We start from the raw sequence: 110,562 nt of genomic DNA, 5'->3' as shown, positions 1-110,562 counted from the left end.
TGCCTGGCTAAGCAGGGGACAGCAGGGCACAGCCTGTTTCACATAGAAGGGGCAGCTGCAGGGGGCTGTGGCTGCACACCCACACAGCCAGCCTGAGGGCTCAGGGTTTTTAAGACTCACTGACAAAGGTTCGTGGACTCCACAGCAAACAAGCTGCAGAGTAAATAGGAGTGTGGTGCTTTTCCTTATGGGATTCCCAGGTGGGAAAGGTCAAAATTTCAGATGAGCTAACTCCTTTGGCTTCCCCTCCCCTGAGATCTGAAGCAGAGGGGCTGCAAAGAGTTACACCTGGTTGTAAGCTGAATGTGCGAATTAAGAGTCAGTTGGCACCTGGGTTATGAAACCTCAGGTGCCTGTGGGAAAGGGAGATGAGCCCTTGTCCTCTCAAGAGCTCCGTGCCCGCCCTACAGTCCTTGGGGATGGCAGGAAGCAGGCAGGAGCAGCAGGGAGTGAAAGGCCATTTACCTGTTGGGGTAAGGATATCTGGGATCAGCCCAGCTGGGGCTGTGCAGCTTGGGGGCCTGGATGGAGAGGAGGGTGCCTAACCTAACCTGGGGGTGATGAGGGTTTGGGATCAAGCTGGGCTAGCAGCTCTGGCCCAGGGGCTACCTCGCATGAGGCTTTTGGTGCCTTGTGCCAGTGTGTGCCCCAGCAGCAGTGGTTTGTGCTCAGTCCACACTCACGTCTCCCCCATCCCAGCTGCTGGCGGCAGGCCAGGCTGCAGTGCAAGGGGTGTATCCCAACATAAATGTGTACAAAGCATCAGGGACACCAGAGCTGTGAATATGGTGGTGCTAATAATGCCCCTGGCCACGGTAGGAGGAGAACCCCCCTCTGCAGCCTCCTCCCAGCAGTGGGGAACACGTGCTCCTGCTTGCACTTGGAATGGTTTTGCTGCTCCTGTAGTACCTGGGGTTTCTCTGTTGTGTAAATAGGTTGGGAAATGGAGGAGGGTATGAGTTTTGGGCTATGCAACATTTAACTAGATTAATTATTTTGCCCCAGACAAATGTTAGTCACAGCTTTATGGCTGCATTCTTGCTTCCTCACTCTGCCACTGCTATTGTCTGACTTTAAACATATTTTACTGATTACTTCCTCTATTATTTTTTTTTCCAGGCATCAAACTGAAGTTTGCATGACTTATCCCTACTTATACAACCCCCCATTCATTTTTTTATTTGCTGGGAAACAATATGTGTTTATTTTTCTTTCTTTGTCCTTTTCATTGGGGAGAATTTATCCTTTCAATGTGCTATTGGATTTGTCTTTCTTTTGCAGTTAAGTGATGGACATCTGCTGGCCTCTTGCTGTGCCCTGGTTCTGCTTTCACACTCTTGCTTGCCAACACCAGTGCTAAAGGTAATTTGTCACAGCTGATGTGAAGAGGTGTGGAGGTACTGGCTGCCACGTGCTGAGGTTATTCGTGTTCCTGTCATTTCAAAGGTTGCTGGCTTTGAATCCTCGGGTTTGGTTCTCTCCTGTGATTAATTTGGAGGAACTTTGGAGATTTCTGATAGCTGGTACCTTTCTATGTCTTATTTTTTCGCCTTGGTAGTAAAAAGTGTTGAGTTACTGTTATAAAAACTAGGAAGAAACACAGGGCTTATTAACTGGTTTGTAAAATGGACTGGGCCAATTCTGAAAGCTTTCAGTGGAAAAAAACCTAGAAATGCAATTGACCTGGTATTGTCAGAATATGGCCATATGTGAGTCAACATCTGTTATCTCCCACACACTGATTGCTTACAGCTGTTCCCTGATTGTTGCCAGAGTTTGCAATGACATTGTTGGCACGTTATGGTGCTGGGGACAAGGTCCTAGGGAGAGGTTGATGGAGGAGCTGTGGCTTGTTATTTTATATCTCTAGTTAATGCAGTAATGTAACCTAAAAGATAATGGGAAGAGCTCTGTAACATATGCATTGAGTCTTGGGCCACAAATGGTTCATGGCAAGGCCAGGCCAGGCAGGTCACATCCTCCCTTCTAGAGAACACCTGCACATGGCAGAGGCAGCAGCAGCCCCTTGCAAAGGGCTTTTTCAAAGTAGCTTGACTGCTTGGAAAGTCAAATGTTTTTATAAAAACTCTTCTGAGAATAGCAGGGTGCTTCAGGACATGCATAAACAACTGGTGACTTCCAGCTGCTGATTTTGCTTTAATTTGGGATTCTATCTCCACCACACATGGCTATTTGTGATACTATAATGGATCCCTAGTGGGAGGGAGCCTCACAGCGCACATGTGAGTGTGACAGCAGGGAGAAGTGCCAAGCTGGCTCCTTACAGGCAGAAAACAAGAGTCCTTGGCAGAGAGTGGCTGTTCAGGGGCTTGTGGAAGCCACTGTAGCAGTTCCTGGACGTGCCTGCACCTGCAAGGAGCAGTTCAGTGCTCTGCTTGACTCGATGCCAATACTGACCTCTGAGTACACGTGCTCACCAGAGAATTACTTCCCCCTGTTCAAAGCAGGCCTTTGCTATTCACCAAAGCATGAAAGAAGAGGGCAATTAGGTGTAAGAGGCCTAAGGTTTCAGGAGGGTTGTGAAGGTAGTACTGATGTTCTCCTACAATGACTTCTCTCAGAGACCTGAACTATTTTATTGCTTACTGACAGTTTTTTACACCAGGCTAGCACTGATTGCACAGAACAGCACCTCCTGCAGACACAGGCAGCCAGAGCCAACCTGCCTCAAGCACCTGCAGTGGTGGAGACACCTTCCTTTTCCAGCCCCTGCCATACCACCCCCAGCTTGCTTTTCTATATACCACTTCATTAATTCCACTAGCACCTTTCCCCTCGGGGTAGTAGTGAATGCTGGAAGGGGAATGGTTGTGCACAGAACTACAGAGGAAGAAGAGGTGTAGCAGAGGGAGAGAACATCCCTCAGATCCCATTCTGAATGCCTGCATCCCAAAGCATGGGTGTAAGCTGCTTATACAGCACCTCTCAAGGTGCTTAAGTTTTAGTGGGCATGTAGAACTACACCTGCATGTTTTCAAAGGCTTTCAGGAAGATGCACCAGAGAAGCTGTTTTCTCTTTCCATAATAAATAAACCCATGCAGGAAGCACTACTGAAGTTCTTTAGGCCATAGTCATTTGACATGAGGGCCATTTAGCTGTAGAGAACTGTTTTATTCCATCAAATGCTCCCCCTACCCCCTGACACTTCAGTTCCAGTTATGGAAGGGACACAGAAGCACACAAAAACAAATGGGCATCATGGCTCTAGAAATTTATTTTCAGAGCATAATGCTTCAACTACAATTAAAATACTTGAACAATTAAAAAATGCTACTGACTCGATACTAGAGCTGGACAACAAACTAAAATTGTTACTTTCATGCACTGACAGATACTAGTTTGCTCATGCCACTGAAGTAGGCTCGTTCTCGTTCACTCATCACTTCAAAATGCAGGGGTCGTCTACAGAAGTTGCATTCAGCTGAGGAGTGTGGTTTCAGCTCCAGACCAACATCCTTCCACGTAGCCAGCAGTTTTTCTGTTAAGAGAAGTTTATCGAGATCAAAGCTTAAGACTGGATTGCTTTAGAGAAGCAGAAGTGTCAGCATATTTATTCTCCTAACAAGTGAGCAGGGATAATAGGATTTCACTCTGACACAATCTACCTCTTGAAAGAACGGGGCTGCAACTACGTCTCAGCTATCCTCATATCACCTCTCCTGACAGGATCAAGAAGGATCTACTTTCTCTGGACAGATCCATGTCTAAGACAAGTTAACAGCTTGGCTGAGGATAGCTGAGTTTGGGATCCACATAACATGTGAAGATTGGTTTGGACAATGCATGAGCACTGTCTGGGCACAGGTCTGCACTGGTCTTGCACCCTTCTGTTCCAAGTCACAGTGCACTGACCTTCACATCTCACACTCCAAGCAGGGAAGTGTGCAGGATGTGCTGCAGCAGTGGAAAGACACTGTCCAGCTCATGACATCCAAAACTCAAGCACTTCCCAGTCTCATTTTTAGTACAAAGACTGCACAGACAGGCAGGATCCTCACTGCACTGATGCAGGAGTCCACTCACCGAGAAAATAACTCATCATCTGAGGGGTGTGATGAGGTGTAGGGGCAATTCGGAGCAGCTCCTCTCCACGGGGAACCGTCGGGTAGTTGATGGCTTGGACATAGATGCTGTGCTGGCTCATCAGCTTGTCACAGATCTCTGTATTTTTAGCAGCATCTGCAACCTGAAGTTCAAAATATTAAGTTACAAGACCAGACAAAAGATGAGAGTTGGTAAAATTGTCAGCCCAACTTAGCAAGCCGTAAGAATCCAATGGGGCTGGTAAGTGACATGTAGGTCAGAAAGAAAGGCTTAAAAGTCTGTGTTGCAGAGCACTCTGGGCATAACAACATCACTGCAGCCTAGGCAGCCTAGCTGTTTGTAACCCAAATCTTTTCACTAGCTTGTTAGCAGTTTCCCTATTTTCTGTATAGTGTATGAAACCCACAGTCTTCTCCCCTGTATTTTATATTTACACCAGGCTTAAGCCAGACTCCTGGCTCATCCCTGCTGAGCAACAGGGCGAGTTGGAACTTTGTGAAGGCAGTAACTAACACCTGCTGGTATAATGTGCTCAGGGACAGCAAAATGAGCACCACAGCCCTGTGCTAACAGCACCCCAAGTCCTCACCCTTATGGGAATGATGTGGCTGGGGCAGTGCACCACGGGCAGCCCTGCATCCATCAGCATCTGCCTCATGAGCTTGACGTTGCGCTGGTGCTGGCGCCTCAGCACCTGCCCCTCGGCGCTCTTGAGGGTCCGCACGGACTCCAGGGCCCCTGCCAGCAGCATGGGGGGCAGGGAGGTGGTGAAAATAAACCCGGCAGCGTACGAGCGAACCGTGTCTATCAGAGAGCTGGTGCTGGAGATGTAGCCTCCCACACAGCCAAATGCTTTGCCTGAAGGAAAAAAATAAAAATAAAAAGGTAACCGGACTTAATTCTTTCCACCTATTGGAATGACTTGAAGTATTGGAGCTTTACACTTGCAGGAATGGGTTATTCTGACCACACGTGTAATGTAGCATGGCATGCTCCAGCTCCTCTCTTGTATTTACTCAGCACATGGTACAGCTTTGTTTTTAAGCCAATCTTGATAACATGGATCTAGTTACTGCACAGCAAGGATGGCTCATGCCTCTCTCAAATACAAGTTTTGATTTTGGGGAAGACCTTACAAGCCCAATCATCAAGCAGAGACTTCAACAGTGACCCCATGCGATCAACACTAAGTCTCTCAGCAGATTTAAAATAATCTGTTTCAGAGATGCTAGAAATAGCCCGTGCTCCTAAGGAGCACAGGAGGCTGTTACTGTGATTGTGCAGTTGAGACTAGCCCTCCTTTCCAAATGTCTGGAGTGCAGAACACAGCCACAGGCAGAACTAGGGTGACTGGTGAACACTTCTGTTCCTATTAGGTTGTAACCCAGGACTTTTAAGTTCCAAAGGGCATGGGCATGAACTTTCCTAATAAATTTTATTCATGTTTTGAAAGCTGTTGAAACAACCTTCCAATTTGCAGCAGCAAACTTACTCCTGAGCCTGCATTCTACTCAGATAATAGCAGTTGCTTCAGTACTTGCCAAATCTCTTTACATAACTCCCCATCTCAGGTTTCTAGATTAGGAGCACTCCATTTCACATAAAGGAACTAAGTACTACTAAATATAGAGAACTGCTCTACTAGCATTCTCACCTGAATTTCTTTTTGAGTTGTATAACATGCCACTGGAGGACTTTTTGCTAGCTTGCTTAAAGGAAAACCCCATACAAAGCTACCATAATTATTTCTAAGGCAGTGTAAGTAGCTTAATAGAAGCTTTTCAAAAACTGTGGGGCACACTTAAATCCCTTGGGCTTTTTGAAAAATCCTAGGCCCCAGCAGCCCTTAGCAAGTTCATTTGACTAGACTGATTTTGAGTGGGTTAGCTCAGTTTGGCTGCTCAGCAGCTTTGCTGCCTCAGCTCCTGCAGAAATGCCAGGCTGTGCATACCAAGAGTTCCAGAGATGATGTCCATCTTGTGCATGATCCCATCCCGGTCTCCTATCCCGCCTCCTCGGGCTCCATACAGCCCCACAGCATGCACTTCATCCACAAAGGTGATGGCCCCGTGCTCGTGGGCCACATCACACAGCTCTTCCAGAGGACAAACAGCACCTAGGAACCAACGCAGTTTAGGATTTTTTTGTATGACTAAATAAACCCCAGGAGTACCCCCAGACAACCCCTTTAGCACTTTACACTTTGAGACCTAAAACACAGATGATTTGAGGACTAACTGCCCTAGAAACAGACAGGAGGCTTTGATGTCAGCTTACCATCCATTGAGTGAACAGTTTCAAATGCAACAATTTTAGGGGTGGATGGATCAGACTTTTTCAACAATTCTCGAAGATGGTTGACATCGTTATGGCGAAATATATGTTTTGGCACCCTGCTGTTACGGATCCCCTGGATCATGGAGGCATGGTTTCCAGAATCAGAGTAGATCTCACAACCTGAGGAAACAGCCCAGTTACATTCTAAGTACAGAAAGCATTAAATGATTCCTAGAATTGCATTATGTATGGGAAGAGTTCAGGAAACAAGGGTAGCTAGCTTGTTCTTGAAAGTAATGCTTTTGGTCAAAAGAGCAAGTTACAGATCATGAAGTAAAAATAATATTTCAGGTTTATTTTAGGTGTTCAAATTAACACAAGAGCTTGAAAAAACAGTTATCTCACTCTCCTAACTTCTGAAGTAAGAGAGAAGTTCACCCCTTCCAGTGGGAGGACACTAAATTCCCACTGCTTCATTCTCAGGCAGAGTTTAAATGCCAGAACAGAAGACTCTTCTTGTCTAATTCCTCCAACAGTTCCCAGTTCATAGATCTCAATCTCAGTAGGTTGGTATTTTCATTTGTATTGAACATAACTTGAATATGGTATCAAAAGCAGCAAACCACACTCTGCCAATGGATATGGGTGAATCCTCACTTTGGACATCTACCCAACTGCTTGGGGCAGGGCTGTGTTTTTGTGGCAACAGAGATGCAATCTGAGATCTTACCTGGGAGCATTTTAGCTAGAGTGAAGAGAGTGGAGTCATTGGCTACAAAGCAAGATGAGAACAGCAGTGCTGCATCTTTTCCATGGAGATCAGCTAGTTCTTTTTCCAAATCGACATGGAATTTACTTGTTCCTGATATGTTTCTTGTGCCTCCTGCTCCAGCACCATGTTGCTTCAGTGTTTCCCTAAAGAGGTCCCAAGAGAGGCATTAGCATTGCTGTGGGACACACAGAAGAGTAAAGGATCATTGCTGAAAACATTCTGGTATATTATCAGGACTGCTCTAAAAAAAAACTGGCAGCAAAAAAGCAGCTGTTGGGTCTTTGAGCGACCTGCACACTCAGGAGTCCAGTAAGGCCAGAAATCAGTGACCAAATGTAGCTGCAATATACCATCCAGTTTATCTGGTAACATTTTGGGGCTCCTAAGGAAGATCCAAGGAGCACAATCAGTGACCAGTGCACACAGTGCAGCCTTGGATCTAACACCAAGTGACCCACCCCAGCTCAAGAAACAAGTGTGGTCTTAACTACACACCCAGAATCACATCAGAAGCAACTTATGTACCAGACATAAATCAGCTTTCCAGAAGCCTTCCCACAAAACACAGCACTACTCACATAACTGCCCCACAGACACGAGGGTGCCGGCTCATGCCCAGGTAATCATTGCTGCACCACACAGACACCTCCTTTTTGGTGATCAGGGAATCAGTGTAGTCATCTGCCATGGGGAAGATCTGCGCCTTCCGGTTCACCGTCTTGAACACTCGGTAGGTGTGATCCTTCTTCTTCTCATCGATCTTCTTCTCAAAGAACTGATCATACTGGAAGGTGGATACAGCTGAAATGAGACAGAACCTTCAGCACACACAAAATCATCACAGCAGACCAGGCCTCTGGGGGTTTTGCCAGACATTCTTACATTTTGGCAAGTTATCCTGAAGCAGATGAGAGACGCTTTCCGGTCTTTGCTTCAGCATAATATCCTTAAACTTCTTGAGCAAGCCACTCTGCTCTTCTCCCTCAGTCTCAATCTTTCTCACAGTGGAAGTACTTGGTATTTTGGCAAATTCTGTACCTACATTGTAATAAATTCCAGTGAGTTTGGCAGAGTGAAGTAAGTTGAATTCAGCAAAGCAAACATTTTATTTAAAACTGTTATTTCAATCTTTAGGAAGGACATGCCCAAAACCCCACATTGATCCTGCTAGGGTCAACTATTTCACTTGCTTGCAAATTTGCATTGGACAAGACAGAAGGATCAGCCTTGCTAATTAACCACAATACAACAGGCAATTTCCTTACAAGACATTTGGTTCATCATGACTCAGAGAGCCACACTATACAGCTATAGCATTTATCTGGAAGGACTGGTACACACCTAACTGAGGGCAGACTTCTAGTCAGCTGCTTCCTTTTTGTTCTGTTAGCACAGATTTATTTTTTTAAAAACTATGCCACAGAAGGCAAACAGAAAAGTAAAATAATCCTCCTGAGACAGGCAGCAAGGCTTTACTGATACTGCTGAAAAGTTCCTTCCTTTGAAGGACAGCCCTTCCGCACTACCACTGCAAGCCAGCCAACACCCTTTAGTTCCATAAACACAAAAATACACCCCAAAACCATTTTCCTGCTTTCAAGCTTGGATTTGTGCTGGCACTTGCCTGATGTCTTGACACTTTTCTCCTTCTTTGGATATGAAACTTTTGTCTAAACCAGCATCCTGGCAAAGCTCTCTTCAGATCTAAGCACCTGCTTGGGTGCGAGTGTAACAGCTTGACTCCCACATCTAGAACCAGCCAGCACATCAAAATACAGCTCATGTTATTCCCACATCAAAATCCCCCAGGGAAACCCTGCCCAACGTCACAGGTGTGTCATCAACACACACATTCTCCAGCAGCTTTTTCCCAGCAGTCTCCCATAAAAGTGCATCGTTTCAGTGATGCCTGTCAGACCTGGCATGCTCCAGAGCCAAGTCAGGCACCAGCAGCTCTCAGGAGGAATCACCGCTTCAGTGCACAGAGAACATACCTTTCCTGTCCGCCTGCATTTCCTGCACATCCTCCTGCAGCTCCAGGCTGGCTTTGCAGAAAACATTGCTGTTCTTGTGATTCATCTGAGCTGCCAGGAATGGGCATTTGGTAGCCGTACTCTGGCCAGTGCTGGCAGGTGGGTGGCCAGCAGGAGGCTGGGCTCCGTCTCCATTCTGCTGGGCTACTTCTTTGACATTTTTGGTCTCTGAAATGGGGGCAGAGAAGGGACAACACTTCAGCCTCATCATTTCAATACACTAACTTCTTTGATCCATTACCTTTGCAATTAATTTGGCAAACCCCATTCAGAACTGTTTAACTGAGCAGTCACATTTTATTTATAAAAGCATAAAACCCCAGTAAGACCCAAGGGACATCGGATTTAAGATGCTAGACCTAGCACTGTACCCCTTGAGGGGCAAGAATGCCTCTCTTTCACTCCCAGTGGGACAGTTTAAGGAAAAGATTTAAGGAAAGACTGGATATGGCACTAAGTGCCATGCTTTAGTTGACATGGTAGTGTTCAGTCATAGGCTGGACTCGACCTCAGGGGTCTTTTCTAACCTGTGATTCTGTGATCTTTCCAGGAGTTCAGAGATTTTTCAGCCATACAGCTTCCTCTGCTGCAAGCCTCAGCTCCTTCCCCTGAGCGCCTGGGGAAGAATTCCCCAAGGAATGTTCCCGGGGGGCGTGAGCAGCCACTGTACAGTGAGAAACACCACTCCGAGACCCAGGATCCCGGATCCCCACCCGGGGCTCGCCCAGGACGCCCCATCAGGCCGGTCCCCGATTCGTGCCACGGTCACAAATTTCGTTACCGCGGACATTTCAAGGATTAAGCAACCTCTGCCTCAGCGCTGCCTATTCCAGAAGTTTCCCCCCGCGACATGCGATGTCTGTGTTATTTTTTTCCCCTTCAGGGGGCCCGTGACGCTCGGCTGGCTGTCCCGGCCGTACTCACCGCGGCGGCCCGCGGGGGTCTCCTCCTCCGCCTGCTGCCCGCGGGCGGCGGACGTGGCGAGGGCGCGGGCGGCCGGCGGGGCCGCCTCCATCATGCGCGGGCAATGCTGGGCGTACAGCAGCAGCGACGGCCCAGCCTTCTGCAGGAACGCCTGGGACACACGGGCCAGGAACGGGCAGCGCCGCACCACCGCTTCCATCCTCGCTGCCAGACGGGACACCGGAGGTGACGGCAAAGTGACACCGGCGGCGGGGAGGCGACACCGGGATGTGCTCCCGCACCGCCGCTTTTATAGCCCCGGGGGCGCGGCGCAGGCGCGGTGGGGCCGCGCAGGCGCGGGGAGGGACCGGGGGCGGTGCCCGGCGGCTCTGGGGTGCTCTGAGGGGCTGGAGGCGGCGTGAGGTTGTGGAGAGAGTCCCAGAGTTGTGGGGGCTGGAGGCGGCGTGCGGTTGTGGAGAGAGCCCCAGAGTTGTGGGGGGCTGGAGGCGGCGTGAGGTTGTGGAGAGAGCCGCGGGGTAGTGAGGGGCTGGAGTGGGTGTGGACGCCATGCGGGAATAGGGGCGCTGTGAGGGTGTGGGGGAGGCTGAGCCGCTCCCGCAGCGCTGGGAGGGTACGGAGGGGGATTGGATGCTGCCGGGGGTCTGTGAGGGGAGCGGGCAGCCGGCCCTGAGCGGGGGCTGTGTGGGCATGGTCCGCATGGGAAGCGCTGCTCTGGGTTTCCCCAGGGCTCCAGGCTGTGCAGTGCCTGTTTCCCAGGTTCGGGGTCCCTTGATCCCAGGACGGGAGATTGGGGGTCACCTCAGCGCGCCCGTTCGTGGGAAAAGGCGAGCTCTGAGTCAACTGAGCTGGGGGAAATCCAGCGCTGCTCGGACCCCTCTCGGTTGTCTCACTAAATGCACCTCTGACTCCTTGCAGAGCCCATGTCCAGGGGCTCAGGTGGTGGTGGAGCTTATCCTGGACCCCTAGCACTTCTTCTACAGCTGGAATGAATCTAACAGCTTCTCTGCAGGTGATGCTCAGACTTTCACCATTGCATTTTGCTGGGTTTTGATGGAAAGAACAACAGCAAGAAGTTAAATTAAACCCTTCCTTTTCTGGTTTGCAATGGACATTAGAACTTGTTTGCTTACAGGAGTGTTTGGGGTGTGTGTGAGTGTGGGGCGTAGTGGTAAAAGGAGTTCTCCTTACTTGTGTGGCCATTCAAACCACAGTAATGCTACTTCCTGTAAGCACTGACTGCTCAAGTGTGGAAAGAACGGAGAAGGAAAAATGACAACGCATTTTGTTCCCTCATCTTGTGAAACAATTTCACAGAAGACAGGATTTGGGTAGAAAGCCAAGAGCTGTCCTGGGCACTTTGGGGCAGGAGTGGGTTTAGTAAGAGGTGTGGAGTTTGGAGAAGAGCTTTCTTAAAGGTCACTCTTGGCTCTTGCCTTGCATGAAGTCACATTGTGTAGTTACTAGAAGGTGCTCATGTAGCATGACTAGAGAAATACAGAGCCTTTGTAGGACTGTGGCTGCTGAACCCAAGTTTGGCTATTAAAAACACTTCCAAAAGTGTTGGTTAGCATTTAGATATTGCAGATTAATCTTAGACGGCAACTCTGTCAGAGAGAGTTGTCTGGGGGACAACCAGCAGGGTATTTGCCTGACCCTCTTATTCACCACTGACTCGCTTTGAGGATGCTGCATGCAGTTTGTAAACTTTGGGATCTGAGTAAGTTGGTCAGGATGAGAACCTCATAGTCAAATGTCAGATTTCATGTCAGCTCCAGTGTGTTACAAAGCTCTGAGGCAGGAAATGGGACAGGGTTCTGCCCTCATGTACTACTTAGAAAGCCCTGAAAAAGTTAGCTGGGGCTTTACAAGGCGGGGTATGGCATTTGGATTTTAGTGGGGCTTTTGTATAGGTATGTTTTAAGCACAGTTCACTTCTTGCTTATTAAAAATTTAAGACAATATTATTTAAGAAGTATCAATGTTCAGATCTTAACTCAGTATTTGTTAATGTAGTGCATCATTAATGTAATGCATTGTAATGCCTTGTTAAACCAGATATGTGCTAGTTTTAATTTGTTCTGTAGATAAATGATTAAAGTAGGGCAGTGGTATTTGACCTCAGCCTCTGTAGCAGTTATGAAAGCAGGAGTTCTGGTCATTTGGTAGTACCAGGATAGTGTTTTGAATTATTAGTTCAGTTGCTCATGAAGAATTTATTTTTGTTTTTTTTCCCCCACAACTGGCTTTTGGTTAGTGTTACATGCCCCAATTTAGCAAAATAATAGTTAATTAGTACTTCAAGTTTAAAGACATCTGGTCTGTATTTCAGATTACTGCTATCCCTGTTCCCTGGAACATCAGCATTTGACTCTCTACCCTGAAGCTTTTTATCACATCAGTTACTCCAAAAATTGAGGGAACATCACGGCATTCTAACTTGTGGATAACAAGTGTCCTTAGAGCACAGTTAATGTGTCTGGGCCTAAGGGATCACTCCTGTGCTCCTGGGGTTAATTGCAGATTTATCAACAGAAATCAAGTCCCATAAGCTTGATTTATAGTATGTTGAGAGTATTTTTCTTTCTCCTATTTTTCCCTTAACACTTGTCCATGATACTTAGCTCAGAGGGAAGCATGTGTTTTGTTGTAAGCGGCACCAGAGAAAGGTGTTGTGCAAATGAACACAAATCTGCTGCAAGAGGTTGCAGAGCTTGTGTGCCTGGACACCTGCCACAGCAGGTTAGATCCCTCAGAAATCTGATAATCTTTCTTCATCCTGGTAATCTCAATAGCAGCATCTTGCCATGTTGTAGGGCTGAGGGATGAAGTACATTAGTCTGTGTGGTTGCTGGAATTCAGAGACTTGTGGGTTTGTATTCAGACGTGCATGTGAAGCCTGAAGAGCATCTGCTTTTTACACAAACATCGTTCAAGGCTGGCAGCTGAGACGGCGACCTTGGCTACGATATGGAGATCTCCAAATGGAGCAGAACTCTCGGCTTTCCTGTCAGACTCCCCTCCAATCTGTGCTGTTAATCAAACCCTACAGTAACACTTCTTTTGAAGCATGATTTTGGTGAATTTATTTAACCTTGTACACGACAGGAATTGCGCAGAGCAACGTAACGACATTAACTTGACCCTGATCTTGGCGGGCTGCTGAAGGAACTGTCCTTGTCAGTGCACAGAGCTGGCTGGGAGCTGTGGGAGCAACAGAGCAGGGAAAAGTCAGGAAAGGGGTGCCTTGTCAACTGCTCTGCCAGTGCCCTCTCTTTGGAAATACTGCCAGAGCTTACGTGTTGAAGGTGAAGTAAATACTAATAAAGCTGCCGTTAATTAAAATTTCTTAGGGCTTCAGTGGATTAATTAAACGGTGGTTAAGGATGTTAATTGTGGCAGTGTATTACCGCCATCCTACAGGGCTCAGGAGAAACTGGCATGAGATGCCACACGAAGGCTGTTTGCCACACTGCAGGAGGAGGACAGTCTGCAGCAGGGCCAGTGGCAGCCCAGGAGGGAACAGGGAGCTCCTGCTGAGAGAAAAAGCAGGCTTAGACTGGGGAGAGGCAGCAGCTACAGCAGGCAGGGGAGAAGGAAGGAAGTGTGGCTTGGCAGTATGGAAAGGGCAGAGTAATGTAATAAAGGAGGAAAAGGGTTTAAGCAGAGAGGATAGCACTGGTGTGAGGACAAATTTATTCAGCTGGCCCTGATAAAATTGAGGCCAGAAGGTGAGTAGTTCCTTGCTGTGGCTGTGTTTTGGAGCAGCCTTTAGAGCTGGTCCCTGAGACCAGATGGATTGAGCAGTGGAAGCTTAATCTGCCTGAAAGGCCTGTGTGTTGCAGTGAAGAGGAAGAGAAGGGAAGACTCTGAGCTATCCTGAGAGCCTCTGCTGATTTTAGTTTTCTGAAGCCCATTCTGTTCTGATGATTTGTCAGTTTCTCAGCTAAATAAACGTTAAGGGAAAACAAGGTTAAATTCCAGAAGCTTGGGTGGTGGGTGAGAAGTCACAGAAAGTTCTTCCCACAGAGAAACTGAAACAGGGAAAAATCCCCTGCCACAAGATCAAGTTGATGTGTGCAGATGTCTATGGATAGAGTTGCTGGTGAAGATGGTCTCTTTCCATGCTGCTGGTTACCATGTGGGGTCCGGTGTAAGTTACCTTGAATACTTCCCTCCCATCCCTCTTCTCTCAAGCACGGTTGCCCAAATATTCCTGGAAACAGAACCTGGTTCACAGGCTTGTAACATTCATCTGCCCTTGCATTTGTTTGAAGGTAGCTCCTTTCATAGAATTTTAATGAAATTTATGCTTTGAAGAGAGCATTTAGATACTTAGCAGAAAAGAACAGAGCCCCTCTGCATTCAGCCTGTTCAAATGAAACTGCACCATAATTAGTAACATCTAATCCCTTTTGTCCACTTCTGAAGTCAGGGCTGTGCATATTCCTAATTTTTTCCCATCCAGTCAGTGTCAGAGAGGGCAGGGCAGAAAAACAATTCCCCCTCCCCACGCAGAAACCCCTGTCTATATTGAGATCTGAATTTTCTGAGGGAGTGGGTGTGATCCTGACATCTGGATTTAATCCAAACTCAGATTCCAGGCTTCATCTGAGAACTTCCACCTCCGGTCCTGAGACCAGCAGTTCTTAGAGAGGATTTAGTTTATTTACCTTTTAAGGCAAAATTGGAGCCTTGTTATAGCAGCTGCACAGTGACAGTTCTTTCGATGCTGAATTTCTTTAACACGTTTCCTGATTTGGAGCCAGTGTCTTCTTTACATGACAGAACAGGAAATCTCCTTTCTTTCTAGGACCCTCTAAGCAGCAGAGAATTTGAGCAAGCTGGAGGAGCTGCTGGATGCTGAGGCTCGTGTGCAGAGTGGCTGAGCAGCACCCCTGTCTCACTGACATGGGCTAAGCAAGATTTGTACCCATCTCATACAAACAAGCATGAGTTGTTTTATTCCCTCCTGTGATGGATCTGTTAAAATTTATGGACTGTTGGTGGCCCCTCACAAGGCTGTTGGGTCAGGACATTTTTCCTGTCTGCCAGACCCCAGGAGCTGCCCAGTGATGTGGAGGAGTTTGGTTTCCTGGCCAAGTCCCATCACAGGGGCGTGAGTCAGGCTCAGTCTGGGCAGTGGAAACTGTTGTCACCCTCATACAAGGTACCCTGCTGTCCCCACTGAAGGGCACCTCCCCACACTGCTGCTGCAGTCCACTGCCCAGCTGATTAACACATCCAGCAGTGGCTTATCCTAAGTCCACAATATCTCCCTGATGTCTCTCCAGTTGCTTCAGATGAGGAAAACCACATAATAATCTTTTTTTTCATCTTGTATTGTTGTGTTTGTCTTGCTTTGTGCAGCACACGGCAGGAAATGATACACTAATCCTTCCAGCTACTGTGAGCTTTGCTGCACTTGCCATGACTTGCCTCCACACCCTTGTTTCCTCTCTCACACAGTTTTCCTCCTTCTCTTAGAAAGAACCAATAGACCCCAACCAGTATACTTCTAGTTATGGTTATTGAAATTATTCAGCTGTCGTTTTTCTTGCATATCTCAGCCCTCACTTCTCCTCATTAGGTACTCAGGCAAAGACAGCACCTTCTACATCCAGTTTAGGAGCTTGAAGTGCTTCCTCTATTGAAGGTGTGAGAGGGTGGGGAAAGGACTTGGATCTTTAGTCAGAGCTCGATAGAAATCTGGAACTGGAGTTTCCAGAAAGGATTTATAGTCTGCTCCTCTCTATATAGGAGGGACAGATGTCAGAGGAGAGAAGTGTGTGTCTCTTCTTTGAATTTAAATGCTTTATGCCCAGAAAGACACTCAAGTCATGCTTATGTAGTAAAACATCTTTGCTATACCAGGTATCTGATGAGAGCCCCTAGTGCTGCTCATACCTATGCTACTGTAGGCTTTGGCAGGAAGGTGGAAGTCAAAGCAGAACGGGGATTGTCCAAGTCCTTGAAAACAGGAAATCAACCCACAGCAGTGAAAAATGCTGTGCTGGAGCCTATGAGCTCTCTCCCTTAAAGCAATGTCAATGTTAGGAATTTTCTGTCAAGAAGTTTGCTAGAAAGCAAGGAGCAGACCTCATTCTTTCTTTCCCTCTTGTTCTCTAAAAATGTGCTGGTTTTGGCTGGGATAGAGTTAGTTTTCTACATAGCAGCTGGTATAGTCTGTGCTTTGGATTTCAGATGAAAACAGCATGAATAACAGAGGGATGCTTTAGTCACTGCTGAACAGTGCTTGTGCAGTGTCAAGGGCTTTTCTGTTTCCTACACTGCCCTGCCAGCAAGTAAGCTGGGGGTGCACAAGAACTTGAGGGGAGACAACCCAACTGGGCAGAGGGATATTCCACACCATACGACATCAAAATCAGCAGTTAAACTGGAAGGGTGGATGTTGGCTGGGGCTCTCATAGCTCAGGGACTGGCTGGACATCAGTCAGTTGGTGGTAATTTGTTTTCTTTTGCATCACTTGTTTTCTCTCTGTTACTTTTGTCCTCTTTTTTAGTTATTAAACTGACTTTATCTCAATCTACAATTTTTTACACTTTCACCCTTCTGATTATCTCCTCCATCTGACAGAGTAGGGGCTGTGTGGGGATTTGGTGCCTATTGGTGTTAAATTACAACCAAAAACCATCTCTCTGACTTTTCTACCTGTCCCATGGGCCTGCCATGGACACCTGAGAAGGCAGTAGCATAATAAAACTGCCCTCATTTCTTCCCAGTCACCACAGACTCAGATTGATACAGGAAGTGAAATCCTTTGTATAAATCGATGTCCTTTTTTTTATTTTGTCAAAATGAAGATTCCCTGGCTGGACAGTTTTTAATCAGTACTATCTTCTGCAGCCTTTACATGCTGCCTTTCTGTTCCCAGGTGTAGCAGTACAAGTAAGATTGCCTTTTCAGCCTGGGAATAGGGATAAAGGCATCCAGTGAAGTCCTAATAGTCACAGTATACCTACTAGTAAGGCTCATTGTTGTGGTTTGTCTCAGCAGACTTGTTATTCTTTTATGCATCTGGTAATATAATTTCCTCTGCAAAGATCAGCGAAATTCAGTGAAGTAAGGAGAAGCATTTCAGAAAGAAATACCTGCTGATGATGTGAGAAGGTGGGGGAAAATTTTGCTCCTGACTAGAGCCAAGCTGGGCATTTCTGTGTAGGTGTTATCCCATGAATGAATACCCAGTGAGGCAACAGAACTCTGTTACTTGGGTGACTTTTCTCCTTATCCAATTATTCCATAGCATGAGATATTGCTGGTTGTGAGACAGTTTTAAGAATTGTCTTAGAGAAAGCAAGCAGTACCAGAGTAAAGTGTAAAGCAGTTTTGATCTGCCATTGTTTCCATCAATGGCCAAGGAAATTTATCATTTCAAAATTAGTTGTTATAGTTAATATTAGATGCTATAGTTGTACAGTCAGAATTAGCTCCTTGCAAGAAATAATCCAAAGGGTTGAGGTGAAGTGACAAAGCAGTAGAGCAGAAGGATGCCTCACATTTAAGTAGAGGTTTTCCAGACATGAAAATAGCATGAAGGTGTGTGGTAACAGGAGGTACAAAACATCGCAGAGCCAAATTCTCCTGTGAGTGGAAGAGTCTGTGTAATACCACAGTCTGTGTTTACACCAGAAAAGTGGAAGGTTGAGCTTATGGCCCTCTTGGGGTCCAACTTCAAATGCTTCCACCTCCCAGTGTGCATTCTGCCCATGGTGTTTGCTGTGCTGTTTTGCAATAGCTCTTGTTGCTTAACCTGTGAGATGCAAGACATATTGCTCCTCATTATGCACTGGAGATTACACATAAAGTTAGAGGGTGGTGATAAGGTATTAAAATGAGAAGAGTGTCAGCTATCTGGAAGAAGGGGCCTTGTGCTGAAATATTAAGGGAGGAAATTAGCACATCGTATCTCCAAATCTGAACTTGAAAGCAGCAGATCAGAGAAACCCTGTGACGTATTGAGATTATTGGAATATACAAGGCTTCCATTCCTTGTTTGCTTTTGTACTGAACTCTCCCAAAAGCCGCCAAGTGCTCTGTGTGCACTATCTTATAAACAGCCTCAGTCATGCAAAGCTCTGGACTCTAATTCCAAGGCTCCCAGGCTGTTCTGCCTGCCAAGCAGCACAGGCGGTACCAGGAGCAGCGCAAGTGAGGATGCCAGGACAGCTGGTGTCCTGGGAGGTTTCTTGGGGTACTGTGACCCTGCTGGCAGCCCTGTCTGCATTGATTCATTAGACCTGGTGGTTCTGCAGCTGCTTTGAACATCATTCCAGCTGAGATCTGTGGGACTAGAGGACTCAGAGGAGTGAGCTGTCTCTGGCTTGGTGTGCTGAGCAAACCTACTTGTGTTGTGTTGGCTTGGGGTGGTGGTAATGGTGGGAAAATGTGTTGCTCTTGTGTCTCCAGGAGATGTGGTAAAGAACTGCAAGCTTTTTAGGTCTTCTTTTCAGGAATCTTGCTGCTTAATTGGGGATGAGGCATGTGTTCTCTCTTGGAAATGCATCTTGTCCCAGCCCTGGGCAAAGAAAATCAAAACTGATTCTAGAGAATGTCCTAAAAAGAGCTGGAAGAGCAAACATTACATAACAACAAAAAGGTTGAGAGGGATCAGCTGAGACATTAAGATTCAAATGGCAAAAATACAAACCCAAGGTTAAGTCATTCTCTTTACTTCTGTGCCTGGTTTCTCATATCACACTGACTGGAAGAGCAAACCAAGGGAGAGTGGAGGGTTACTGCTGGCTTAGCACTAGTGGTTGACCTGTGTGCTGTGGTTTTACAGAGAGATCTGATGATCTTATGGGACTTTTGTAAGATAATTATAATTATCTTTAATTATATTTATATTATTTTATATATTTAATTGTAAAAGATAATTATAATTATCATTAGATAATCTAGTCTCTTCAGACTTTCAACCCAGAAGTTCCTGCAGACATCCCACAAGCTTTTAGGTAAACTGGGGTGTAGTTCTGACAATTTAGTTTTGTACTTCCTTATCTTCTTTTTTAAAGACCTCTAGTCTTGAAAAGTCTCTGCTTCAAAGTTGAACTTGCAAAAGCAATTCAGAATTCATGTTCTCAAAAAGATGCATTATGTTTTCACTGTAGAATTTAATAATGCATTAATAAATACAAAATAAAATTCAGTGTTACACCAGATGATCTGTTGTAAGACACCCCTTTTAGGCACTGGAAGGATGATTGATCACACAGGGAGGAAGTACTGAGCCCTGTGAGACAGAGGTGTGGTGGCTCTGTGTGGAGAGGGAACTCGGGCCAAAGGATAATTGATGGTTCTTCAGCCATCAGTAGCATCAGAAAACTTTCAAATTAGCTCCACTGCACAAGGCTCTCACTGGCAGTGGCTGAAGTGTTTCCCCAAAAGCCCTGATGGCAGTTTTGTATTTCTTTGTAGTTCTTTGGCACTTGGAAATCTCCAAATACAGCACAGATGATGCAGTGTTGCAGTGTTTAACAAGTAGAGGGGTGGTTGGGTTGCTTTGCAGTGTTTTTCCACAGCCCATTCACTACTTAAAGGTTAATTCTTCTGCCTCTGATGGAGTGTGCTGAGCAATCTCTGTGTCCAGGGTGGTGTGAGGTTGGGTTTTTTTGTCAAGCTGAATTTTGTGAGGCAACAATATCTTTCAAGAAGTAATATTTGGGAGAGATGCCATGCTGGGCAATGCACACTTATTGGCCAGGCTCTGATATGGAGCAGATTTCATCCACTCCCACCTGCAGCAAGAATGAGCCACTGTAGTGGAGGGTAGGGTGCTTGAAAAGAGGACAGCCACTGTTTCAACCACAACACAGGAGCCAACAATTCTAATGAGTGAAGATGTGCAAACCTTCTGGATCTTTATGCTCTCTAGTGCTGAAATCCAGAAGGATCTTCAGGGCCTGTGTAGCACCTGGCCTTGCACTTTGATTGAAAGAGGTAGAGAGGAGGCTGGTGCTTGGCAGAGCAAACAGCTGTGCTGTTCTTTGTGGGGTGTGATGGGGGCAAGCTCTGAGTTCACTTGTCAGCCTTTGAGACCATGGATTGCTCTGAGAGGCCTGTGTTCTCTGTACTTCTTTCTTGGCAAGGTGCCTATCTTTCCTGTGTTTATTTCATCTTCGTTCCTAAAACTGCCTCCACAGTGAAAACCCTGTCAGGATTATTTACCATGAAGAACACTGAGATTTTGAGCAAGTAATTGAAATTTAAAGCTCTAATTACAATATCAAATAAACTAGAGATGCTTCCTAAGCTCATATTTTAATTGGAAGAAGTGATTTCAGTGCATCCTTCCCAAAGTCCTGGCTCTGTCTCTTGGGTTTGATAGCCAGTGACCCAGTTTTCATGGAATGATCTCACAGTAGTGGAGTCCCTCACCCAGCTGCACTTGGATGAGGGAGAACAGTGCATGTCTACAATGATGGTGCAAATACTGTGAATTTGATTGTTCTGATTTTCAAAGTTTCCTTGGGTAAAAATACTGTTTTATGTTTACTTGGCAGCTTTTCTCCTTTCTACTTGTCCTGGTTTAATTGTGTCTGTTCCCTGGTGTGCTGTCAGTTGTGCATGTTGGAGAATACAATGGCTTTGGGGGTGGTAGTGAGCACAAGTGACACCTTAATAAGGGTCCCCAGAGACATGGCTTTAATACTAAGCTGCCCCCATCTCCCAACAGTTGTCAGTGTAGGGCTTATTAGTCACCCATTTCTCCTCTGAAGCAACTATTTTTAATGCTCCTGCTCTGTGCTGAGTCCTCAGAAGCTCTGTATGGTGTTGCTGTTTTTGCTGACAGTGGCTGCTTTTTAATTGCTCAGGTAGCAGAAGCGGGGCTTGAAAACTCAATCAACATTATCCTGTCTTATCTCCCTGTCACCAGTGGATTTAAGGAGATCAAGACATTCATATGGATCATGTGTAGAAGCAAAACACAACCAGCTGTAGGTGCCAGGGCAGATGACATTTACCTAGACTGCTCTCCCCAGTGCCAGCCGCCCATGCCCTTGCCCTCAGTCAGTCTCTGCTCCCTGTTGGCAGATGGACTCTCCACTCTCATGGCCAGGGCCAGCTCTTTCTGCCAAGTGAACAGCCTGGCTTTGCCAGTGTGTGACTCTCCTAGTGACAACTGCAGTGCTGGGCCCTTTTCTCCACTGGCCTTGATGCCCCTTTGCAGCAGCCAGGGCTGTGACTGCCTCTGTGCAAGCTGAGGCAGCCCAAGCAGAGAAGATGGTATCTCTTGGCTTCTCCCAAGGAGCTGTGGGAAGAAGTGACTTGGGATAGCACACCCCACCCGGCACAGGGACATGTAGAGATGAGCAGGGCTGCAGGTGAAGCACAGCTCAGGGATCCAAGGTTCAGCTGTCCATCAGGATTTGGTACAGCTCCTCTGCTGAAGCCTCATGTCTGCCTGCCCTGGTCTGTTTTCAATCTCATCTCTCTCCTGTGTTGTGGATTATGTCAGTGTGGTTTGGGCAGGGGCTTGTGAAGAGCTCTGAGTTGCTGTTGCTTCCTCAGGGGAGATGGGGAGAGCCTGGTGTGTCTGCTGGCAAAAACTTGGCAGGGAGCAGGCTGGGAAAACCAGCTGCTGCTTGGCTGGGGTCTGGCATTACCCCTGGCCTGCTTCTGTGCTTAATGAGCCACCTTATCTGTCATTTTCCCCATGGCAGATGGGGTCTCTTCAGGATTAATTAAGGATCATAACTGTGACCTAGTTACCAGACTTGCACTGTTGTCCCTGAAGCTCACTGAGCCATCAGGCTGTTTTGAGAGAGCTTCTTACCCTTGCCTGCTCTGGTTACTTGCTCTGTGTATCCCTCTGGGACTGACTCTGAGCCGCAGGAAGGATCACATTACATTCATTTCTCTGATAGAGCCCTGCTTTACCTGTGGGTCGGTAACTCGCTGCTTCCTGCTTGCAGTGCCACAGTTAGTGTGGGGATTGGATATGCTGGCACTGACCTTTCACAGGGGTGTCTCCTGTTCAGGAGCAGGGGAGAGATCGGCTGCAAGATGAGGGAGGATGGTGCTGGATACAACATCCTGAGACAGTCCAGTTCCACTCTGCCATACCTCAAACCATATGGATACTGAAAGGTTATTCCAGGACCTCTTTTCTCTTGGCTACTCAAATCTTTCTCATTTCTAGTTTGTGTTTTATTGTGGCAAGTCCTTAGGGATGCTCCCCATAAAGAAGCAGCAATGATGACTAGAGCTTGAGAAGTAAATTGAGTTCAAGCTCTTCTAACCCTGCTTTTCACCTGCCAGATTTTCAGGTAGAGCACTGTTCCAGCCGGCAATGTCTCAATCCTGTGTTCCTGTGCTCTGCAGACCTGCTATAACCCAGCCCTTCCTTCTGCTGGGGAGGGGTTTGCACCACAGGGTTCTTCTTGCTCTCTCCTTCCCTCCCGTTGCTGCTGGTTTGGTGGGAGCCTGCCTTGCCCAAGGGATTAAGTCCCACACAGCCAGGCCATTGTGTGAGGCATGAACTCCCAGCCTCGTGCACGGGGACTGCACGTGGCCTGTATACTGTTCACGTGAGGGAGGTTTGTGTTCCTGAAGCTCCCCTCAGTCTCCCTGGGAGCTTTAAGTAGCCTGATGTTCTGCTCACAGTCTGTCCATATCCCCAGTGGTATCCCAGCAGCTCCTGCTGGTTTTGGATAGAGGAGCATGAAGGAGGCTGTGGAGTGGGACCCCAGGGGATCAGCACTTTGTCCTCAGAAGCCTGCCTGGTGGGGGTGCTTACCTGGCTTCTCTCCTCTGCCTTGAAAAACATCTCTTGTGTTCCAGTGACCTGCTTATTATGTAGGTCAGCATCAACTGGAAAAAAAAAAAAAAATTTCAAAAGTAGGAGACATCCAGCATGAATCCTCCACAGAGCAGTTCTTTCCAGAAAACCATGGGAGGTTTTCCTGGGTGAGGTGTCAGGCAACATGGCCTGTTCTTTCACCAACCCTGGGCAGAGCAGCAGGAGAGGGGAAGCTCTGAGGCTGTAGGGATGTGTGATACCCTGAAAGCAAGCACAGGGTGCCCTGTGTTGAGGGAACAGTGCATTAAGTTAGGCAATAGGAACTTGACTTCAGTGATCAGGGGTTGTTTGTCCTTTATTGACTTCCTTGGGCTTGGTTTTGGTAAAGAGGAGGTGGTTTCTGCTGGTCTTTACCTTGGTCATGTGCCTGCACAGCAGAGACTGGTGCCATATTGCTGGAGGAGCAGTCCCTGCTGGGACACAGCTGTCCTGCCAGGGTGAAAAGGGGACACAGAACAAGCAAATGCCTTTGGATGCCAAAAGTAAAACTGGGACCTCAACCAAAATTCATCTCAGTGTTGTGCTGGTGCCATTACCCTGCTCCACTATGCTTGTAGCAGAGCTGACACCTTGTGATACCCACTGAGAAAAGAGAAAGCCTGTAGCATAAACTCCTGACTGTAACGTAAGCAAGGGACAAGTTGCTCTGTGCACAAGAGGTTTAATGAAGTCCAACTTCACTTGTACTTGCCTCTGATGCAGTAAATCTTAGTATCCCTCACTATGCTCACTTCTCTCACAAATCACCTACAAAATATCAGCTCAGTGGGAGACAACCTCAAATCTCTGGCAGGTGAGAGCTGCAGCTTTTTCTTGGCAGGAGCAGGAACGTAGCTCCCCTCTCTCCCTGCTCACTACGGTATTTCTTTCCCTTCAAGCACATAGAAATACCATGTTTTTGAGACAGCCAGGTTTGACAGAAGAAGCTAAAATCACTCAAAGGCTTCACTCATAATCAGGGTGAGGCAGCACAATCTTGTAATTGTAAAATGAGATTTCAGTATGCTGCATTTTTGGCGATGAAAAGGTGTGTGTGGAGGTGGGCTGTGCAATGAACAGACAGCTCTGCCTGCATCTGCCTTGCAGTTTGCTGGGTCCCCTCCCCATTCACCCAGCCTAAAGCTGAGTGTTTGAAGCCTCTCCAGCTGCAGAAGGCTCCTGGCACCACCTCTTGTGCTTGAAGGTGCACTGACTTTTTCCCAGATCACAGGTTCTTGCAGAGCTGCACACTCTGTTTCAGATACAGCCTCCTGCAGCCTTTGCTCCTGGCTTTATACCAGCATGTGCTGTGCTGGCTTGATAAAGCATATCTGTCTGTGACTGGACTGTCCTTCCTCTTCAGTATCTTGATATTGGTGGTTTCTATTTAGTATCTGAAGAGCTCTCTGCAGATCACAGCTCTCCCACTGTCTCACCCGAGGGTAGGCAGTCCTTGCCCCATCACAGCATGGTAGTCTGGAAAAGTCAATTCAGGAAGCAGCACAGCAATGAAATTTTGAACAGAATGACGTTTTTTCACCTGCAGTAATAGGACATCTCCCATGCTTTGTGAACTCACATGGAGCAGAGCATTAAGGAAGCAGGCAGCAGGCTTGTGTCTTAGCTGGAGGCACTGCCATGTGATCTGCCAGTGTACTGCACACAGCTTGGAAATCTCAGTCAAGATGTAGGATTAGGGTACATTCCTAGCACAAGATTTTCTGAGTTAGCAGGGGATGGGTGCCCTGAGGCTGGGATTGTTACACTGGCTTGGTGGGTCCTTGCACAATGAGGCTGTGGTGTGTTGGAGACAGCAGAGTACTGGAGCTGTCATGTACTTGTGGTGAGAGTGTTGAGGATGGCTTGTTATCTGTGCTTGGAGGAAGGATTTGATTAGAAACTGTCTCATAAATGTGTGGTTATTGAATGAGTTGTTCCTTTAGTATGCATGAGCCATCTCCACATACGTGACAAGTGCATCTGTCCTGGGCAGGCAGCTGCTCTAAAGGAAAGCAGATGAGCTTTCCTCATCACAAGCTTTTCCTCATCAAGCTTTTTCTAAATTGCTCCCTGCATGGAGCAATTCTACAACAATATTAAACACAGCAGCAGGGGTGAGTCAAGCAGATCTTGTCAAAGCTGCCCTATTTTTTCTCTTTTTGGTTTTATTATAAATTGAATCCACTATGCCACAGGGAACAGTGCTGTTCTCAGCACGACTGGTGGCAACAAATAGCCACCCAGGAAAAATATGTATTGTGTGGTAACTGGGAAGAACCTCCTGTTCCCAACGTCTCCAGCCTATCTGGGGCTTGTTGCCATGAAATCATGGAGCTTAACTAAAGGATGATTGGGCTGTGAGAAAATCCTTTTAGCCACTGGTTAACTGAGCTTACTTGTGTGTGTCTCATTGTCTTCAGAAGTTGGTGGGACCATAAATTTAGCAAGATGGAGCGTTCAGCTCGGGTTCTTAAATGGAAAACAAGGCAACCTGGTGTTGGAAGCAATAGGGATGCTTTCCTGCAAGAAACTTGGGTGATACTGTCCAGACATAAACCAGTCCTGAGGTGCTGGAGGCCAGGTCAGAACCTATGCAGGCAGTTTGGGGTTCTTGCACCTCTTTGGGAAGTGTCTGGTGTTGGTCTGGATAAGAGATGAGGTTAGGTGGCCCTTGGACTTGATCCCTTGACATGGGGGCCTTGACAGCACTCTGCCTGGCCTGGGGCTCTGCACAGCTTCCTGTTGTGAGAGCACATCTCCCATTTGCTCAGCTGTGCTTTGCTAATATCGAGATAAGTCTTGGTATTGTTCAATGCAGGGTTTTGCCCAAAGCATGAACAGCAGTTTAACGGTTACTGTAGCTTCAGATGTTGTAAAACTTGTGGGCAGTGGGTGAGCTGTACTGGAACATGGAGAGTCTTTGAAGCAAACACCAGCCTGAGTCTTGGATAATGATATGGGCTGCTAGCAAGTAGTTGTCCCACCCGTTACTTGTCTTGGAAGCTTCAGTTGTTCTGTGGAAAAGAAAGGGGCTCTTGAAGAGATAAACCACCTTGGCTCTTTGTGTTGCAGTGAGCTCTCTGCAGCCTGGGGTTGTTCTTTCCTGCACACCCCAACCTGCCAATGCTCAGATCTTGGCTTCCACCTCTGGGGTGGTGCAGTGGCCCCAGCACAGACCTGGCCTGCCCAGGGCAGGAGTGAGTGAGGAACAGAGCTGGGCCCAGCTGGGCAAGAGAGGGAGGACTTGGAGATGACTGTGCACCTCTGGTTGCAGGTTGAAGGAGGTAAGAAGGCAAGATGATGCCACTGGAACCTCAATGTGATGGTCTTAGCATGCCTCGGCTCTTTCTGCAGCCTGCAAAGTAGGCCCTTGCAGCCTCTGTCTCTATCCCTGCACAGCCTTACCCAGACACTGCTGGGTAAAGCAGGCAGCACATCCTCCCTAGGAGGTGCCTTAATTACAACCAGACAAAGCCTTAAGGATCACAGCCTCCAAGGAAGCCTCTGACATCTCTGGTTGTTCAGCCCACTGGAGTGGGACTGTGCAGGGAACTGGTTTCACAGCTCTCTTGTGCTGGGTGAGATCGTGCTTGGGGGGACAAGAAAATAGCCCAGTGTCCCAGCATGAATCAGCCATCCATTCATATCCAGCTTCTCCAGCAGTACCAGGCTGTCCTGCACGGTGATGGGCTGCAAGGATAAAGGACTGACTCTCCTCTTGTGACAGGAGGGTTTATGCCAGGCAGTTGTGGCTGGCTACTGTTGGTGGTTGGAGAAGGAGACTTGGACTGAAGAGCTTCCCTAGGCTCTGGGTGCTCAGGGCTGAAGATCCAGTCACTAGATCATAACTGTTCAAGTGCTTTGTTCAAGGTGTGGAGGTTCAGGCTACATCTCTAAGAATTAAGGAGACGAGCCTACAAACAAGAATCTTCTGATCTGGTGCCTTTTCAGATTTGGTTTTGCAATTCCCTTGTGTTTTAAATGATTTTTGCTAGGCTAGGATATGATTTGCTCTTGTCTTCTGTTTGCATTTGTTTCAAGCTGAACTCTGTGAGGGCACACTGTTATACTGTGGTTATGCTGACTGCCTGCCAGTGGCTTTGAACATGGCCATGCTTCAGTTCAGTGGAAAGCTCAAAGCACAGCAAAGCTTTTAAAGGTTCATAAGAGATCTCTGAAACCACAAAGCCAGTTGATAGAGACCTTACAATCCACTGACGAAGAAACAGGCTGACTGTAGCAGACTTGAACTGTGGCAGGCATGAGGAAAACTAATTATCCAAATACTAAATACATGAGGCACCAGGTTTCTTTAGGTCTGCTGTTTAGGGAGCTCTTTGCCTGGCAGAGGAAACAAAATTGCTCACCAAGTGGAAATGAGTGGAAAATGAGTGGAAAAAAAATTCTGTATTGCTTGCAGCTATTTGCCAGTAGTGTAAGGCAGGAAAAGGTTAAACATTAATCTCTGTATATCCTGTACTTTTTTTCACTTGCCTAGTGCTAATTGAGTGTACCAATATGAAGGGTGGATGGGACATGCAGTGCTGGGGAAAGAGGTGCCTTTGGGTGAGGATATAGTGTGAATGTCCACCTTTGGGGGGTATCCTGCCAGGCCAGGGATGCTGTTGCCAGTTAGGCCAAATGTCACTGAGATGTTGGAGTGAGGGTTGGCCCTGGCAGCCAGGGTTGCTGCTGCTGTGGCATTACCCTGCTGCAGCCAGGCCCCTTCTGTACTGTGTGCCTGGACAGATGAGAAGGTGATGACTTAGCCTGTGCTATAACCCCTGCCCTGCGTTTCTCCACGCCTGTCACTTGTGAGTCACTATTTGTTTATTTACAAAGCGCACGCAAATGGTGTCAATACAGAGTCAGGCTGTTACAGACACTGCTGTTTGGACATCAGGCTGTGTTTGCAGAGCAGAGGCAGAGCAATTGCACAATCTGTGTAAGCAGTCACCCATTCCTAAGAAAACCATTCAGATATCTCAGGTTGTCTACCTGATCAGTTGTGTACTGGTTTCACCAGTACAACAGGGACCTCAGCTCAGCTCAGGGGCAGAGTTTTGTACCACACTGGACAAGGTATAAGAGCTTATGGTGGGGTTGGCACCAGGAACCTTTACCTTATGACATCTGGAGGTTATATCAGGGTACCTCTTTACAGTAGCAAGGAAATGTTTCTGTAACTGTGCAATAAACACATATTCAGCAGTAACAGTAAAATGATGCTTTTGCTGTTGGAGTTGTAAGATCAAGGCAGCCCACTCCAGATATGTGGCAGAAAATCTGCTCTAGCATAGTCCTCAGCTAAGATAACAGGCCACAGGTAGGTGCTTATTGTTTGGCATAGCTTAAGAGAGCTGGGAATCTCTGTTTATAATTAGAGTAAATAAACCCTGATGGAAAATTGTCATCCTCCTCTTCTTTGGGTCATTTTTATTCATGACTCCGTGCTTGCGACAGCAGTGTGATTAATTCTGTGCAAGGGATTTATCTAAGATGTCTTTCCATACGAGCTTAGACCATTTGCTTTCCAGTGTTGTAATACTTTACAAACAAGAAGCAGAGCAGCTCTGTGTCTGCCCTCCTTGGGGATGGTGGTCTGTCTTTTCAGGCTCACAAGAGACAGAGGGAGGAACTGAACGCCCTGAGAAGACATTTTGAGAAATGAGCCTGTGAAATCCCACACTGCCAAATGAGGCTTTGTTTTGCACAAACAACACTTGAACCATGAATACTTCAGTCTTGGCTGATTGTATGTGTCAAGTGAGTCAGAGCAAATGTCCATCCAGCTAGCAGCAGACTCTAAATGAAGATGCTGGTGTGCACTGTGCTTCTGGCAATCCTCTGAGCCAGAGGATATAGACCAGGAATTAAGGGGGAAAAAAAACAACCACAAAAAAACCCCCAACAAACAAACAAACAATCAAAACCACAAAAAAACCCAACAAAAACAAAACAAAAAACCCAAACGAAAAAACCGGTTAATCATTAAAAGAATAAAAGTTCTGGGGAACTCTGCCTTGATGAACTTTTATGAACTCTCTTAGTTTAAACCTGAAACTTGGCAATGAGTTCAACAGTTCCATGTCATTTGGAAACTGACTTCCTTAAAAGAAAATAGCGTATTTTTGTTCAATGTCAGCTGCACTTTCCTGCCCTCTAAACTCCGGGATAGCATATCACACTGTCATGAAACTTGCTGGTCTTTAAACTCAGTTTGAAAGGCATACGGTTTTGCTTTGGCTGAGTATCCTGTAATGTCAACAGCCTGCATTTCTGACATCTTTTGTCATGGTGTAAGTATTTATGGCAACCATGTTGTGCTAGAGAGAGTTTTCCCTGAAGGTCAGGACAGTTGCAGTTGAAACAGCCTATCCCTTCCTCTGCTGGTCCTTTACTGTACCTCTGCAATTTCTAAAAAATATTTGCTAATTAGAATAATTGGGATAATTTGACAGAACTAAATGCTGCCAACCCTAATTGTTCAATCAGTTGATTTAGCAAGTGAAGTAGTTCCCCCTTGCCTTATAGTTAGGACCTTTTTGGTGCACCTAGGTTTGCACCACTAGGTTTAGACCACTCTGCTTAAGTAGGAAAATAAAACTGGATGTTCTTAGCATGAAGTTCTTCTACCCCCTGAAACTGGACACCATCTCTCTTCAGGTTAACACAAAATACTGAAAGATACACAATAAAAATAACAGGAGTTAGGAAAAACTGGCCTGCCACCTCAGCTCTTATTACAAGTGTTCAGCCAGTGCCTGCACTTGGCAGAGGTACTGGCTTCTGTGATCAAATCAGCCAGCTTGAACCAGAGCTTGGCCATTCTCCAGGTTTAGTGTGGCACTTTACTGGGCAGGCAATGCCTTTCTTGTGCTCTGGGGAAGTACCTCACACAGAACAAGTTTCAGTGGATCACTTCCTCATTCTGCTCTTCAGCTTCTACTTGGCACAGGCTAGAAGTTGCCAGGAGCTTGACAACTGGGCAGTAGCCATACAGCCCTTGAACTGGAGCCAGCATGAAATCAGCTGTGGCAGAGGCTGTGGGATCTGCTCCCAGCAGCTGAGGGTCTGGTCCTTCTGTGCAGCAGTGGCTATTCAAGGGACCAAACAACCCCTGAGGAGCAGCTGAGTGTGATGTTATTCCCCCTGTGCTCCTCCTGGCTGCTTGGAGCATCCTGAAGCCCAGCAGGTATTTTCTGTTCAGCTGTGGTAGGAGGCTGTAATAGATAAATATCTACATAATCAGCAGGCTGAGCAGGACGGTTTGTGCATGTCTCTGTTTAGGCTAGTCTGGACTTTGTCATGTTTTGCTGCCGTTCCCAGATGCTTCCTTCTGCACTTAATAAAGTAGGGTATGGCGTCACTTTTGGTTTTGTCTTTGAAAGAGTAAACAAAACAGAAGACCAAAAGGCAGCTACTTAAAACATATTCCTCTGCTGTGACGGGAAAATCTTTCCTTCAGATGCAGGCATCCACTGTTTGCATTGCTCATCCTCCTGGCAGGGGTTATGTGCTTTGTCTGCCTCACTTGGTTCAAGCCTAACCTTTCTGATCTTTCTATTTTTGAAATGCCTGAAATGCTATTGCTTCCTCTCATGGATCCTGGTTCCAGCTGCTTCCCACATCTCCAGGAGATGATGAAAAAAGAACTCATCAGTGGGTCAAGGTATGGTGCTAGACAAGAATGTGCTTGGTTTTGCCAGGGCTTGGTTTATCTATGAGACACATTGCAGGCCTGGCATTGAGCTGAAAGGTAGAGGCAGAGGAATGTGCTCTCCAAGAGGGAGTAAACCCTACCAGGAAATGCAGAGCTGGGTGACTTGCAGTGGAAATAAATTCTTCTGAGAAGGCCTGAGGTGTTGCAGGAGACTCCTATATCTACAGGCTTTTCCTATACCTCAGGATAACTCAAAGCAGCGCAGCCCAAACTCACTGCAGCTATAGCACCTCCCTTTCTTTTTTGACTTGCCCATCTTCCTGTGAGAACCAGCACCGTTTTTCCCCTTTCTGCTTTCACAGGTTAAAACACAATAACTCACTTCCTGAAGGCTGAGTTGGGAGAGGTGGTGCTGTGATCACTGGGTGCTGGCTCTTCACCCCAGAGGGTTTGCCCTGCTGCCAACAACTGCATGTTGCTGTTCCTAGTCTTCTGTGAATACTTGGTGAGCTTCACTTTTGGAGTAAGCCTAGATTATTGAGGATTTTCTGGAGATAAAGCTGAAGTCAAAAGCTGAATATAGACACTATTTAAGGGTCAGAACATGTTAGGAACTGGCTTGTTGAATCTGTGTTTTAAATGGACGATTCACATCCATTTGCAAAAGACTGGAGCTACACAGTGAAATATCCTCTGATCCTCCAATTTTCTAGCCACTAATATAGTATTAAAGCTCTGTTGCAGCAGTTTGAAGGATGCACACCTAGATATAAACCATTCTATAGAGGAAATATAGTCATGTTTATACTTCTCCCTTGTGCTGCTGGTGACTCTCCCTCTGTTGACAAGCTCTTCATTCATTGGCATGACCACGACAAGCATGCTTTTAGCACTGTTTCCAAACTTAGCCAGTGTTTAGAACAGATTGTTAGAGAACAGCAACCTGGCAGTACTATCAAGGTGAGCTCAGGGGTTGTTCTGGGCTCTCAGCCTCCTGCTGGGTCTCTGTCACCTCAGAAATAGCCTCCCCTCTTAGATGACAGAATGCTGCAGCCAAACTGCCTCACTGCAGTGAGGGCTGCAAGAGGGAGACAAGAAGCAGCTCAGAACTGGGTACCAAGACAGGTTGTTTGTATTGATCTTGCTGGCATGAAGACTGTTTACTCCACACAAAGGCTTGCTGCAATGTGTTTCTACAAGGAAAACCCTTTCCCCTGGCTTGGCAGAACTTTTCATATCCAATTGAAAGGTTAGCTTGTTACCAGGGAGCCTGTAAGGTGTTTCTCCAGTGAATCACAAAAGGTGCAGACTGTCAGGGTGTTTCTGCAGGTGTCAGAGGGGTGCAGCTGGAAAGGTTTCCAAACGGGGCACTGGGATGTCCCAGGCTGCAGCTGTTTGGAACATTGGGGAACCGTTCCTGGGTGCAGCTGAACATGGCCCAAGCCTCTCTTTGCCCTCAGCCCTTCAGGACAGCTCTGTAGACTTGCTCAGGTAAAAACCCCGGGTTTGTTATCACTCAACAGAACCATATTGTAACATCAGCCCAAGCCTGAGGTTTCAAACCTAACCAAACCTTCCTCTGTCTCCTTCAATACCCACGTTTGACTTTTGGCCAAGACTAAAGTCTTAGTTATTATGTATTTTTGTTTTTCAGGCTTGAACTGGTTACAATTAACTCTCCTCCTCTGCATTTTCTAGCTTCTATGATTCTGTTATAACACAGCTTCGAGACTCATCTCCAGGTTCTGGAGGACTACAAGCCAAGAGTGGGCCACAAAATAAAAGCCCCAGCTGCATTGTGCCTGAATGAGGTTCTGGAGGAAAGCTGCCCCTCAGGAAGCTCCCAGGATCTTTGGCCTGTCCAGGGAACCACTGCTGGCATGGAGGAAGAGGTGTTCACCCCAGCTCCTGCACAGGACACACAGGTGTCTGCTCACAGAAAGCCTGTACTTGCCAAGGTAACACAGCTAATCCCTAACACACGTCCCTGCATATGCAGGCCCTGGAGAATGTCTGGGATGCTTCATCTCTGTCACCACCACCAGCAGCCAGGCCCTGGCTGGCCTCCACCTTTGGCATCAGGGCTGGGCTGTCCCACATTCCCCCTGTGCTGTGTAGTGCAGTCCTTTGGGCTGGTCCCCTGCTCTGGCCTCTCTCCCTGATATCCACAATGACATTTCTGCAGGTGTCAGAGGGGCCCAGCCAGAAAGCTCCCCAAACAGGGCCCCGGGATGCCCAAGGCTGCAGCCATCCCCACTCCTCCCTGGGGACCCACTCCTGCTGCAGCCAGACACGGCCCAGGCCTCTCGTTGCCCACAGCCCTTCAGGACAGCTCAGTGGACACTGCTGGGCTCTGCACTCCCACCTCTGCTGGCTCTGGGACAGAGAAGCAACAAGTTCCCTCCAGCAGTTTCTCCTCAGGCCACTCCCCCTGCCAGGGCACCGCTGCCAGCCATGATTGAGATGTCCCCTGCAATGTCCCCATGGCACAGGCACCACAGTGATATGCCAGAACATTCCATTGGAACCCATAGTTAGCCATGGCCAGTTGGCTTTTGCCCACTGACTGGGAGAATGAGGTATGCCTGTGCAGGGCGATGGCCAATTAGGGAAGCTTCAGTCCACCTGTAAGAATAGAAAAGTGAGCTGATTCCCACAGAAACACCACCCCTTTCTGCTCCAGATGCACTGGGGCAGGGGGCTGACATGGCTTCTCCTGGCCTTCCAGGACAGGGGGAAACTGTGCCCTGTGACACTGCTGTACAAGCGATGGGGGATGAGCGGGACGTCCGGCCTGGCAATGACAGACACGAGACCAAACAAGCTCTTGCTGTTTCCAATGAGAGCACAGGCAAAGACAATCGATTCTTGCCCCTCTGCTTTCCACAAAAGCTTTGGAAAATGCTGGAAAGTGACCAGTTTCGGTCCATTTGGTGGAGTGAGGGTGGGAAATGTGTGGCCATCAACAAAGATCTCTTCAAAGTGGAGGTGCTGGGCAGGGGAGCTTGTCAGCGGGTTTTTAACACACGGCACATCAAGAGTGTTATTCGCCAGCTGAACCTCTATGGATTCACCAAAGTGCAGCGGGATTTCCAAAGATCTGCCTCCCTGCCTGAATTCCTATCAGAGGAAGCAGCAGCTTCTGCTCACAGCCAGGTACAGGAGCTGCTCTGCACAGCTACTGATGCTTGTGATAATCTGAGGGGAGAGAGGGACCTTCACAGCAAATAAGACCTTGCCATAGAACAGGTGGGGATGGGAGTGAGTAGTCTGGTTTTCATTTCCTTTTCAGTCTGTGCTCAGGCAGGTTTGAGTGAGTCTTTCTGACTAGTAGAAATGTGCGTAAGATACATTTCAGTGAGACCTGCTGAGTTTGAACCCGTTTAAGGGACAGACAGACTCAGTGTAACCTGATTTCTCTGAATGTCTTTGCTCTGTGTTTTGCTATACCAAATATGAAACCTCCCTGTGACACCCAATGCCAAGCAGATGCATCCAAGTATCATGGGATTACCTGCCTGCTCACATCTGCATTGAATCTGCAGAGAAATAGTGGTATTTAGCTTTTGAAAGCAGTTGTTCTGTTTTGGCTCCCAGGAGGGCAAAACCTTAGTTGTGGTGATGGCTGAACAATGGTCACATAATGCTTTAGCCTGAGCTTTAAGTTCCATATGGCCCTCAAAGTCCTTTTCCTTAGCTGTACTCCTCTTTTGCAATTCAGACTGTCCTAGTTCTTGTAGCTTGTGTTTTTCCAGTCTTGGAATAGTAGCAACTAACTCTTTTCCTTGTTTTAGATCCTCTACTACTATAACCCCAGCTTTAACAGAGCACATCCCTGGCTGCTGGGAATGTGCAAAAGGAGAGCTGCCCTCAAACAGAGAGCCCTTTGTGCAGCAGGGTTGGATGAAAGGCCCCTCCAGAAGCCCAGATGGTCAGTGTGGAGGGACATGCAGGTGTCTGCTGAAGCCCATCCATCTCCACTGGCAGCTGCTCCCATGCTTCTAGAGCCTCTTGGAGCACAGTATGGATATAAAGTCTAATAGACACAACTAGATAGAGTTGATAATAAACTGTTTGAACAGTAAACTTCCTGGTTGTTCTGTCCTATTTGAACAGTGGAAAACTGTCTTCTTATATAACTTTGTGTCTTTAATGTCCCATTTGTACTTTAGTGGCCTCAGCAAGACAAATGTCCCAACACAAACATGACCATGTCACGGTAGCACAAAGAGGTGCGGCAAAGGCTGAGCTCCTGCTGGCACGAGACAGAAAGCAAGCCAGGAACTTCATTCTCTGTCTGAGATATTGGAAGGGCAAATGATCTGTACAAGGAAGCAATTGGTTTGGGTGGTGGGCAGTGGGCCCACCACTATCTGGTTCTGTCTGCTTCAACTGGCTTGGAAATACAAAGAACCACTATCCCCTCACACAGCTCAATTCACTGCAGGATTGTCTAGCTCTAATAATTATAGTCTGTTCAGAGGGGAAAGTGCTGCAGGGGAGATGGTCAGGTAGGTGCCATGGAGTTAATGCTGCTTGGAACAAGGGCTGCCCTGACATTCTGCAAACAGGGGCAACCTTCCCTTCTGCATGTAAAGGCAGCAAATGTAACAGATATTTGGGGTTCTGTGGTCTGCTCTGGTCACACTTACCTGGCATTCCTCTCTGCCATGTGCAGGAATGGTGTGTGGAAAGGAGAGAAGCCAGCTCTGGGTCTTTAGGAGGTGCAAAGCTCCTCAGAGCATAGAGCTTTAGAAGAAGGACTGGGCAGTTCTGTGCTTGCCTGTGCTGATCAAACTCTTCTGTCAGGAGGAGTTTCTCTGGGAAGGTTGATGTACCCCTGCCCACTCTGCTCACAGCATGGCTGAGTGTTCATCCTTTTAGTTTTTCCCATGTGACACCTTCCACTTGATACTCTTCAGCAGGGTCTGACTGATACCCTCCTCTAATCTGCAGAGTGGGGACCCAGATTTGGGAAATTATGGGACAAAGAACTTTTCCATAAGATTAGAGGCTTAAAAGTCAAGGCCAAACGTGATCCAGCCCAGTGATCAGTGTTGTTTGGAAAGCAGCCCAATGGGGAGAGGCGAATACTGGAACATGTTTCCATGGTACTGGTAATACTGACCTGCTTTGTAGGTAGGTGGTGCTGGACCATGCAGTGTTACCTGCCCTGGCCAGGCCAGCCCCAGCACCAGGGTCTGTGGGGCAGTGAACCCTGCTGGGTGTGGGTGCTGGACACATGAGTGAGGAATCCAATGTCCCAAAGGTCTCAGCTTCACTCCCGTGAACTCAGCTAGTGTTTTCCTAGCATCAGATTTTGTGCACTTTGGGCTCTGGATTGATGCAATTGTGAGTTCAGCAAAGCCTGAACTCTGCTCACCCCTGCAGACACCAGCAGAGAAAGTTCAGGAACTGAAAGCAGCCACCTGCCCTTGGTCAGCAAGATCAGCACAGCTGAGCCACCTGTGCTGGAGACATTTTAAAGCAAGGTTTGATCTACATTCCTGTAACAGATTTTAAGATTTTATAGTGGCTTAAGACACTAGAACTGATGTAAGTGGTCAGAGACGACTTCATAGATGCCGAGAAGGCTGCTGAAGGTATTCTGGCTGGATCCAGCTTGCCAGGTTTTTTCACTCCTGAATCCTTCTCTTTTAGGCTAGTTCTGGAAACTGCAGGCATATACAAACTCCCTTTACTCCCTCTCTCTTGGATGGTTAAGAACTGTGTAGCCCCACAGAGGGAGTAGCAGTGTATTCCTCTGGTGCTTCTGCATGTGTCCCCTTGTCACCCTTCCCCTTAGCCCTTCAGCTACATGGATGAGCAGTGAAAGTAGTACAAATCCACTGCAAAGACTAGGCAGCAAATAAAACAGGATACTGCAATTAACAGGGTGATTTCTGACTCTCTGCCTAGCAGATGCTTCCAATCTGAAGTAGAACTATTTTCTCTTGGCGTGAGAAACTGCAGAGCCCAGGCTTTGCAGCCTCTTTGGTTTACAACAGCAAAGACCCTCTGCATGCCGAGGGCTGAGGAGAGGAGAGGGCTCCCCCAGCCCTGTCAGCTGTTTTCTGCTGTTGCTACAATCAGCTGGTGTCACTTTCCTCCCTCTTTTCAAGGTTCTGATAACAAGCACCTGGGGCAGCCAGGTGACCTTTGGCTGAGCTTCCTCTTTAAACGCCCGTGGCTTTTGCTTCATTGCCTGGTTGTTACATAGCAGTAAAGACCTGTTCTGATAGCAGTAGAGGCTGCTCCCCTTCTCTTCTTATGCAGCATCAAAGCTCTCTGAATTTCCTTGAACAGATTTGCATTTAGGTCAGGACTTACTTGAGAGAAAGTGGGGATTTTTTCCTCCTGTCTTTTTCTTAACTCTGTGAGGAAGGGTAATAGCACAAAGGCAGGTGGGAAAAAAGAAATGTGTGCTATAAATAAACAGGTTTGGCACACAGGGAGGACAAAGTCATTAGTAAGAGAAAAAATAACTGATGTGGTAGCAAGCTACATCTTCAGCTGATGTAAAGCAGCCTCTCCCTATGGAAGCAATGGGACTGTCTCACTGTCATCAGCTGAGCTGCTTGGTGGGTCTGCTCCCTTCTGCAGTGCCTAACCTGTCTGCAGCTGGCACCTTCTACAGCAGCAGCAGAGGAGGTTGGGCAACAACTCTGTGCTATGAATCTTCATCTCCATTCTTTGGCTCCTTGTAGCTGTGTGCTTGGGCTGCCTAAGTCTCTGCTGTGCTCTCTGGATGCAAAGTGCCAATAACAAGGTGGCTGTCACATCCCAGATGGCCATTTCGACCCATGCCATAGCACTGCAGAACTGGTTGCCCAATGCCACTGCCTCATCTCCAGGATGTATTGGGATGGGACACAAACCAGCTGTGAAGGACCCATGCTGGGATTATGGGGACAGGATGACCTTGTTGTGAGAGTGCTGCTAGCAACTGGGAGACCTGGGTATAAGTGCTGGTTACATTTTAGCGTGTGTGCATTGCATTCACCAGCTCCGTGTCTCTTGGAGCTTCCTTTGTAGATGGTGAAACACTTCTTCCCACCACTGGTCTTGTTGACCAGTGCTTTTTTTGTTGTTGACCAGAACCTCAGCTTTTTCAGAAAAAGTCTCATGGTGACTTTCTGAAGCTTTGCATGCTGTCCCTTGGAATATTCTTAGAACTGTAAAGGTACGAGTAGAGACTGGTACGTTCGGCAGTAAGTGAGAACAGGACAGGTGAGAACTGGTGTTTGCAGTATAGAATTGGTAAACATTAAGTTTAGTTGCTAAACTTAGACCCATGTAGTCTAGAGAGAAATTCAGGGCTTTATGAATTGGGCTTGAAGTCAAAGGTTAACAGTAATTTCATGCAAGAACAACTCACCTAAATTCTGGGTGTGTCTGATGCTCTGCAATAGCTTTTGCAGCATGCAGAAATCACAGCCTTGGCAGGGCTGCCAGTGCAAGGCTCTGTAGATGTGACAGAGGGGGCAGATCCTGGGGCTTCTGGTCTCTTTCTGATTCACAGTGATACAAATAAGCCCAGGGAAGGACTTGCTGAGAATTACTAGATAATGCCTAGGTGGCAAGCTGGGAAGAGGCATTTGAAAGAGACAAGCTCAGCGCTTTCACCACGCAGAGTTTCGGTATTCTTCACAAAGAAGCTGCCTAGACTGGCCTGCTTCATCTCTAAGGAAGCCGTGTTACATTTCAGCCTGTTTTCCGGCTGGCCTTTCCCTCTCGCCAAGGGGGCTGGTGGCGGCCCCAGCCTGCCCCCCAGTGGCCACCTGGAGGATGGCAGGAGTCCCTGCAGCCGCGGTGGCACCGGGGGGACAGCGCATGGCCCGAGCGCCACCTCCCTGGCTGGGGGTCAGGAGGGGCTGGCTCCCAGGACCACCGCTTCGGAGGGATTGCAAAAACCCCGCCCTGCCCAAACCCGGGGCAGATAATGCCACAGGGATGTTTGAATGGCTGAACTGGGCTATTCGAGACCGTCAACTCCACCGTGGGACCCAACGTGTACTTGCTGTTCTCAAGGGCCCCTTTTATCCTCTTGACATGACTTTTCTTTAATTCTTTCTCTTGTGACATTTGCTCTGAGCTCCCACAGGTGAGAGTGTCACGCCAATGATCTGCTGTCACCTCTGGCTGTTGGTGTTAGGCAGTGGCACCCCAGGGCTGAGGTAAGAGAAGTCACTATCCATGGTCACCATAGATGCTGCTTGTACATTATCTAGAAGGCAACTTGGGGTGGTTTTTTGGGTGGTGGAATCCTGCAATTATTCAATTCAATTTCCAGCTTTTTTAAGTGGGAGTGCAATCACAACATGTTTCTGTTTTATTATTTCTCTAAAATGGGTTGTATAAGATTCTTTCAGACCTCAGGCATATTTAGCATCATGTATATCTTCTTTTTTTATTTCAGTGCAGAGAAAGAAAAGCTAATACTCAAATGCCAAAGAATTTAATGAGGATCAGGTCAGGCCATGCTAGAAACTGCTTCAGACTTCCAGATCCAAAATCCATAGCTATGTGGGTAGAAAGGCCATGTCTGAGGGAGGGATGTATCTCTTCAGATGCAGTACCTCAAAGGGCAGGGAGGAATGCAGAGCTTTTCAGGCACACAAACATCTCTGAACCAGCAGACTCTCTACTGTGGGATGGCAGTGCAGCAGGGAGAAGGATGGATGGCTTCCCTGAAAAGACCAATTCATGGGGATTGTGTTCATGGCTCTGCATTTATGAACAAAGCATGAGTGATTCAGATAAAGTAATCCAGAACATCTCTTAACCAGATGGCTTGAGTGAGGGCTTGGTCTTTGTTTCCCCAGCCTCATTGCTGGGTCATTCATGGATGGAAAGGAAACTACTGCTTTTGGGTTTCATGCCAGAAATGAAGCAAGTGAGTTCCCTGGTTCATCTCTCCCAATTGGCTTTAAATCCACTAGATAAAAAAAGAAAAGTGCAATCCTATTCAAGAAGTTTGCAAAGACAATGGGTTGACATCAAGGAATCACTGCTGCGTTGGGGCAGGAGATGTCAGGAAAAGGATTCTCCATGCTAGAGCTGCTGTTTCTGCATTACAGGGGTCCAGGGAGCCACATTTCTGCAGGTGTCAGAGGGGCCCAGCCAGAAAGGTCCCCAAACAGGGCCCCGGGATGTCCAAGGCTGCAGCCATCCCCACTCCTCCCTGGGGACCCACTCCTGCTGCAGCCAGACACGGCCCAGGCCTCTCGTTGCCCACAGCCCTTCAGGACAGCTCAGTGGACACTGCTGGGCTCTGCACTCCCACCTCTGCTGGCTCTGGGACAGAGAAGCAACAAGTTCCCTTCAGCAGTTTCTCCTCGGGCCGCTCCCCCTGCCAGGGCACCGCTGCCAGCCATGACTGAGATGTCCCCTGCAATGTCCCCATGGCACAGGCACCACAGTGATATGCCAGAACATTCCACTGGAACCTGCTGTCTGTTGGTGCTGGCTTGTCTTTGCCTGCCAGCTGGTGGGACACAGCCAAGCTGTCCAGGGCGATGGCCATGAAGCGAGAGTTCTCGTCGCTGTGCTTTCCACAAAAGCTTTGGAAAATGCTGGAAAGTGACAAGTTTCTGTCAATTTGGTGGAGTGAGGGTGGAAAATGTGTGGCTATCAACAAAGATCTCTTTGAAGTGGAGGTGCTGGGCAGGGAAAGACAGCAGGTCTTCCACACACAGAAAATTAAACGTTTCATGTGACAGCTGAATGCATATGGATTCACCAAAATGCAGAGGAATTTCCAAAGATCTGCCTCCCTGCCTGAATTCCTGGCAGAGGAAGCAGCAGCTTCTGCTCACAGCCAGGTACAGCAGCTGTTCTGCACACCTTGTGATAATCTGGGCGGGACAGGGACCTTCACAGCAAATAAGGCCTCCTCATAGAGGGACGTTTGCAGGTTGGAAAGAAGCCACTTTTTAAAAGGGGGCTTATAAAAATGAGGGAGAGGGACTTTTTGTGCAGGCAGACAGTGACAGGACATGGAACAGTGGTTGTATACTGAAAGAGGCCAGGTTTAGATTAGATGTTGCGAAGAAATCCTTCCCTGTGTGCATGGTGAGGCCCTGGCACAAGCTGCCCAGAGATCCTTTCCAACCCAAGACAGTGTGTGATTCTGTGATGGAGAGGATGGGAATGGGAGAGAGTGGTCTGGTTTTCATTTCCTTTTCAGTCTGTGCTCAGGCAGGTTTGAGTGAGTCTTTCTGACTAGTAGAAATGTGGGTAAGATACATTTCTGCTGAGCATGAACCCATTAAAGGCACAGACAGATTAAGCATAACCTGATTTCTCTGCATGTCTTTGCTCTGTGTCTTGCTGCATCAAATCTGGAACCTTCCTGTGGCACCTGCCCAATGCCAAGCAGATGTACTAAAGGACCAACAAGATCGCCTCCTCACATCTTCACTGAAGCTGCTGAGAAATCATGATATTTAGTTTTCAAAAGCAGTTTTTCTGCTTTTGAAAATTCTATACTGCTTTCCTCTCAAGAGGCAAAACCCCAGGGGTAGAGATGGCCTGAACACAACCATCACAAGCTTTAGCCTGAGCTTTAGGTTCTACACAGCCCTCAAAGCACATGATCCTCTGCTGCAATTTGGAGTAACATTGGGGTTACCTGTCTTGGGATGGTGGCAACTAACTCTTCTCATTTGCCTGTTTTAGATCCTCTACTACTATAACCCCAGCATCAACAGAGCACATCCCTGGCTGTCAGGAATGTGCAAGAGGAGCGGTGTCCTTACAGGAAGGGGCCTGGATGCATTAGGGATGGACGGAAGGCCCCTTTAGAAGCCCAGTTGGTCGACCCAAGCTTCATGGAGAGGCAGAATGTAGGCTTCACACTGTCCCGAGGCAGAGCAGAATGGAGTTGGCGGAAAGAGATTTGAGTTGATATTAAACCACTGGAAGAATAAACCTTTCTCAGTTCTGTCAGGAAAATGTATCCACAAACACTAGAGGTTTATGTCCAAAAAGGAGACAGAGGAGTCCTTTTTCTTTATTCGAATAAAGGGAGAGGCCATGGGGCATTCCCCTGGGGTCTCTCAAATTCTTGGAGGGCGCAGCCTCCTTTTTATCCTAATTCCCGGCCGCTTGTCCCTTCTCTCTTTCCCCATAGGCTGAGGTACTTGAGAGGTACAGGCTTCCCGGAACGCCTGATACCGGCGGTGATACCTTCCCCCCCCCCCCCGCATAATCCCTTCTTAACTTTTATGGAATTCATAGTGTTCTTTTAGTGCCCCTTTGATCTTCTACTGGAATCCATCCCATTGTTTCTGTCGTCTCTCACTGAAAGTACATCTTATCAACTGACTCACAGCTTGTTTGTAAAGACAAACCCATCATTCTTCTCAGTTCTGTGCTCTTTGCACAAGCCCAAGGTGAGTTCCTATTTTGAACACCCACAGACCAAGCAGCAGCAACTGATCTCACAGCAGTCGAACCACTTCTCGGAAGTGACCAGCACTGGTTTGTGGTACTCCCCTGGCTGAGATGGGGGATCGCCTCCACCAGGCTCCGGAGCCATTCGGCCCCAGAGCAGCAGCGAGGCAAAGGAGCGGGGTGGTTGGGCACTGAGCGGGCTGCCCAGGGAGCGGCACCAAGCCTGCCAGAGTAACTGATATAACAGCGCCGGAAGGGCCTTTCCGCAACGTCCCGAGCCCCGTGGCGGGGCGGGCAGGGCCCACAGGAACCCGCTCCCAAGCAGGGGCCCGCTCCCCGGCGCTGCGCGGCTCCCGCCCCGCTCCCGCCGCCGCGGCCCCTCAGGCCGGGCCCGCCCCTCGCTGGGCGGGGCCGTTGCTGCGGGGCGCGCGCGGCGCGGGAAGCGAACGGCGGCCGCGGGGCGTCATGGCCGCCCTGTGCGAGGTGAGGGGCGGAACAGCCGGTGTCAGGCCGCTGCGGCGGGACCGCCGCCTCCCGGGGGGCTGCGGGGAGGACTGCCGCTGAGCGGGGGTGGCGGGGGGCAGCCCTTGGGCCGTTGTGTCCGAGCCGGGAGGGTTGTGACTGCGCAGGGAAGACTGAAAGGGGAAGGCAAGGCTGGTGCCGGCCCGGGAGCGTCTGGTACTGCGGGGGGCTCTGAGGCCGGAGTGGCGGTGGGACGCAGTGCTGGGCTTAGGGCGGGTGCAGTGCTGCTGTGGGGTGGCATCATGCAGGACAGGGGCTCGGGGAGATTAATGCTGCTGGTAGCTCGGGGTCTGGCGTGCTGCTGCAGCTGGGCTTGGTCTGTGTTTGTGCAGAGCCGCGCCTCTAGGCTGTTGGAGGGGCTCTGGATCTGCAGAGAGCTGGTGCTGGGTGCTGAGGGGGGAAGGCTGCCCTATTCTGGGGCTCTGGTCAAGTCCTGAGTGGGAAAAGGCTGTGGTGGGGACTGCCAGGGAGGCAGTGACAGTGTGTGTGAGGGCAGGGATTGAAGGCTGATCAGCCTGTCCAGAACTCTGGGCAATTTTCAAGTGTTAACACCTCTTGTAATAGTTCTCTCGGCTCTTTGTTTTTTTGCCTGACCTCAGGCTTTTGTTGGCCTTTGCAGCAAGGTGCTGTGGGAAGGGCTGTGTGTCAGTCCGTTTTGCTGCACTTCTCATTCCTCCTGCCTGTTTCGATAGGTGTGTTAAATCTTGGGAGTTTGCCTCTTCTGTGCAAATAGTGGCCTCTTGGCTACACCTGAGCTGAGATGAGCAGCTGTCAGAGCAAAGCTGAGCTTGGCTGCCTGCTCAGGTGATCATGGACATGGCTTATCTGTTCTACAGTCAGCTTTAGAGTCTCTCTGCCAGCAGCGTGTTGTAAAAATGCATGAGGGATTTGTGCGGTCACCCTAGATCCAAGCTAGTAATAGCTTGGATAATTTGCTTCTTTTAAAATTTATGGTACGTGTGAAATTTGTGTTTTGTGTTGTGCAGTTGCCTGTACAATGGTTCTTGCCTTTACCTGTTTTTTGTGGGGTGAATATGTGGCTTGATTCACTTGTTGTAGAAATAAAATGATTTTATTGTACAAAGATGGTTCTTAAATCTGTAGTGTCTGAACATTCTTGTCTTCTAGGAAGATCCATCCCTGGCGAAGCACTTCAAAGGTCACAGAGATGCTGTCACTAGTGTGGACTTCAGTTGCACTAAGAAGCAATTGGGTAAATTGTCTGGGTGTTGATGGCCGGAGGATAAAGAAAGAGCTGCTCTGCTTAGTTAGGTGGGGGGAGCAGTGGAGGTAACTGAGCTCTGCAACAGCAAAAGGTCCTGCTGGTGCTTCCTGCTAACAGGAGATTGAACACTGCACCACTCACCTTGTGTTTTTAATATGTTGCGAAGAACTGCTGAGCTGACTTTGGCCACTGTTTTGCCACAAGGGAGAGGTGTTAGAGGGAGGTGTAGCAGGGTGCTTTTAAGTCACCAACGCACCGGTCTTCTCTGCTTAATCTGCAGTGACATTTAACCTGCTGCAGCTGATACCTGCCTCTGCCAATAAGAAAGTGATAACCTTCATTTCCTGTGTGCCTGGAAGGTTTACAACCTATGTGGCTTCTGCCTCTGCAGCTGTTGCATGGTTGGACTCTTGGAAGTAAATTCAGTCCAAAGTAATGCATGGCTGGCCTTGTTTTGTTTGAATTACTAATGAAATTGTATGCATGACAATAATGAAATACACAGCTTGCAATAGACTGGTGAGGCTTCAAGGGCAATTTGTTGAGAGTGCTGGAAGCTGTGATGGTGAACTGAGTGTGAAATGTAGTTTTAGTGTAACTGGAAGAGAACTAATGCAAGTTTGGTTTTGTTTATCCTTTTTTATTTCAGTAAGTGGCTCAATGGATTCGTGCCTGATGATCTGGAGTATGAAGCCTCAGATGAGAGCCTATCGCTTCATGGGCCACAAAGATGCAGTTTTGTGTGTCCAGTTCTCACCTTCTGGCCACCTTGTGGCTTCAGGCTCTAGAGACAAAACAGTCCGTTTGTGGATCCCTAGTATGTGAGTATCTGTTCCCTTCTGCCTCTGTGTTTAACTATGGCTTGGAATTTCTCCTTACTTCTTTGTAGCAGTTCTCTGGCTATGGGACAGGGATCTGTTTGAGGGAAAGAGGAGCCACCGTGTCTTCGTCTTCTCTTCAGTCTGTGAGTGTTGAGCTCCTGGTGGTACAGTACATGCTGGAGGCAGATTTTGGACCAAGAGTTCCATAAACCTGTTGGATCTCTAAATATTCTGTGCTTTGGATCTCTAAATATGCCTTGTATTTATTTGCAAGAAAAATGTATCTTGCATTTATTTGGAAATGACGTGTAACCAAAAATGAACGCATTTGAATTGTCTTGCCTGGCTGAGTTAATGGCAGTTTGCTCACAGCTGTACAGCATCAGGTGTGCTGAATTCAGTTGTGTTTTATCTTGTGTGATGTGGCACTGGAATAGCCAGCTGGAGCATGGGCCATTACTGGAGCAGTTGTTAGGTCGTTGCCTGCTTGGCTCTGTCTATATGAGCTGTGAAAACGCCCCTCTCCTTGCTTGCCTTGCAGCAAAGGAGCTGGCAACACTACAGAACCTCAGTGTCTTCTTTTACATTGATGTTTTCATAAGTGTTTAAATGGTTGCACAAATTAGCTGTAGCATTTTTTCCCCCTTTATAGGAAATATGGGTTGTTTCCTGTTGGATTGGCCTCCAGTATGGAACTGGAACAACTGGTTTAGCTGTGTATTCTGTCATGAGGCATGACCAAGTTTGGGGTTGATCAATGTTTTTATCCTAATGTGGTCACATGCAGTTCCCATAGAAGTGGCGGTTACTAGCACTGCTCAGCGTATAGCAGCTCTGTGTTTTCAGGTACAGAATGTCTTTGCTGCCCTGCTGTGCAATTTTAAAGAGCTCTTCCCTTTTGTGTAGCAAGGGAGAATCGACTGTGTTCAAGGCTCACACAGCAACCGTGAGAAGTGTTCATTTCTCCAGCGATGGCCAGTCCTTAGTTACAGCTTCTGACGACAAAACAATCAAAGTGTGGACGGTCCACAGGCAGAAGTTTCTGTTTTCATTGAGTCAGCACATCAACTGGGTTCGCTGTGCCAGGTGAGTACAGCTCTCTGACAAGCAGAGATGAAGATTTATCCCTCAAAGCAGAGGCTCAGTGTCATGGTCTGGTGGAACACATTTCTATTCAAGGTGATTCAGATGTGTCTAGTGTCTGAGATATATTTCTGGCCTGCAGAGACATCCTTTGATAATAGCCTGCACCCGCTTTATGTTCCTTCAGTAATTTCAGTCAAGCAGAGGCTTTCCTGCTTTGTGATTTGTTCTGTGTTTTGTTTTTACCTGGTAAGGAGAATTCTGTGTCTTGAAGTTACTAATAGAAAAAAAGGAGAGATTTCTACTCTTACTTCACCTTAGTTTCTTTAGACTTGTCTAAAGTTTCTTAAAAGTTTTGTTTAAAGTTTCTTAGACTTGTCATGGCCCTTGTTAAAATGATCACCTATGTTTCCTCCAAAGTGTTGTGCTTCCATGATAATAGCATTATTTCCTGATAACTGTTTCAGATTTGGTTTCAGGGAGTTACATAGCATGTGTGTATCTGGGATCAAGCCATGGTTCCTCTGTAGGTGAAAAGTTTGTTACAGTTCTGGAATGGGGTGGTGGCCATGGATGCCCACAGAAGAGCAGAAAGGATGTTTTTCCAGAATGTCTGATGATCTGTAGTTTGGGTCACAAGTCCTGATTCTGTAATGTCTATGCCTCTGAAGAGAGATCTGCATCTGTCATGTATATGGTATTTTGAGATTGGAACTTAATATATTCTCCTAAGGCACTGGAATGGTGAAGGCTCTGCTGCAGCTTGTGAGTGACTGTGTTGCTCTGAACTCTTGTGGCAAAGGCAGGAATTGTTTTGAATCACGGCAGAGAAACAACTTGAGGTACGCTTAAATTGAAACAAGCGGGACACAAGATCTTAAGTCAGACTCAAGATTTTCCTGAGATTTATTTTATATGCTCATGGACTTAGGTATAATTTGAGTACTTAGGGCTTGCTTTATTTTCCCTCAGCTTAGTGATTGGATTTTCAGTCTCACTGATGCCTCTGTGACTACTTGAAAAGCAAGGTGTGTTTACCAGCTTGCTTTGACAGCTGACCAAATTCAGTCGACCCTGTACTCCTTTCATTTGAGGACTTTTCTTAATTGCTGTAACTCTGGCCTTAGATTCTCTCCTGATGGGCGATTGATAGTGTCATCCAGTGATGATAAAACTGTCAAGCTGTGGGACAAAACCAGCAGAGAATGCATCCACTCCTTCTGTGAGCATGGAGGGTAAGTACCTGCTGGCAATGTCTGAAGTGGAATTACCTAGGGAATTTACATCTGGTTTGTGAAGTTCAGAGGTCCCTGTCCTGGCAATTAAAAAACTGTTCCATTAGCACCTCTTACAAAAGTAGCCAATGTGAGGGCCCAGTCTAGAATTGCCCCTTTGGCTGCTCAAGGTTAGAACTGTGAGGGTTATATTTCAGTAACTGTCCAGCACATCAAGCCTCAGTTTCTTCGTGCTTATTTATTTTTTGGAGATGCTTAAATTCTTTATTTCTTCTTTTATTTTGCTCTGAGTTGACATAAAAGTGCAAAAGTTTACTGACAGAATGGCACTTGGATGCTTTAATTCATCTTAAAGTTTTTAAGTAACGAGGTTATTAAAAAAGCCCACTTTGCATTCAGAAAAATAGCTGTTAAATTTGGAATGTTGAGCCATGGCAAAAGACAGTTTACCCAGAAACATAAAAAAAGTCCTCAGAGAACTGAGACTGGAATCTCCCTAATTTATTGCTCCACTGAATTTCTAGTGCAATATTATGTTCTTTCTAGGTAATATACAATGATATTAAGACAAATTCAGACTTTTTCAGTGCTCTTAAGTATGTGTTTTGTCCAAACAACCTATTGAAATATCTCAACTTTTTCAGTACTTGTTACAAGAACACTCAAAAGATAATTACTTTCATCCAATTTGTTTGGTGAGGAGTTACAAGGTATCTTTCCCTGAAGGGTCTGAATCTTTTATTATACTTATGTGTTCAAATTAAAAATTGATTAGATTCAGGTCCAGAAAGAAATTTGACCTCAGCCTTGCTACTTTCCAAGTGGCAACATAGGATTTCAGACACAAATTCACTGAGTTACATCTAAAATTTAGTTAACAAAAGAAAAATTTCTGTTCAGTCTTGTACACATCACTCTGGAAATAATGTTAATTTAACAGAAGACATATATTATGCAAACATTAAATGAACACTTGAAAATGTTGTTGTGACAGTTGGATCCATCAGATTTCAGGAGGTTTGTGTCTACAGCTCCTACACCTGTAATGTGAACTGCTGAAGATGAGCTTAGGTAGGAGCCTGCAGTCTGCCTGGGGTTAGAAGCAAGGTCTTTGGAGAAATTCAACAAAATAAATCTTCAGGTTATCTCCTCCTTCCCTTAGCGTTCAGTGAGTCATGATGTAGCTTCCCTTGTTGAAAAGGCTTTTTTGATCTTTAGCAAGAGTTGAACATAAGCAGTTGGGTTTGATTGCCACTGACAGGTTTGTGAACCACGTGGATTTCCATCCCAGCGGGAACTGCATTGCCGCAGGGGGTACGGACAGCACGGTGAAGCTGTGGGATATCAGGATGAACAGGCTGCTTCAGCATTACCAAGGCAAGTCAAGGGCTTACAAAAGTTGAACCTTTCCATGTGTTGATGCAAATTGATCTGAACTCCAAGGATTGTTTCTCCATCAGCTGCTGCTTTTCCAAAAGGGCACAAGGTTAGGCCTGCCAGTGGGAGCCTTTCTTCACCAGATGCTGTGCTTTGCTTTGTGTTTAGCTCCAGAACTAGTTCTGAAGCTGTCCCATGTTGCAGGTGGGTATGGGTCTTACCTGTGATGTCATTTGGCTCATGTTCACTGTTATTGAGAAGGTGGTGTGCAACAAAAAGGATGTGGCCTTTGCCTCTGAATAAGGCTATAGGAGGAGTCAGAATTGTATTCCAGCAATTCAAAATGTTAGGTTCTTTTATGAGACAATAAGGAAAAGTTAATAAAACAGGAAAATCAAAATCAATCAATTGCAATTCTATACTATGATCCACGTTTATGGTTCCTTTTCCAGACTCTGTTTTTCAGCTTCCGTAATTAGCTTTGATGATGCCAAGGGGCATCTCCTCCCATTACATGTTTTTGTCCCACTGATGAGTGCTGCTTTTTGGTAGATCTGGATAGGAAAAGGGTGCTTTCCCATCCCTGCCAGCTTCTTTGAGATTGATTGACCTATTCTGTGCATTAGTTTCTTCAGCCAAAATGTGGCTTTTCTTTGCTAATAACAGTTTTTAAGGCTGCTGTGATATTTTTAAATGAATACATTCTCAAGCACGGTTTCCAGTGTTGATAGCTTATTTTACTTAATTTTGCTAACTTTCACTGAGGAACTGCTTCTGGCATTCTCATAAAGCAGATCATGGGGCTAGAGCTTGGTGTGCTCTTTCTGCCTTCAGCTTTTGTGCATTCCTGCTGTGACAGCCTCACAGCTTCAGTCATTCTTCTGAATCACAATCACTCCCAGCTCTCTGATAGTTAAAAAAATCTAATAGAAATCGAACTTTTTGATGTCTATTGTTCCAATTCATCAGTATTGAGCTGCAATTTGTGTAAGAAGTATTGTTAACTTGTAGCCCGTATCAAAACTTGGAAATGCCTTTCTGAAGTCTTGTTGCTAAAATCAGTAATGTTTTTAAGTACTTGGGCAGTGTCAGGTTGTCCTTTAACCTGCTTTATCAGCTTTTCAATGGTGGCAAGATCTGCAGTGCATGTTTCCAACTTGGCTCAAAATTCATCTCTTCCTGCTTTCCACTTACTGCTATTAAATTGTTCAAATCTAATGTGGTTTAGGCTTGGCTGCCAGGTTTATTTTTTCTCTTGGAATGACATATTTCCCTGGTATCCCACCCTTACTGAATGGTATTTTAGTGTGACACCCTTGCTATTGAAGTGATCATTTTCCAGGGGTGAGTGTTATTTTTAACAGCTACTGTGTAAATCCTAACTATGTATTAAATGTATTAAAAATAGTAATAATAGCTGAAGAAACCTTAAATTGCAATGATCGCTTTTTGCAGTCTCTTCATGCACCTCTTGCCACAAACTGATGTGTTTGTAACATGTTCTGAAGATTTGTTTATAAGTCCTGCTCTTCTCAGGGTTTATACACACCTCCTTTTGGCTAAAACTGACTTACTAGTGTTGTGGCTCCTCTGTGAGGTTGTCAGTCCTGTCCCACTAGATGGCATCTGTGCCTTCAGAACGTGCTGGTGCTGCCTGATTTCCAGGGAATCCATTTTAAACATGGAGTTGCATGGAGGAGTTAATAAATGAGTAGCCCTGCCTCAGGCTCTTGCGTCTTAAGGTTGGGCTGGTTTCCAGCACCGATTAGTCTTTTAGCAGTGTTGCTCTTGTTGCCAACACTTGTTCCAACTGTGACATTTGTAAATGAAAGTTGGAAGTAGAGAGCAAGCTGCAAAACCTTTTGTATGGTGTGTTTTTCTTTGAGCCAAGCAAAGTATGCTCTGGTCACGTTTACTGTACAGGAGAACACACACATGCTTTATTCGGTTCTCTGCTTGGCATTGACTCTTTTGTACAGCAGATTTTGTACAGCCCCTACAAAAATGGCCAATGTTTATTGCCTGACATTTTTTCCCTGTCCAAAGCTGTGTGTGGGATGACTCTATAGCAGGTCTATGGAAACTGCTCTAACCTGTTTTTTATTCCTGTTTAAGAAAAAGAATTGGTACTTATCCAGTTTGGATGGAGCTGATGGAGGTTATCTGTTCAGGAGAGACTGTGGCTGTGTCAAGTTTATCCTAATTTATCTTCTCCCTGGTGATTACTAAAGGTTGCATTACATAAAAGAAGTGTTGTGGGGCTTGGGAAAGTTTTGTGCAGGGTGGGACGATTCAGTTTTACATATTTAAGTCTCCTAACAAGCTCTTATTTTGCTAGGGCTTGGCTGGCAGCAAGTCACTGGGAGATCCCACCTTGTGCTGCGTTGGATTTATTGTTTACAGCATGAAATCAACTGAGGTGGCAGGATGTGTTGGCATGTTTTTTGGAGAGGTGTTATGAATGGTATTGTGGGAGATATGAGCTGCTTTGACAGTAGAGATGAACTTTCCTCTGAGTTTACAAGAGCCAGGAAGTCCTTGGGCACAGAAGCTGTGTCTGCTTATGCAGCCACAGTCTGTGTGATTTTTTTCCATTATGGAAAAGTTTTTTTGTGAAGCTGGAAATACTTTATTTGCCATCTGGAACTTGGAAGATGTGATATGATTGGAAGATTGTCTATTTCTGAAGTGATTCCTTTCCGGACTTTCCTTAGTTGACAAGATACATTTACATTTATCTGAATATAGACACTAAGGGGGTGAGGAATATTACAAATCACTCAAAATAAGATTTTCAAGGGAGAAAGATATTTATCACCCTTCCATAAGATAAAACTCCACACAGACCTTTCTTTCCTTTAGTACATAGCATGATACAGGGTTGGGGGTAGAGAAAGATCTAGCTGTGTGATAGAGACAGTATTCACCAACAAGAATAACAGTTTAGAAATTACCTGTGTTAAGGTTTTCTTCTGTGTTTTGTAACAGTCTGGGCCAAGAGGAGTTCTTTTCAGAACTTAGCTATTTAGTGTTCCTGAGAATTTCTAAAGTAGAAGCATTCTGTTTTACAATTGAACAAGGTTATTTCAGCTATATGCTTGAAATCCACATATGCAAAAAGTAATATTTGGTGTTTTAATATATTTAAAATGGTATTTTAAAGGGTTTCTTAACATGCAGTGTGGATTCAAAATGCACAGTAAACTCTCAACAGAACATAAATTTAGTTGGGTGTGATGTATCAGAAGTAGTAGATTTGAGATACCAGAACATTTGGAGGGCATATAGTATAATTAAGAATAATTGGATGGTTAAATCCCTCCTCAGGCATATTAATAATCTGTAATGTCACATACGCTCAGGAAGCTGGGCATATGTGAAGTACTGCGTGTTCTCATAAATAAATATGTTCAATAGCCTGTTTTGTAAAAGTTCGGGGAGGGAAAAAAGTCATATATTAAATGTTTAATGTTATACTGAACTTCAGTGAAGTTTGACTTTTTTCCTAAGAACATTTTCTTTAGCTTTTTTCAAAATAAATCTTGGGCTTCATCTTCATGCAGGGAAAATGGCTTTATTGCAAGTTCACAGTCTTGATAGTTTGTCTATTTGTATTTGTTTTAAATTTTTGGTGAGACAAATAGGATGTCTGAGGAAATAATGCTTATACTGGACCATTTTCAAGTTGCTCTTATTTTTTAGCTTCTCTTAACCCCAGTCTTGGCTAGAGTCAGATAGTGAACCAAAAGGTGTGCAATGTCTTCCATTGCAATTTCAGTCTTCTCAGTGTCTTAACATACAGATTTTCATCTGGGATGACTTGAGAGTGAGACCAGCAGCTCCACAGTAGTGAAGTACATCAATGTCCAGTGCTCTCACAGAATCCTGTAGTTCACTTGTACATACAGTACATTTTGGGGCTATACTGGAAGCTTTTGTAGCATTGAATCTCCCAGAATAAATGGCAAAGCTTCCTTTTTCCTTTCAGTAAAATAGTGCCTATTTTTACAAGAATTGAGTTACTGTTATTGTTCTCCAGTGCTTTGAAGAGCTTTTGTGCAATGTTTTCCCCATGATAATTTTCCTGCTAAATTTTGTAACAGAAAATTGGAATGTGCTTGTGCTTTATTTTATTATTTTGCCTTGGGCTTATGTAAACTGGTCTTGGTGACTATTATACTTTTTTTTTTTCCATCCTTAGTGCATAGCTCTGTGGTCAACAGTCTTTCCTTTCATCCCTCTGGAAATTATCTGGTTACTGCTTCCAGTGATTCAACTCTTAAGATTTTGGACTTGCTAGAAGGAAGACTTCTCTATACTCTTCATGGTCACCAGGTGAGGTAAAGCCTTTTTTACAGTGAAGCATAGATTCATAATAAACTGAGCAAATTCATGCTTGAGACTTTCATTCTTCTTGACCAAAAATTGTTTGAAAACTTCCTTGTGTAAAATCATGATTATAATGCTAATATATTGTCTTTGAGACCATCACTGTTTTGAAGGGAAGGAGGTAAGGCAGGAATGGAGAGAATGAGAAAGCAAGACTAAAAGTGAGCTCCAATACTGAGGATTCAAATCTAAGGCAGAAGGAACTCAGAGCAGCACCCTAGACTGACTGACCCTGCCAGCCACTCTCTAGTGCTGCTCTGTCTCCCTCCCTCTCTAGAGAGCTGCAAATAACATTTGGCCCTCTGACACAGGTGTTTTGAAGATAAATGCTGTTCATCTGCCAGGAGACTCAAGAACAGTAGCAGTAAAATAGAGGAAATCTATTTTGGGATTTGATTAGGGAACATCTTGTTAATGGACTGAATCACACAATTGAAGGTGATAAAATGGTGCTGGTTGGTTAAGTTTAACTGATTGGCCTATTAGTATTATGCTGCTGGATGTGTTGCTTGTAAGGTTAATTTTATGAATGCTTGGAGCTCTCTTTCTAGATCTGAAATGAAAATAAATAGACTAATTTCATTGTCCATGCAGAGTGGGGTGTGAAGAAGCAGGACTGCCTTAAGGGTTCCCTTTCCAGAGGGACAAAGAGAACAGAAATTCTTAACCCACTTACATCTCTTTTAAAGCGGGGGCTGAGTTTTAAAGCATAAAAACTGTCAGGGGAAAACCACAGCCTGAGGCTTTTTGGAGATGATGTGGATTGTTGTGGGCAATACTGGTATCTGTGTAAGCTGTAAAACTGATAATTTTGTCTTCTTGTGGCTTTGTTTAGTGACTGCCTTGTTTGATGTCTAAAAAGGTCAAGTTTCTTCAGTAACTTCTCTTTTGCTATATATTAATAAAATTTTCTTCTTCTTTTTGTAATATTAATGGAAAAAAATAAGAAAGCCTTATGCTTAAATCTTTCGTGAAATAGAGCATTGATTAAAATTGACCAAAGGGTTCAACTGCTAGAAGAATGGGGAGGAAATAACAAATCCTGGTTATCCTAACATGTCAGCCTTGGCTGTATAAAACTGTTCTTGGAAAACTGGACTAAGTGGGTACTCCTATCAGATAGGGGCTGCAATGCTTCTGCTGCTTTAATCTTGTTTTAGTATTTGTCTGTTGTGTTAATCTGCTAAGTGGGTACTTGGGAAGCAGCTTCCTGGAAAAGGGTAAGTGTTGGAAGAACGGGAAGTCTTTACACTTTCCCCACTTCTCTCAGGAAGGGATGTGCCTGGTTATGGTTCAGCAGGAGGTTGAACCTGCTTGCCATTTTTCTCCCATGTGAGCTGCTAGCTGTGCCTCACTGACTGCAGTAGGTCAAAAAAAGAGTTTATCACTGAATGAGGGTCCAAAACTGATTATGGTGATCGAGGTCTTCAGAATGAGCAATAGGAAGTCCCTTTAGGCTAATGTTGTACTTAACTTGAGGCTTTAACAGAACAGTTTGTGGATCATCTATTCAAAAGTAGAATTAAAGCTCCCTGTTCCTCCTCCCTGCTTCAGATCAGTAAAACATTGTCTGCCTCTTTCTCCTGGGCATCTAACTGGCACTGGAAAAGATTTGCCTTTGGCACAGCTGAAGAGTAGCTGCTGTTGTGGCATTTACAGCTCCTTCATTTTGGAAACAAATATTGAAGTGGCTGGTAGGGCTTTCTGGTTGTCTTTAAGGGTATTGCACTGAGATACCTCTGGAACCAGTCCTGGCATAGTCCTGCCTGGCATTTCCTGTCTGGAATGTGCTATATTGTTGTGGGATGGTTCTTTTACTGCCTGATTGAACAGGTACCTTGCTTTTCCACTAAAAGAATATGGCAACCTGTGCTTCGTTTCCAGTAAACCACTGTCAGTGGCCAAGGCTGTGCTGTCACCAGGGGTGGATCCACTGGGGTGGATTCCTGCACTGGCTGCTTTTCCAGCTCAGTCTGCTTATAGATAAATCCAGGTTACTTAATGATGAGGGACTTTTTTGTGCCCTCTTTTATCACTGTGATTTGTGCCAGTATCCCCAAGTGGCTGAGAACAAAGTGGTGTGGACTTTTTTGGTCATGAAGTTGATTTGCCTTTTTAAGTGAGTGCTGCCGGTTAGTCAGATGGACAGCCTGTTCTGAAGATGTTCTTGAGTTGCGACTTTTCGAGGTTGAACGTTCTGGTTGACACTCTGTTCCTAGTTTGACAGCTGGCTGCTGTTACATTGTTCTGGGAAGGCTGCATGCAAGTGGACACTTGAAGGAAAAAATACCTTAAGGTCCTTTAGGCATACTTTGACGCAACTACTGGAGTGCCAGGAATTTGTTAGCAGCTGATTAGCTGTAGTTTACACGGGGAGGTTGGCCAAGTTTACATTGCTGTCTTTAATTAAATGTAGCTGGCCCCTTGTAGCAGAAGGATCATTAGAGACAGAAGTTTGCAGCTTGGAGCTGACATCTTGCAGCTGCAAAACATCATTCTGTATTGTGCTGCATATTTTGGTTCTGGAGTGCTTTGAGCTGTGAAGTGCTCTTATCTAGTTCCATACAGATGAGACACTGGCTTGGTATGTAAATCCACCTCTAATACTGAATCACTGTTGAAGAACAGAATGTTTTGGGGCCCCTAAGCCACCCCCAGAGAGTTGGTAGAGGAGGGCAGGTATGTACATGGTACTTGTCTGCCCTTTGGAGTGGTTTAATTAGAGCATTTCCAGACTGACTTCCTCAGTGGAATGGAAGTTCTCAGTAAATATTTAGAAAACATCTCATGGTTATGTTCATAAATAGAAAATGCAAAGTTACAATTCTTCAAGCAACCTTGACTTGAACTATGAAGTAGTTACATTTTACCTACCTGGGCAAGATAAATGCTCCCTGCTTTGCTCACTGACTAATGAATGAGGTCTCCTGAGCAGGTGCACAGGAAACAAATGTGCTCCTTTATTGTCAGCTTCCAGCTCATTCTTCTAGTGCCTGGGTGGCATTAAATGTCTGTGAGGGCCTGGTCCTCTTTGAGGAGTGTGAGGACATCTCAAGGCTACACAGAAGTCAAACAAAAAAGAAAGAAATGTTTGTGTTGCAAACAACAAGCAGTTGACTTTAGGCTACCATTTCTGAGTCTTAAAAGGAAATAGGAGTTCTCTGTCCTTGCCTTGTGTTTTTACAGACTGAAGCTTTCAGGAGTTAAAGCTGCTGAAGATTCAGCTGTAAGATGCCAGTGTAAATTTTCCCTATGTTAGTTGTAGCCCTTGCTCCCTGGTGAAGGAGGGTGCAAACACGACAGTCTTGCTTGGGAATTTTTCAAGGCCCAGTGTACTGAGAATCTTTGGGACTTCTTGTCAGAGGTATTCCACCTGAAAACATGCTTGTGGTCGTTGCCACCTCTGTTCCCTGTGCTTTTCTCCTTGGTTCCTTTCCCTTCTCCCTTTCCTATGTGACTTGCCTCTTCTCCCATGCATGAAGCAGCTGAAAGCACTGTCAACAGGGGCAGTAACTGCTCTGTTTGTTCTTAGTTCTTTTATGCCTAGAACTGATGATGCCAGGGCTGGGATCCCAGTGTGCTGGTTGCTGCTGGATTTGCTTCTCAGGCCTTGTCTCCTCTCATGTCTCCTGTTTCTGTTTGCACTAGTTAGTCTGTTCCTGGAAAGTTTGGCTGAATGTACTGACTCTCACTTCTACATCTCCTTTTGTGGCAGTGGAAGAGGAAGCTCTCCTTTAATTAAACTATTTGAATCCTCTAGGTATGTCTTATTCCAGCTCTTAGCACTTTCCTTGCTCTCTTACCTGGCTTTTCTCTACTATGCATTTGTTTCTCACAGGACTGAAACAAAAAAAGTAAAAATCTACTGGCATCCTTGACCCCACTTGTCTCTCCAGCTTCCTTCCACACTGCCTCTCCTTTCATAGTGCAGACAGTGCATCATTAAACTACTCTTCTCTGGTTTATTCCTGGACCGTCTCCAATCTGGCTCTTGTTTCGTCTGTTACGCTGAAGCCAAAATGTTAGCTCTGTTCCTAGCTGAAGTCTGAAAGTCTGGCCTCTCTTGACTTGCCTGTTGGTGTTGGCCCTGTTGTTGAAGCGATGTGCCTTCTGTGCCCAGCAGCTCTGGGAGAACAAAAGGGTGTTCAAGAGGGATTTCTCTGTGATTGTCCACTTATTATTTATGGGTGGTACACATTCATCTGCTGCCTGTGTGCAGGTATGAGTCTGGGCTCCAGTGATATTTCTCCAGACTAAATGCTTGTCCTTTCTCTTAAGTATTTATTTCAGAGACATCTATTTTTATCACTACCCTTGAAGGCTTTGTGTTCAAGGATGCTATTCCTGTTGTCTTATGTCACCTATGTGTCAGTTACTGCTGCTATTAGCATCCTGCCAATCACTTGGTGGTGTAATCTGTGTCCTGGCTTCAGATCCCGTCTCTCTTGGTGATTAATGCATCCAAGTCATTCAGAATAGCCTGACCATCTATTTTGAAGGCCAAACGTAATGTTTTATGTAAGCTGATCAACCTGTGAAGTGCTAGGGCAATAAAGGCCTTGCGGTCACTAACCTCCTTTGTAGGAAGTGGGAAAATAGGGACAAGGTGTAATCTCTGTCTCTGCACATAAATTATGTCACAGGCTGGGCCTCACCTTTCTCACCTATGAATGCAGCTAGAAATGTGCTGTCACCTGCTGTTTCAGCTGCCATGCCATGCATATTTGACCTTGCCTGAATTGTGTTCGCTGGCAATGCTGCGGCTAACAATGAGATTTGATGCTGTTATCATTCCTTCTCTATGGCTTCCTTTTTCTTTATGGTTGCTTTGCTCCAGCAGGTGTTTGAGCTGTTTGTCCTTTCCACGGCTCTCTGGGACTTGCCTCTACCTAGCCTGGTACTCTTTCACCAGAGGAGATGAGTTGAATATCGCCTAGTGGCCATGTTCTTCTCACTCAACAATTTCAGTGGATGACTTATTGCTTTCTTCTGTACTTTTCTTCAAAATTTCTGCAGCTCTCCCAGTATCACCAAAGCTGCTGTTATAATTTCAAACTCTACTGGACATGCGCAAAAGCTTGACAGTCTTTGAGATTGACCTGGCTGAGGATTAAATAGAAATGTTCCTTACCACTGACATGGTGTATGTCATTGCCCAACCCCTTCTTCCTGCAGCTTGCTTTCTAGGCTGAGGCAAGAAGCTGCAGGAGTTTGGGGATTGGTGCTAACAGCTTGTGTGGAGCACCTTGCAATGGGGGTGCAGACTGGAAATTCTGAGCCTCCAGGAAATACTAATAGAGGACCATTTGATCCTGCTACAGAAAGAGGAGCTGAGTGATCCTGTAGAAGAAGGTTGTTGCATCCCACAAGTTCTAGTTATATGGGAAATAAGCTTAAATTCTCTCTACAACTTCTGTAGAAGGATATGCAACTGCTGCTTTTTGCTACTCTTAATGCAAGCAGTAAGTTAAAAGTGGGGGGAGCGGGAAAAAGAAGGTTTAAATTCTTCATTCTCCAATCTCATGTCTGTTACCCAGGACTTCATCACCTGGGATGAATGGAAGTTAGACTGTGTCTAATAACTGGCAAGTGTAGCTTTTTATTTTTGTTTGGTGTGTTAATATTAAATTCAAGAGTATTTGGCAAACTCTTATTTGTATGTTGCTATAGCAAACTTGTATCTTGGAAGAGTTCTGGAAGTGTATGTAGCAGGAATACTTTTCACTTAATTTATGTCAGCAAATCTGTAGAGGGTGTTGTGTCTATAGACTTGTTTGTTCCCTTTCTTTCAATTTATAAAGGCACATTCAGTCTTTGATATAATTTTCTATTTTGGGAAGAATATGTTCTGTTGAACTTTCTTTCCCTACAGAATGCCATGACTTTGGAGTCATTGCCTGTTTTTATGTGATTAGTGTTTCACTAGATTTTGTCTAAATACACTGAAATATTTAGACTGATAAAAATATTTTTAGGAAACATTGCTCCTTTCCAGTGTTCCTTGCTTGTACTTGTTCCTGAACACTTCGTCTTAAATTTTTTTCTGCCCTCCTAACTCTGACTGGTTTATTAGTCCAAGAGCAGCTTCTGTAAACTCACCTCAATTATCTTGGAGCAATATTCACCACTGCAGTTTTCTGGCTGTGGAGTTGTTTCTGCTCTTTCTTACTGCTTGTCTTTTGTATTTTTTTAGAGCCTCCATTCCTGACATGTGATTAGAGAGCTGAACACTGGGGTAGGTGGGTGGGAATAAAGGCAGAGGCACAGTTTGTCTCAGCTGATTGATGGCAGTGTCTTTGGTCTGAAATATCTACCCTAGTTATTGCTGTGTCAGGTGAGTGAGCTTAGTCACACCAATGACTGCGCCTGCGGTTTGGAATTGCTGCTACTGGATCGTTCCTGGCAAGTCCTCTCTAGTGAGGTGTTGCTATGGGAAGGTCTCAAAACATTTTGAAATCACTGCATGTTAAATGATATGGAAACACCTTAATGTGTTTTAAGGAAGCTAAAACTCTTCGCAATGGGATTGAGCCCAGCAAGGTTCTGGTTTTGCTGCCATAAGCTTGTGCCAGCATGTTTGGAAACCCACAGGACAGCGCGGGACAGGTTGCAGTGAGAGCTGGGTGCTTATCACATGCAATCTTTGGGTATTTGTCTCTCTTCAGGATTTATTATGTTGAATTCGCTTTTACAAAGAAGGCAAAGAAAGAGTGTGAGGTTTCCATGCCATGTCCATTGGAAAGATGTGGACTCAGAATTGTGTCTCCTTCTAACTTGATACAGGGTGAGGAGAAGCTTCTTAATTGCCCTCTGAAATACATGATCTTATTTGAAGGAGGGTAATTGCTTCTGTCATGAGGTGTATGATCACATAGTGAAGTTTTCTGGTGGTTGTTGTGGCTTTTCTTGTTGTGTTTTTGGTGTTTCCTCCCAACCCTCCCCAGCCTGTCAGCTCCATAGGCAGATTCTGAAAGTTTTCATTCTGACCTCTGCCCATGCTGGTGAACAGTCTGCAGAGGAATGTGTTCAGCAGCTGACACAAAACTCCACGATCTGGGTTCTCAGCTGTTTACTTTGAGCAGAACAGTTTGTCTGTTGTGCCTGGGCTCGAACACACGTAGCAATTCCTGAGCTCTGTTTAACTGCAGCTCAGAGCTCCTGCCTCAGCCTTCCCGAGTGCATCCTCCTGTGCACTTGCTGGAAGGTGGAAAACACATTGAAATAGGTGTGTGGTGTGAAAGGTGTGCTGTAGCACTCAAGTATTTGAAGTCTCTCAGAACTGACTCTTTCAAGCCTGAGGCTTCTTCACATGGCAGGTGCTGTGTAGAGGTGACCCTGGATGTATTAACTCTGGCATCCCTCCTATGTGATTACTAAGAGAAAAGCAGTTTAAGCCAGCCTACTATGCAAAAACCTTAGAGTTTCAACACTTTTAATAAGTGAACAGGAGTTCTAGAAATTTCTAATTCTAAAGTGGAGAGGGAATGTTTGAGGGGAACAAGAAAAAGCCTGGTGCTGTAAAGATTGGTTTGTTCCTGTCTCTGCCAGGGTTATTGAAAACTGGGTGTCTTAAACTGGGGTCAAAAGTGTGGGAAAGGTAATTGCCAGCAAGCTTAGCATCTTAATTATGGCCCATTTACCTGACAGGTAAGAGCTTTTCAAATTTTGCCTTTAGATTGCTGATGTCAAATGATAAATACCTTGTAAAGCTGTAATGAATGGAATGTTGTAACACCTCATTTTCTTCTGTCTTTTTTTAAACCTGTCTTTTAAATGTCTTTGCAGGGACCAGCTACATGTGTAGCGTTTTCAAGAGATGGAGACTTATTTGCTTCTGGAGGTTCTGATGAACAGGTACCTGATTCATTCCTGAGTTACAATCCAGCTTCACATTTCTTTAAAAGCTGCTGCTTTTTGTTCTTTGTTGTCAATGGGGAAAGCAAAAGTGTACCCTTTATCCAGTATGTCTGGATCATGCTGACACGACTTGCTGCTCTATTAACATCTCTGGAGGTCAAAACCAATATTTTTGGTGGTAATGTAAGACATGTAGCCTTCCAAGAAACCCTTACTCAATATTCCAGCTGCAAACAGGCCCGTTGCACGAGCCCGTGCTGCAAATATGTCCTGGTTTTAGCACAGTGTGAGTTACCCTGCTGAATACACACAGACTTCAACACAAAGTAGTGGTCTGAGTAAGGATCATCAGTCTTCAAAGAGCTGTGTTGTACTGTTCTTAATCCCCAGGCTGGACCAAATGGCAATACCCACCTTTAACAGCACCTTTGCTAGCTGTGAAGAGACAGATTCTATTTACTAAGATCATCACTTTTTTCCCTATTGCACAATGGAATGGCCATTCCATTGGTTAACCGTGCAACAATGAAAGAAAAATGCTTTGATTTCATGCAAAACAGTGATTCAAATTTGTAAATGAAGAATAAATGCTCCTTCTGAAAACCAGATGAGCTGTCTGGATTCTTGGGTGTCTTTCAGACCTCTGAAATTGTTGATTAATTGCTCTAACATTTTTAGACTTGTAGAGTCACTGCTGAAGGGTTTACTCCATGGATTTCCTCTTGATATATTGAAGTGGTTTATGTGTTAGAGGCCTATTTTCTGAAATCAATACTGTGTTTTGGAAAGCAGAGCCTATAAGTGGGATTTAAGTTTGGTGTCCAGCTGACAAACTAACTTAAGAACTCTAATGTTGGTCTTAGTACTAACTCTCCTTTCCCTCTGAATGAGTCTCATGATAAAAGAGTGACTGGTTGGTTGGGGTGTGGCTGATAAATGTCATAGTGATGAGTGTGGTATTTTAAAATTTTTGTGGCTTTAACGGTGTATTCTTCATGTTGCTTTGAGGTTCTCTTGGTCATTCCAGTTTAATGATGTTCTTGACAAAAAGAATGTTGAAAGAGGTCACTTACCCATTGACAACTCAGTTAAACTGTTTGTATTTAGCAGCATATTTACAATCAACATCCTTAATTTAATCAATGGCAAAGCTCTTCTAGAGGAACTTTTTGTGTATTTGCTGATTTTTCTCTGAAGGCTTGAAAAAATATGACCTATAAGTAAACATAGATGGGAAATTTTAATGGAGTTAACATTCTTCTGCAGGTGATGGTGTGGAAGACTAACTTTGATGCTGATTATGGTGATGTAGTGAAACCCCAGAAATATGGCAGCAGTGTGGATGGGACCCATGGCACTGGGGTAGGTCAGCAACCAGTAATTGTGGAGAGTTCCTTTTCAGTACACTTTGTGCAGCCTTAGAGTGCGTGACTCAGGTGGTTGAACTGTAGAATCATCTTTCTGTGTTGTTTATTTAAGCTGCAAGACACCTGGTTTTTAACTAACCTTGTATTGTTTGTTTTTGTTAATGTTTTCTTCATAGGGCAATTATATATAATGATCTTAAAAGGAAGATAAAGTTAGTGCATGTATAGATGTGTTTTTTCGTAACAGGTCCTGTTCAGGAATGTGTGGTTCATAATGACATGAATGATAGTTCACAAAAAAAAGCAGATGTAAGCAACAACTGAAGTTGGCTTTGCTAGCTGATATGAATCCTTCAGGCTGCTGTCAGTCCTGAAAATAAAATTCACGATATCTTTTCACTGACAGTCAGCAAAGACAAAAAAAATTGCTGTGCGTAGGTGTCACACATGACAAATAGGTGACATATTGTATTGGAGCTTCTTTCCTAAATACCTGGAGACATTAGTTCATATCTGTTCCCTGAATCATGTGTTGAGACCTCTGAGTTCTGACTGTACCTGAGGATAAATCCAGCAACTGAGTAATTCAGTGATGTTGGCTGTTACAAAAGTGACCCTTTAAAGCTGCTGCCCGTACAAGCTGTAATTTTTGCATGTGGTGATGATTCATTTAAACGTCTTTATTTTGTCTTGTCAGTCTTTGGATATTTTTGATACATTTGGGGATACTTAGAGGATTCTGCTGTATGTTACTGCCATGGCTGGATTTTGGTTAATCTCGTTCAGCATGAGCTGTAAACTGAAAGGCTTTCTGTGAACCAGGGGTCTGAATAAGTGGCATCGCCCCAGCTGAAGGGGAAACTTCTAGCCAATGTCTGTTGCTCTTTGGCAGTGTCTTTGACCATATCAGTTTAGATCTTTACTGGAGTACTAAAGTTATCTCTCAAACACAGTGGTGTTTTTATTTAATATGCCTTCAGTCCATTGCTGGAGATGTTGGAATAGCCATGGTATTTTGGAATGGACAGGATTTGAGTTTGTAGCTCTAAGCCTGATGCCCTACTGTGTGAGTGAAAGCAAACAAAGCCTGAGGCTGGTTAGTGTGGGGTTAGTGGGAGAGCATGGGAGAGATGGGAAGTCACAGAAGGAAGGAGGTGAAAGTGTTTATTGATCCTTGGCTAGTTTTGGCTAAATCTGACTTCTTCCTTTTCCTCCCCTCCTGTGTTCTAACTCTAAAGTTATGCAGGCTATGAAACTATCAGTCCAATGACCTCTTTGTTTATTAGCCTATTGAACTGGTCTAGCTTTGAACTCTATCTGCTTTAATTTAGAATATGGCATAGTGTAATACTGGGCTGAAATACAGCACGGATACATCCTTTCTGGGAGAAAAATAACACTTTTGGTTTGTAACACGCCAGTGAATGGCTTGAAAAATACAGACAAGGTATCATCTGATGGGAAATGATGGTAAATTTACTCTCTCCTGTGCTGCTCCTATTGCTAGAACATACTATCCAGTAGTAATTTAAAGAAAGGAAGAAAAGGCTTGAGCTCTTCTAAAACTTAGATTTTCATTATAAAACCTCTTAAGATGTCCATTGAAGAGAGCTGCTGAACAAATCCCTTGAACAATGACTAACCACCCTGAACATCTGTCCCTCCAACACAAGTGTTCCCCTGTGGAAGAGGGTTTACGTGGCCAAACATCCAATAGATGCTGCTGGGACCAGCTGTTTGTGTGCCACTAAGGCAAATCTGGTTCATGTGCTGGTGGCTGACAAGGGTTTGCTCTAGTGATGCTCTGAGCCTGTAGGAAACGGGGCACTTGATATTCTGGGGTGTAATGTGTTGGTTTGGACCAGGTGCTGTGTATTTGCAGAGGGAGAAGTGAATCCATGTTCAATCATGCAGCAGAAACATACTTTGGTTTGGGGTCCTAAATTACTTCCAAGGAGTTTTCTTGAACTGCCACTCAAATGCAAGCTTTGGCACGGGCATGCAGCATGGGAACTGCAAAATGTAGCTAGTACTATCTCCTTGGATTAAGGCAGTTAAAATTGCTAAAGTTAGGAGCGGAAAAATAAATGTCCTCTGAGAGCTTGTTTTGAATACTCTAGGTTAAGATTAAATTTAGAATTGATCTGAAATGTTCTTTGCTGTTAAAAAGAAACTGATATCTCTGAAAATGGCTTCATTTGCTATTTTAAGTATAACCTGAGCATGAAGATCTTGGCTCCATAGTAACTTACGCACTCATGTCAGTCTCCTCTTTTAAGTGAATGTCATGTCTTGTATCTTTTAGAAATATATCATACTGGGCTCTTTAAGGGTACCATCACTCCTACAACTCACTGGAAGACTTAAATTTCACTGTATTTTAATTTCTTTCTTGTGTTGAGCCAAACATTTGCTTTTTTAATAGTGAATTGCTTATTTTGGTGGTTTTTGGGTAGGTGAGATAGTTATTTTCTGTCAAATTCAGACTTGAAGCTGCCACCTGCAGATCTTGATTTCATGCCAAGGTTACCTTTTCCTTCAATGGAAAGTGAACCTACTCCTTCTTTCTCTGCTGCTGTGTTAGTGTGCCAGGATTCTGCCTATTGAATAATCCTGAGATTTTGCAGACATTTCAGGATGTAATTACATTTAAAATGTAAGCCATATGGGTTATTGTTTAGTTTTGGTACCCCTAAAATACATGAACACTATTCTTGACACATCATGAATAATGAATCTTTTCACCCTTAAGTCAGTAAGAATATTTTTCCAAGGAGAGCTTGTAATGCTGTGTAGCTGTATAATTTTTGGGGTTTTTTTGTTAAGCATTGTGAAAGCACAGATCTTAATGAAAACAGTGACTGTGTAAAACCACTCAGTGCAGTATCTGGTTTCTCATGGGGAGAGGCTGACTAACATGCAAGAAAGAATAACTGAATACAGACATCAAAACTAGTTTGTCATCAAGTTGAATAGGAAGAAAAAACAATCCTAAATAAGCTGTGGGATAAGAGTCATGAAATATTGTCAAGGTTGGTGAGCTTGAAAACAAACTTACTCCAAACCAATTTTCACTTCCCTAGGAAGAGGGAGACTGGAGCCTTTAGAATATTCTGGTTTCTCAGGCAGTTGGTTTAAGTTCATTATGAATCAGGGTATTGGATGTGTTTGTAACAATGGACATAACAAAGTTGCTCTGCCCATCTGTTGGTGTTTTCTGTAAATATAGGAGGCTTAGGAGATGCAGCTTGCTTTGAAAGTAGAACTGATATGTGCAAGGATTCATGGAAATGTAAGAGAAGGACACCATGGGCAGAATTGCAGTCATGGTTGGTGTGAAGGCATGGTAAACCACTAAAGCTGTCAGAAGTGAATTCTAGGTATGCTAGTGTAGCTGTGAGACTGTAAATGTTAGATCAGAAGTAGTACCTCTGCAATAAATGCTTGCTCTTAAATTATAAGCTAACAATTGTTGCTTTAAAGTGTTGCATAATCATGCAACCCAAAGTTCAGGGCAAGCACTCCTGGTGTGTGCAGTGGGAAGAAAGGAAATCTTGGAGTCCTGTGCCTTGATCCTGTGAGTGTGCTTGCTTTGAGCTAGAATCTAAAGGGTAAATTCATGCTTTATTCTGCAATATTGAGTAGTGAGGACCTAAGGGAAAGTTGGAATGAGAAGAATGGATTTCTCAGGTGATTTCAGAAATATAAGTTCTTATGCTTATCTGGGGTCAGTAACTGTAAGCATTTGGGTCTGTCTGGGTGAAGAGTTGTGTCAGATCAGGTCAGAGGACGTGTTCACTGTTCTGATAAGTTATGAAAACATTCAACATATGATTTATTTTTTTCCAGAGAGGGCAGATAATGTGTTTTATTTTGGGGATTTGGTGGTGGGCTTTTTTTGTTTTTTAAAGTACAAGGAAAGCTTTGCATGTCTGGTTGCAGCTGACATGAGTGTGCAAGAACACTTGTTTCATTATGGGACAGATTTGCTGCTGTTGTTACTAATTCCAGGAAGGCTGTGTATGGTCAAGTGTCACAGCAGATGCTGAATGGTTGATGTCACAGGGACAGTTAGAAAGTGCTTGGGTGTTTATCTAAGCTTGTTTATCTGAACACTGAAAATGGTGAATAAAAGCATTGTAGTGTAAGCTAAGTGTGTAGACAGTTTTTCTATGAAATATTATGGAAAATAGGAAATATACATTCATATTGAGATTTTTTGCTCAGGTTTAAACATAAACCTTCTGGAGGCATGTTGTAACTCTGTGCAAAATGTTACTTTGCAAAGGAGGAGGCTTATGAGGAGATTTTAGCCTCAGCCTCTGTATATAAATTCTAATGAAAGATACTTTAAAACTTACTCATGCTGGACTGCCTCAGACATACTCAGAAAGAGGTAATCCCTTGGTAGGGCAATTTGGGAGATATGGGCAGAAGTGAGAACTATCCTCTGACATTCTCTTGCCAAAAAGTCTTTCTGCTCTTCTGAAGTTCAGGAGCACAAATGCCTTAAATATCCTTAGTTCTTATGAAGTTAAATGGCACTCAGTTGTGGAGATACCAAGTGTCTAGGTATAGCTGACCTTCACAAAGGAAAGCTTGGTAAGAGCATCACTTCAGCAGGAAGGACTTTGAAACAAGTAGCCTGGGACTCTTCAAATGTCTCTTTCAGGTAAGACAGATATTTAGACTCTTTTTGACGCTGCTGGGTTTTGAGCTTTCTCCAGGCCTTGGATTGTGCTTATTTCTTCACTGGTAAATTATTCAAAATAGTCCTGTTGGATAGGATTGGAAGCAAATTCCAGAAAACGTGATCTGATCATAAAGTTGTCTGAAGTCCATAACTGAATGTCCAGAGCTGACTCCACCTCTCTCCTTTGCTGGTTGGGTGTTTGGTGACCTCGGGTGCCTCCAGTGCTCAGACCATGGTCTCATGCTGACTGCAGCAGTTCATCCTGTCAGCTTGTCCTTGTGTAAACAGATTCCTTCTGAATTACTCATAGGCCAGATGTGCCTCTTTTTTTGACCTTTTGGCTTCTAAATTGGTAACTGTATCTAATTTTGGCATTTGTTAATACTTTTGAATCCTGTTATACCTTTTTTTTTTTACTTGCTGTGAAATTCCTTCCTGGGAATTGGTTTCATTGCATAGAGCTGCAGCTCTTTGTGATGGGATATGAATGGGGGTTTTTGTTTGCACCTTCCCCACCCCCTTTGCTTATTTAATTTTAAGCATTGGAAGGGAGGGATCCTATGTTTGGGAGCAGGGATCCAACCTTCAGTCTATGGCAAAGATGCGGTCTGCATAATTTTTATTTTTCTTGATCTACTATCACCTGACTTTTCTGAGGATTCCCACTCCAGGTAGCTTTAATGTGGTGAACAATTGTCTTCCTCCTGGAATAGGTAGGTAGATTGTTTAATTAAAAGAACAACAGTGTGATGAGTACTCAAGATGTTTCCACTGTTCTCTATCCTACTTGGCTGTCCAAGCAGAAACTTTGTAGGGATTTGCTGTGATTGATCACAGGAGCTCTTCCCTACATCCTTCCCATGCAGGGTGGTTGCAGGTGGTTACCCATAGCTGCCTCTCCTTTTATTAAAGGAAATCCACTTATGTAAGCCTGTTCAGAGATGTGACCTTGTAATTGTTTTGTGAGGGAACAGGTCTTAAACAGGAACAGAGAAAAAGAGATTGAGAGCAGCCCTGAAGAGAAAGAGGATGTTGGTTGACAAGAAGCTTGACTTGACCCAGCGATGTGCACTTGTAGCCCAGAAAGCCAAACGTGTCTTGGGCTGCAGCCAAAGTCCCATGGGCAGGAGGCTGAGGGAGCCAATCCTGCCCCTCTGCTGGGCTCAGGTGAGACCCCACCTGCAGTGCTGCCTTCACCTCTGGGGCCTCAGTGTGAGAAAAATGTGTACCTGTTGGCATGGGCCCAGAGGAGACCATGAGGATCATCAGAGGGCTGGAGCACCTCTGCAGTGGAGACAGGCTGAAAGAGTTGGGATTGTTTAGCCTGGAGAAGACTCCAGGGAGACCTTAGAGCCCCTTCTGGTACCTAAGGGACTACAGGAAGAGCTGGAGAGGGCATTGAGTGACAGGATGAGTATCTTGGTGAAGAACATGGGAGAGAGGAAAAGGCAGCACCCTCAACTTGGCTTTCTAAGGGGCCTGAATGACTGCAGCAACCTGCAACAGCTTTGCCTGGTAGTGGATGGAGCAGCTGTGCTGCTACAACTGTTTTCCCTTGTGCTCTGGTTTGACAAGATTTCTTCCATAAATAAGAGGATCATCTTTTAATTTCTGTCATCTTACAATGAATAGATTTGTTCTTAGACTCTGGAACAATAAGGCAAGTCCTGACAAGTCATTATTGGTCAGAATAAAAATTCCCTTTTAAGTTCAGCATCTCAGGCTAATTAATGTAAATTCTCCCACTTAGGTTGCTGCTGTATGTGGCTTGTTTTAATGCTTGAGTCATAATTCAAAGAAATTAGATGGAGGCAAGATTTTTAAGGTTTTTTTTTCAAGCTGCAGTTCTGTGCCAGCTTGCAGATGGATGAAGTTAGCTTAAGCTTTAAAAGTTTCTAAGATCTCAGACTTTTCTGCTAAAATTCAAACTTCTGGCAAGAGTAAGAAGTGTGTGTGTTGCAGTGTGCCCATGTCTGCATTTACGTATACACGGCATGCATTTTTTACATGTATGTAAGTAACAAAATAGGTATGCTCATGATTTGTATGTTACACAGTGTGTATATACCTAATACAGTGGAAAAAGGCATATTATTCTGATCAAGGGAATGAGCTGGAAGCTCATTCAGGAGTTCTCCCACTTCAGGAGACCACTGTGAGTCTTGCCTTGGAGGCTGATGTTTTTGGTGTAGAGGAACCTGTAGCCGGACAACCCAGGCTGAGAATAAACATTTTTTTCAATGTTTGTCTGCCTTTTCTTGGGATTTTTTCTCCAAAAATCAGGACCAGAAAGTAGTTCAATTCTTGGTGACATTTCTTACAACAGGTTTCATTCTTACATTTTTGTGGCTAAAACTGTGGCCCTATTGTGGCTTGTTCCCACACAAAATTGTTCCTTTGAAATTTTTTTTGTTCTCTAGGAGTAGTGTTGGACAGTTGAGCATCACCTATGCATCAAAGCTTAATTATTCCATACTGAATTATGGAAGATCTCTTCCTATTTCTTTAGGAAAAAATTTTGTTAGGAAACTCTAGGACTGATAGGAGGGGAAAATTGGTTGAAGGAGATAAAATGCCTAAGCAAAGCAGGAAATACAAATCCAAAATGTTGAAGTCTACCCTTAGCTTTTCCTTCTCAAGAAATACAGACTTGCTTTATTTTTTTTAACAACTGGTAGTCATTATGTTTTATCTGTCACTGGGCTTTCAATGTCTGGCATTACTATTCTCATTTCACTCTTCACAAAAATACCATTTGTGCCTTTGGAAATGCAATAAGTGCCAAACTCCCATTTGTCTTCAATGTTACCTTGAAGCTGATAGTACTACTGTCTGTCCTGATTTGAAAATGACACTTAGAGACTATAGGGGTAAGTAAACTGCACCAATAGACAGTGAACCACAGAGCAAGGTCACTGAAATGTAGGAAGGAAACAGCTTTTCCCTTCTGCTGAGGATCTGCTCTTGGCTGGAGATTGCCAGACAGGGTCACTTGTAGGGATAGGATGCTGGTATTTCTGCAGGCAAATCCAAATTTCAGTCCAAGTGCAGCCTTCTCTGTATGGACAGGCTGGTTTGTACATTTTTGAGTACCTTAGCTGGCCACTAGCTCTTCCCCTGTTTCTGTCCTTCCGGGCATTTTGGTCAGCAGAGCTGGATGCTCTGATGCTGTTTCATTTAAAATACATGAGCCTGCTTCATCCGCCTCCTTCTGCCAGTGCTTCACTTAGGCTTTGGCACAGGAGGGCCTTGGGATTTAAATGGGTTTGAGATGTCCCTATTAACTCTTATTTCTTCCTGAGTTTATCAGGAGCTTACTATTTATTTGCCTATGGTGTAACATGGCTGTTACAGTAGAGGTGCCAAATTTTAGTGGGTTTTTTTTAGTAGCACCAATAGGGAGCAGGGTTCTGCGTAAATAGTTGCATCAAACCCAACGTACTGTTTGTCTGAAGCAAAAATAAAAGGTAGGTAATGTTCTTTTCACCTTCTTCTTTTTCCTTTCTCTCCCTTCCAAATTCCCTGCATTATTGCAACTTGAATTCTGACATAAGAGTATAGCATGGATGAATGATCATATAAAATGTTTCACAAAACTAATTCAACTTGTCCCCTAAATTGAGTTGTTACCCTTTGCTGGTCTGGACAGTAGATGTGCAGTAATGCAAATCTCGAAGAATGTGATTGCTCCAGAAATTTCAGTGCTGCCTTGAAGAGGGAATGCCTTTCCAGGCCAGAGAAGTGTGCCTGTGCTCAGTCAATGATACTTTATGTGCAGCTGAGAGAACTGAGGTTGCTTCTCAGCTTTTCATGAGCCCTCCTGTCTAGCATGGTGTACTCCATCTGACCTTCCTGTGGAGCTTACCTTGAAGCTGATGTGCTTCCACTGGATGTCACTGTTGCTCTTCAGGAACACATTTAAAGTATTTTACCTGTGGTGAAAATGACTTCTCAAAATAGACTTTTAAAGGTGTTTCTTCTTGCTTTGGATGAGTAGAAGTGGGGTCCGGATGAACTGTATACACCACCTTAGAGGGTTTTCTGCTGCTCTGTTTTTAGGGGATTTTTTTCAGCTAAGATAATGAATTTGATTGCACTAGGGAATTTTAATACATTGAAGGTCTGTGTTGAACACATTGGATGTATGTGTTGTTTAAGTGGTGTGCTGTCTTTTTAGATACTTGAAAATTAATTCTTGGCAACATCATACTGTCTTTAAAAAAAACCACCAAAACACAAAACCCTCAAAAGAGTAAATACTCTGTGTTAATTAATTGAAAGGGTCTTAAAGGTAGAGCTGAACCTACCCCCTTCACACCACTCAATTCTTCCCTTCCAGTGCAGAGGTGAGGAAAAGGGAAAAGAAATATTTCCTCTGGACTTCATTGTAAGAATCCTACATTTTATTAGTAGGTTTAAAAGTGAAGTAGGTGGTTATTGTATCAATATGTCTTCTAAGGATCACCATTTAAGAAGCAAAATGGTATTTTTTAGTTACCTCATGCAGTTTGCTACATGTGTTATTTAGCTCATACCTGCCCCCCCAACCCCTGTAATTGCTGGCCAGGATGCTGTTTAGCCAGAACAATTTTCATAAGAGGCTCAGTAAGAGACCTCTGGAATGAAGGCTGATTAATTTTCCCCTTCCCCCAAGTAGTTGCCTTGTGCTGTCTTTAAGTGGTTGCTATAAATAAATCACTTTTGTTTTCCCTTTGTCACTGAGAGCTGTATTGTATTCTGAAACTGCTCATCTCTTCTTCCTTTAATGTTCAGCTGCTCCTTGCTCTACTCCCAGTGTTTAATACGCAGATGTTGTAATAAGATATTTAATGGCAAAGACTTTTGTTTGGTTGTACCAAATGAATTGCACCCTTGAACTCTGACTGAAATGAATTAAACTTCTGCAGCAGTGCCATAGTTTCTGGTGCCTGTCCCCAGGATTCAGCTGGCACTTTGCCCACAGGTGAGTCAGATGGGAACACAGGTGTCTCTGCCTGTAATCGTGATGGTCATTGGTACTGAGACTGACACAATTTTGAATTTTTGCAATGATTTTCTAAATCTGTTAGAATTTAAATTCCTAATGGCTGGCTCAGATGATATAAATTTTCATTAGAAGGGTTCCTGGAGTCTGTCTAAGGCTTCTTAGGTTTCTAAGGGTTTTCTTGTTCCTTCTTGGGAACAGCAGCTGATTTAGTCTGCTTTTACAAAATTTGAAAATGTTCTGGTCTGGAGGCAATTTGAGGTTCTTCCTCAGCTGGGTGCACACTTCCTAGAACCGAATAGTCAAAGACCTTTGTCAGTTGGAAGCCTCCTTTTTGGAAGTCACTGCTGTGACCCACTGTCACAGTGTTTATTTGCTGGCTGCAGTGTCCCTGGTTCAGACAGAGAACTCAGAACCTCATTGCTGAAGGCTGTAGCTATGGGATATCTTGATGATGGGCAGTAAGGAGCCTTTCAAGCAGCTGTGGTGTTTGACATGGGACAGTATGCCATGTTGTCATGTTCCTGGTTTCAAATATTCTTGGGGCTGTTGCCTTCAGGAGCCCCCATGGCCTTATACTGGAGGTGGCTTTTTGTGGGGGTGGTACATAGCCTGTGAGGTGAGCAGCAGAATGTGGCATCTGACAGCTCTGGCTTCAACTTGACATGATTAGAGACCATCTGACCCCTAAAGCATCAATGTAAGAACATATCTGCAGTACTGCCTTTACCAGACTCTTAAACTTTGTGAACTGTGGCAAAGAGAATATAGACTCAAGAGTTCAACCCTGAAGCTTTTTATGAAAAGCTGTCTGACATATGCTATAAAGATAGATGGAGAAAATCTGTTGGTACAGTCATTTTTCTCCTCTGTGAGTCAGCTTGTTCTAATGGGTTTTGAAGAGGATAGCTCATCATCATTTGGGGTTTTTAAGTGCAGGTTGTATGTAGTGTTAGCTCACTAAAATTTCTGCTGTGCCTTGATTGACTGGCCTGAAGTTACATCATCAGCATAAGCTAGTCAGCCTTAAAATAGAAAGAAAATGTTTTTTGATGCTAGTTACCCATTGAAAAGCAGTGGTTTGTGGTTTTTGTTTGTTTTCACTTTTAAATTTAAGCAGCAAATAGCAGGTTTTTAAGACTGGATTGATCTCATCTCTGCAAGAATATATTTTAGTTGATTACATCAATGCATCGGTGAGCAGTGCGTGGCTCTCGGGCTTCCTGCATTACAGGAGTAGCTGGAGTGTGGCTCCCATGTCGAGGCAGTGCTGTGTGACCTGGAGTGTGGGCTGTGCTGGCCAGGGGCCTGTAGATAATCCAAGTTATTCAAGCAGGTGGGAGGAAGGAAATTAGCAGAGGCTGGGGCAGCTGGTACCACCTGATACCACTGCTGCATCCCGGGCCTGTGGTGGAGCACAGGGATCCCTGTGGAGCAGCTGTCATTTAAAACTTCCCCTTCTTTCCTGCTCCTTAGGCAGAACTGGCCATGTGAGGCTGGGCTGTAGGAGGATGGTTTGGTGGGGAGGGGCTGGAAGAATGGTCAGCTCCTACTAGCAATTGGTGGCCAGCAGCAAGGCAGTCTCTTGTCAAAGCTGCTACTGCTGCAGCCTCTTGCTTCTTTTGCTCACCCCCTCTAGTCTCCACCTTCCCTAGGTACTCACATTGCTGCTTCTTGTACTACTTATTGCATATTCTGCCTGTGTCTTGAGCTGGATCTCAGCCTTGGAAGCCTTTCTGTGGCCTCAATCAGTGGCTCCCAGCAGCACAAGGGTTTTTATGTACATTTTTAAAATAGATAAATTTTTTTGTATGCATGTATGTATCCTTGTCATGTACTGAGTAGTTTGGTGGTTAAAGTTATGTGAGCTGGTCTTGTTTCAGTTTATTTGCACATCTGCACACATCTGGCATCAAACAGAGAGGAGCAGGTAAGTCAGTACTGTGCTGGTGAGAAATGCATTCCTGCTGTTGCATAGGAGAGAGGAGACAGAGGCAAATCTTCATTTCTACTTAGAAAAAGTACATGTGGAAGTACTTTTGGAGACTATTTTCAATCTGTCAGAATTCCTTGCTGCTTTGCTGATTTGTAAACTTTGTGTGAGTAATAAGTGCATGGGATGGAGCTGCACCAGGCATTGGGCCATGGAGAAGTGTGTTTTGAGAGCTGTGATCTTGGCTTTCAGTTCAAATTTTGTCCATTAGTGTAAATTGAGAAACTGAAGTCTGCAGTTGCTTAACCAGTTGGCTACCTCCTTTAGTTAAACTTCTCTGAACTGCTTCTACTGGCAATAAGGCAGATAAACAATGCAAATAGTGTTTGTTCTACAAGAAAGATACCATTTGAAAGAAAAGGAAAGAAGAATAGATTCTTTAGTAGAGATCTATTTGTGTTTTTCAAACTTAATTTATTCTGAATGAAGTATTCAAGCTTGCGTAACTAAAACAGTTGAAACTTCAAAGTAAACTTGTTCTTAATCTCGTTGAGGAAGAAAACCAGTTCAAGAGATAAACAAAATTAAAATTACTAAATCAAAACAGTTCCAGTGCATCTTGGGACATCTTGCTTCTGCTGAACTTAACTGTGGTACAATGTCTTTGCCTTATTTCAACTTCCAAACATGGAGAGAGGCTTTAACTTTACTGTTGGAGTGAAATAATCAGACTCCTCTGGGTAGCTTACTTAATTCCTGTCATTGGGATGTAGCGCTTCCCTAAGTAGCTCCAGTAAGTCTTCACTTACCTGTAGTCTGTGCCTGTGTACCACAAGAACACAGCAAAGTTCTTTGCACATAGAAAAGCTTGAACCTTGCAGGATTGCTACAAGATTTTTATCTAAGGTTTGCCTTTCCTGGTGGTGGTTTAAAAACAAACAAAAGCACACACAAAAACCCCCCAGAAAACAACAAAACCACCCTCCACCTGGAGCAGGCAGACAAGTCAGCAGAAGCTTTTCCTTTTCCAGCTGTGGCAAGAACAATTCCTTTCCTCCTTTGCTGTTTGAATAGCATAGACTGTCCCAGCATAAACTGTCCTTTACTGTTTACCCTCCGTGAACAGAAATCCCTGTGCAGTTTGCAGCGCAATAGCAGATTATGTCTGTTTGTTTTTCTTGCAGTCAGAAATGGATTGTAGCATTCATCATAAGAAAACAAAAACTCGAGATTCTTGTAGGACCCATGAGCAGCAAGAGGAGGAGACCAGTCTTGCAAATACCCTGGAGCATATTATGGGACAGCTGGATGTTCTGACTCAGGTATGGTTTGCTTTTTAATTTGTTAATTGGTTGACAAATATTGCTGTGACTGGGAGAATTGGAATATTTTGCAATAGTTTCAGAGAATAATAATATAGCTAGTTCAAAACTTCTGCTTTTTAGTAGTATTTTGATAAGTCTTTCATCATTTGCTTCTCATCTTATCTCTGTCAGCTCTTTTGCACTGACTTCCACCTTAGGCCCTGCTCTTCCCCAGTTTCTTTATGCTGCAGCGTGGCAGATGCTGCTGGAGCCAGCTCTGATAGACTGTGCTGTTAGCCAGGGTTTATCTAAGGTGATGCCTAGAGGAGGGGTTGGCAGAACAACTCTGTTTTGGTGAATAATCTCTGTCTCTCTTCCCTCCTCCGTTATACCACAGCCTATAGGTGAACTCTGTTCAGATCCTGCTCCTTTCCCCCACCCAGCATTCACCTACACAGTCCAATTTCTGCAGAATCCTCCTCCCATCAACAAGTCTGGGCCTTTCTGTGCCTCATTGCTGGAACATGCTTTTCACCCACAGCTACAAACAACTAATCCCTTGCTAAAACATTAACAAACAGTTCTTTCTTGGAGTCACTAAGCAATGCTTGAACAGAACCAACCATGAATGGTGATCATCACAGAATGTGTTTACTTCATAAGAATTTGGGAATAGAAGTGTTTTTTGATTAGCTAAATAACTGCTTATTGTGAAGAAATACTGTTTCTGGTTGTCTGGACCTGAATTTCATTGTGGTTTTTTGAGGTATGTGCGAAGCAGGGAGAAAGCATGGAACTGTCAACATTGGAGATCTCCTGTAGCTGAGACCATGGAAAAATGGAGGGTTTTTCTGTGAGTTTAAGCATTGTTTCTAAGGAAGAACAAGTAGGTCTTAAACACTTGGCACTGAACATACTGATTAGTAGTCTGAGTTAGCTCTCTGCTCTTGAGAGAGTTAACTTGTCAAACTACTTGTCAAAGAGTGTAAGATGATGGGTTGGAGGGCCCATCAGGAGATTGAAAACTGATTTAGAGATTAAAAAACATGCCACAACTACAGGCAGTCTAAAATAGTGTAGGATGAAACCCAAAAGGTATTTAAGTTCACTTGGCAGAAATGCAAAAAAGCACTTTTGCTGTGATCTTTAAAACACTGAGCACTGGAGGAGGGGAGGGAAATCTTGTGTGACACTGGGCCCTCATACTTGTGATTAAAAGCAACCTGGTGTATACACAAAATATTTTAATACTATTTTTATGTCTCCCTAGTAAGCTTGGAATGTGATTGTTATCTTTCATTACATAAATCACATCCACATTTCTGATGATGGATGTGTAATGGCTCCTTTTCAACTTCATAGGTGTTTAGAGAAGGCAAATATTGCAGTAAACAGTACGTGTGGGATTTAACCTAAATATAAGCAATGCAAATATCTCTGTTGAAGATATTGTGTAACCGTAGAAAATTCTAAATGTTGTTTCAAACCTAGCAGAAAGAGAAATTGAGATCAGTGGGGGAGGAATAAATTAGTACGTTATAGGATAAAATTGGAAATAGCCCTGAAATAGTAAAAAACCAAAAAGCTGCCTTGAGTAACTGTGTTCTTCAACCTTTTACCTTTCTTGTAGCATTTTTACCATCCTTGAAGTACTTCATTTCCCATTGGTTCTACTCTGGGTATGTTGTATTAACGCCATTTTAATGCTTTTGTAGAGATGTCCCTGACATGCCGTTTTCATGCCAAGGTTTTGGTATTTAGCAGCGACACAAACTGACACCAAACAAACTTTATCAAATGAGCCTGGAAGAATTCCTCATTCCTGGACTAAGGCAGAAGGCATCTCAGAGAAGAGGGATGTGGGCAGGTAGCAAGGCAGGTGTGGAGGGCGTTGATTTCCATGTCTGAACTTTGGTTTTTCCAACTTTGGCTGTTGGGATAAAGGAATACAGCTCTGGAATGCAGCTCCAGCAGAGCCACTGTTACCCCTCTTCCATGCAATGGCTGTGCTCTGGTAGGAGCTGTGGTGTGCAGAGATCCAAGGGAACTAGAAGCAGTGCCTGGTGCTGTGGGGTTGGTTGTTGTTCCAAGGCATTTCTGCCAAAGCACAAATGGATGATGCTCTCTGCAGGCAGCAGATTCAAACCAATGTGTGTGTGTGTCAGCTTTGGGCCTGCTGATTTCCATTTGTGAAAGGAGGATACCGCTGCTTCTTCAAAACAGCAGAAAGCCTTCATACATAGCACTTAACAGGTGTCATTTTCTGTTCTTGGAGAAGGGCTGAAGATGCTCCTGGTGCTCTGTTGAAATCATAATTCCTGAGTATTGTGTGTTTAAAGAGAATTCTAAGGGCATAAGCAGGGCCATCCAGTTGAAGGGAAAAAACATATGACATTTCCAGAAACCCTCTATTGAGATATCCATCCATGGGCTTTTCAGGAATTTAATCTGTTAGCTCCACTGGAGCTTGGATTAATTACTGATGTGGTATCTTGAGTTCCTGTGTTCATTGTTCTTGTTGTAGATGCAACACTGTGTTACCATCATGTAAAGTACTGGTGGGGGAAGGTTAAAGTTGTGATAAACTACTTTGGGAAATTATGCAGATCTAAGCCAAATTTATTTTCCTAATATTTTTTCTGTAGCTGTCATTTCAAGGTTTAAACCTGGTATCATGTAGAAGTGGGAAGGAGAGAAAATACTTCCAATTTCTGCTGAAAGAGGTGATAGTGAGACATCAGCTGTGGGCTGTCATCTCTTGCCAGCACACAGCTTTGTTCTGAGCTGCACACTTGAAGCTGCATCACCAATGATTAGTACCTTCTTTCTGCTGGCAGTAGATTTCCAGATGAAATGAGGTGTCATGTGCTTGAATTCAGTGAGATTGTTTTTATTCAGTTCAGAGGTCTCTTCCAGCCAGTCACCAATCACTGAGGCTGTGGAGGTGTTGTGCCCCACACAGGAGGATACAGCAGAGCAGACTTGCTCCTTCACCTGGGCACTTCAGTTCTTACCAGAGAGAGACGGATTAAAAAAATCCAGTGGCTGTTGTGTATCACAACTACCAGTAATCACAAGAGTGAATAGAAGCTTGGCTAAGCTTCATTCTTGTGTTGTTGATATGATTCAATTCTTTAAAGTTTTGGCAACTTTCTTTCAACTGGTCTTTGATTCAATGAAACCTTTTTTCCCTCCTCCTCTCCAAAGCTCTGTCAGGATATCTTTTACTTGTAAGAAAGTGATCTAATGTGACCTGACAGGATCTTCATATTTTTCCTGAAAGCAGTTTGTGTTTGGCCTTACATGGGTCTTTTTCAGAAGAGTAGCATATGCTTAATAATTCTGCTGCCTTGAAGAGTGAAGTTGAGATCTGGGCATAAGCCAGTTGTTCCCGGTAGTTTTGGATTACTTAGATACCCTAGTTCCCCTCTGTAGGAAAATAAGCAATTCACATCTGGCAAAGGAATGAGGGAGATGAGAGTAATAAATGTACAATACTGATGCTTTGCTTCTCCCTTTCCTGCAGCTTATTCTCTTGTCAGTGTCTCAGTGTTTAAAAGTCCTCTACTGGCATTTCAGAGACATGAAAAGGATGAAAATGCAAACTGTTTATCAATGTATTCGTTTTTACTGAAGAATGGATCTCAGTATCTCAGTGCCTATATGAAGAGTTGTGGTGAATATTGAAGTTTAAGGGGAAAACAAGGTGATTTTCTCTCTTGGATAGCCAGGCACAGAAAGGTGTTTTGGCTCAAACAAAAATGTAGCAGATATCAAAGATTTGCTTGGTTCAGGTGCATTTCTTGTGTTTACAGCTGAGCTGCTCTTCTGAAAAGATCATCTGTGAGTAGCTGTCTTGGGTGCAGTGGAAAACTTGTATTTGCAGGGATCATCTTCAGTTTAATGTACTCTCATCCTCACTCCAAACACCTCCAGTTGCTGTGTTTACTCTGTTCATCTCTGGGCAGCAGGCACTGAGGCAAAAGCTGCTGGCTTTATGTGGGAAGGAAGATGTCTTCTCTAAATGAAGAGTTCAGAATCAGGTTAGCATAAAAATTCATAAATAGCTGTGATAATCCACCCACAGGAAATGGCTTTGTATGCTTCCCCAAACTAATCTTGCATTGAAGCTGGGAGAAAACAACACAGTGAAATGGAGAGGACTTGATAAATCTGTAAAATAACCCAAAGCCTGAATTGAAGGACAATCTAGCTCATGTGAGATTAAAGGATTATTTCACTCCAGAAAACATTGCAGGCAGAAAAAGAATTTTTGTAAATTATTTTTTTAGCATAAAAAAAGACTTGGACACAAGTGAATTGCTTTTTAATTAAAGCTGAAAATGTTTGTGTGTCCAGTGCTTTGTAATAAAAACGAGTAAAATCCAATTTTTATTCCTTTTTTGAGATGCAGTCTCAAGCCTGTGTTGGTGAGGGATGAATGTGGCCTCTCTTTTGGGAGGTACTGAATGTAAATTAAGCAACTGGTTTAGTAAAATATATGCTTTTATGACTTCAAGCAGTTACAAGTCAAGAAGAAATACTTGGCAGTGGTAGGGGGGTCATGTCCCAAGTGCTTCTACCTTTGCTGTGCACAAGTATCTTGGTTTCTGTGTTGCTCTCAAGACCTGAACACCGATGGACCCAATATGGGAGAAAAACTTCAAGTAATTTTTATTCCAAGAGAAATGGTTTGAAATCTGAAACACTAATAAAAAATATCTCATCTGAAAATCTGTGGAGTGTCAGATGAGTTTGGTTTTTAAGTCTGAATTTAAAGGACATAGAGGCTATTTCTTGTGAGTCAGACCCATCTCTTAGAAATTCAGTAGCTTTGATCTCTCACTCAAATTAAGTACCCTGGTTGTTGCCAGTCCTCTGTGTCATTGAGCAGTGCTACTTTCCCCCCCACTCCCCCTGAAATTTACTTCCAAAATATTTGATGCAAATACGTTTTTCTCCTAAGATTGCTTAAATTAAATGCACTCTGAGGGATATTGCTGTGTTAGCAGGACACTGTGTGAAGGCTGGCTCTCCAGAAGTGCTGATCCTCTCCCTGGGTGTTCACAGGACCTTCACCTTCCATTTTCCTTCAATGGGAAGGAATACTAAACACCTCCCACAATTTGTTTTCACAAGCAGACTTTGAAGATTAATATAAATTGTTATTCAGCTATTGGATACCAGCAGCTGAGTTCATTTAGGTGAGTGATTTGCATCCTCTCAGAGTCAGGGGATGGATATGGGAAGGCTTTGAAGTCTTTGTGGTTGGGGAAGACCTCTGGTCATTTGGGGTTCTAACCTCTATATTGTGCAGTTGCTGTCCTGGTGCATGTTTGGACATTTTGTTGTAGCTCATCCTGACTGGCTGTGTCTTTGCTGAACCTGGGAGTCTCCTGACTCCTTTTGCTGTGCTGGCCCAGCCCCAGAGGTCTGGGAGCTCTGCACCGAGGAAGCTGCACAGAAGCTATCAGCCATTCTTGTCTAGAAACATGCAGGATCTAAGTGCCATCAGTTTAGCTTTGGCTGATCAACTGTCAAGACTAAGGCAACAGCAACATGTGATGAAACATTTCTAGTCAGAGGGCTGTAAATGGAAAGACTCAGTTGTGAAGGACTTGTGTGCCTTGTGTCTCCACCCTATGTGGATGAAATTGGCAGAGCCTGTGGCTTATCTTGGTAGCTAGAATTGATTTAATACAAAGGACAACCTTTTCTGTGCCCCAGGGTCCCTTTGGTCACTGTAATACTGGTACTGATCATGCTGCTTGCTCTGGCACATACTGGATGGTACTAGAATTTTTGGGTATGCTTGTGTGGTTTTCCTACTGCAAAAAGCACAGTGAGTACTGCAGATGATCACTTGTTGCTGTACTGAGTACCACAGGACTTTGTGCATTACACCAAAGTTGCTCCTATAATTTAGTGAAAGGGTTGGTAAACTGTAATCCAGGTAATTCTGCAGAAAGTGAGGTGTGCTGGGAGGTGGAAGGAGAGATGGCAGCTGAGAATGACAGAATGGTTTGGTTGGAAGGGACCATCTAGTTCCAACTCTGCTGCCAGATCAGGTTGCTCACAGCCCCATCCAGCCTGGCCTTGGACACTTCCAGGGATGGGACAGCCACAGCTTCTCTGGACAACCTGGGCCAGGGCCTCACCACCCTCATTTTAAAAATAAGAGAAGAGTAGCTGAGCAGTACTGGTTTTGAGTTTTCTAACTAACCATTTCCTTCTTGTAGTGTTTTGGACTGCTAAATAGAAAAAAATTACTTATTTTTCAAGTGTCCTCAGTAGCCTGAGGATCATGTTTGAATGGTGTATGAAGAGAGCTGGTGGGAGTATGAACTCTCATGCCCTGCAGTAGAGAACAGACAAAGAGGTTGTTTAGCAGCACAACTTGAGCAGATCTCCAGGTAGGCATCCTGATGAGGCCAGGCTGCTGCTGGCATTTGTCCTTCTGCAGGCATTGTCATGTATTCCTAATCCATGTGACGCCAGGGTGAGCCTTGGATGGATGTTCAAAACCTTGGTTGAGGGGTCTGTGGAACTTCCTGACTCAGAGCTGTACAGCAGCTCTGACCAAGATGTTCCTTCCTGTCCAGCCACACGGGAGCTGAGTGTGTTGTAGGAGCAATAAAAGTTGTGGAATTTGAAGCATGTTTACAAAGTACACCAAAGAAAATTCATGGTGTTGAATTGGAGAATGGGATAGTGCTGAGTCTTCACTAACTCAGCCTGGTGTAAAATATTCTATGCAAATAGGCTTTGTGAGAATTCACCTTAGAGTTTGCTTTCAAAACCGTTGAGATGGTGAGGAGCTACAGACCTGATTTAAAATGTTTGGGGTAGCACATCTTGTTTTAGTCTGAGCACATGAGGAGCTATCATTTCTGTTAGAAATAACCCCACATTTTATTTTAAACCAAAACCCACTCTGAGATTAAGGCTCTGACCAATGGAGTAAGGCTGGTCCTCGCAGCAATTTGTTTGCTACATGAAGTGTTAACTGCTGTGAAAACTTCATGCCTTGTTCTACTGTGAGATGAGACTTACCTCCTCAGTCTGAACTGCCAGCTCTTGCTGAGAATGCTTCAGAGCTTGCAGACATGTGTAGCTGGCTTGGATGCCATCTCAAAGCTGTTAAATTACAATTTGCACACGAGGAGAGCAGCCCAGCTCTTTTGGTAAGAGCAGGGATCTGCTCTGGGGGTCCAAGTGCAGCTGCTGAGGTGGAGGGGCACTGGCAGCATGTTGGGGCAAAACCCACTATGAGAGGAGAAGCTGTTCTTGCCAGACAGGTTCGTGCTTGAACTCCTGCTGCTTAAGTTCTCCCATGAGCCTTTCAGTCTTGCAGCTGCAGTTTGGAGTTGTAAATTGTGATTAGTGGCGGGAATGAAGGTTATTTTTTTCTCTTGTAAAAGGTTGGTAGGTGCAAACCCTTCCTGTGGTAGTTTGTTTCACTCATTGCATTAGTTTAGAGACAGGGCTCCCAGGCTTAATTTACTGGGGTGCCCCTTGGATGCTAAGGCAGCATTTTTATGGTGCAGTTCACTTGTACTTCTTGGCCGTGTTTGTGAATGAAGTGGGCTCTGAAATTGCTAATTTTAGGGACAATCACAAGAAGTTACAGCAGGGTGTCTTTTAGTACACACCTGAATTGGCCATGCTTGTTATAGAGGGCAGAGCTCTTTAACCTGCAGCTCCAGGTCAAACGTGACAAGTCTCATTCTGTAAATCCATGGACCATCTGTAGTCTTTAGTGGACCTCTTAAAAACCATCAATCCCTAAGTTCTTCCTTGTACCCACACAGTGGAGTGGAGAAACTGTGGGTACAGAAACTTACCAACTTCTGCATTTCTTGTGTGTTCGTTGTGGGTGATTTTTTTTTTTTTTTATAAATTGAGAAGAAAATGCTGTCTTCATAAGTTAACATGTCAGGGATGAAGAATCTGAAGAGGCAAAAGTTATGTTTTTTCTTTGAGCTGTTTGATATGTTAGTGCTCTGCTAAATCTTTTAGCATATGCTTAGAAAAAACAGTGGATCAAACTTTTGAGGATCTTTTTAAATAAAGCTAGAAAACTACTTCTGCTTCCTTTGAGATCAATGGAGAGAGGGATTTTCTGCTATGAAGAAATAGGAATAGAAGCGCACGTGTCCTGTTTTTCCTGCACAGAGCAAAGAGTACATCTGTGGTGCAGTCACTGTGCAGGATCATATCCCTTGTAGGTTCAGACAAGCTGTTCTTATTTTGTCTGAGGAACTGCTGTGTCCCTACTTTTTGGGGGAGGTTCCCTGATTGCTGGTGATCAGTCAGGCAGTTCTCTGTCCCCTGTGCTATTACATGGCTAACTCAGAGCCACTGTGACTGCATACTGGAAAGGCCTTGTGCAGCACCTTTGGCCTTGCAGAGAGTGTCCCTTAGCAGGGTGAGCTGAGCATTAGTTACTCCTCCCTTCTATGCCCTTGCCTGCCTTGCCCCCAGCTCCAGGTTAAGTCCTGCTTTAGCTCATAGCAGCCATCTGGCTGGCTGCATCTCTCCTGGCACGGACTCCACCGCTGCTCCAGAGGCTTGCTGGTCACCTCTGCTCCCTTGCTCTGGACTCTGCTCTTCAGGTTTCCTTAGATGCTGGTGGAACTGGTTTCTTTTGGCATTCATTTAGCACCTGGTTCCCCTTATCTGTCCTCCTCCAAAGCCCCTCCAGGGCTGCTGCAGAAGCTTCAACCCTAAGGCCAGTGGCTTTTAAACCTGCTGCTTAATCAAACATGTTTAAGAGGGACTAAGGAAAAGATACTGATGAAAGCATCTTGGAACAGCATCCCAGATCACTGTTATTTGGGTTGTAAAAATATCATGGAGGAATATCATAAGAGGCTTGTCATCTGGTAAGCAAGCTTGACTACTGGGTGCCTCAGTTTGTGTCCTGGGGGAGGATGGAAGTGAATATTCCCCAGAATTTTCAAGTAAATAGGAGGCAACCTTTTATTTCTCTATAGTTTCTCATTAATGTTTCCAAAGAGAAAAGTGGGTTTTTTCAATGCTGAGTCTGTGAAGACAAATGAAGACAAATGTTGCAGGAAGTGTTAGTAGAAGTGATTTAAGTTTTCTGTGAAAAATTCCTGTATTCTCTTCTGGTGCCCATAGTAATGCTCAGTATATTACTGTAATGTCAGAAATACTCCTTAAAAAATAAATAGCTTGGTCTTTTTCTCTTGTTTAAGCCTAGGCTGTTATCCTTCCGCCAATTTGAGCCAGGACCTCAATAAATTATCCGGCATTTACTCCCTGGTGCGTAATGGAAACTGTATTCCTGACACACCAGGAAGCCCAGATCCTGCCACAGAGTGCAGACCTGGCTCTAGTGAATCCTCACTGGATCTGGCTAACAGTGTTCTCCACCTTGGCTTAACTGCTGGTTTGTTATCTTGGAGAAGCCATAGCAAAAGCATACAGGAGTTGAATGCGTGCAGTTTCATTTGCCTCCTGAGAATGACTTGCTTTATAAATAGCAGCATGGAAATATTATAAAACTTTTCAGCTGCTAATAAAGGAGCTTTTCTGTGCAAGTTGCAATATAGCACTTATAGCAGCTGGGCAGTATTTGTGCTTTCCCATACCTTCCTAGGATGTCAGTTGCCCTGTCTATATATATTCATCATATATTCACATCTAAATGGACTGTAGTCATTGATTCCTACTTTGGACTTCCTGAATTTCATCTCTGACTGCTACTTTTCCACTTTTAGTTTCCAAAAAATACTTACTGCAAGTTTCTGCTTATACTTACATGCACTTTCCATTCCAATAAGCGTTTTCCTTACAGCTTTCTCACAAATTCAACGCTTTGTGAAATCTGCTTTACTTGCGTCTCATGGTGCCATGTGTAAGAGCTCTTAACTCCTATTGACAGGATCATGGTGGCAGTAAATCATGGAACAGAGGAACCACGAGTGATCTGGGCATTGCTTCTGGCAGGGCAGTGTGACTGGGACGTTAATTCAGCTGATTATCTTTCTAAAGGAAATTTGATGCAATGTTTCATTCTCCCTCTTTTTATTGGAGTGTTGAATTACTAGTTCATTTTTTAGATGGAAAAGCCAGGACCCCTGCTGGTTTTCATTCTCTGTCTGGTTGCTTGAAGGATAAGATCTTTGCTGTAAACCCCTGGTAGACATTCAGCCTGCTGTGTTCTGCCCTTGGTACCTTTGTTCCTGGTCTCCAAGACAGTCACTAGGCAATGGCATGGCTGGATGTGGAAAAGATTAAGTCTTCTCTCCTTTGAATAGATGGGAGGGCTCCTGCTGGCTCTGGGGCATCTGGGATGTTACCTGCTGGCTCCACAATGTTTCTTCTGGTTCTCTGTGTACTTCAGTTCCTGTGCCTCAAAGGGATGGAAACAGAGGAAGAAAATACTGAAATGCAGCTGGTGCTGTAGCCTATGGCATATTAGGCAATGCAGGGTTTATTCTTTCAGGTGAAGCTTTCTACAGCTGCAGCAGGGCTCTTCTGCTGTGTCACAGGTCAGAAATAAGAAATATATTAGAAGTAAACTTTGAACTATGTTTGGGGAGGAAAAAAAGGTGCATTATGATGCACTGGACAACCTCAAGCCCTTCCTGACTTCCTTGATGTAAGATGTCTTTGCCTTATGCCTGCTGTTGTTTTTACTATGTCTGTTTTCTCCCCCACAACTTGTCTCATTCCCCAAATCATTTTATAGCAGACTTTTCTTAGTCTCAAGTGGCCTTAGCCAAGCTATTTCCTCTCTTTGTGCTTTCGTTTCCCCAGCTGTAAAATGGGGATAATGAGACCTGCTTGCTTTTGTCAGGCACTTAGAGATGTGCTTACGAAATGCGCTATTAAAAGGCTTTCTATGTATAACTGCTATACAAACAGCGGTTGTCCAAGTTTATTTGAATTACTTTATTAAAGTCCAGGGTTCTTAGCATCCTTTGTTTTTAGCAGAGGATGTTATTTATGCAGCAAAAAAGCCCAAAATGTGAAGCTATTGATCGTTGCTGATAAGTTTATGGATATTAAAGCATTAAATCATCACCACCCTTTATCAGCCATTCTGGTGTCTCTGGAAGCTGAAAGTGGTTGTGCATAGCTGGGGCCCTTGATTATCTTGGTGTGATCAATAAAAGGTTTTCAGCAGAAGCTTTTATTGCCACGTGGTTAAAATGTTCTTCCTGTGCATCCTGTACATGATGACTTCAGCTCGAGGAGAGAGAGAACAATCCTTTGCAGGGTAACTGGATTACACAAAGAAATGTAGGCATTATGTTGAGGTAGATATTGACACTTGGAGGTTTTCCCCTCCATCTTCTGCTGCATTGTCTTGGGCTGGGAAGGCTTTCTTGTCTGGCATGGTGCTTCTCCAGCAAGTTTTGAGTGTTTTAATTACAGCAGACCCATAGTGTTCAGTGAAGGGAGGAAATTGTTGGAAGCAAAGAGGTAAAATTGGAGCCGTGACCGAGCAAAATTGTTTAAAGTCTGTGTGTCTTGTTAGCAGAAGTGTGTCTGGTGGCTCTCCAGTGTCTGGTGCCTCATGAACCTGTCCAGGAAGGGAAATACAGAGTCTGAAAGCACCAGTGCTGAAATGGGTGCTTGGTGTTGTCTGCAGGAAGGCTTTGTTTGTGCCTACTGTCTTCTATTGCTCATCTCTGAAGTCATGCAGGGCTCTGCCTGCTGAATGTTGACACTGGAGTTCCAGCTTAGAAACACCTTGAAATATTCCTGTGAATTTAGCATTTTATTTGGCTTATTTCACTGAGAGTGCAGTGTGTCCTCGTCAGTAGCTCAACTGCAGCTTTCACTTTGTTTTGCAGACAGTTTCCATCCTGGAGCAGAGACTGACACTCACTGAAGACAAGCTGAAGGAATGTCTTGAGAATCAGCAGAAAATCATTCAGAACAAAACAAACTGATTTCCTGAGATCAGACAGGAGCTGAAGGCATTGGGAGGTTTGAGATTGTTTGTGTTTCTAACAGACTGTGTGTGACTTGCTTTAACAATTTTGAGCATAATCTATTTTTCAATTGGAATGTATAGTTATTGTATCTGTAAATAGCTTTGTTACTTTACTAAAATAAAAGCAATATTTTATTCATAAGTGTGGGTAACAATTGTGATCTCTTGTGCTTTCCAGCAGCCAACATGTGGACTGAGTACTAACCAGGAAGGTCACATCTCTCCTGTCTCTGGTCCTACTAAATTAGTTTTAAAGTGTGTAAGTAACTTGGAGTTGCCATATGCTTGGCCCAGGCTGTATTAGGCTTGTTGCTGAGGTGTGTGCTGGCTGAAGGTGAGGAGCAAAGTGCTGTCAGGATATTTGGGGCAGTGGTATTTCACCTCTGCTCTAGGACCATATCAAGCAGGGTGGGGTCCTGTGTAACTGGCATCTGGAAGGGCTTGTCTCAGCTGGGTCTCACACAGCAAATCTGACACAGCAGCTGAGACCCTGGATGATACTTGTGCAGAGGTGATTAAATCTGACACATTTATCCTGCTCCCATGTGCAATATAGGAAAAATGATTGAGGCTGGAACAGAGGCCCCAGCCTGTCAGATGCTGGGTGATTTCCAAGGAGATTTTGCTTCATCTTTGCTTCTTAAATTAAAGGCAGGGCAAAGGGACAGGAAGGGAACTAAACACTGTAATGTTTTCTCCATCATGGGACTCCCCTCTTCTCATACTGGACTGCCTTTAATTTTTGCTCATTTTGCAGATGTTTTCACAGTTGAGTAGCTCATCACTGGCACCCTCCTCCCCTCATCGCTCCTCCTGATTTTTCTGGGGCTTCAGCAGGTGTTTAGTATGTAACTGCACAAGAATTTGGACTCCTGGGAGATCCTGTCTGCAACACCTCTTCTGCTAACACATACTGTCGGTCTCCTTTCTTGCAATAAACTCTGCCCCACATTCCTGGAGAAATGACCTGCAGGACCTTGAGCACCTCAGGGTTCCCTCCTCACCACTGTCTGTCTGACCTCTGCAGACAGGGAGGCTGCCTCAGTCCCTGTCCTTGGTGGTATCTTGTGCCACCAGCACCTGCCAGCCTTGCACAGCTTCCAGGGCCTCCATCTCCACATGTGCTGTGGCACCCTGGATGTTTGCCTGAGGACAGGCTGGCATCCTTACTTCACATGGGCTTTAGCTGGTTTTAAGGCCAGACTGTGTGGTTTTGGCTTTGGGATGGTTTTTGGTGTTGCACCTGTTTCTGGGACAGCACCTTGGTGGTGTTAATGCTCCTCATCCAAAACTGGGGGAGCTGGTTGTGTTTTCCTGCCAGCACTAGGAAGCTTCTGGTCTCCTTCCCTCCTGGTCCTTTTTACATCTCTAAGAGCCCCTTGCTGGCATGATCACAATATTTCTCTTCTTCATTTGTGGGAGGCTGAGAGCTTTCTCATTTCCATGCTTGGTTGATGATGAGTTTCTCTCTGCTCTGCCACAGACTTTGTTTTCTGTTTCCAGGCTCCGAGTCTGATAAATCATTACTTTCCCTTAATGGAATCAATTCAGTGGTGGTACTCTGTGCTCTTGCTCTAAGCTTTCAGTGGCTTTTTGCTGAGAGACTGACATCATTTTCATTGAAATGAGTTTGTGTGGTGATGCAGATGGGTGGGGAGGAGGGGACTCAAAGATGCTGTGGCCAATTTGCTGCTAGAAAAAAAGCTGTTCCTGCCCTGATCTGCTGCCACTGAAACAATTACAAAAATTGGTTGCAAGAACCTAAACTTTCAACTTGATCCTCAGTGTTGTGGACTGTCCTTTGGGATTGGGGTGTGGAGGAGAAAATTTAAACATTCCTACATCAGTTTTTAAGCTGAGTTTGTCAGGTTGTGGTGCTAATAGTGCCAGAGTCATGGATTTGATCCCTGTATGGGCCATTCACTTAAGAGTTGGATTCAGTAATCCTTGTTGGGATTTCCAGAATCCAGAATCCCACCCAGCTGTGGGGTGGTTTCTGGTTTCTTCCAACTCAATATTCTGTGATTTACTTTAAAAATAGCTTTTGCATCCTTTTAATGTGTACTTACTAATGTCTTAGAGACACAGAAGCAATATATAGTATTTTAGAGAGGATTGCAGTACTACTGACAAATTGCATGTATGTTCAGAGGTGGCCACATTTGGGCACTTTAGATACAGATGCTTTTCCTTTTCAGATGTTGTGAGCGAATCCATTTGAAATATGTAATTGTGCTTCTAGAACAGGTTAAGTGCTCAAGTGCTGAGGACAGGTGGGATGTAGGGTGTTGTGTTTTAACCCCAGCTGGCAGCTAATCCCCACACAGCCTCTCACTCACCCCAGGTGGGATGGTGAAGAGAATCAGAAGACTAAAAGTGAGAAAACTTGTAGGTTGAGATAAAGACAGTTGATCAGGTAAAACAAAATGTGAAATTCAGTCACCACTTCCCATGGGCAGGCAGGTGTTCAGCCATCCCCAGGACAGCAGGGCAGCATCACATGTAATGGTGACTTGGGAGGACAAATGCCATCACTCTGAATGCCCTCCCTTTCTCCCTCTTTCCCCAGCTTTATGTGCTGAGCGTGATGCCACATGGTCTGGAATATCCCTTGGGTCAGCTGGGCCCAGCTGTCCTTGTTGTCCCCTCCCAGGTCCTTGTCCCCCAGCCTCCTCTCTTGGGCTGGGGTGAGAAGCAGAAAAGGCCTTGGCTCTGTATAAGCACTGCTCAGCAGCAGCAGCTAAAGCATCCCTGAATTATCAGTTCTGTTACCAGCACAAACCTGAACCAGCCCCACAGGAGCTACTGCGTAGAAAAATAACGCTACCCCAATCAAAAGCAGCAGATTGGGAAAATTGCTTTTCTTAACTTCTTGTTCCATGTTGTTGTTGTAGACATAACCCAGGGTGGGTGGGAGTGGGAAGTCAGGAGGAGAGGGAATCGTACAACCTCTATATGATTTAGGTGGCAAGGAAGGTAATCTGAAAAGATCTTGACAGTATTATCTATCTTCTTTGTCCTAAACCTTAGCAACTTCATTTTCCCCCTTACAACCCTCTTACCTGGACTAGGATTTAAAATGTACCAGCACTTCTGAAGGCTGGCTATTGCTTGAGAGGCAGGCAAGGCTTGGAAACTACAAGATTGACATTTTAATCCTTGTGCTTAAAAAAAAAAAAGTCAAAAAAATCCTGAGGAGCCCAAATCCTGCTTCTTGTCTTGTCCTGAGGCTCCATGCTTTATCCACTAAGCACCACAGTTTTTGAGTGCTGAGGAGAGAGTAGCCTCCAGAGTGAGTTAAACCCACTTATATTTTTACCTTCATGCTCTTTTTTTTTTATGTGGGCACATCTGCCATGTCCCATTTGTGAAGCTGTTAACTCGGGGAGCAGTGGAGCAGCCAAGTGAGGAGCAGCCTGTGCTTTGTCCTTGGGCTGACATGGCCTCTGCTCTGCTTGAGGACAAATCCTGCCTTGAAAACCTCATGTGGTGAGCTGTGTGCAGGGGGAGGCTATGAAGAGTTAAGGATTTTGTTTTGGATCTCCAAGGCAGGGTGGAAGCCAAGTTCTTAAAAAAGTAGTTTAATTTGTTGCCATTACATTTGCCAGACATATGACCTCACTAAACTTTCAGCAAGGGTTCTTTGTGCTGAGATTGGCCCCTAGGGAGCCCGGTGCTGCTGCAAATGGCTTTTTGGCTGCTGTGAGTGTGGAGCATGTTAAACACAACCGTGATCTGTGAAAAAGTAAGGATCTTCAAGCACTGCCCACTTTCCTTCCTGTCTGGGAGCTGGAATTGGACAGCAGAGCTCATTACTGAATAGGCAGAAACAGGAGAGCACTGTGGTACTGACTCCCTGGCCAGGAAATGCAATGGCCAGGAGCATCCTCTGCCCACAGGCTCGTCACTGGACATGAGTCCACCAGCTAACCAGGAAATAAAATCCAACTATGATCTAAGTAGCTGGGCTAAAACTAGCCAGCCTCGTGGTACAAATCACTTATTATATAACCTCTTTAAAGAGCTGCTTTTGAACGAAATGTTTTTTGAAACACGAGTGAGTAGGAGGGGAGGGAAGCGAATCATTTTACAAAGGTTTGTCACTCTGACGTGAGAGCAGGGCTGTGTTTCTTCCCTTGCTTTTAGAAACGGTTGGTCTGCAAGTGCTTCTCAAGTGGCAGGACCTGATCAACTGTAGTTTTGGAAAGGAAATCAGTTGGGAAAGAAGATTCTCTTATTGATACTCCTCTGTGTATTTGACCTGGATTTAGCATGCTGTAGGAAATTTTACGTGTGTCTCAGGGAAAGCTGGGATTTGTAGCTCTGCAACAGAGCTGTCACTGCAGGCAGGCAGCACTCTTCAGTCCCCCTGCTCTTGTCAGGGGAGATGTCTATAAATTACTTCCTCTGTCAAGGTACAAGTTCCATGAAAGAAGAGCTTGTCAGAGATTTGCGTGTGGGGTGTCACTGAAGAGAGTGATGGGTTTCCAGGACACAGGTGTCTGGCATCCCTTACTTTGTTCCCTGTCTCCTTGTAGCACAGCAGCCAGTGCTGCTGGTAAAGGTGTGCTTAGAGCCTTTATGCTGCACAAGTGGTGGTTGTTGCCTCAAGTGGGGTTTGAAGTTGTCTGGTATCAGTTCTGAGTAAAGGGGAAGGTACATGGCTAATCCAGCAAGCAGGGAGAGAGTGCTGTGGGGTGGTTTCTGGTGGGGGATGAGTATTGTGGACACCTGAACGTGTTCTGGCAGAGGGTCATTTTCTGCTTAGTTGCAGCTGAGATAGGCCAGGTGACCACTGCTCGAGGAATTTGCCATCTGCAAGGAAGTCTTTCCTCAGTGACCACCTTTAGATTTCTTTATACTCACTCCAGCCCTTCCTCCCTGATAATGCAATACAGCTGGAAACACACCATTCTGTTGTCACAGAAATGCTAGGCTTGAATCAGTGCCGTGACCCCGTGCCAAAAACCTGTCACCCCTGTTCTCCCTTGTTGTTTCTGTTCCCTGCAGGCACCTCCCATGCAGCTAATAACTCACTGTTGCCTTCCAGAGACCAGGCAAGCTGAGGATACCGTGGTGCTCTGCTTGGCACAAGGATTTCTGCAAATTTCCAGTGGGGAATGCTTCTGAGGCTGATCCTGCTTTACTGCAAGGGCTTGTGGCTTTGTGGAGCATGTGCCACTGGTGGTAGCTATTCTTGCAGCTGGTGACTGAAAGGGTTAAACTAAGCAGCTGCTTGGATGGAGCTCCTGCATGGCCTCGCTTCCCTCTGGGGTGGCTGCTCTTGGCAATGATTCCCTCCTCACGTTTTCACAGCCAGAGCTGAGCTTTGGTATGCAGCTCTTCCAACTGGAGGGAGGACTTTGCCTGTTTCAGCTGAAATGAGCACCTTGGAGTGTGCTGGGCACCACGAGATCATCCTGGCAGCATGGTATGGGCAGGGGACAATGGGGACATTGCAGTTCCCCTTGTGTGAATCCACTCTGCCACATCTGTGCAGATGCTGTAACAGCCACAAAGGCTCTGCCTGTCTCCTGTTACACCTGGTCTGTGTGGTGAAGCAGGCACCTTGTGCTAACCAGGGTCAGCTGAGATGGTTTTCATCCTGTGAAAGCCTAGGAATATCCTTTTCCTTTTGTTCTTCTAGGCTGTGGTTACTGCAGAAGATACTGTTCTTTTCATCCTGGGAGCAGAAGGTGTTGATTTCTGTGTTAGTTTTCTGATGCAGGCCTGTGGCTGGAAAAGTTTCTCCTTCCATGTTGGGTTCCCTAGGCTGGGAGCTTTTTCCAGGAGTTAGGGATGAAGATTTTGTCATTTGGCACTTGTCCCCTGTGGACTGATGTGGACATCAGTCACTACAACCAAGACAGAGGTAGCTGTGGTGTTGCAGAAACTGCTGAGTGCTCCTGGAGTGAGAAAGGCAGGCTTCAAGACTCCTGTTTGTGGAGCAAGACCCCCAAGGTGACCTGTTTGAATCTGGCCCTATGTGCTGTTAAGTTAATTGACAAATAACTCTAATGCCACTTGATCTCCTGCTTAAAGATCAATGCTCACCTGCTGGGTTATTTTTTTCTTTGTAGCTCCTGTTTGTTTCCTAAGGGAGAGATTATTTGACCAGTGTATTTGTGTGATGTGTTTCTTTCTTTTACTCTATTATTTATTAAATCAATAGATCTTAAAAAGGAACACTTACCACAAAGTGTCTGGAGCAAGGTGTGCTGGGGAAAAGTGAAAACCTGCCCACTTGCACGGCCTTTCCCATCAGCCCAGCATCTTTGCTGGAGAGAAGAGGAGCTCACCTGAGCACAAAGAGGTGGATTGTCCATGAAAATGCCTTCACAGCAGTCCAGGTGATAGGGGCAGAAGCAGAAATTCTTGCCTGAGTACCTGCAGGTCACACAGTGAAGCAGGGCTCGAAATAAGGATGGGCCATGAGATTGGTGTTCTAAATTTGGCAGCCCAGGTGGGAGATGGGAGGCATGGTCCATGTTCTGCAGAGGATGCTGAAAACTCTTAGGATACCTTTGAGAGAGGCTGTTGGTGGTATTGAGCAGGCTCAGAGTGCTCTGGACACATTGCAGCTGTGGTGAAGGCAAGAAACAAAGCTGAGCAAGTTTGTGTGTCTGGTCCCTTTTCCCACCCTTTGATAGCAGTGGGTCTGTTGGTTTTCCTGTTTCCTGTGCTCCCTGCCCATGAGTTGGCAGAGCATTTTGGAGGTTACGTTCTTTGCTGTCATTCCCCCACTCTGCCTCTCCTCACTGTGTGCTGCCTTCATTGCCAGCTCACAGGAGAAGTGAAGATGAAAGAGAGCAGAGATGATTATATTTAATGGCAATGAAAATCGGTGTGGTGATTGAGGGGCCATTTTCCTTCCTGCTCTCCCACCTATTGAAGTTGGGAGGCAGCTTTGAAATCTCACGTAGTCATTTGGCCAGCCCTGTACCAGGCACCACTGTGGCACCAGAGGGGAGGGGAAAGCTGGGTTGCATCTGTGTTGTCTGGATTTTCCAGCCTGGCCCCAGTAGACAGGAAAGTCTTTTTCTCCCCTCACTTAAATGAAAACCCCTTTGCCCCCTCTGCAAAGCGCCTCTGCCCTAACGCCAGCGGTTGGCTCGCTTGCCTTTTGGATGCAAATACTTGCTAATTTACAAGTTGGGAAAGGAGCAGCAGAAAGTTAATGAAGGTCAGCTGAAGTCCTCTTTCCTTAATCCACCCCAGCAATTCACAGTCTGGATCAAAGAGCTGTGGGATCAGCTGCCACTCATCCTGCAACAAGCTGCTCTGGCCCTGTCCTGTGAGCGAAGGCTCTGGAAGAAGTTGCTGCAGGTGGAGAGGTGCTGAAATGCCAAATGATGAATCTCCAGCAGACACTGGAGAAGATTTTTCTTCTCTTTAAGACTGGCATGAAATGGATGCTGTGGTATCTAAGTTGTTCAGAGAGCTCAAGGCTCAGTGAGTGACAAAGGGACTGTGACTCCCGTGGTTGGAGCCAGTGTGTCTGTGTGTCTTGCAGTGAGTGGCAAGGCAGTGCAGCCACCAAGCCCAGGAGCAAGTGCATGCTGTGGCCTTGACAGAAACCTCTTTAAAAGCATGACTGTGATTCTTATCCCAGAATTTATTTAATGTCCTAGGACCCCTTCTTATCCTTCATCAGCTTCCCACCACCCTGGACCAAACACAGCTCACTGTGAGCATCTTTCCCCCAGCCCCTGCAGCCAGAGTGTAGGATTTGGCAGTGAACCAGCTTTATTCCTGATGTATGGCATACTTACCTCTGCTGTGGCTACCTGTAACCTGCCTCCATCCTGAAACCCTCCTGCCTGCACAGACTAGTCAGACTTTCCTTTCCTGCCCACCAGGGAGATGCTGAATCCGGCTCCACCTCCTCCCCAGGTATTTCTGCTTTCTCCAAGGCATGAAAATCACCCCAGGGCTTTTGATGAGCTGTGGCTTTTGGAATGTGCAGAGCAACCCTTCGTTGGCCACTCCTCTCCTTAGGATCTCTTTGCCTTTTTCCTGCTGAGCAATCTTTGTTTTAATTGAGTGAGAAATTTTATATGATTTAACTCTTTAATTAAGTTTTTTTTCCTTTCTTGCTGTTGCTCACTCTTAAGATGCATGGAAATTGTTCTTAAGAACATTTGCATCAGTTCGTTGGCAAACTTAGCAGTGCTGCTATAATCCATCCACATCTATCTGCACTGCTTTAACTAATAACTCCACTGAAATCCCTGGGGTAAGTTAAAACGAGCCCCCGTGGCTAAACAAAAGGGGTTTTGGAAGGGGTTTAACCCTTTGCCTTCCCAGCTGCACAGATTGAGTAGTGAAGTCCCAGCTGGCTGCCTGGGAGCTTTGCCTCACTGGAGGGGAGATCAGGTACCTACGTGAAGGTTGCTCAGAGCTGGGGTTGGGGCCAGATGGCTCAGGAGGCCCCTTCAAGGTTATCAGCTCTGATGAGGGGTCCAAATGCAAAACATGTGAGTGCAGAGACACAGCAGTGAAATTAGTCTTGACTCAACACAGCATCTTTGCAATCATTTATAGGACTGTTTTTCCTTTTTCCTAAGCCTTTTCTTTGCTTGAATTTTCATCCTGGCTGGATATAAAGCTGCCTTGTGGCCTTGCAGGATATATTGCATGTTGTCCCTGTAGCTGGTGGTCAAATGGGTCCTGCCACATCTGAAAAAAATGGGCTGGTGGTGCAAAGTGTGGAAGATGTTTTTTCCAGGAGGCTTTGTTAGGTCGTGTTTAATTTTGCGGTCTTTTGTTCTCATGCAGGACTGAAGTCCATCGAGTGGTACAGACTCTGGCCCAGAGTGATGACATGCCCTTGGAAACCTCTCATTCCCCTCTATCATGACAGCCAGGTAAAGCCAGGAAAACATGTCAGGAATGCTAAGGAAAGCAACAGATGTGAAAATTTAAGGGGAAAAATATGTCTGCAGCCCCCTGGAAAGCTCAGCAGGGTCTATGGGCCCACTCTGATTTTTGTTTGCCTCTATGTTCCTGTAGCCTCTCAAGAAGGCTGATCTGACTGAGAGCTGTGTGCACTGTGTTTCATATCACACCCTGGTAACCACGGGCTTCTGCTGAGGTCCCAGTTGGTGGGTTTTGCAAAATTGCTTTCAAAAGAATTTCATGGCCAGTCCTGTGAGACAACACAGGGCTAGAGGGAAAATCATGTATCACTTGTGTCAAACTACACCAAACAGTCTGGGACAGTGCTGGAAACAATCCTTTTCTCCAGTTGATAATCCTGGAGCCCCACCACATCCCTGCTGGAAAGTTTCTCTGCTCTCCTGTCTGGTGGAAGCTGTCACATAGATGGGATATCTCATAATCCCAGCATTGCTCAGGCATCCTTGGGATCTTTGCTGGAGACCTGTGAGATAGGAGAAGTCATACTCTGACCACTCTCCATGGGCAGGGATCCTGACTCACTGGAAGGTGGAGTGACTTGGTTCAGACCAAGATGACAAGCCTGCAGGTACTTGTGCTGTGACCTCCAGCTGGGACGTGGCGAGGTAGGTTTGGTTGAAGCTGGCTGGGTGTTGCTGGCAGTGGGAGTGTAGCGTGGCTGGAGCATCCAGCTGTTCTGCCCTGCCTCAGCTGGCTTTTGCAGCCTGTGTGAAGCTCAGCTTTGCAGCTGCAGTGCCTGAGCCAAGATCAGCACCTGTGTTTCTGTTTCTTTTGGCCATCCTGTGGGACACTTGTGGCTTTGCCTGCTGGAAGGCACCCCAGAGTTTGGGCGCTGGGTTGGGATGTGGTGTTGCAGCCAAAGTTTGGTTTGGCTCTGGACTCCCTGTCCTGAGCTGGAGCTGGTGACTTGACCCTGGAGACCTAGGCCTTTTTCTCCATAGACAGGGGTAATATTTCTATGAAAGGGGTGGTGTGGAAGTCAAAGCTAAGTGGTACCAGAGCTACTGATGAAAGACCTTCTTGTGTGGAAAGCTATAAGAAACCCCACTGTGGTGATGTTCTCCCCTCTGTTGCTGCAGTCCAGGAGATGGAAATGTCAGTCAAAACAGAGGCTGCTGAGGGTGAACCAGTCTCTTTGGAAATTGCAGAACAGCATCCTAAAGACATGTCCTCACAGTTGCCTGCATCCCTCACCAGTGTCTGTGCTTGGCTGAGGAAATAGCTCATGGTCATGTTGAAATGTGGTTGGGTGACAGCCCAGGTGCAGAGCTCTGGGTGCTGTTTCATTTCCTGTGCATCTTACGCCTCATCTCTCCAGCGCTTTCTCAAGAGGCTTTCTTGTCTCCCACACCAAACCTCTTCCCTTGTTGACTCTTCACAGGATGGTTTCTACACTTGGATTCTGTGTCTTCTTCCTCTTTGTCTCCTGAGGGTTTCATGCCTATTAGGTTCACTGGAGACCTCTGAGAAGAGCGGGATCCTTCTCTCCTTTTTTTCTTCCCTGCAGACTGCATCTCTTGATAAAAGGCCTTTCTCCCTATTGTGTTGTGCTGAGTGACCAGGAGTGTGTCCCTGCTTCAAGTCCATTTTCTTGGCTCACCCTGAATATGCTCAGAATTTGCTAGGATTTGCAGTTCCTGACAACCACATCTTTCCTCAAGCATCAGGTGTGGAACAGACTATCACCACCACTTTGAGACTGGTTTTCCTGGTGGTGGGCTTCAGGTGCAAATCCCAAATTTAGGTTTTCCTTCCCAGCCTCTTACCACGCTCCCACTACTCTCATCAGCCAAGGCTGGTGGGAATCTGCCATTCCAAGCAGGATGCTGGGATGGGGGCAGGCAGCAAGGTCCTCTACCATCAGTACTGTGTGGTTTGGTGACTTTGCTTGCCCTTGGAGTGCAAGAGAAAGCATCTCCTGTTGCCCAGCAAGTGCCATACATGGCGCGCTCCTGATAACATGCAGTGTGAAGTCACCTCTCAAACCTGACCCACGGAGCTCGTGCTGATGAGATCTGCCCTGGTTGGTTGTGTTACACCTGCATTGCACAAAGTGGGTTGCTCAGGCAGTGTTACATCTTTCTCTAATGCGTTTGGGGTGACACCCACACTTTCACCATTGCCCAGGGTGGCTCAGGGCACAAGGAGAGGCTGCTGCAATAGGCAGGGGAAGGAGCCAGGAGGTAAGGCTCCTGCTGCTTAGGCTGGCTGCTGTGGAGTAGAAGGATTTCTGACAAAAGCCACACAATTTGGACGTACTCAACACTTCCCCTGAGCTTGTGAGCTTGACCTGCCCCCAGGCAGCTCAGTTCCCCCCACCCCATGCTGTGTGGGGCTGTGCAGCTGAAGGAAGCTGGGGAGGTCGTGTCCTCCCCCAGCCACAGGGAAGGATTAGCTCCCTAAACCATGCCAAGACAATAAGCTGCAGATCAAAGGCAGATGAGGTTGGCCAAGCTGTGTGCACTTCATCTGCCCTTCATCACCCAGCGCTCCTTGGATCCTGCCTGGGGGTCCGTGGGTCATCCAGCGGTGTGGGAACAGTGCTTTGGTGGTCTCTGTGTGCAGATTGTGGGGACAGATTAGGCTGCATGGGAGGCATAATCAGGAGATTATCATACCTTCTCTTATCTTAAATGCCATCTCTTATCTAAATGCCCTCAGTTGTGCCTTCTGCAACAAAAGCTTACAGGTTTGAGTAGAAGTGAGTTTACCAGGTGGTTGCTGTGGTGTGGCTGGGTGAGCAACAGATGCCTGTGAAGGGAAGCTTGCAATAACTTGTCTTTGGTGCATGATGCTTGTGGAAAGCCTCTGGGCTGTCTGACTTCAACTGTTTGCTTCCCCTGGACCCCATGCTTGGCGTCTGTGTACTGGCCTAGAGAGTGAGGTTTCATGTTGTGGTGCTGAAAATGGCACTCAGAATATGGTGAGTGAAAGCTAGGGAGCGTGGCCCTCCAGCTTCACCCCAGTTTTCTGGAACAGAACATCTGCACTGTTAGGAAACCCTTAACTCTGGTGTAAGCTCTTGTTGAAGGAGCTGGGTTTTACTGCAGCAAGAATGTCCTCAGCCCAGGGCAGATGCCTGCTCTTCTCAAAGCCCATCCAGTGTTTCTGCACAAGCTCATTTTGTGTGGGCTGTTTCAGAGGTCTAACAGTTACTAAATTTTATGACCCAGGTCAGTAAAACTCCTTGGCTTCCAAGCTGAAGGAGCTGATGTCACTGGAGGCAGTGCTGAGTGTGCCATGGTTATGTACCTTCCATCAGGAACTGAGGTGGGTCTAGAAGAAATGCTGACTGCCTTTCTTGAGGTGCTTGAGAACTGAGGTAGAGCTGACAGCTCTTGGAAATGTGTCATACCTGTTGCAGGTGTTGAGGAAGTGTTTGAAGTACATGCTACACACAAAACTGTGCCTCTGCCCAGGACCTGGGTGGGTTGTGAACCGTGCCAGGGTACACAGTCACTGGGCAAGGATGGACAAGTACCTTGGTGGAAATAGTTACACTATTGCATTCTCTGATTAGTTGTCTTTCCTAATTTCCCACTCCAATTCTGACATGTGTGGATAGAAAAACAACTGTGAATCTTTTCCCATAAAAAGTGCCTTTGTTTTCCCGCAGACTCCAGATCTGATAGAAATGTTTTGGGGTGGGAGGTAGTAATTGCCCTTAGCACAAAGTCATTTTGCAATGCAGGTATGAGGTGTAATGGCCACATCCGTTATCAGGAACTTGGAGCCTCCTTGCTCTTTTAGAGGTAATTCTGATTTTTTTTTCTCTGTTACATAGCTACAATAGATGTTTCTGTATACTCAGTTGTGCTGTGGAGGAGGAATCAAGCAGCAATTTTCTGGTTTTCATTCATATTTAGAGACTTCTGGGGTCTTTGAGGGAAAAAAAAATGACTATTTTTTTTATGACAAAGAGAAAATTTATTGTCCTGTTTGAAATTGCTTGTTTCTTATTGCTTAGTTGTTCTCAGCCTTCCAAAGGACTGGTGGTTATGATTTCCCTGCTCTTGTTGAAATATAATAGACTTCTCATTGGGTAGCATTGGGGAAAATTTTCTTTAGCAAAGGTGGAAATTTTGGGAGTCAATTTAGCACTTTGGTGGGAGTCATTCTGCAGCATCAGCAAGATGGCATTTGCTGCCAGCCAGCATCTATGGACTTGCTGTGAGTGAAGTTGGGTGAAAGATTCAGGTGAACAGCAATTTTGCAAAAAAATGTCACTTTAACCCTGAGCCCAACACAGATTTAGCCTGGCTTTGGTCAGGGCAGTTCTGGGATTTTTGCTGCTCCTCTGTGCTCAAAACACTCCCTTGGAATTGCATCCAGGTGCAACTTCCTCTTGCTTCCAGCAAGATCTGAATCCATTTTGCCCAGTTCCTAAATCCTACTCATCTTGTTTTATTCAGCATTTTTTCAGTCAAATAAGAAGCAGCTCAGTTTGTCCTGTGTTGAAGCTCATGAAGATGGGGGAAGATAAACTCTTGAATGATCAAGGCATTAGGACATCAGAGCTAATTTCTAAGATGTCAGGAAGGAAAAGGCTCTCTAAATCATACACCCTGGCTTGGCAAGCTGTTGCTGTGATGTTACCTGCTTGGCTAGTGACACCTGCCTGCTTCCCCTCTGGCCTTGGATGACAAAATGACTCGTTGATGTTTGTGGTGTCCCCTTCCAGGTTATGTGGCCCTTTACCACAAACCTTGGAAGGCTGCTGTGATCCTTGGGTTGAAGAGGAAATGTAGGAGAATTCAGGAAGTTTTGTGCCCCTAGAAAATCCTTGCAAATTTTTGCCCTGGACTGAACAGCAAGGGAAAAGTGACCAAATAAACTGGAGACCTCCAGAGCAGAAATGTCTCAGGCACAGCAGCTCTTCAGAGCAACAAAACAACTGAACCAGACTCCCTTTTCTCACACACAGACCTTCCACTTAGACTCTCCAGGGAACAGACCTGAAGTCTAATTCCAGAGATCTGGGCTGGAGGACCTGTCACTGGGGACAAGTGCAGCGAGGATGTTGTCTACCCTTCTGGGTGTTGAGATGTGATGATGCAGCCTTGTGTAGGTGTGAAATGTCAGCAGTGAATGTTTACCCAGGGTGCCTGACATGACGTGAAAGGACCTGCCTGTCATTTTGGACCATCTGTTTCTTGCTGTGAGGTGTCTCTTGCCTTTCCTGGTGTCTTCCTCAGCCTGGTTCTTCTCTTTCCAATTATGGTCCCTTACTGCAGGTGCTGCTCTTTCCCTCTTCCTGGTCTTCTATCCTAAGCCTGCTCTGTAGCCTTTTTCCCACCAACATACTGGTATCAGGTTTGGGGTTGGATTTTTGTGGTGGATTTGATTCCATGAAGCAGCACCCCTTTTGTGAACTTGTTTTTCCTCATTTAAGTGGTTCTTGCTGTCTCTCCCTCCCCTTGGCGTGGAAGAGATACTCTCAGGCTCTGCCAGTCTGACTTGCACTTGCTCAAGCCCTGGGGACTGCAGAGCTTGTCCTGACGTGATCCTGCAGCAGTGGAGAATACCTGTAACACAGAGGAGAGAGCATTCATTGCTGGAGTAACCAGGGAAATGGGAAATGCCTGCCTGACTGCATTAGGGCCCTTATTGTGGCTCTCCCAAAAGACTCTGCTCAGGGAAGAAGCTCCCCTGGTTGTTCCCCCTCCTTATTCAGGGCTTGGTAGCACTGTAGGAGAGTGTACTTGTGCATCAGTGGGAAATTCTGACCCTGACCCCACAGCAGTGGGTCCAGGGGGAAGGGGCCATGTGCTCACTGCAGCCTCATGTCAAGTGAGATGTAACTGTCATCAGTTCTGCCTTGCCTCTGCTGCTGGGGAAGGGATCATCCCTTTTTCTGCCACCTCTGAGACAGGAGTTTTGTTCTGCTGTGGGGATGCCTTTCTCCAAGGGAAAAGGGGAAGACCCAGGAGGGGCAATGCCAGAAAGGTCTGATCCTGCCATTTCTCTCCCAACCCTGTGTAGTGCTGGGCACCACCACCACCACTGTTTTCTGGTGGGCACAGGGTGTCCTGTGCCTTGGCATCTCTCCTCTGGCCAAGGCTGGTTCTTGCATTGTGGTTTCTCCTCCCTGGGCAGATGATGAATGAAGAAGAACATTTCCTAGGACGTCTCTCCTGGGTATGCCTCTACGGTGCTGTATTTATTTTGCAGCATTGATGCGTTGTGCACTTTTCTCTCTGGCTGATTCAAGCAAACACACACAAATAACACTGCTTTTATCTGCCCAGGTCTAGACCCTGCTCAAAGCCTCCTCTTGGCATGACTCACTCCTGGGCAAGCCCTGGAGAGAATAGATGTGGGAATTCAGTTGCAGATCCCATCCTTTTCTCACGGCCCTGCGGTCAGCTGGCTTTGTCAGATGTGTTCCAGGTGGCTGACAGGAGAGCAGGGTGTTTGGAGCAGGAGCCTTGCATCAGCCAAGTGTCTCTTCCTGCCTCTTCTGCCTGCTCCAGTCCTCCCAGAGGGATCCTTCTGGTTGACAGGATACTTGGTCCCACAGCCAATTTGGGACACTTTCTATCAGCTGTGCCACTTGGGCTTTGGTATAGGTGTTGGTGTAAACTGGGTTCTTGATCCATTGAACAATCCATATGAAGTAATTCATAAAAAGTATGCACTGTCATTTTTGTTGATGTCCTGGCCTTTGCAGGTTTCTGCAAGTGTAAATTTTGTTCACTGAAAGTTCTGTTGTTTTGGTAGAATGCCTGTTTTTATCCTCCTGTTTTCCTTTCTCCTGTTCTGCCCTTCTGTGTCCTCCTTTTTAATCCTTAAGTAAAACCTCATCATTGACTAAAATCCATATTTTAGGAAAAACAACACATAAAATTGAAGAGGGAAGCTGGAATCCAATTTGATGCATAATAAATAATCCTGGACTCAGAAAAGCCTCAGCTATTTTTCTCAAAGCAGCCAGTGCACTACTGGGTTGATTTGCTGCTATAAATATTGGCCAGGTTCTTTCAACCCTTGGGAAGGTAAATGAGAGGCCGTTGCCAGGTTTGGTTGGTATTGCATGTCTGGGATGATGAAAGGTCCAGAGGAAGGGGCAGATGTGTAATTGTGAGCAGAGAGCTCAGCCATGCGGGCTGGCAGCTCAAGGTGCAGCACAGAGCCGTGTGCTTGATGTGGGATCTCCCTTTGCCACAGCTCCAACACCAGCCTGGGAGATCACTCGTGCTGGCTCCAGTATGGCAGGATGCTGAAAGCCATCCTGCCCACACAAAGAGCTGAACCTTGGTGATGGGCACTGGGTGCACCCCTGACATTTCCAGTTGCTCAAGGCAGAGGGGTTCGGAGCACTGACACTCCCCACACAGCCAGGAGTGATGGAGCAGTTGGACATCTGTGGGCAGGTTGGTGCTGTAATGCCCTTCCTTCCTTCCTTCCTTGGGCCTTAGCATTTTTGTTTCAAGTCCCACATGTGACAGCTCAAGCTTTGTTCTCTCTCTGTGTTCAGTGAATCAAGTTTTTATTCTGCTTTCCTTCACAATCTGCATCATCATAGAGCTGTGGAATGGTTTGGGTTGGAATGGACCTTAAAGATCATTGAGTTCCAGCTCCCTGCCATGGACGAGCCCGTTCACTAGATGAGCTTGGTCAAAGCCCCTGTGCAATCTGGCCTTGAATGTGGAACCCTTTCTGCCTGACATGCTGGTAACTCCTAGACTCACAGGACTTGTCTGCCTCTCATCTTTCTGTGCTTACAAAGCCCTTGCTTTTGTTTAGCTCCAGAACAGCTGTTTTCCATCCTGCCCCCTGAGGCAGGTTGCTGCAGGATTGAGTGTGGTCCTTTTTGGCACAGCCTGAGTCTTGGATTTGGACTTGTCCCCAGCCCTGCCTAGCACAGGGCTTCAGCACAGACCTGAAGGAAGAGGTAAGTACAGCCTTTGTGTGTCTGACTGGAAGCATGTCCTGTTTCCAGCAGCAATTGTGAGGGATGCCAGGAGCTTAGAAGAAGAATCAGGGGCATGTGTAGACCCATCCCTCCCTGGCAGGCAGCCCTTGGCAAGCCATGGTTTAAACTCTGCTTGCCCTGGCAAAGATGGTTTCCATCATGCTTAAGAGAGGATGGCTTCTCCAGGAATTTATAGCCTCTGTTATTATCACAACTTAGGCTTGTCCTCCTCTGTGGAAGTGCCCCCATCACCAAGGCTCCTGTTACTTTCCTGAGGGGCTGCCCCTTGCGGGTTCAAGTCTGAGGAGGGTGCATCAGGCTGGGGTGTGTCCTGCTTTTCAAGTCTGCAAGGACTTTCTGTCCTCTTGTGGTGGCCCATGTCACACCTGCACAGGGCTGACTTGACTGGCCAAATGATTGAAGAGACCAGGTCCTTGAGCATTTACCTGAAGAACAAGAAACACTTGGAGATGTTTTTCTCTTATCTTAATAACTTTCCAGTGGAACTAATGACAAATCAAGAGCTGCATTGCTACCATTGTAAGTGTCAAGTGGTCTCTGGTGGTGCTACCCTGAGGTTCCTGGTCTGAGGGGGTTGGGGGATTTTTTAGCAAGTTGACCAAGGGGGATTCTCCAGCGGCACTGCCTCAAGCATCCTGGCTGTGTTCCCTGCCTGTGCCTGGCTGTGCTGCAGTCAGATCCAGTAGCATCGTGTCCATTTCCATGGCAACAGCACGGGCATGACCATAATAAAATCAGATTACAGCTCCTTCCCGGTGTGTGCGGGCAGGAAAGGAGTTTTCTGAGGTAAGAGCTCAAATGACTTGCAAAGGAGCATTTTGGCTGGGTAAAGGCAGACTTTCCAGTGGCTAGGGAGGCTGTTTGTGCAATGCTGGAAATGCTAATGAAGACTGAGTGAATTTTCTGGGACTTCTTTTGCTCTGCCAAGCAGATTTCATGCACACGTGTAGTAGGAACTAAATTTAAAGGGTGATTGTCCAGAAAGGGCTACAGAACAGGTCTCTGAAGCCTGCTCATCCCACGGGGTAATAACATGGGCTGTGTATTTTCTCAGAAGTGGCTTTAATGCTGTGGGATCCAGTCTCAGCTTGGAGCCTGCTGCTGGGATGGCTGTTTGTCATGGGCTGAATGCCAACAGCCAGGCTGTGGGGAGAGCTCACACACAGCCCTGGAGTTTAATCTCTGAAGAGTGGGAGCTGAGCAGAACTCTTGACTTGGCCAGTGATGAAGATGATCTCCTCTGGAGATGTGGTGTAGTCCAAAGGGGTCCATTTGGTACCTCTGGAAGTCTCTTCCAAATGAGGCCATGATAGGACTGTTGGTAGGTTGCTGGTTGATGTTGTTGGGACTGTTGGTTGGTTTCTCTCCAGCATTGCCGGCACTGTGGCTGAGTTTGCAGGGATCTGAAATGATGAGTTCTTTGACCCCAGCACTGCAGTTCCAACACTTTGGTTAAAAAGGCAGGAACCCTTTTAATGTGATCAGACCTGGCCTTCCTTGTCCAGTTCAAATACAGCTAAGTGAGGTTCCTGGGTGGGCTTAGGAGCATAATTTCTACTTCAATATTGAACCATACACAAGACCAACAGGATTTAGACACCACATGGGTTTTGGAGGACCAGGCATCTGAGCTGTGCTGAAGTGGGAGCAGGGATGCTGGTGTGGGAAGGACACCAAGGAACCTTGCTGCATTCTGAGAATGCCAGATGTATCTTGGTGAGGTTTCTGTGGTGGCTCCTCGCTCAGTCTCATGGGGTAACATCAAAGGAGGCTGCCAGGGGAAACAAATAGAGACCAAGGTAATACTTCATCATGGGAGAGCCTTGGAAGCCCTGTCTGAGGGAAACCTGCCTGATTGGCTCCACTGGGGCTGGCAAAGCTGGCTGTTCCCAGCACAGTGTGTGGGGCTGTGCTGGCCCTTCCCTGGGCTGTGTGACAACTGTGTGTGGATGGGGCTGTTGGACACTGCCCAGGTGGCTGCTTACAGCAGGAAATAGGGCACTGCTGGGGCGGGCATTGCAGCCCAAGGAAGCTCCCAGAATGTTCTAGGGAAGGGTTTGGTTGTGGGTTAGAAAAGGTCAAGTCCCAGGTACTGTCAAATGTCACAGAGGTTCAGGACCACAAACATCCTGTGGTTTTGTGTTTCCCCTTCCCGTCCCTGCCACCACCTCTGCTGTGTCCCCCGAGATGCGGCTGTGAGCTGAGTGTGTGTTTTGGAGGTGGCACCCGGGTAGCACCCACTGACTCACCCAGTGGGTGTGAAAACCAGGGGCTGGCTTTGGCACCAGCCCTGCCAGAGGGATCTCAGCAGTTTTAAAGCATCCTCGCTGCTCAGCCCAGCTTGGCTCCCTTTCAGCAGCCTTTTGCTTGAGCACCAAATTCCTCCTCGGGAAGTGCAATATTCATGAAGGAGACACGTTAATTAGCAAGCCGTCTGCTCCCTGCTTTGGCATGTGAGTAGGTGGTGTTACCTCTGGAATTAGGTTGAAATCCGTTTGGTATTTAGGTGCATTTGATTTGCAAGAGCTTGTAGGCCCCTTAAAGAGCACCTCTAAAGCACGTTGAGCTACACACAACCTTCATGTGATCTGTTTTCTTTCTGTCACTCTGGGACATGCAAGGACGCCTCATTCCTAAGCTGGTGTCCCCTGGCCATCTGAACAAACTGCAGGCAGCTGACCACCAGCATTCAGGACAGATCCAGTTATTCCTGAGAGCATCTTCTCTTGCTGGCAGAGCATCAAGAGATCCATGATTATCTCGCATTTGGTCATGGAAGTTGCTCAGGGGAAGCTTATTCTCAAATTGCAGTGTTTGGAAGTCAAATGAGCAATTCCCAGTTATGCAGCTTCACAGCAGCTGTGTGTGGCTTCGCTGCTGTCCCCAGCATGGAGAAATGTCACTGGCTCTGGTTGAGAGTTTTGAGCCCCAAAGGGCTTGTGTTGCATCCTCTTATTGAACCCCAATGTCATGACAGGGAACACAAAATGGTAAAAACACCATCAAACCAAATTAATTTCAAATCCATTCCTGGCTATTATCACCACCATCACTGTTTCAGTGCTAGTATATTGTCTTCAAGTATCAGTGAGTTTTGGCAACTTCTCTTGGGCATGAGAAGCTAGAATCTCTGGAATGAAGGTTTTTTTTCCCTAAATCTTTTTAACATCTCTCTCTGTTCTGCTGAATTCTAGGAGTAGGAAAGAAAAGACTAAAAATCTTGCTTGTGTTGTAATTGAGAAATGAAAGTTTCTTCCCTTTTGTAAATGATTTTCAGTGGTTTCAATATTCTCTTCTTCTTTTGCTTTTTGTCATAGCAAAAAAATCAGAGGAAAAAATGGAAGAAGGAATGAAAAGACCAAATGTTTTTAATTTTCTGGTTAATTTCTTAAGAACTTTAAAAAGTAAAGAAATGGCTCATACTAGTTTTTGGGAAAAGGCAGAGAAATTCCAGCTTCTGCCTGTCATCTTTTCCCCCAACTTGAAATAATTCATCCAGCCTTAAATTAAAACATTTGATTTGGAAACTGGGGCAGAAGGTGAGTGTTTGTGGGTGTGTTGGCAGGGGCATCCTGAGCAGAGAAAAGCTTTTGGAAGGGCAGGATGCAGCCCCAGCACTGCAGGGTGAGCTATACTGGGACTGTCTTTGGGTAAAACCATGGCGGGTGCTGCTGGGGTGGACGAGGAGGTGAAGACGCCAGCCCAGAAAATCTTTAAATACTTCCAACACAGGAGCTCAGCTCCCACTCCTGTTAATTTGGGAGCTACTCCCAGCTGCTCTGTGGCTCTAAGGGATGCCCCACTCCCAGGGTCAGCAGCCTGGGCACCCAGCACCTCCCAGGACAGCTCCTTGCCCTCTCTGCCTGGGTGTTGCACTGGACACCAAAGAGAGTGGAGGAGAAGCCCTTGCTGCAGTGAGGGATGAGTGCCTCTTTTCTATTGGAATCCCTCTGGATGATGTTCTCTAATGCCATGTTTCTCTCATTTAAATGAAGGTTTCTGCATCCACATGCATTCCTGCTCTGGACTACATGAGTCTCTGCTCCAGGATCTTCTCCTTGGGGTAGACAGAGGCTTTGCTGAGCCCATGGGCTCCTGGTTATCCACAGCATAAGGGTGCTCCCAAGCCAGGTTCAAGACAGACTGAGCTGGGTGAGTTGTTTCCTTCCTGCTTTCCCTGAGCCTTTTCCCACCAGTGTCACCCAGCTCACCGGAGTCCTGGGGGCTGCTGCTCCACGGCGGTTCCCTCGTTTGGGCGCACGCAGCCGCACTCTGTGAGCAGCCAGGCTTCCTTTCTGGAGCCTCTGGAAGCAGATCCCGCAGCAGGGGACCGCTGTTGTGCCTGCTCTGCCCGGCTGATGATGTCAGGGAGGACAAGGGCTGTTGGGAGAGAATGACTTCACAGAGCCGCTCTGGGAATTGGTCACCCCTCCTCACAGCTGGAAGGGAGCCCAGGAGAAGCACTGCCAATGATGGCTTCATCCTCATAGCCCAAAGCAGGCAGTGTTTGCAAACGCTGAGGTGGTGCCGTTCCACGACGGGCCAGCCAGGGATGACAATGTAGCTTTTGGTCCCCAGAGCCTCAAGGTGTGTTTTGGCTTGTGGGTCACAGTGGTGGGTTTGGATGGCCCTGGAGGAGGGGACAGGAGGGCACTGGCTGTTTGGCTGTGAGCCCAGGATGGTTGTTACTGAACCCCACAGTCCTGTGAGGTGAGGATTTCCCCATTTACAGTCATAGCGTTTTTCTCCAGCTGCACCCCAAGCACAAGGGGGAGATCTCCTCATGCAGCCTGATTTTTATGGGTTGAATTGATTGCTGGTGAAAACACCCAAGCCTCAGTATGCTGTTACATATCTCTGCATCCCACCATTGCCTCAGAAGAGCATTGCAGAAACACTCCAGCCCCGGAGCAAGGGCTGCATGTGGCCAGAGCCCATCCACTGTATACTGTCCAGGAAGAATTCCTTTCACTTTTGCAAGAGTGAGAAGCAGATTCATTGAAAAGATCTCCACTGGACTACCAAAAATGCTTTAAAATTATCTGTTTTGCATTGGGGAGGTATAGAAATAAAGAATGGAAGGTTCTTGTAAGCTGCCCCACCTGAAACACCAAAGGATGGAAGCAATTAATTAATTAATTTCAGTATCCCCATTGGAAAGGTGCTGGCCACAGCCTTGGAAGCGGTTGATGGGGATGTGGAAGGCAGCTGCCTCCCTTGCTTTGATCCAAACCAGAGTGAGTACCTGTCCAGAAATGTGGGGTCATGCTGGCATCTTGCAGTGCCAGAGCCTGAGAAGAGACATGGCTTCTCTTTGAAGTCAGGAGCAACAATCTCTGAAAATAATATTAATTAAACAAAAGCAAAACAAAAAGCAGGACCTACTGCTCTCTACTCCCCCACTGGGAAGATATGGCAAAGCCTTTCCTGTGTTTGGATTGGTGCTCAAAGAAGAGCAGGGAAGATTTCTAGCAGCCTATCTCCTTGGTAATGGGCCCACTTCAATCCTGTGGTTAATTGTATTAAATAATTATGGGATTTAGCTCATTTACCCTGTGCCTTTTCACACCCTGGGTGAGCACCAGACAGAGCAGTGAGGGGAGCTGGACTCCATGCCCAGCCTCAGCACTCTGTGCTGGCCCCTCTCCCAGTGCTGGTGAGTTCAGAGGTGCCCAGGCTCATGCTGGCTGCATGTGGAGCATCTCGGGCAGGGAGTGGAGCAGAGGGAGCATCCAGAGCACTCTGGAAGCTCTGGGACACTCCGGTGCACAGGGCCAGGAGCTGTTCTGTCTTGCTGTGTAATGAAACACTGCCACACCTGTGCAAATTTCCCCATAGCCTGGGGCTTGGGTGGAAACATGTGGGATCATTAAATCAAGCTACTTAGGAGCTACTTGAAGATGGAAGGTATGAAATCCATGTATGAAATGGTGGTCATGTCTAGGCCATCCCCTGAACACCTGACCAGTGGCTCTGGCTCTTGGCTGGTGCCCCTGAGGGACAGGCAGAGCTGGCTCGTGCAGAAAGCCCAGCTGAGCTTCTGCTCCACATTGCAGAGTGTTTGAGGCTTGCCTGGCAAGGGCAGGATGTCACCTGGCATGAGGAGCCAGCCAGCAAGCTCAGGTGGTGCCTGTAAGGACAGGAGCTAAGGGAGATCGAGGAAGAGGTGTGTGGATCTGGGACACAGAGCTGGTCCTGCTTTGGAGCAAGGTTCATGTCGCTTTCAGAAAGCTTCTGCTTAACTCCTCTGCATTTGTGCTTCCTCTTTCCCCTGGGCTGAGACCCAAGGAATTGGGAAGGAGGCTGGGAGGGAGAAACAGGCTTTTGGTTTGAAAGGCCTTGTGTGTTTGGGAGCTTCCTTAGTGCTTTGGTGCATGCACCCCAGAAGACAGCTCCAAGCAGCTCCCTGCTTATGTGTGTCCCTGGGGAATTCTGTCTTTCTCCTCCACCTTCCCCTCCCAGGGCATTAATTCCTGGGAGCTGGGGCTATGCACTGAGGTCTAGTAATGCAACATCTTTTACTTTGGTAGTCAAGACTGCAGGAAAGCGAGCTGATTGCAGGGGAGATCCCACACCACATCTTCATTCTACAGCTCCTCACTGGTGTATCTTACCTCTGGGCAAGGGGATGGATCAGAACATGGGAGTCACATTTTTCCCTTGGAGACTTGTGAAGAGCTGGAGCAGCTCCAAGCACAGCTCCCAGGCTTGCTCCATGCCAAGCTGCAGCGGTACAGGGGCTGACAGAGATCCAGGTTTTGGCTGGAGGAGCGGCAGCTCTGGTATGAGCAAAGAAGATGAAGGCAAGTTGTTTTCCTCCTGTTCCACTGCATGTTGCCTTCCACACATGTGCAGTGTGAGGGATGTTTTGCCCTGCCTTTGTATGGCACCAGGTTGGTCTGTAAATCCCTGTCCCCTGCATGGGGACAAATGCCAATGCTCCATCAGCCATGGCCTCCCCAGGTGACATTCAGCATGTGCTTCCCTGTGCTCTGACTGCCTCCCTGC

At 45.6% G+C, this 110,562-nt stretch overlaps 2 protein-coding genes across 4 annotated transcripts; one reads left to right on the top strand and one right to left on the bottom strand.

Annotated features, from left to right (window-relative positions):
• Nucleotides 1-3,218: 3,218 nt before the first annotated feature.
• Nucleotides 3,219-10,360, bottom strand: ALAS1 (5'-aminolevulinate synthase 1). The gene is made up of 10 exons (XM_058844854.1): nucleotides 10,073-10,360; nucleotides 9,110-9,316; nucleotides 7,998-8,153; nucleotides 7,694-7,916; nucleotides 7,074-7,258; nucleotides 6,344-6,523; nucleotides 6,018-6,182; nucleotides 4,656-4,924; nucleotides 4,046-4,208; nucleotides 3,219-3,500 (listed from the first exon to the last, which is right to left on the bottom strand). Exons 1-10 carry the CDS (start codon nucleotides 10,269-10,271, stop codon nucleotides 3,340-3,342), a joined length of 1,908 nt encoding a protein of 635 aa, XP_058700837.1. The 5' UTR covers nucleotides 10,272-10,360; the 3' UTR covers nucleotides 3,219-3,339.
• Nucleotides 10,361-27,422: 17,062 nt separating this feature from the next.
• POC1A (POC1 centriolar protein A) lies at nucleotides 27,423-86,822 on the top strand. Of its 3 annotated transcripts, XM_058844857.1 has the most exons (13): nucleotides 27,423-30,547; nucleotides 30,901-31,043; nucleotides 32,237-33,694; nucleotides 43,586-43,670; nucleotides 44,332-44,503; nucleotides 45,410-45,589; nucleotides 46,714-46,821; nucleotides 48,083-48,198; nucleotides 52,400-52,533; nucleotides 60,373-60,441; nucleotides 61,711-61,806; nucleotides 74,606-74,743; nucleotides 86,557-86,822. In XM_058844857.1, exons 3-13 carry the CDS (start codon nucleotides 33,245-33,247, stop codon nucleotides 86,653-86,655), a joined length of 1,647 nt encoding a protein of 548 aa, XP_058700840.1. In that variant the 5' UTR covers nucleotides 27,423-30,547; nucleotides 30,901-31,043; nucleotides 32,237-33,244; the 3' UTR covers nucleotides 86,656-86,822. The 3 variants fall into 3 exon arrangements, with proteins under 3 accessions (XP_058700840.1, XP_058700839.1, XP_058700838.1); XM_058844856.1 differs by lacking the exons at nucleotides 27,423-30,547; nucleotides 30,901-31,043; nucleotides 32,237-33,694 and adding an exon at nucleotides 41,777-42,418 and having other exon boundaries at nucleotides 74,610-74,743; XM_058844855.1 differs by lacking the exons at nucleotides 27,423-30,547; nucleotides 30,901-31,043; nucleotides 32,237-33,694 and adding an exon at nucleotides 41,782-42,418.
• The last annotated feature ends 23,740 nt before the right edge of the window (nucleotides 86,823-110,562 follow it).

The sequence above is a fragment of the Poecile atricapillus genome, chromosome 9 (genome assembly GCF_030490865.1).
Source record: "Poecile atricapillus isolate bPoeAtr1 chromosome 9, bPoeAtr1.hap1, whole genome shotgun sequence".
Taxonomy (NCBI): domain Eukaryota; kingdom Metazoa; phylum Chordata; class Aves; order Passeriformes; family Paridae; genus Poecile; species Poecile atricapillus.
Note: the sequence above shows the minus strand (reverse complement) of the source record. Positions and strands in the feature narration are given on the sequence as shown.

What these genes read in the sequence shown, in the direction of transcription:
- ALAS1 (XM_058844854.1), bottom strand. Translation starts at nt 10,271, where the DNA reads ATGGAAGCGGTGGTGCGGCGCTGCCCGTTCCTGGCCCGTGTGTCCCAG. An exon ending in AATGCAGGCGGACAGGAAAG is followed by an intron (nt 8,154 to 9,109) that starts GTATGTTCTCTG and finishes ATTACAATGTAG; the next exon opens with GTACAGAATTTGCCAAAATA. An exon ending in TCAGGATAACTTGCCAAAAT is followed by an intron (nt 7,917 to 7,997) that starts GTAAGAATGTCT and finishes GTCTCATTTCAG; the next exon opens with CTGTATCCACCTTCCAGTAT.
- POC1A (XM_058844857.1), top strand. Translation starts at nt 33,245, where the DNA reads ATGGCTTCTCCTGGCCTTCCAGGACAGGGGGAAACTGTGCCCTGTGAC. An exon ending in CGTTTGTGGATCCCTAGTAT is followed by an intron (nt 44,504 to 45,409) that starts GTGAGTATCTGT and finishes CCTTTTGTGTAG; the next exon opens with CAAGGGAGAATCGACTGTGT. An exon ending in CTGGAGGTTCTGATGAACAG is followed by an intron (nt 60,442 to 61,710) that starts GTACCTGATTCA and finishes ATTCTTCTGCAG; the next exon opens with GTGATGGTGTGGAAGACTAA.